Here is a 144179-nt window from a genome sequence, read left to right as displayed (position 1 = left end):
TGAGGCCCATCCTCCCTAATTGGTGTAACATTGGTCAGGACAGCTACATACGGTGAGCAGTCCGGTGGGAGGTTTGGTTGAGGTAGGCCACGATTATTAGATATCCCCCTATTTGAGATCTTCAGCTGGTTCCCCGGGGCCCGGGTGGTTGGCGGGTTCAGAGGGTCCTCATTAGTGCAAGCAAGTAATGCTGTAGTAACTGTTATAGAACCCCCTGAGGAGTGTGAGTTTAAATAACTCTGCTGCTCAGTAGCTATCATAGGAATACTATTTATCTGAGCAGGGTTACTAGAACCTATATACGTCGTTCCAACAATGGAGGTTCCTTTGTTAGGTTGCACATGCCTGCTGGTCCGACCCTCGACCATAGGGATCGCAGCGACAGCTGAGGCTGGTTGCTGGCTATTGGTAGGTTTCAGGCCAGATTGTACAAGCTCACTTAATCTAACAACCTCCCTAGAAACAACCTCGAGTTTGTCGAGGAGTGGAAGGACTATTTTATCCAGTTTAGCATCAATCATCCCTATAAGAAGCTCAAGCTGGTCTGGATGTGGTAAATAATTTAATTACCGGTACTTAATTTGATGCAGAAAATCTATAATAATAGCTCAGTAAAATAAGAGGCAGAATCCGTGGAATTAGAGGTTCGGAACGGGCTTTATTCCAAAATCAATTCGAATTGATGGACTCCATATTCCATCACCACGAAGGTTCAGGAAGTGAAGGACATACTTTATTGACAAGTAATCATTTTTATACAGAGGCATTGTAGTGGAAACAGATGCAAGAGGCGTAACAGTTGATAACAAAGATAACAACATACATGCGTAACTAAAATGGGTGTAACGAGGCATAACTAAAGAACGTCATCAGGTATGATGTCATAAATGGGTGGTTCCATGAAAGAATTTCGCAATGTCAGCAGAAATACTTGGCAGAGATGCGCGCGCAGCAGCATGACGTGTGATTGACGTGCAACTAGGGGGTGAAGGGGACTTGACATTTAGCTCCACATGTAGAGACAGAAGTCTGGGGGTCAAATCAACCTAATCCCAAATCATATCTAACATCCTATGTTTAAAGAACTACGTTATCCAAAAGGAGAGGTCTCTCGAATAAAATCTATTCTATACTGACTGTGAGTGCGTGTACAAGCGTCTAAGTGTCTACACTAGATGCAAGGGCAGAAATCTTCCATAGTAACAGGGCTATGAATTACTTGCATAAAGACAGAGAAGCCGGGCCTTTTGCTCGGTAGCTGGAAGAATGTTTATTTAAACTACTAGACAGGAATGCATTGGATGGGGAGCGGAGCAGATAATCTCGAAGGTGAAATACAGTTTTTGGCAAGCAGACAGGCCGAGTCAGGCACCGTTAGCCGCGCAGGGAGTAGGACAAAGTTCATGGATACAGATGCGAGCTCAGACTGGAGCTTTCAGAGGCAGAACGCAGGAAAAGGCTTAATGGCAGAATCAGGGCCTACTCGCCTGGACTGTAAAATGGGATAAATGAACCATATAAAGCCGGTGGCCTTTCATACTTAGGAATAGAATATCCGGCCCATTCATGGTGGATCTGAAAGAGGACATGTTGACGGTGGACGCACATGTGTTTGCGTCTTCATAACTGGAACTGGAGGGAACATACATGTACTTGTGATTTATACATGAAACCGTTGGGGTCCAAGATAGGGGACATAACTGATCATAAAAATCCATATTTCCACATTCCCTCCTTGTCCCCTACTTGCCCTTAGGAGATATCAATCTTCATCAATCCGTCGATCTGTTCATATAGCATCATTTGTTCTTCTTTCTTCTTCCGGGATGAATGAAATCTTGGTGGTGGAATACACGATGTGGCACACAGACCACAAATCGCTGGTCCACATTGTAGGCATAAGCAGCAACTGAATAGTATGAGAAAGCCAATACCTAGGAAGGATAGGACCCTCCATCCCCAGGCTGACAATACACCCCAAAACCAACCGGACCAAGTCCAGGTGCCTGGATTCTGGTGTATCTGGCTTACAATCTTATGAAGGCGAGTTATGGCTTTATATACAGATGGCGAATTTTCTGGTATGAAAATGCAACAACTTGATCCGATGACCCTACAAGCTCCGCCCCTATCAGCCAGGATGACGTCAAGGACAAGACGATTTTGAAGCACAACAATCCGCATAGCAGACTGCTCTTCTGTTAAATTGCCTAAGGCGGAAATAGTTTCGTTCACTACTGCTTCAAGGGTTCTGGTTAATCTACGTATCAGCTTACTATTGGTAACTGTACCTATATAGGGAAAGAGACCTTTATTGAAATCTGTGTATTTTTCCCATGCTGTTTCAGTGTAATCGACTATTGGGAGATCTCTCCGTTCTCTATTGTGTACTAAATGAGTATTTCTGTGATAATCAGGAGGAGCTAGGAAAACGGATGGCAAAAGGAATCCGATGTAGCAGGTACCATCCCAATCTAGAGGCAAACGTATATAGGCAGTCTGACCACATACGAAGTAGGAATGGCGAGAAGCTCTAAATGTAGATTTGCCTTGATCACTGAATTCTATTACAGTGGTGCATCTACTATGGCCCATATGTATGGAACCATTCTTTCTTACACATAATTCACCTTTAACTGGAAATACTGACATAGCGGGCAAAATTGGTGCAGCTTCGGATTCAACATTCAGGATCATGAGATTAAGCGTGAAATTCCCTAATCCATATACTTCATTTTCTAGATCAGTTCCTGTTCTTTTGGGAAGTCCCTCCTTATTAGGGTAGCAGGCTTTGAGTAAAACTAGGTTCAGGTTTCCCCATACCCAATTGTCTTGATAAGTTACTGAGTTTGAATCGAAGGAATTAATTAAACTAAACCATGCTCCACAGGAGCCATTGTGTGTGAACGGATATGGGAAGAGAGGCAGAATTCCCTTATAGTTCTGATAGGGAGGGAGTCGGCCACATATCCAACAATTTGTAGCATTGCTAGCCTGATGGGAATGATGTAACATACTAATAAAAGTGTTATTGCGCAGCGCAAATCTATAGGGCAACTCATGCGGGGGTAATTCACTAAAAGAATGTTCAGCAGTAACATTGTAAACATGTTTAGAAATAGGATAATATATATGCAACAATATACTTGCAGTGATTATTAAAAGATTTAAGAAAAACAAAATTATTAACGTCACTGTGCAATGACTACGCAGTGATTTACAGTACGCATGTTGTTTCAACTGCATCTTTCGGTTTCTTTCTCTGTTCAGGTCTAGGGCGTACATGTCAGAGACAAATTCGACCGATTCACCTTGGAGAGGACTTAAACAATCAAATTGTCTGACTTGTTAGACCGTAGTTTTAGTTTATATAGTTCCTTATTAGTCTGTTCAACCAAAGGAAGCTTTGAGTCAATCGGTGAAGACACGCGAGGTGTATCGTTTACATCGAACGGTAGTCCATAAAATTTCTTGATATGACTTGAATGTATCCAGCCTTTGCGACCTTTGATCTTCACGGCTGTCCTCGTGGTTAACAGTACAAGTTGAGGCGATTTCCACCTAGGATCCAGCTGAGTTTTCCGGTCAAAATTTCTCACTAACACCAGGTCCCCGGGAACTACGTCATGGGGTTTCACCTCGGTGTTGTCGGGAAAGGCTGCAGCTACCTGTGAACGACAAGATTGTAGTGCAGACATCAAGGAAGCCAAGTAATCTGTCAGCATATTACAGTCTACATCAGTTATTTTGCGTGGTATAGGCGTCCCCCACATATTTGGTGGTCTGCCAAAGATCACCTCATAAGGGGATAGCCCTGTTCGAGAGTGCGCTACCATTCTCATGTAAAAGAGTGCAACGGGTAAGGCTACTACCCCGTCGACACCTTTCTCTCTACATATCTTGGACAATCTAATTTTCAGAGTTTGATTATGTCGTTCCACGAGACCTGCTGCCTCGGGGTGTCGGACACAGTGAAATTTCCACTGATAGCCTAACAAGAGTGAAACGTGTTTCATTAGTTCGGATGAGAACGGCTGGCCGTTATCTGAGTAGACAACACGTGGTAAACCGTGCCGTGGGAAAAATTCTCGAACCAACTGTTTGGCAGTAGTCGGGGCAGTGTAATCTGAAACCGGGTATGCCTCTGTCCAACGGGAAAGAGCACAGACAACTACAAGAACATATTTGAATCCTCGACATCGTTCCATCTGGATATAATCCATCTGGAGGACTTCAAAAGGGTGATCAGGAGGCTGAAATCCACCCTGTTCTACGGAAATGCTTTTACCTGGGTTAAACTGACAACAGATCATACAGGTACAAACTTTTTGTTTAGCTGCTGCTCGTAAATGTTTGTTGAACCAAATGTGTTGAATGCTGTCTAGCATAGCTTTTTATCCTAGGTGCGCTGGACTATGTATTGTATTAATGATAACTTGGACCATCGAATCAGGAAGGAACCATACAGATTTTTCCTTCGTCATCCATCCTTGATCCGTTTGGATCCCTCCTAATTCAGTCCACTTCTTTATTTCATCTGGTGTAGCATGTGTCTGTATGTCAATTACATCAAGGGCGGGATCCTTAACTGTCATGCAATGTGTTGGTGTCGGGACTATTGTCTTTGTCATGTCAGATGTGTGAGTTTGAGCAGTCCGTTTAGCTGTTCTGTCAGCTAGATCATTGCCTTGGGAAATGATATCAGTAACTTTCGTATGAGCTTTACATTTCATAATTGATATTGCAGTGGGTAGATGTATGGCATCTAATAAGGCATGAATGAGGGGTCCGTGCTGAATGTGGGCACCGTGAGAAGTTAAATAACCTCTCTCTCGCCACAGCACGCCGAAGTCATGTACAACTCCGAATGCATAACGTGAATCAGTGTATATGTTGATTTTTTTATTTGTGGCTTGAATACAGGCTTGTGTCAGATCGATGAGCTCTGCTGCTTGAGCTGACAAGGTATTTATGCAATTTGTTTCAATGACTTCAGTGTCTGTTGTGACTGCATACGCGGCCACTAACTCTCCTGTACTTGTTCTCATACATGAACCATCTACATACAACGTCAGGTCTGGATCTGACAATGGGACGTCTGTCAAGTCTTGTCTGGGTTTCGTCGTGATAGTGATAACTTCAATACAATCATGTGCTAGTGGGTCTGTTCCGTTTACTGGTAACAGTGTGGCGGGATTCAATGTACTACAACGTCTGATTTCTATGTGTGGCTGGAACAATGTTAATTCGTAACCGGTGAGTCTTGCTATAGTCAAGTGTTGTGTTTGTGTGCGGTTCAAGAGAACCTCTACTGCATGTGGTACTTGTACTGTCAATTGGTGTCCTAACACTATGGCATCGCTTTGTCGGATTGCCAAAGCTGTTGCTGCCACTGATTTCAGGCACGCAGGCAGAGCCTGAGCTACGGGATCTAATGTACTAGAAAAATAAGCACATGGTTTATGTGATCCTGCTTGTTCCTGTGTGAGTACTGACAAGGCAGTACCTTCGCGTTCTGTAACAAAGAGTGTAAACTGTTTATTGTAACATGGTATTGCTAAAACAGGTGCTTGACATAAAGCTTTCTTTAGGCTTTCAAAAGCTTGTGCATGTTCCTGAGTCCAAGGGAGAACAGTCGATGTGGCTGCCTCCTGCGTTGTCAACTGAATGAGTGGTTTTGCTAGAAATGCATACTGAGGGATCCACTGCCTACAGTATGAAGTGAGGCCTATGAAAGCCCGTACCTCCTTTTGTGTCTTGGGTATTGGCATGTTAGCAATTAACTGGATGCGATCTGGTGTAAGCTGCCTTCCCTCCTTGGACAGCGAGTGCCCAAGGTAAACAACTCGCTGGAAACAGAATTGCAGCTTAGAAGGGGACACCTTGTGCCCCTTTTCGGCCAAAAATTGTAAAACCGTCAGTGAGGCTTTTTCACATTCAAGTTCGCTTCTAGCGGTGATCAGCAGATCATCGACATATTGAAGCAGGGCAGTGTTGACTGGCATGTGTATACTGTCAAGTTCTCGTTTCAGTGCTTGGCTATAGATGCTGGGGCTTTCTGTGAATCCTTGAGGTGCGCGTGTGAATTTAAAGCTTCGTCCATTTAAACTAAATCCGAACAAGTATTGGCTTTCCGGATCTATTGGAACGCTGAAAAAGGCATTCTTGAGATCAATTACAGTAAAGAATGTTGCTTCGGAATCAATGGCTGTCAGTAATGAAGAAATGTCTGGGACTACGGGGTATTGTGGTACAATGCATTTATTTAATTCGCGCAGATCAATAACCAATCGATATACTGGCGGGGCTTTTGGATCAGTTCGTTTAAGAATCGGAATTATCGGGGAATTACATACATTGGAGTCGGTTTCCACAACCACTCCTTGGGTAATAAGCTCGTCAATGATTTGCAGTAAAGCCACTACAGCATCTGGGGGTAACTTGTATTGTCGCATTCGTGGTAATACCACTCCTGTCTTTAGTGTGACTCGATATGGTGTAATGTTCATGCAACCAACATCTGTAGGGCCTTGTGCCCATAAATGTGTGGGTAAAGTCTGCAGTCGGTGATCCATGTCTCGAGACACATAGTGCCCTTTGAAATCACGTAAAAACAATCTTATTCCTTCCGGAGAACAACATATTATAGCTCCTAGAGCTTTCAATGTTTTTATACCTAACAGGTTTTCTGGACATGATTTAGTAAGCAATAAATCTGTAGTTCGTGTCAAGGGACCAATCGTAAGTGGAAGAGGCTGTGATACTTCGTTAATGATAGGTTTTCCTGAAAAGCCAAGGGAAATATTCTGTGAGCCTGAGAGGGGTGCCCCTGGAACTTCACTACGTTTTATGGTTGTTCGGCTTGCCCCTGTATCAAGTAAAAACTTTCTATCTTGGCCTAATAGTTCACTGTGTACATAAGGTCCTTCTTGATCCACAGGGACCTCGATAAGGGGTAAGCCAACTTCCCTCTCTAGGCTGTTTCATGAGTATCGTTGATAATCAGGATAGTCATATTGTGCGGTCTGGTACATCTGTTGTGTCGTTGTTTGTGTGGCAGCAATAGGCTGCGGTGGGGGAGCTGGCATAGACTGTTGCGGAGCTGGCATGGACTGTGCATGCTGCGGGGCTCCTTGTTGGTTCTGATCCTGTCTAAGTGGCTGTGGTCTTTCTTTTGTATTACCTATGGCGATATTATGTTTTAAAACTGGACAATCGTGTACATAATGACCTGGCTGTTTACAATAGTTGCATGTCCCTTTTACAGGACCTGCTGAAACACTGGACTGTGTCATACCCTTTTTATGACCGTCAGCTGGAACTGTCTGGGAAACTAGCATTTTTATTTTCGTGTCTTTCATGCGTCTGTGTTCATGTTCTTGTTCCTCTCTAATTCTATTGTGATGGTACTGTAGCATTTGTAACATTTGGGACGGAGTGTTACCTTGCCAGGTACTCTCGAATTTCAATACTCTATTCTTAACTTGGGGCAAGGAATTTTCAACTAATTTTGTCACAAACAGATGTGGATACGATTCGCTACTTGCTTTTATTCCACTATTTATACCAAAACATTTTTCGAATCGGGCATAGAAATCACTAGTGTCTTCATCTTGCTTTTGTTTACAGGCTGAGATTGCACCCCAGTCTTCCTTTTTCGTAGTTAATAAACGTGGCAGTACCTGTACTAGTAAACCTGGTAGTGTTTTGGTCTTGTCCCCAAGCCCTGAACCTGGACCTCGAGCTTTTTCTTCGTTTTCTAATGCTGTCCAATCTATCTTTTGGTCTCCCACCTCCCAATCCTTTTCCTTGAGTTTTTCGTAAATGCCCGTAGGCATTAATACCTTCAATATTTTCATAATGTCGGGATAGGTATATTCTCCCATGAGCAACATGTCTTTAATTTCTCGGTGGAAACCCGCTGGGTCTTTATCATGACTGGGTACCACTTTCTTCATTTCTAATAGTTCTATTTTAGATATGGGTGTGTATACAAACACACGTTTAAACTGATTGTCATCACCTTTTATCGGGTGCACTTCGCGTAAGGGATTCTGTCTATCCATGTAATACGTCATTCTTTCCTTGATGGGCAGTGAGACATGTTCGGGGCATACAAAAAGAATGTACTGCTTTCTGGATTCTAGTATTTCTCTAATTAACTCAGTACCTGAACCTCTCCATTTATTCGTGAGTAATTCAGTCAATATATCAGGTAAGGGACCAGGATCGGAGTGTTGGCTTTTATATAATATAAGGAGTTGTTGAATCATATAGATACCAGCTAAACGCTGTTCATCTGGGGTGAGGTTCAAAAACGTGTGCGCTAGTGTATCATCACTATATTTTCCGGGACTATCAACCCAGTGAACGGCTGACCTGGCTAATTCTTGTTCGTCCATAGAATCGAGTATATGATAACCCCTTCGTTCTCGGAGTAATTTGTCAGCGGCTTGGAACGAATGCTCGGGGGACCTTATATTTATTATAGGGATTTGGAAATTTCTGCTATTATCTGGACGTATCGGACGTATCGGATCAGTAAAGCATCTAGTATTATTGCAAGATCTTCCTCTACCTACATAGGCCATGGTTTCTAACTGTCCTGTGGGCAGTTCTAATTCTTCCTCCTCCTCGGTTTGTTCAGGCTGGTCTACTGCTAATCTTTCTTCGTGTATTCGTTCTACTTCTTTGCGGATCTTTCGGCACATAGCTACTATACTTAATAGTCTATCATGTCTCCCCTCTGATATATTCCGACTCCATGTGGTAAGAATTCGCATTTCTTCCGGATTTACCCCTGGTCGGTCTTGATTTCTGATCACACAATTTATGAGGAATCGTAACAGTTCCCCCTGTATCTCCACTTTCTGGTATTCCATTGCTCGATTAATACTTTCAGAATCTCGCCCTGACTGGACAAAATGATATATATTTTCTAAATGTGTAGTCATTCCTAGTAGCCTCCCTAAATATATTGCAGCTCGTCGGATACGTAATGATGCCAGCAGCATTTCGTCCTCTTTGCCGGGCACAGGGTCATATCTACAATCTACTAGAAGTTCCTTAAGCATGTCGGGAGTTACTAGTTTGGGCGTACGTTGGTGGGCTAATTCTTGAAACGAAAGTTTATTTACTCTGGGTGGCGTGGAAAAAATGTTTGATGTACCTCCTGTAGCACCACCTGGGGTGCTAGATGTGAAAGGATTCGTTGAACGTGATATAGCAACCATAGGTGTGGATACAGCTGTAGAAACAGATGTGCTTGCCGGAACTTGTGTCGGAGTTTGTTGTTGCGGAGGTACAGACGGAGGAGGGTCTTGGCGTTGAACCCCCTCGGCAGGCGGTCTATGAGGTGCAGTATTAGCATACTCGGGAGCTGCGTCGTCTAAATAAGAGGAAAGGAAAACATCTTCTGCGGTTCTGGGATGCCCTTTGGGATGTGCTTTTATCGGAAACAATGGGGGTGGCAAGTCTTTTGGTATCTCCGGAGTAGCCTTAGGTAACCCTTCGGCCAGAAGAGGATACATACTATTCATAAGGGCATTTCTTTGTCTGTCTACTTGTTCTGATTTTACTCGAGTACCTTCTTCAATTAATACATTTTCTCGGACTTTATTTGAATTCTCCTTACTTTTCTCTTCCTGTCTGAGCGCTTTTTCTGTACGTCTATATGATTCTTTACGCCATAATTCAATGGCATCTTTCTGTGACTGTCTAGCTTTCTTTTTCCATAATTCTTCCTCTACTTTCATGATGCAATCTGCATCCCAGGTCCCAGCTGCGGGCCACCTCTGACTTTCGGGTAATTCCTTGGTGTAGTCTACCCATAAATCAAGAAATAATATGGCGTCTAGGCCATGTTTATGATACATGAAGTACCCTGGAGTGTCCCTAGGAGGAATGGAACAGCTTCTTCGAGTACCCCTTTTCTAGTTTTGATTTGTCTTAATTTCGAAAAGAGCGGCATATTGAGAACTGATCTGATACCTAATTTTGAACACGTTTTAATACAACAAAACACAATAATGAACAGTCATTCACACCACAATATGTAGAACGTATTTAAAACATTTAACATTTAACATTTAATGAACAACAATGATGGCCATTTAGGGAACTAGTCACTAAGCATAATACTCGGCACTAACTAGGTAATTCTGAATTATATACTAGACATACTAGATATACTGCTGAACAGTACAGATACACTGCTGAAACAGTGCAGACCGGATTTGTGTACCCAAACCCGTCTTGACCGGCACAACCTATGTGCACGTCAGAACGCCTCCCCGACAATGGTACTCACCGGGTAGCTCGGAACGGAAGGCCTCGGAACTGAACTGAACTGGACTTGAACCGGACTGGACTCGACTCGAAACTTCGGAACTTCGGAAACTGGTGGGCCTCTGTATAGGTGGACATGGCTTCTCTGTATACCTCGGATCTTGCTCTCTCAGCTAGGCTCTGGTCGGGATACTTCGCACTTCTCACCGCCTCGTCTGGGTGTTGATCGCAGCCTCAGTTACCCCCGCTCGGCAGGAGGGAGATACAGGAAATCCTGTGGGTACGCGTTGTTGTCCGTCCAGCTGTGGCAGGAGACCGGGCCTGCAACGCACCTCCGGCGCGTGAGATGAGAAAGTGTCCCTATTCGGGCGCCATATATGTGGTAAATAATTTAATTACCGGTACTTAATTTGATGCAGAAAATCTATAATAATAGCTCAGTAAAATAAGAGGCAGAATCCGTGGTATTAGAGGTTCGGAACGGGCTTTATTCCAAAATCAATTCGAATTGATGGACTCCATATTCCATCACCACGAAGGTTCAGGAAGTGAAGGACATACTTTATTGACAAGTAATCATTTTTATACAGAGGCATTGTAGTGGAAACAGATGCAAGAGGCGTAACAGTTGATAACAAAGATAACAACATACATGCGTAACTAAAATGGGTGTAACGAGGCGTAACTAAAGAACGTCATCAGGTATGATGTCATAAATGGGTGGTTCCATGAAAGAATTTCGCAATGTCAGCAGAAATACTTGGCAGAGATGCGCGCGCAGCAGCATGACGTGTGATTGACGTGCAACTAGGGGGTGAAGGGGACTTGACATTTAGCTCCACATGTAGAGACAGAAGTCTGGGGGTCAAATCAACCTAATCCCAAATCATATCTAACATCCTATGTTTAAAGAACTACGTTATCCAAAAGGAGAGGTCTCTCGAATGAAATCTATTCTATACTGACTGTGAGTGCGTGTACAAGCGTCTAAGTGTCTACACTAGATGCAAGGGCAGAAATCTTCCATAGTAACAGGGCTATGAATTACTTGCATAAAGACAGAGAAGCCGGGCCTTTTGCTCGGTAGCTGGAAGAATGTTTATTTAAACTACTAGACAGGAATGCATTGGATGGGGAGCGGAGCAGATAATCTCGAAGGTGAAATACAGTTTTTGGCAAGCAGACAGGCCGAGTCAGGCACCGTTAGCCGCGCAGGGAGTAGGACAAAGTTCATGGATACAGATGCGAGCTCAGACTGGAGCTTTCAGAGGCAGAACGCAGGAAAAGGCTTAATGGCAGAATCAGGGCCTACTCGCCTGGACTGTAAAATGGGATAAATGAACCATATAAAGCCGGTGGCCTTTCATACTTAGGAATAGAATATCCGGCCCATTCATGGCGGATCTGAAAGAGGACATGTTGACGGTGGACGCACATGTGTTTGCGTCTTCATAACTGGAACTGGAGGGAACATACATGTACTTGTGATTTATACATGAAACCGTTGGGGTCCAAGATAGGGGACATAACTGATCATAAAAATCCATATTTCCACATTCCCTCCTTGTCCCCTACTTGCCCTTAGGAGATATCAATCTTCATCAATCCGTCGATCTGTTCATATAGCATCATTTGTTCTTCTTTCTTCTTCCGGGATGAATGAAATCTTGGTGGTGGAATACACGATGTGGCACACAGACCACAAATCGCTGGTCCACATTGTAGGCATAAGCAGCAACTGAATAGTATGAGAAAGCCAATACCTAGGAAGGATAGGACCCTCCATCCCCAGGCTGACAATACACCCCAAAACCAACCGGACCAAGTCCAGGTGCCTGGATTCTGGTGTATCTGGCTTACAATCTTATGAAGGCGAGTTATGGCTTTATATACAGATGGCGAATTTTCTGGTATGAAAATGCAACAACTTGATCCGATGACCCTACAAGCTCCGCCCCTATCAGCCAGGATGACGTCAAGGACAAGACGATTTTGAAGCACAACAATCCGCATAGCAGACTGCTCTTCTGTTAAATTGCCTAAGGCGGAAATAGTTTCGTTCACTACTGCTTCAAGGGTTCTGGTTAATCTACGTATCAGCTTACTATTGGTAACTGTACCTATATAGGGAAAGAGACCTTTATTGAAATCTGTGTATTTTTCCCATGCTGTTTCAGTGTAATCGACTATTGGGAGATCTCTCCGTTCTCTATTGTGTACTAAATGAGTATTTCTGTGATAATCAGGAGGAGCTAGGAAAACGGATGGCAAAAGGAATCCGATGTAGCAGGTACCATCCCAATCTAGAGGCAAACGTATATAGGCAGTCTGACCACATACGAAGTAGGAATGGCGAGAAGCTCTAAATGTAGATTTGCCTTGATCACTGAATTCTATTACAGTGGTGCATCTACTATGGCCCATATGTATGGAACCATTCTTTCTTACACATAATTCACCTTTAACTGGAAATACTGACATAGCGGGCAAAATTGGTGCAGCTTCGGATTCAACATTCAGGATCATGAGATTAAGCGTGAAATTCCCTAATCCATATACTTCATTTTCTAGATCAGTTCCTGTTCTTTTGGGAAGTCCCTCCTTATTAGGGTAGCAGGCTTTGAGTAAAACTAGGTTCAGGTTTCCCCATACCCAATTGTCTTGATAAGTTACTGAGTTTGAATCGAAGGAATTAATTAAACTAAACCATGCTCCACAGGAGCCATTGTGTGTGAACGGATATGGGAAGAGAGGCAGAATTCCCTTATAGTTCTGATAGGGAGGGAGTCGGCCACATATCCAACAATTTGTAGCATTGCTAGCCTGATGGGAATGATGTAACATACTAATAAAAGTGTTATTGCGCAGCGCAAATCTATAGGGCAACTCATGCGGGGGTAATTCACTAAAAGAATGTTCAGCAGTAACATTGTAAACATGTTTAGAAATAGGATAATATATATGCAACAATATACTTGCAGTGATTATTAAAAGATTTAAGAAAAACAAAATTATTAACGTCACTGTGCAATGACTACGCAGTGATTTACAGTACGCATGTTGTTTCAACTGCATCTTTCGGTTTCTTTCTCTGTTCAGGTCTAGGGCGTACATGTCAGAGACAAATTCGACCGATTCACCTTGGAGAGGACTTAAACAATCAAATTGTCTGACTTGTTAGACCGTAGTTTTAGTTTATATAGTTCCTTATTAGTCTGTTCAACCAAAGGAAGCTTTGAGTCAATCGGTGAAGACACGCGAGGTGTATCGTTTACATCGAACGGTAGTCCATAAAATTTCTTGATATGACTTGAATGTATCCAGCCTTTGCGACCTTCGATCTTCACGGCTGTCCTCGTGGTTAACAGTACAAGTTGAGGCGATTTCCACCTAGGATCCAGCTGAGTTTTCCGGTCAAAATTTCTCACTAACACCAGGTCCCCGGGAACTACGTCATGGGGTTTCACCTCGGTGTTGTCGGGAAAGGCTGCAGCTACCTGTGAACGACAAGATTGTAGTGCAGACATCAAGGAAGCCAAGTAATCTGTCAGCATATTACAGTCTACATCAGTTATTTTGCGTGGTATAGGCGTCCCCCACATATTTGGTGGTCTGCCAAAGATCACCTCATAAGGGGATAGCCCTGTTCGAGAGTGCGCTACCATTCTCATGTAAAAGAGTGCAACGGGTAAGGCTACTACCCCGTCGACACCTTTCTCTCTACATATCTTGGACAATCTAATTTTCAGAGTTTGATTATGTCGTTCCACGAGACCTGCTGCCTCGGGGTGTCGGACACAGTGAAATTTCCACTGATAGCCTAACAAGAGTGAAACGTGTTTTATTAGTTCGGATGAGAACGGCTGGCCGTTATCTGAGTAGACAACACGTGGTAAACCGTGCCGTGGGAAAAATTCTCGAACCAACTGTTTGGCAGTAGTCGGGGCAGTGTAATCTGAAACCGGGTATGCCTCTGTCCAACGGGAAAGAGCACAGACAACTACAAGAACATATTTGAATCCTCGACATCGTTCCATCTGGATATAATCCATCTGGAGGACTTCAAAAGGGTGATCAGGAGGCTGAAATCCACCCTGTTCTACGGAAATGCTTTTACCTGGGTTAAACTGACAACAGATCATACAGGTACGAACTTTTTGTTTAGCTGCTGCTCGTAAATGTTTGTTGAACCAAATTTTGATCTAGCCCGCTAAGGCACTCAAAACGATCAGCAGTATTCGCATGAAAACTATTTACAGACCTGTCCACAACTTCTCCCCTCGTACTCACCCCCCCATTGTTGCAAAAATGATGACTAATGCGTTGTCTATAAAAAAAGCCCAATGGACGGAGTGAGATGCCCTGCTCATTGCAAGGACGAGAGGTGGCTCGGATCAGAGCTGTTGTGGCAAGGTGTGGATTACTGAAGTTAACAATAATACAATCCCCAGAGATGTGCTTTGGGGATGTGCCAATCCAGTTGACCCTGGTGGTAGCCAAGATTTGGTCCGCCAGAGCCACTGGAAAGCCACACTCCCGATTTAGCCATGCCACAGTCTTATTTTTTAGGACTCATGTGATTCAGTATAAAGATGAGGCCCATCCTCCCTAATTGGTGTAACATTGGTCAGGACAGCTACATACGGTGAGCAGTCCGGTGGGAGGTTTGGTTGAGGTAGGCCACGATTATTAGATATCCCCCTATTTGAGATCTTCAGCTGGTTCCCCGGGGCCCGGGTGGTTGGCGGGTTCAGAGGGTCCTCATTAGTGCAAGCAAGTAATGCTGTAGTAACTGTTATAGAACCCCCTGAGGAGTGTGAGTTTAAATAACTCTGCTGCTCAGTAGCTATCATAGGAATACTATTTATCTGAGCAGGGTTACTAGAACCTATATACGTCGTTCCAACAATGGAGGTTCCTTTGTTAGGTTGCACATGCCTGCTGGTCCGACCCTCGACCATAGGGATCGCAGCGACAGCTGTGGCTGGTTGCTGGCTATTGGTAGGTTTCAGGCCAGATTGTACAAGCTCACTTAATCTAACAACCTCCCTAGAAACAACCTCGAGTTTGTCGAGGAGTGGAAGGACTATTTTATCCAGTTTAGCATCAATCATCCCTATAAGAAGCTCAAGCTGGTCTGGAGCTAATGTCGAATGGGTGGGATTATCATCATTTAGTAAGATGTTAGACTCGATGGGACCCCCGCTTGGTAAGGGGGCACTATTCTTTTTCTTGTTATGGCCCCCCTTCTTGGGGTGTATTGGTCTGCTTAAGTGTCTCCCCGACCTCAGCACTCTATGAGGTTTAGGGGCTGCTATACCCGGGGCGACGGAGTCAAGATCAGGATGAAACTTATTTACAGCAGGTTTCTTATGGTAATCCTCAGCATCAGAAATAACCCGTGATTGTACTTTTTCATTGTTGCCCTCCCTGATTAAACTGTCTGGAGAGACCACTGAACAACTATCATCAATAGTGGGAAACAACGAATCAATGGGCAGAGGGGCAGAAATCTCCACAGTGGTAGGTTGTATCGTAGGGTCAGGTATACTTCCTAAACCCAAAGATAGTCTACGTTCCTTATTAATTTTGTCTACTACTTTAACTAAATAGTTATCAAGTGTAGAAAGACCAGGGCGGGGATTCCCGACTGATTTAAGCATAGCGCGTTAAGAACAAAATACAAAGGCACAAAGAAATAGAATAACCAACACAAAATTACCGAACGCAGGAATTACTAGATTAAAAAGAAAGCACTTAATATGAAATGACATTAAAAAAATAACAGAATTTTAAAATTTATGATCGGAGGCCACCACTCAGCAGCCCCGGGCCGCCCACAATTACTAAGATGCAAAGCCTACAAAGGTGGCCGATCTTGATTAGTCACGTAGGTTGGGGCGGCGTTAATCCGGGGAAGGTTACTAAATGGTGCCTAGAAAGTTAGGGGTAGTGCTTCAGTATCACTCAACAGTCAGGGGTAACCAACAGCACAGCCAAAAGTTCGTTCGCGACACTTACAGTTCTGGTGTCCAGTGACAAATATTAGAGGGTGAGCCCGGCCCGGTCTTGAACGGTCCTTGACGGGCAAGGACGGGCCCGCCCTTGGCCCGGGCTTCGCCCGGGCGCTGCCCGCGCGCGTCCGGCGCTGCGGAGGCACCCAGCTGCTTTTGTAAGGCTCCGGGGCGCCCAGATGACGTCAGGCGCTTCACGGGAGCCAGGGGATGCTGGGCACTGGAGTTCGGTACAGCCGTTCCCCTCACGGCGATGGAAATGAGTGCAGGAAGCAAGATTCCCCCAGTTGGAGAGCCGTTCCCCTCACGGCGATGGAAATAAGTGCAGGAAGCAAGATTCCTCCAGTTAGAGAGACGTTCACCTCACGGCAGGTAGGTTTGCACTCTGAAATAATTCTCGGGTCTTTAAGCGCGTCTACACACTCACTTACCCAGCATTTCACCTCACTCACTCACTCAATCACAGGCGTCCTAACCAACAAAGCACATTCACTCACTCACTGGCATGCAGATTTGCTCCCTCACCCACTCATGATTCACCTACCAAACTCATTTAATCACTCACTCATTCATTAACTCACTGGTCTATATCAGTGGATGAGACAGAACAAAATAATGTTCAATTTCACTATAAGGGAATGAAATAACACCTATATTGAGTACTAGACTTACTCAGAGCCCACTGCAGAAAATAGCAGCAAGAGACCGCTCTACCTAGATGTCTTTGGTAACTGAGGTTCAGGTACTCTCCTTTTGTTCATATTTTAGGAATGCTTCTACCTTCCATGGAACTCGGAGTTCTGGTAACTGTCCCCCTCTTGAAGGAAAAGAAGTGCTAATGCAAAGAAATAGGTGACATTTAATTTAATGGGTCACGTCAAATGATTGTAAATAGCTAGCTGTGCAGTATTAGTCTTAACACACGAATCATTTTCAATATCACTGATTGTCTTTCCTCAGCCTGCTCACAAAGCACAAGCTGTTGCTGATTAGTGTATTTTTGTGACAGCCCTAAATATACAAGTGTTAACATCGGCTGCATGCCAACACATTCGCATGATTTTAATGGCTGACTGACTAGAGATTAAAGACAGAAATATGCCATTTTATTAAAGCAAACCGATCAGTATGCCTACCATGATAAAATGATCTCGTTTTCTTCAGACACAAAAGTTTCTGTTGAGTGATACCTTTGAAATTCCTCCAGGGCACCCTATTATTCACTCTCCTCTGCGGAGAGCAGCGGCAAATAGTCTCCAATTTTCAGAGAGTATTGCTTGGTCATTCTTTACTGTCAAAATGAAGAAGAGCATAAAACTCGAGTCAATAAAGTAATATAAAATGCTTAATATAAAAATTCAGGAAGAATGATTAACCCATTTTAGACTTACAGCAGCTATCCCAGCCACAGGAAAAAAATATTTTCTCAAAGCCTATTAGCAATTTTTTTGAAAACACTGTTCTAATAAAAAGAAACATGACTTTTAGTGACTTTCATCAGCTATTTTATTAAGACGTGTAATGGTAAATTGACTCTATAGCCTACACAGAAAATGAGTAGTTGGCCATAACGTGTGTAGGGCTGAACTACCAGGTTTTGCGACAGTCAGCAAGGGATCACCTTCCCCCCAAATAGGTAAGTGTTTGTCTCATTCCAAAAGGAATGTCGCCCTGTCCAAGGGTCAGAGTTCACCAACTTCTGACTCAGCATAATATAATAGGGACTGTGGGTCTGACCCTCAAAGATTTTTCTGATTTAGTCGTGTAGTACACCTGACTGCCTCTGGAATTCCAGGAGTAAAGTAAGCAAGGACTGAGTCCGAAGAATTCCTGGATTACTCCTGAAATCCCATATTTAGCCACGCGTACTAGAGCAATAAGTCACAACTACCCATAGCAGTTTTATTGTGAATGAGCCCTCAAGTATTAGCTGTTTGGGACAGGTTTTGCTAAACACGAGATGACGTATCGCTTAATTTTCATGACGCAGCATTCTATCCATTTCAATTTCTTATGCGTTGTTTGCCTACTCATGTGAATAAATTAGCTCTTTCTGCTCTCCCACAAACATTTCCATTTCACATACTTTAAGTATGTAATGCTTATGTATTGCATACATTTCCACAGGGACTATTTGATATTCACACAAGTAATTGACATCTACCTAGATATACATCACTGCCCATGTGACACTTACTCATGCATAAGGTATTCTTGTGGGAGGGAGGTTTAGGACAAATGCAAAAATATATCTTGGCTCCTGCTTAACTATTCTTTCCTTCATTAAAACATGTTTGCATAGGTGACACTTCTTCTTGTCAACAGCTTCAGAATTTTTAATTGATTTGTGCACTTCCCTTCACCTTCTACATTTACTCCTAGTCGGTTTAGGCTTAGATTATGTATTTTCTTCTGTGAAAGCCCTTAAACGCTATAATACTTGGCGGGCATTTGCAAAATGTACATTGTGTGTCCTTCACCACCATCTGACACTTCTATTTGTTCATGTTCACTTCTTGGAACTCCCTCCTTCACATGTACTCACACCCCACCTACTCAGCTTCCTGATAACTAATTTAAATATTACTGGCTTTGTGAGAGTTCTAAATCGTGCATACATAAGTTCCACCCTTGTCCAGGAGCTAGTACTGTTTGCTTCATTAAAAAAGTGGTGAATTTACCCAGTTAACACAGATTAATAACTGCAAAATTGAATATTTGAAAAATGTGTAATTTAATATTGAAGGCCCTACAGACTGTGTTATCTCTATACTGTTTTTCTAGACCTAAATTTGGTGTGGTGTGAGATGCACTCTAATTGAGAGGGTGGGGCTCACTACTCGTAATCACAAAATGCTAAAGAGTACACAATGCTGATCATTTAGTATATACACTGTTGCCCTAGGATGTGCTTAATCAAGGGTTTAAGTGCTAGAGGTTTCTCATTAATTACACTTTCTCAAAATAACGTTGCTGCACATTGTTATAGGCGATGAATAATAAAGATGCAAGTTCCTACATTGGAAAGATTGTTTCTGTTCCTTTTACTTCTTTTCCATGATTGTTGTCTTATCAAGCAAGCAACAAAACATCCAACACGTGTTTCGCCCCCTCGCCTTGCAGACCTGGGGATTTTTGAAGACTCTAATCCATGAGGGAAATCATCACCTCGTGTGATCAGTGTTCCTAACCCCAATCCATAGTCGCTGGCGAAGACTACGGTGACCTTTTGACAGAGACCACAGAGACTGGAATGGAGCCTGACCACAAACTTGACAATCCCCTCACGGATTACTTCTGAAGAAATTTAGGGCCATATTAATGACCCGGTTTGTTTCGCTCTTGCACATATTGTTGAAGCCACGCAGAGCCACTGTGTGTGTGTTTTGAGTGGATCCAAAATATGGAGTAATGCAGCGCAAATCGCTGCGTTGGATTACTCTGCCCTGGGTAGGCATTCAGTGGGCATTGCGTGGGAGTTCCCATGCCACCCCCATGGATATGGAACATTCCCAGATTTACAAGACCATGTAAACCTAAGACTTCACCAAAAGGATATGTCTCCCCAGCAGAGGCGTAATGAGAAAAAATATGCTTATTTCTCCTCGTTGTTTACTCTTTCTGTGTGCACTGCATTTTGCAGCACACATAGAAAGAAGAAAAAGCCTCTCAGGATTGTTTTTATGTAGGAAGAATTGGGCTGGGAAAGGAGTTCCTACACATATTATATTATTTTCCAAGAGTAATAGACAAGTAAAAAAAAATTCCATTTCACAAAGGCATATTCCCCAGCGTAATTCTACAACATGTGCACTTACGCTGGTGGAACAACCTTTACATTGTTGAAATAGGTAATAACGCAATTTCCAGTATCTAATATCAGACACTATGCCTCAGTACTCTTCATGGAAATGCCTAGTCAATCTACTACCTACTCAACCCGATGATATGTCAAGTGAAAAAAAAAATGAACAGTTGTAAAAACATATACTGCAAAGAACACTAGATGAAAAAAAGGCAGTGTCACTTAGAAGGGGATACTGCGAGACAACAAAGGTTATCTCTCAATGATGATGATCGATCACAGGCATGGATGATAACTGATTCCACCTCGGTCTGTTTATCCTAAGCCAAACAAGGCTCTCATGATCATTTTGGTTTTCTGTCATCTATATATTGTTTGGCACGCAGTAAACCAGCTCGATGGTACTCTGTGGATCTGTTCATTCATTCATTCACCTGTTCTCAGGCCAGGACGCTCCCCCCACCGCTCCAGCGTTCCCTGCTGGTGCTGTGTCCTCTGTCTGCTGCCCCTCGCTGCTGCTGGGAGTTCGAGGCCCTCCTCCACCCGCAGGCTCCCGCCTGCGCCTCATCCCTGGTGGCCCAGTGGTGGGCGGTAAGTATTCGGTCTAATCTGCTGCCTGTTTCCTGTATTTGTATTGTCTTTGTTGCCTGTTTTCTCTGTGCACTGCTTTAGTCACTGTTGCCTGTATTTGTTGCCTGTTTTTCTGTGCGCTGCTTAAATAACTGTTGCCTGTGTTTTTGTTGCCTGTTTCCTTTCTGCTGTGCTTTAAGTTCTTCGCTGCCCCGCTCCCCGCACTCCCCGCATTCCTTTCCCGCCGCTGCTTCCCCTGCGGCCCCGCTCCCCTCCTCTCCCATTTGTTTCCCGCCACCCGCCTCCCAGCTGCTCCTCCCTCCCTCCACCCCTTCTTAATGCAGGACGCTGTGCGGCGAGGGTGCGAACCTTGACCTGTTCTCAGGCCACGACGCTCCCCCCACCGCTCCAGCGTTCCCTGCTGGTGCTGTGTCCTCTGTCTGCTGCCCCTCGCTGCTGCTGGGAGTTCGAGGCCCTCCTCCACCCGCAGGCTCCCGCCTGCGCCTCATCCCTGGTGGCCCAGTGGTGGGCGGTAAGTATTCGGTCTGATCTGCTGCCTGTTTCCCGTATTTGTATTGTATTTGTTGCCTGTTTTCTCTGTGCGCTGCTTTAGTCACTGTTGCATGTATTTGTTGCCTGTTTTTCTGCACGCTACTTAAATAACTGTTACCTGTGTTTTTGTTGCCTGTTTCCTTTCTGCTGTGCCTTAAGTTCTTCGCCGCCCCGCTCCCCGCACTCCACGCATTCCTTTCCCGCCGCTGTGTCCCCTGCGGCCCTGCCCCCCTCCTCTCCCATTCGCTTCCTGCCACCTGCCTCCCAGCTGCTCCTCCCTCCCTCCACTCCTTCTTAATGCAGGACGCTGCGCAGGCGTGCCGCTGGCGTGCCGGAGGCGTGCCAGAGGCAAGCCCGTCTGCGCCCGTCTGCGCTTGTCTGCGCCCGTCTGCACCTGGACCGCACCCCGTGCCAGAACCCCTGGACCCCGTGCACCCCACCGCACCATACCCAGCCTCAGCTACGATGCCTACTCCCTCCACGCTCTCAACACCGGCCGAGACCAACGCTGCAACCAGGCCACCCCAAAACGCACCCACGGGCCCTTTTCCTGATGCAGCTGCAGCTTCACCTGCGACAGTACCACCAAACCATCAAGGACCAGACCCAACCACCTCCGCTGCATACTCCTCAACTCTCGCTCCGCACCCAGACACGCCATCGAGGTCTGGGACCTGCTCGACGCCACTACCCCGGACGTAGCCTTCCTGACCGAGACATGGTGGAACGACTCCTCTGCACCAGACATCGCCATTGCCATCCCAGACGGCTACAAGATCACCCGCAGGGACCGCGCCAATGGCATCAGAGGAGGAATTGCCATCGTCCACAAGTCCACCCTCAAGGTCACCACCCATGCAGACGACACCCTCAACACCGCCGAACACCTGCACTTCCGGATCCACACCGACCCCAGCACCACCCTCAGAGGAACGCTCGTCTACAGACCCTCCGGACCCCGGGCCCAGTTCAGCGACTCCATCGCCGACCTCGCCAGCACCCACGCACTCGCCTCCACAGACTACATCCTCCTCGGGGAACTGAACTTCCACCTCGAGAACAACAACAACGTCAACTCCACCACGCTGATCGGCAACCTCGCGAACCTCGGCCTCAGACAACTCGGTACTGCACCCACCCACGCCGCCGGCCACACGCTGGACGCCGTCTTCTCCACAAGCACCCACGTCGCCTTCGACCACACCACCGAACCCCACTGGACCGACCATCGCTGCATTCACTTCACCTTCAAAAAACCAACCACGCACCACCGCACCCAACAGCTGCCTCGCCGCGGCTGGAGCAAAGTCACCAAAGACCAGCTGCTCACCACCCTCTCCCAGAACCCTCCCACCGATCCCACCAACCCAGATGCCGCAGCCCACAACCTCAGACAGTGGATCGACGACTGTGCCAACACCCTCGCCCCACTGAAGAAACCCTCCAACAGCCACGCCATCAAGAGAGCCACCTGGTTCACCGACGAGCTCCTGGCCTCCAAGCGCGCATGCCGGAAACTGGAGAAGAAATGGCTCCATGGACGTACACCGGACATCCACGCAGCCCACAAGGAGGCCACCTGCAGACACCACCCCCTCATCAGATCAGCCAAGAGGTCCTCCTTCAAAGACCGCCTGGATAACAACGCACACGACAGCAAAAAGCTCTTCCGCATCGTTAAAGAACTCTCCAACCCAAGCGCCAGCACCAACGACATCCCGCCCTCACAGGAACTGTGCGACTCACTTGCCATCTTCTTCCACCGCAAGATCACTGACATCCATGACAGTTTCAACACCACGACTGACCCGACCACGCCAGACTCCACCCCTCCTCCGAACACCAACAACGCCAACCGCCTTACCTCCTGTTCCAACATCAGCGACGACGAGACACGCAACGTCATGAACTCCGTCCACTCAGGATCTCCGACAGACCCATGCCCACACCACATATTCAACAAGGCAAACGCAGCCATTGCCCCCCAACTACGAAAGGTCATCAACATCTCCTTCGAAACAGCGACATTCCTGGAAAGCTGGAAGCACGCCGAAATCAACGCCCTCCTCAAGAAGCCCAAGGCGGACCCCAAGGACCTCAAGAACTTCCGGCCCATCTCCCTGCTCCCGTTCCCGGCGAAGGTCATCGAAAAAATCATCAACATGCAACTGACCCACCACCTCGAAGGCAACAACATTCTGGACCCGTCCCAATCCGGATTCAGATGAAACCACAGCACCGAGACTGCCCTCATCGCAGCCACAGACGACATCAGGCGCCAATTAGACAACGGCAAAACATCAGCCCTCATCCTCCTGGACCTCTCGGCCGCCTTCGACACGGTCTGCCATCGCACTCTAAAAACACGCCTCCAAGAAGCCGGTATCCAAGAGAAGGCCCTCGACTGGACCACATCCTTCCTCTCCGGCAGATTCCAGAGCGTCCGCCTCCCACCCTTCCGATCCGAAGCCCCCAACATCATCTGCGATGTCCCCCAGGGCTCCTCCCTCAGCCCAACGCTGTTCAACATCTTCATGGCCCCACTCGCACAAGTGGCCGGCCACCACAACCTCAACATCATCTCCTACGCTGACGACACTCAACTCATCCTCTCTCTCACCAAGGACCCACGTACCGCCAAAACCAACATCCACGACGGAAAGAAGGCCATCGCCGACTGGATGAGGAGCAGCCGGCTGAAACTGAACTCGGACAAGGCAGAGGTCCTCCTCCTCGGACCCAACCCCTCGGCCTGGGACGACTCCTGGTGGCTGACCACTCTGGGGACAGCACCGACACCTACTGACCACACACGCAATCTAGGATTCATCCTCGACTCCTCCCTCTCCATGTCCAAACAGGTCAACGCCGTCTCCTCCTCCTGCTACAACACCCTCCGCACGCTTCGCAGGAACTACAAGTGGACAGAGGCCCTCTTCAGCAGCAGGCTGGACTACGGCAATGCACTCTACGCCGGAATCCCAGCCAAACACCTACGATGACTACAGCGCATCCAAAATGCCTCCGCCCGACTGATCGTCAATGTCCCCCGCCGCAGCCACATCACCCCCCACCTGACAAACCTACACTGGCTCCCCGTCGACAAGAGGATCACCTTCAAACTCCTCACCCACGCACACAAAGCACTCCACGACACCGGACCAGCCTACCTGAACAGCAGACTCAGCTTCCACACCCCCACCAGCCAGCTCCGCTCCGCAAGCTTCGCCCTCGCCGCCGTCCCCCGCATCCAACGAACAACCTCTGGCAGCATATCCTTCTCCTACCTCACCGCCAAGACCTGGAACACCCTACCTACCCACCTACGGCAGACCGAAGACCTACTTGCCATCAGAAGACTCCTCAAGACCTGGCTCTTCGAGCAGTGCCGAAACTCCCCCCCCCTCTCAGAGCCTTGAGACCCTCACTGGTGAGTAGCGTGCTTTACAAATACTATGATTGATTGATTGATATAGGTTGCACACAATATCGGTACGTTTCCATTTATCACGTGTTCAGGGGCGTACCTTCCATTGGAGAAGCAGGTGCAGTGGTGCCGGGCACAAATGCCTGAGGGGCCTACTGAACTCTGATTACTGCTGTATTTCACAGACCAAAGAGCCCACCATGCGGTCCATTTACATACTTGCACTGGGGCCATAACATATTTGCTAGCCACTGGACTGCTTTCCTTTCAGATTATGCAATAAAGATCTTATCTAATTAGGCGGTGCCCTTTCACTTTATAGTGATGCAAAAAGTAGTTGAAGAAAAAACAAGCATTTGCAATGCAAATAGGTCTCGCATTTGTGAGTTAGAGCTATTGACGTTGTAAATGGCAATTTCTTTTTCACCTACACGTTTTATTTTTGGAGTGAACGTATGTAGTGTGCAAAGTCCCTTGGAAAGGTCCTGCACTTCGTAATAAATATATTGAAAAAGACGCAGTGTGGAATGTGTCAACAATTGTTTGGTACGTACCTCATGGGTGAAGTGTCGCCACACATGCACACCGTGGTGCTTTAATAATGCGAAACTCGTTAATAAAAGTAGTGCTTACAGACTAAACAACGCGATCGGTATCGGAGCATGTGAATCTGAATCCCGGCTTCTCTTTCATTTTCTGGACTATTTGACTCACTAGCCTACGTCTTGGTTATTGCCAAAACAGTGGGAGGCAATGAAGTTTGCCAACAGGGTGGGGGCAGGTGGGCTTTGGGGGTACATGAAAATGTCTTCATTGCCTAGTTGTCAAAGGTCGCCTGGTGCTATTAGTTAAAAGAGTGCAGATTTCATTAAGATATTAAGAGTACTTTACTCGCATCTATGAGGAAATTGACATTAACTAAACAAAATGCCAGAATGCATGTCAGTTTTCATAGTGTTTTAGACAGTACTGGTTGCTTAGTTTCATTGCATTAATTTTTGTATTTACTCTTTTACACAGCATCCAAAGTAGGTTACCTAACCCCAAAGCCCCGAGTTGTTAAATGACCCATAGAAGGGAGTCTTTTACAGTTGAGCAAATGTGTCCAAATGTAGTTTTGGTAGTGCCATGAAATGATCAGCCAATGAGGTACTCGATGAGCAGTTATTTAACTACATGTTCAAAATGTACGGTATTGTGGCTGTTGTTTGTTTGTACCCAACCCCCTCTTTGAATGTGTTTATTAACACAGAGGTTCATCTACCAGACAGTGCTCACAGAGGGGTGACTAAAGCACAGAACAAAATGTATTCATTTATTCTGAGTGTGAAGGCACTCGGAAGGCTTAGGTGCCCACCCGGAGAGGCTAGGGATCCTAGCACTTCTACAGACTCTGCCGTGCTCCTCTGCACCAGCAGGGCACAGCTCAGAATCTGCCGCATCTGCTAAGAATAGGTGAGGGGGATGAGGTTGGGGCATGCGGGAGTTGCTAGCAGATTTCCAGGTTATTGAAAGTGATGATTCTGACGTGAGACAATGGAGACTGACTTTGTCTGTTTGTCTGCACCAGTCTATTTTTCTACCATCTACCAGGCTCACTGTCATGTAGCCATTCATCTCTCTTTGTTAGAGGTGCACAAGCCAATATATTAATTAGCAGGTAGAGCCAGCCGGAGAAGAGCCAAATGTATACGAGCCAGTGGGCGAGACGTGAAAATGATCGAGATGTTAATCATACAGTAAACATGATGTAAATGTGTGATAATGTCTCTTTAGAATTCAAAAAAGTGCATTTCTTTAGCGCATCACCTCAGTACACAAGATTATAGCACAGAAATGTTAGGAAGTTATTAAAAGTGCTTGTTTTAAGCATGATTTAAAACACTGCCGCTCCTCCTGCCCGACAACAATGCCTTTTGTGAACTAAGAGGCGTCAGTTGCCATGCATACCCCGAATGTTGCCTAGAGTCTTATTATATTTAGAGTAACATTAAAATCAAGTTCATTAAACAAGAGAATTTTTTGTACAGAACGCATCTTGAACGCGCATATTTCAAGGCGGCAATAATAAAGATGAAAACGGAAGTGCCGGCAGGCAAGAAAACACGAATGAGAGTGGGGGGGAGGGGCAGGGGACGTTGAAAAGTCACAGACTGTGGAAGGGGGTGATGGGGTGGGGAGACAGGGAAGAAAATAGTGTTAGGAGTAAAGGGGCCAATAGCCATGGAAGGATACAAATGAAGAATGAGGTGGGACTAACAAGCCTCAAACCAATCGGAAGGCAGCATTTAAGACAAAAGCCAATGGACAGAGAGTGGGAGGAGCTTCCACGAAGCTTCCACACCACAGTATATACTGCATGCTTTGCAAAGCGATGGCAGCGCATGCTTGCTGCAGTGCTAGACGAGGCCTAAAAGAAAATAGTGCTAGGAGTAAAGGGGCCAATAGCCGTGGAAGGATACAAATGATTAATGAGGAGGGACTAACAAGCCTCAAACAAATCAGAAGGCAGCATTTAAGACAAAAGCCAATGGGCAGAGAGTTGGTGGAGCTTCCACGAAGCTTACAGACAACAGTATATACTGCATGCCTCGCAAAGCGATGGCAGCGCATTCGCGCTGCAACGCTAGGCGAGACCTAAAAACAAAAGAGGAAGGATGTGATTGAAAAAAAGAAATCCACAGAAATCTATTAACAGTCTCCCCTCCGGGGTATGAAACATTAACATAGAAGTTGGTATTTTTTAAGATAGTATAAAACATTGATAAAAATTACTCTTTGTATATGAAAGCTTTATACTGTCTCTAAAATATCCCAAACAATCCTTCAGAGAGAGCTATGTAGGCATCCTAAATCCCTTGCTAGAAGATAACTCTATATATAGCATTCACAATCAAAATAAATAAAATATTTTGAGGAGTCTATTATTAATACTGACCACAAGTTCGCTTGCAGACCTGCTACTATTCAGGTTCATTTCCAGCAGCAGTGATGTCTAGGAGGTGGGCCAAAATTAAAAGTTTCACAGCAGGACAGAAATCTATGTCAGCGTCTATTACTTTTTCCAACGTTTTTACTTGAGATACACCAAAAAGTGCCATGTTTGTATTTGTGTAGCATTCTGCATTCCATAGAAATGTTTCCTGTGGAATGCTGAATGCTCTTCAGTTTGTTCTGTAGTAACCTCTTAGTGAGTGCGCTTGCTGTGTCACTGCAATAAATCTAAATTCTATTACAGGACCGGAGGCATCGGATTATGTTTCTCTTTCTTTACTGTCAAATACAGCAGCCAATGAAAAAGAGTTTTCATAACACAAATAAACTACATTTCCCATGGTGCTCTTCCACCAATCATGTCCTATCAGACCCTATAAGAGTCACCATCACAGTCCCATGAGCCTCATTCTTTGCTGCTCATGGCAGAGATAAGCGCTATTTGTTTTTTACTATTCAAATTAATGATTGTATGTTTAATCAGCTGTTCCTTAAGCGCGCGCTTGTCGGAACGAGCTTGAATTATTTGCATATTTGTATCATTGCATGGTTACATGCTGCGGCTTGATATTGGTTGTTTATACCTTTGGGGATTGTTTACGCCCGCTGTGTGATTGTTTTTTGGCCCGAGCAGGCGGTTTGCCTTAATAATTATAGTTCCCACCCTGAGTGCTTTATTTGACGACACGCGTGCTAGCACGAGTGTGTTTGACCCGCGAACGGTATTCATTGAATGAAAATAGAATGTAACACCAAGGTAGGTGGTGTAGTTCTGTCATATTTCTGCATCTGAATGCAAGTGCGATCCTAGCGCTCACTGTCGGAGGCCCCCCATTGTCAGGCCCGACATCACAGCTGAGCCAAGACTCGTCCGACATGCATAGCCCAATTGGGCTACTTTTGGGCTATATTTGGGCTACCCATGTCGTACGTTTCCCCTTGATCGTTATGAGGCTAAAAAAAGCCGGGATCTTACACCAGCAGCACAGAGAGTGTATGCCTGACTGGCTGCAACAGTAGTCAGCCCAGGGAGTGAGCACACGCTCCATAAAACACTGAAAGCTGGCTCATTACGCCCTGAAGACTGGGCTGAAATAATAAAGACCACAGCTTTGCTGAGGAGCTAAGTAGATCTGTAATTCCACCTACTCTGTGTGCAAGTGGGTTGGCTCCCCCCTGACTCCTCCTATATCTACTCTGCCTTTAATCTTTAATCCTTGGGCAAGAGTGGGACTAGTGATCCATAATAGAAGAATGGGTGAGATTTGAGGAGGATGAACCCTACTATAATGAAAAGAAGGATAGTGTACTTGAAGATAATATTGTTGACGCCCTGGACGCATCGGTCCAGCAGTCTGTAAACAGGTCAATTGAAAGTACAGTCCCTAAAATGGTGCAACAAGCCTTAGCAGCGGCACTAAAGCCTATTACCAAACAGCTGGAAAGCTTTGCGAAATGGCACGAGTTCCAAAACCCTCTTGAAACACCCAAAGTTACACCTGTAGATGATAGTATGACGGGGTCATGGACCCATGCTGGTGCATTGGCTAACCTGCCACAGGCGAAAGCAGTGGATCACGGCTATTCCACACCATCAACCACTGAATGTGGTAAAGCCAAACGCAAACCAAAAGTTTACATAGACACCGACGCGACCGACATTGACACTAAGGACGAAGAGGCACCCAACAAAAAGAAATCTAGAAAGGCAGTTATTTTCAGTACCCAATATGATGTCTAAAATCCCCAATACACCTTTTACCTTTGACCCGACAAGCATAATTCATCCCAGGTCATCCTATTGGGTCTCAGCCCCTGAAGTGGTGGACTATTTACATTACAACCTTAAGAAAGGTTTTGATAAGGAGGTACGCAACAGATTATGCTTGGAGTGCCCTCGCCCGGATATCCCAAACAGGGTTGCAAAAACTCCCAATATCGATGCTAGCCTCTAGACTTTTCTTATAAAGTTCGCAAAAGAGCCTAAAAAGGGCATTGATCGAGCCTGGCGGGGCTGCCAGGACAAGCTCCTCGACGCAGCAGGACCCCTGGCCAAGACACTAGACATGGGAAAGGAGTCAGCCAATCCCATAGATCCAGATATTCTGGCAGGTTGGACACAAAGGGCAGTTTGTCACCTGGGAAACGCAAACTGCGCCATCACCACGGAAAGGCGCAAATCACTACTAATGAGAATGGACTCCAGTTTGACAGAACTGGCCTCAGCTGAACCAGGTCCACTGGCAGAGGGTAACCTCTTTGGTGAAAGATTTGTCAAAGATGTGTCAAAGTACGTAGGTACTTTTACTTGACTAGACGAAGCCCAGTCAGGCATTAAACGTGTGTTTCATGCTGGCCTTTTTAACAGAGCCGGGCGAGGCAGAGGACGCTCGCCAGGCCGCCAATACTACCAAGGTCCTCCCAGAGGAGACTATGGGTGAGGTAGAGGTGACTTGGACTCTACCAGAGGTGGTACCTTCTACCAGACCAGACAAAGGTTCAACAAACGCCGGTTCAACAGAGGTGGCCACAGAGCAAGATTTCAAGCTCAAAACTCTTCAGGTAAGTGTAACAGGATTGTCTCACCTGCCATTGGGGGTCGTACACAGTTCTTCATACACAATTGGAGAGTGTTGTTACAAGATGCTTGGATCTTACAGACTATTCAAGGTTTCTACCTAGAGTTTTATCAGATTCCCTTTCAGGACAAACATCCGACTCAATTTTTCCCAACAAGAATGTGTTTTTCAAGACGCAGAAATAGAAGAATTGCTGCAGAAGCACGTGATTGCTTTTTGCGACATCGAGGTTCACGGCTTCTTTAGCAACGTCTTCCTGGTGCAGAAGAAGGGTGGTGGCCACAGTTTGGTGGCAAACCTGAGAGATTTCAATCATTTTATGGTTTACAAACACTTCAAAATGGAAGTGATCGCTCTGTTGACAGATCTATTAAAAAAGGGGGACTGGATGGTCCGCCTTGACCTAAAGGATGCCTATTTGACGATTCCTCTTTATCCTCCTCATCGACGATTCCTACAGTTTCAATGTAGGAACCGATGATTGGAATATTTGGCCCTTCCTTTCGGGCTTTCCTCTGCACCATGGTGTTTCACCAAGGTAATGAAGTCGGTGATAGCCCATTTCAGAGCACAGGGAGTTTGCATGATAGTGTACTTAGACGATATACTTATCATGATTCAGAATCAATCATTGGCCAATCTTCATTTGCAGATGACGATGTCCCTTCTACAGAACCAGGGTTTTGTGATCAACAAACCCAAATCAACCTTATGTCTCTCCCAGACGATAGACTTCCTGGGATTTGTCATGGACTCACAGACAGCTCATTTGAGACTTTCCAAGTCAAAGCCATGGGATCTCAAGAAGGAGATCACATCAGCATTATCCAAACAGGTGGTATCTCTCCGGACAATTGCCAGGATAGTGGGGTTTTTAGCGTCCTCAATACAGGTGATTTTTCCGGGGCGTTACATTATCGGGCCCTTCAGAAATTAAAGATCTAACATCTACGCAAAGGGCTGTCATATACAAATCTGGTTTCCCGAACGCAAGAAGTGAGGGAAGAGATGCAATGGTGGTTAGGTCACGTAGAGGCCTGGAATGTCAGAGCCATCTTCAGTTCTCAACCAGAATTGGTTATAGAGTCAGACGCCAGCCGTTGGGGCTGAGGGGGCGCACAGGAGGTCGATGGTCCCTTCAAGAACTATCACTCCACATCAACTCCCTGGAGCTGTTAACAGGGTCGTTCGCGATACAAACTCTGTCCCCAACAAATGTCTTGTTGCATCCTTCTCAGGATGGACAATATCTCGGCAGAGATATATCAAAAAGCTGGGAGGTACGAGGTTGTTCCTGCTTGTGGAAATTGCAAAGGATTTTTGGCACTATTGCCTGAATCAGCAGATATCAGTAATTGCGGAATACATTCTAGGGCAGTCGAACACTGTTGCGGTTTGGAATTTCAGATATCTGAAGAATTACAACGACTGGCAACTCCAGCTGCAACTGTTCCAATGGTTGCAGACTGTGTGAGGTCTTTGCGAGATAGACCTCTTTGCATCCAGACTGAATCGACAACTGCAGACGTTCTTCAGCTGAAGACCAGTTGGTGAGAGCGATGGACTCCTTCTCCCCGAACTGGGCAAGGAATCTGAATTATGCCTTTCCCCCGTTCATCCTAATCCTCAGAGATAAGACTCAGATAGCCCGTCAACAGGCAGAGGTGATTTTGGTGACGCTGCTGTGGGGGTTGCAACCCTGGTTCCCGATATTGTTGGAGATGAGTTGCGCCCTCCCCAGGATGCTTCCTTTGTCTCAGACGCTACTGCAAGGCCCTCACAGAGAACTGCATCTGATGATAATGTCGGGGCAGTTGTCCCTGATGGCATGGAGGCTTTCCGGCAACAGTGGGAAATGCCAGGAATTTCGAACGAGGCTTCCGAATTTATTAGACAAGCCTTGGCCCCTTCCACATGAAAGAGATATTCCTCATCTTGGAAATGTTGGGTTTCTTGGAGTGTGGAACGGCACGTAGATCCCGTGGAGGCAGAGTTATCCCATATAGTAAACTTCATGTCCAACAAAGCCTCAGAAGGCTTAGCATATCGTTCAGTCAACAATTTCAGATCAGCTATATCCACAGGACATACACAGGTAGACGGAAAACCGGTAAGCATGCACCCAGTGGTGTGTAAGTTGCTTAAAGGCATTAGAGTGGCTAATCCCCCAAGACCAAAATATTCATGTTTATGGGATGTATCACTGGTTATAAACCTTTTGGACAAATATCCGGGTAACGATCGGTTATCCAGAAAGCAGCTATCAGCTAAATTAGCTATGCTTTCATGTCTATCTGCCTGCAGACGTTCTTCTGATGTGAAAGCTCTCGACATTACAGGTAAAGTATTTACTCTGGAGGGAGTTTCCTTTACCATTACTGGAAGGACAAAAACGATGTCAAGTAGCATTGAGTATAATGCTTTTCCTAACAAAGATACATTTTATGTTGTACAGTGCCTTAAAGCATATGAAGAGAGTACACGGTCCTTGAGACCAGAAGGTTCAAACAGTTATTGATCGTCTTGCATGAACCATTTAAGCCTGTGTCTGCGGCGACAATAGCTAGATGGTTGAGGTCACTTATGAAAAAAGCTGGTGTTGATACCCAGGTGTTTGGAGCACATACTGTACGAGACGCTATGGCGTCCAAAACATTTATTTTTGGTTCAACTATTCAGGACATTATGAAATCTGCAGATTGGTCATCAGAGTCTATGTTTAAGCAATTTTATTATAAACCGGTGGGTGATATAAATACTGTGGTGTTTGATAAGTGTTAAACAAACATAATCCAAAGCCTCCGGTCCTGTAATAGAATAAAAAAATTGCTAGCATTCGCGCCAAGAATTTTCAATTCTATTAAGGACATGGAGGCCAGATTTATCCTATCCAGTTGTACTCAATGTTTGCGTACAATAAGTGCCCACCCGTATGTAATTGTATTCTATTCAACAGAGATTACGTGTTATATATTTTATTTATTCCAGGTTCAGACAAGAAAGCAGAACAAGCATTGGCATAGCCAATAGGTCTCGCCTTTGGGACCTTATAAGTGTTTAGCCATGCAACACTTGATGTTGTTGCACCAAGGATATTGTGCTGGATAACTAAACACTTATAAGGTCCCAAAGGCGAGACCTATTGGCTATGCCAATGTTTGTTTATATACACCATATGTAATGAAGCATATATGTGCATATGAAATGACCCAGCTGCATCATTACTCCTTTTATTGCTTTCTTTGCCGGTGTTGCACAGCATCAGCAAAAAGCAGAAGCAAATAAAATGTGTCAAAAAAGCAAAACTTTGCCAATGCTTGTTCACATAGGGACGTCCTAATGATTTTTTCTTAATCTGCTTTATCTTTCACTTTCTTTAACCCCTTCAGTGCCACGCCCTTTCCCCCTCCTGTGCCGGGCATTGCACTAGTGGGTGGGGTTCATGGGCAACCGTGCTCCATGACGAGACTATCTCGTCATGGGCACTGAAGAGGTTAAGAAATCGTGAGTGATTTTGTGTAAGACTACTGTAGTGCAAGAACCTGCAATCACTTGCTCGTGTTAGGTCTGCCCCTAGACAAGAACTTTTGCTTTAAATAAAAATATCTAAACTATACCCAATGTGCACGTCCGCACAATAGGTAGTTCCTTCAGTGAGAACATAGTTCATCTTCTCAATGTGCACGTCCGCACAATAAGTAGTTCCTTCAGTGAGAACATAGTTCCTCTTCTCAATGTGCACGTCCACACAATAAGTAGTTCCTTCAGCGCCAGGGATTTCTAGCGCAATGTGTGATTTCGCATATAAATATACATATGTTTGTTCCTGGGAAATGCCTGTTTTTTCATACGATGGGTCTTCATGCAAAACCATTCACAAACATAATAAGCATTGGCAAAACCAAGAGGGTAGCAGTTAACTCCAGCCCTACTATCTGTGCCAATTTTTGGTTTAAGTAGATGTGCTGCAAAAAAACAAGCTGGAACACTATTGTCTGTTCTTGATATTTGACTGTGCAGATGACATGCTTTGGCCACGTCATTCGAATGTTAAACGTCAAATTTGTCTGCAGTTATCTAGTTATTGTTCAGCAGAATCTGTTAGAAAAAAACACCATCTAAAAACGTGGGAACGGTAACCTCTCACTTCAGCTTTGTAGACGTCTACGCAAGCTTTGTAAAAATTATTATTATTTTTTTTAAATACAAAACAGCGAGAGAAGACTGCCGCAGGCTGCACCTGAGTGAGCGTTCTGCAAAACAAACCCACTTTTCACATCTGGGGAGGGAGAAAATTACCAACTGAGGCTAAGCAATCTCATTATATATTCTGCAGAAATATATTAAATATTTACGCGGTCTCTGCGTCGCTCGCTCGCTCGATGTCTCGTTAAACAACACAGTAAGGAAGGAGAAAAAAAACGTGGCGTAACCTGTGATATCTTCCCAGATGTGCACCGAGGTCGGGACACGTAATTGGAATCATGTGCTCTCCCCACGCGGTGACCTCTGTGCTGAAAGCGGAGATTGTGCTGAATTAAGCACAAGGATCGGCACGCTGGAGATCTCTGGTAACGCGGCCGGTGCCTGCTGCATGGAATCAACTGAGGCCTGGGCTTCGAGGGCAGGGAAAGGCCTGCTACAGAAGGTTGGGCATTAATGGAAATAAGGGCCAGTTTTAAAACAATTAGAGTCCAAATACTGCTGACGCGCACATAGACAGGCATGGGAGGATGGCAGGGACAACAGCGTGTGCAGGGACGGGGTGGCAAAGCAATTTTAATACAAACATCCAAAGGTGAGTGACGCCGGAGTCAGCATAGGTCCTGCTCTAGCGCAGTGACATTTTTCGGAGAAGGGAGGGGGTAGGGAGAGGGAGGGAGGGGGAAAAGGGAGGGGGGTAGTGAGAGCAGAGAGCAAGTGGGTGGAGGAGCATTAAAATAAAAGTGATTCGCGCGCTGTAAGGCTTAATGAGCCATGACAAAAAGCTAGTTGCTGGCTGCGCGCGTGCACGCGCATGTAACCGCAAGCGTGAGGCCACCAAGAGCAAGTGGTAGAACTTTTAAAAGCCCACTTACTAAATGTCTCGCCAGTGTAGCGCATGTGCTGGCTCAGGCGATACCTAAAAATGTCTCTTTTGGTTGAAGAAGTTGGACGAGTCCCAGTTAATGGTTTATTCTTCCACGTTGGAGGATTCTTGGTGGATTCAAATTAATGTTCGCACTTGGACTATGGACTCGAGCAAACAAAGAGGCTCATGCGACTGTGATGGTGACTCTTATAGGGTCTGATGGGACATGATTGGTGGAAGAGCACCATGGGAAATGCAGTTTATTTGTGATATGAAAACGTTTTTTCATTGGCTGCTGTGTTTGACAGTAAAGAAAGAGAAGCATGATCCTCGCCTCCGTGTCCTTAATAGAATTGAAAATTTTTGGCGCGAATGCTAGTACATTTTTTATTCTCCTTTTATTTGGACCTGGATTTTTTTACAATGGTGACAAGTTGAAGAAGAAATCATCCAGTCAATTTCGCAATACAGGAACGGATTGTTTCCTGGACCCATGCACATAGCATAGCACATTTGGATTTATTGGATCTCTTCGACTATTGGTATCATGTTTATCTGCTCTTCATTTGGAAATAAAGTATTAGATGAGAACTTTCTGCATCACATGAGGAAGGATTTCTTTTTATCATAGTTGTTTTATGGAAACTGGCTTTGAAAAATTTGGGCTACCTTGGGGAATCCGTTTGAGTTCAAAAGTAACCTCTCAGACTGTCCGGGACTCTATGCCACCCTCAGAACTCCCCGCCATCAAGCGTGGAACCGTGAATTGGATTCGTGGGTAACCTGCAATCCATGGTTGTGTCAGACTCTCCTCTTTCCGCCGACTGCAGCTCCCGCACGACGTCACATGCACAACGCTTTACGCGACATGGTCACGTTGCGTGATTACGTCACAGCAGCCATTTTGGATCAGTTATTTATGCAGTGTTGTGCACATAGAAGAGAAAACACTGAAGGTGCAGCATTATCCCATATTTCTAGTGGCAAGGAAAATTGTAAGAGGGGATCTACCAAAGTTACTCTATGCAGCAGAACACAATACATGTTGTGAGAAAATATAATTTTTTTGGGTTGTATCGCAACGAAATGAGAAGCATTTACTGGATTTCATAAACTCTTTTGACGTGTGGTAAAATTTAATTATAGTACTTTCTTCATTATTCCTTTTGGAAAATTGAATTCCACATCTTTCATTCCTATTTCGTTCCTCCCAGGAGTAATTCTGCTTGTTGTTGTACAGTTACCATACAGTTTGATCCTCTCGCTTAATTCCTGCAAAAAAAGGGAGATCCTCCTATTCCACGGACAAGATAGAAGGATAAGGTTATGACATACATGAAGGGTATAGATGGAGAACGGATGGGAGGGGAGGGCAAATAAAGTATATTTTAACATTGTATTGGATCGGAAGGGCAAATAGTTTTTAGGACATTACCTCAAACTATGGGATACGTATGCATATAAAGAAGCAATATTGAGAATGGAACTAAGATTTAAACCTACTACAAGTGTCGCACTCAACAGATTTCAATTTTATAGTAGGGCTCAGAAAGAAGGTGAATCATTTGATGATTTCCTAACAGCACTTAGAGGGTTGTCTATGCATTGTAATATTGGCCCTATGTCTGATAAAATGATCAGCGACCAAATAATTGTACATGTGAAAAACAAAAAAACTCAAGAGCAGTTTTGGGTCATGGGGGATCCTAAATTAAAAGACGCGATTTCTACTGCAAAAGCATTGGAACAATCTGAAAAATGGATGTCCATTGTGAAAAATGCAAGTTTACGTGGGAATGTGAAAGGGGAAAAAGTGTAAAGCACCGGTTCAGGAAAGTGTTTACTGACAGTTTGGGAAAATTATGTGATTTTGTCATAAGATCAAACTTAAAGACAATGCTATACCAGTAAAGCAAAAATCACGAGGTGTTCCCATATATGTGAGGGGGGAATTTAGATATATTCTAAAGGACTTAGTTAGTGATGTCATTATTGAAGAAATTGAGTCTGCAGAATGGGTTTCTCCCATCGTTTTGTTGCACAAGGCTGACCAAAAATTGAGACTATGTGTTGATTTTAGAGCGTTGAATGCAAATCTCATAATTGACTGTCATCCTTCGACCTTAGGTCTGCTTATCATAAGATCGAATTATCTAGGGAATGTAGACAATTTACAGCATTCATTACTTTTTTCAAGGTTTATATCAGTTTATCAGGATGCCATTTGGTTTGGCTGCAGCCGCTTCTGTGTTTTGACATTGACCAGTATGTCAAATGTTTTCAAGATGACATCTTAATAGCTTCTAGAAATGAAGAAGAAGAACATATGTGTCATCTTTTGAAATTTGCAACAGGTTGGAATATCATTGTTTTACACTCAAGGGACACAAGTGCAAATTATTTTAAAATTCTGTAGAGTATTTGGGTCACACTCTATCTGGTGATGGTGTGGTGCAAATGAAAAATCCTATGTTGAGGCTATTACAAATGCTCCTGCTGCCAACAACAAGAAGCAGTTGATATCATTTGCTGGCATGTGTGAGTACAATAGCAAATGTATTGCTCATTTTACTACAAAGATGGAGCCCTTAAGTGTGCTGTTGAGACGCAATGTAGCTTTTGAATGGTCTGATATCCAACAGATCGCTTTTAATAACATAAAAAAGAACATTGTGAGGTCGCCCATTTTGAAAATATTTTGCATGAAAAAAAATGTGTGATTACAATAGATACAAGCTTGTTTGGCATTGAGGGGCACTATCTCAAAAGTCTGGTAAGGATGATTGGAATGTTTCATTTGCCTCGCGTAGCATGAATGTAATGGAGCGCAGGTATGGTTTCATTGAGAGAGAGTTACTTGCATGTGTGTGGGCAGTTGAAACTTTAGTAACTATGTTTTGTGCAGTAGGTTTGTGCTGAGAACCGACCACAAGCAGTTGGTGAATATTTTGGCTCCTGTAGGTTGCTGGAATTCCACTGCACGTATTTTAAACCCGTTTCATTATCGTTTTATTTGAATCGCCTGGACCCGCCCCCTGGACTTTGGCGAGTCTTGGAGGTGGGTCCAGGGTAGACAGTGCTGGTGGGGGAGCGGTGGCATGAGGTGTTTTGCCGGCCAAACCCCTCATGCACATTAAAGCTCTCTCCAGCCTCCGCTGCGTTGCTGGGGCAAGAGAGAACAGGCTCCCAGTCTGCCTGGGAGAACAAGTTGCCAAAGCTCAGGCCCATACTGAAGCTGCTCTAATGTGAGAGCAGCTTCAGGATTGACTGCAGGGCAGGCTGGGAGCCTGTGCCCAATCCCAGAGCCAGAAGCAGGAAGATCAGATGTGCGGGAGACGGCAGCAGTGTTATGGTAAATTTATTTGATATATATATATATTTTTTCCTGTACCTAAACCGTTCCCACCTCTCTCCTAGAGGCCGTCCGTCCCTACCGCCCCACTTTGGCTGGGGATGCGCAGGTACTGAGTATGTCATGGCTGACTTTCCACAGAGAATCCAATTCTGCTGCTTGTACTAGGTATTGTGGTAATTCATCAACAGAGCAGTACGTTATGCTATGCTAAGTTATGTCACGTTAAGTCACGTCATATGTTATGTTAATTGATTTTTTCTAGTGCTCATCTACATAAGCTCATAGGAGCTGTTTGAATAACACAACCCAGACTCACTTAGACCCAACTGGAGACTAATGGATGAAAAGAATGTAGATTAAGAAGCCATGTTTTCAACATTTTTTTTTTTTTAAAACGTTAGAAACATTTTAGCTCATAAATGAAGAGGCATAGTGTTTCGAAACCTAGGCACTGTGACAGAGAAAATTCAGTCAACATGTGTGACTAATCTTCTCTTACCGATTGATAGTAAGAAAAGGTTGACTGAACAGATTGATATGGTAGGGATGTGCCAGGTGAATTTGGAAGTAAGAAAAGAGGGATTTTTCAGTGGAAAGCCTTGTATATTATTGTCATGGCATTGAAAATGATTCAATGATTCGGTTTTGTATGGGTAACCAATGGAGTGACCTCAAAACTGGAGTAACATGTTCATGCCTATGATGCGTCAATGTCAAGGATCTTGTCGATGGAGCTTGCGATGTGGTCTTCTGTTGGGGATGCGGAGCACAGTCAGTGCGATACTTCAGTTCTTAAGAGCTGTGAGGCTTTGATGCGGAGTACAACGTCACTGTCAAGACTGCCATCGATGAGAGATGTGAGGGCCTACACCTAGGATGCATCACGCAGTAGCGTTTCTGAAGACGATGCAAGTGCACCCACAAACTGAGTCTTTGCAACGGGTCCAATCCACATAGCAGCAATGCATTGGTTCTGCTGGGGATGTGCTGCTCAGCATAGAAGATGTGTTGGTTCTGCTGGATCCATAGGAGATGGCAAGCATGTTCAGCCCACTTCCAAGTGTCCAGGATTGGGGGGGCACCACTTGGCAGGGCAGACCCACAGATGGCAGAGTCCAGGTGCAGGTGTGAAGTTGTTGGAAGCCTGTTATGTCCCTGAGGCTTCAGATCAGGAGGCCAGCCAACTAGCCCTTGGAGTCACTCTGGGTTCTGGGTTCAAGAGATGCAGGTCCAGTCCTCTCATCCAGGCAAGAGGGCAGCAGGCAGCAGGTTAGCACAGGGGTGGACTGTGCAGGTAAGAGTGGTGGGGCAGGGTGAGGAGGAAGTCGACAGATGACGATGAGTTAAAATTAAAATACCCACTTACCTTGCACATGCTGCATCGCTGACTCGGCGATACGACGAGTACAAGGTAAGCGTTTAAAACATTTTTTTTATTTAACTTTAAGTCTTCATCATCTGTCGACTCCCTCCCCACCCAGACCTACCGCCACAACACTCTTACCTGTACGGGCCACTCCTGGGTCAACACAGCAGGGCAGAAGTATCTTCAAAGTAGGCCTGGGTGTAAAATTTCACACGCGGAGTTGTTTGGGAACTCCACGCTACACGGAAAATGTGTAGTTCCTGATAAATTCTGCTTTCCGCCCCTTGGTGGAATTTTTTTCGGTTGATGCACTCGAGCCAGGATTTTGCGCATGCCAGCAAGCGCAACCAGTCTTGCCAAGGAACTCGGGAGCACTGCCGAGATTTGCCTGTGAGATTTCATGGCCGCTAGTGTGGCTTTAGGCCACGTCGGCAACATCCGGTGTAGTTTTTCTGACGACAATGACTGGGAGAGAGCACCAGCGAGCGCACATGCATCCTCAAGCAGATTTTCTCCTCAAAAAGCTGTGAGGAGCCTTTTTTTTAATTTTACTTTCTTTTTTCAACAAGAGGATGTGCCCCAAAGACTCAAACTTCCTGTTGCTGTCCAGCAGTCTCCTCCCAGTGCTTTGTCCATCTCCGGGTCACTTTTCCTTTGAATTTGGAGCTGGAAGGATCACTCACTTCGCCTGCTGCATATAAACCATTGGATTTAAGTACTTTCTTTTTGTGAAATCACAAATAAGTTCTAACACTGTTGTCTAAGTGTATTGTTTGTTTGATTGAGGGCATGCACCAAGATTTATTTTTACTTTTACTTGATTGTTTAAATTTATTCTGGTGGGTGACCTGCAATTTCTGTAGGTGCCTCGTTATTTTTTTGCATTTTATTTTTCTTCTTTTGTCAAGGAAAAATGTTGCACAGTTCAGTACATGTTCTCAATGTTAAAAAAAAAAAAATTGCAATATTAATTTATTTTACTATTTATCCTAGTCTGCCAATGGGCCACCCAGCTAGCAGGCCAGAATTGAAGAGATTAGGATTAAATAAAAAAATGTGGATTGTTTGGGGGTATTTCACGTTTTTTCTGCAAAATATGTATAGGTGGGGTAATGTATATTTGATGGTTTTGGAGGGTGTGTTGGGCTACTAGGAGCCCAATGCACTTGTTGCAAAGTTGCCAAAGAAGGCTTTGCACTTGCAAAAGAAAACAGTGCACAGGGGTTTGATTAATGCTGCCCCCACAAGGAATACTGGCCTCAAAACTTGGTGAGAGGACAGCTCAGGCCTCAAGGGACATAGGAAACCACCACCTATGTTGTTCAACCCTTCAGAGTCCACAGGAGCTTCGTATCAGCTGCGTATCAGCAGACCGGTCAGCAGTGTTGAGGTGCCTGTGTATGCAGGGAAGTGACTCCTTCACTTCAAGGAAGATTCCTTCAAGTGTCTTAGATGCTCTACTGGGCCTGCACGGATCCTGTATGGTGCACAGGCACAGACAATACAGCAGACTGGAAGGGAGAGGAAGTCAGGCCTATGAGAACTCCAGAGTGCCCAGACAGTAGAATTGCAGTGGAGTCAGTTCTGAATCTTGTCCAACAACGAATCTAGGGACCTACACCCAGGTAAGCCCTTAAGTACTCTAGGGAATGGGTCGGGAAGATTCAGGGAACCTCCCAGGGAGGGTCTGGACAGGAGGGAGGTTACTCCCATGTCCTTTGTCCAGTTTCATGCCAGAGCAGAAGCCAACGGCTCTCAGAACTGGTTTGAGCTGGACTGTGCACAGGGATACCAATTGAGCCCCTCATGCAGACTTTCTGGTGCTGGAAAGTGCACCCACCCGGTCCCAATAAACTAAATCGTGTCTGGGAGTTGGTCTATTTTTCCGCCTTCCTCTGCTCGAGTAGGAGGGCAGAAATGTGTCTCTGGTGGGCAGCAACGATTTTGTGCAGCCCGGGGCCAGAAGGTTGGCACCGGGAACACTGAGAGGCTAACGGAGGGCTCTTCCAGTGTTGGAATAATACCTCCCACACCATATATGGTGTGGGAGGTATGATTCCAACATGTTTGATACCAAACATGATGGAATTTGTTGCAGCCGTTTTCAAGATGGTCATCGCGATGTCCCTTTATATAGTATATGGCTGCTTCACTGACAACCCAGTAAAATGTACCCCGTAGGCTGCAGGTGTGTTCTGCTCATGCAGGGGCACCCTCTCACTTAGTACCAAGCACCCTGCCTTCAGGATTGCAAAGGCCTACTTTAGGGGTGACTTATAGGTTTTAAGTTCAGTGACCCAAGATATAGTAAGCCTATATCTTTAGTAAGTGGTGCAAGCACCAACTTACACAGACTGCAATGGCAGGCCTGTAGTTCCATTTTGAATGGTCTCTCATGTGTGGCACAATACATGCTGCAGCCCGTGGGAGAAGTCTTGGGTACCTATGCTCTGGGTACATGGGTACCATATACAAGGGACTGACAAGGGTACCCCAGTGTCCAATCTTGGATGTACCTATGTACTGAACACAACAATTTAGGGAGAAAGCAGATAGACTGGGGTCCTGATTAGCAGGATCCCAGTCAGACTAGTCAAAAATAGCATCAGATCAAGCAAAAAGTGGGACCATAAGAAGCAAATCCTACTATCCTACACACCAGCATTCATTTTTTATGGATTTTTCCATGTTCCCATGGACCCCTTGCCTGCCATAGAATAGACGCACACCAGCATTCATTTTTAAAGCATTATACAATTTTCCCCTACACCGCTATGACTGCCACATGTTTCTCTCTTAGATGCTCACAAAGCAAACAGTTCATTTTTATATTGTTATCAGCCCTGGGCGTAGTGGGCATAGTGAGGCTACATAAAGCATTACGGAGTGGGGGCAAATCTATGCCCACCCGCACACTTCGCGTAGCCCCACTACGTGCAACCCGCCTCCCTCCTGCCCTCATTTTACAATTTCTTAGAAACATTACATAAAGAAAATTACTTACCTGAGCTGCCACGTCCCGGAGCTCCATCTTGCTGCTTCCTGGATAGCTTCTTCCTCGCGAATGTGCATGCGCGGACGCCCGCACATGCGCATTTCTCAGGAGAAATGCGCATGTGTGAGCCCCGGGACGCAGCAGCTCAGGTAAGTAATTTTCTTTATGTAATGTTTCTAAGTAATTTTAAAATGAGGGCAGGAGGGAGGCGGGCGGCGGGCAACTCTGCTCCGCCGCGGGATGTGTGTAGTCTGCCCCTGCTACGCCTACTTTGCAAAGCGCGAAGTGGGCAGTACTACGCACACTCCGCGGACGGAGCGGAGCACTGTGCCCACCCTTAGTTGTTATCCTGATTTTGAATTAAATAGTCTGAGCTGGTGGTGTGGCTTGGGTTTGAAAAGCACTGTTGTTTTTTCATTATTTAGTATAATAATGATAACTTAAGTAATCACATTAAATTATATTGTCTGTACTTATTCAACCTGCAACAATCCCACATTTCACTAAATGTTTTTCTTGCTTGTTTGCTTTAGATACACAGAGACATCGCCCACAATACTACCAGACAGTCCTGTGAGTCCTCCAATCTCTTCCGCTTGTGTTGCTAAGTGCCACTGCCAACTGACAGCTTCAAGATGGCCCCAAAGAAAGGTGCTGCCAAGATAGTGGCCAGTGGGGAGGAGAAGAAGCTGATTCCTGCCACTGCCGTGCCACCCAGAACCTTTTCTGGAAAACTTGTGCCTGCCGCACCGGCCTCCAAGAGCAAGCTGGAAGTAGCACTCCCGCATAAACTGCACCCCCCAACCTAAACCTAAGCCCATGTCTTTCAATGAGAGAGCCACTGCAATCATGTGTATACTGACGAGCAGTGACATTGAATTGGATTTGTCTTTTTCACAAAGTAGTACCAATCGTTGCAGGAAAGTGGACAACAGCCACAGCCAGCAATGGATCTTACTGAAGTAGGAGCAGAACAGGAGGTGGAGCTTCCTGCTGAGCAATAACATCCTCTTTTATAACCATTGGCGTCCAGAAATTTATGGAAAGCGGTGAGGATGACGATGCGTCAGTCATTGTGGAAACTGGCATTGAGGAGACCCACATTACCTCTCCTATTCAACTTGCTCCAAGGGATGTAGCACCACCACCATCACTGCCTGAGCCAGCTACCAGATTTGCCGGGCCCTTCCTGAGACCTGTATCCACCACCAGTTCTGTACAAGTATGTACTGCAGAGAGCCAATCATTGACACATCCGTCAACCTCCAGTTCTTCGGGCATTGGCAGTGGCACCAGTGGCCAAATGAAAATGTACACCTCCCCAGTTTGGGACTTCTTCACAGTTAGCAAGCAGGAGGACAACATTGCAATATGCTCCATTTGCGATTCTAGTGTTCGTCAAGGTAAGCTTGCACTGGAGGCCAAGCAACCAATTTGAAAAAACATTATACACTCTGCTGGGAGGTGCACATCAAGCAACTTTCTTATCAGAGTGGGAGGTGTAGGTGGTGATGAGAAGGAACAAGGTGACATCTTTATGCAAAGCAGCCCTGTCCCCATAAGTCCCGCAGTATCACCCAACTCAGCAACCTTGCAAAGGCACAAGAGTCAGATGGAGACAACATAGCAACAGTATACAGTGACTGACATAAGGTGCGCATTGAGTCTACCACCTCCTTGTCCTCTCCAGAAGTCACATGCAGCAGTGGCACCACCAACAAAAGAACCTTGTCTACTAAGAGGAGCATCTTTAGGCAGAAGGGGCCCTAAGAACGCAACCACCCAATGGTACGTTTTAGAGTTTATGCCGGCCAACTGCCTGAAATCGAAGGTTCCCAGCAGGACCTACTTTGCTTGAGTGACTGTTCCAGTGCTCCATCCATATGTGCTAGAATTGGTTGGAAAAGCTTTGCAGCAGAGTGCTGTGCAGTCTCTCCACCTGACGAAAGACACATGGGCCAGTTGTCAATCCACTGATTACATGTGTATCACTGCACACTGGATCTGTTTTGTGGGGGTTAGGCAACAGCTATTTACAGATCTCAGTGCTGAAGAAACTTTTAAGGGCGTTTGGCCGCATGCAACAGTGGCCATGTTTGTCTTGGAGAAATCAATCAATCAATCAATCAAACATTTGTAGAGCGCACTACATATCTGTGAGGGTCTCAAGGCGCAGGGGGGGGGGGGCGCTACTGATCGAACAGCCAGGTCCCATACAGCTACAAACATCTTGAAAGACTTTAAGAGCAAGGTCTTTGAATGGCTGCGACCCAGATGGTGGCTATTTCAGGGTCATATGTTTGACACAATGCATCAAAATCATTGTGCAGACTTTCTCAAAAAAGAAGACCTAGTCAGCAACTCAGTGACCATCTGCAGAAGAATCTGCACTCATTTCAGTCATTTTTTAAAAGCAGTGAAGCAATTGAGGATCATACAGTGTACTAATAAAATACCAGTTAAAGCTTAAAAAAAAAAAAAGACAGGCGGTGCCAACACGCTGGAACTCAACTACAATATCTGTTTCAGCAGTAAAAAATGATTAATGAGTATGTCATGCAAAGAGGAGGGGATGAAACTAAAAACATGACCATTGGAATAGGCAAATGGAAAGTCAATTGCCTGACAGAGATGCTACCTCCTTTTGAGGTTTTCACACGGGAAGTCAGGAATGAGTGCAGCCAAGCAATCCCATTGTTGTATCTGCTAAAGAAGCAGTCAAAAAACATGTCTGATGGGTTCACATCTGTAGGTGATGAATACGAAGATGCACATACCTTGGTTCAGAGCTTAAGCCTTTTGCTTGACTGAGAATACAAGGCTGTAGAGTGACATCATGTCATCCAAAGAGTACATCTGTGTCATAATACTGGATTCACGTTACAAAAAAATACTGGACACTTTCATTCCTTTTTCAGTAGGGGATGTTTAAGAATACAAGAAGTGGATTGTTGAGCGAGTCAGAGTCCTGACAACATCATGAACAAGAACAACAATTGGAACATAGAGTCTCACTCACAGGAAAAAGTTCTGGGGTGCCGCCTTCAACTTCCAGACAGGGCAGTCCTGTTGTCTCAAAGCAGCCAAACCAGCAACAAGAACACTGGTGGCAACAACAGCAGGAACAAAAAAATCATCCACAACCTCTGCATTGACTTGGTACCAAAAGGCAGGGCTTAAGTCCAGTGCAGAGGTGAAGGCAAAACAGGTTGAGCAAATAGCAGCACCGATTACCATTGAAAGGATCTTCAATGAATATCTGGATGACTCAAGAGAGGTCTATGTGGATCAAAACCCATTTGTATTTTGTTATGCAATGATGAACCAATGGCCACAGCTCAGCAGACTGGTAATAAAGTATCTCGGCTGCTCGGTATCCAAAGTGTCTGCTGAGCGTGTGTTCGGTGCAGCTGGAGCAGTCATCAGAGTGATAAGGACCAGTCTCGTGCCTCAAAATGTGGAGAGGTTGACCATGATCAAAATGAACCAACATTATAAATCATCAAATTACACTATTCCTGAAACACCACAGGAGGATGAGGGTGATGGTCAGACTCAGTTCGGATTGTATTAGCTGACTAACTTCTAGGCAAACCACCTGAATTTCAGGACAAATTCTACTTCTCTGACTGAGTAGGCCACCATAGAACTTTTATCACCGAATTACTTTTCCCAAAGAAAAAAATATGGTTATAGCCAGGGGAAGATTATATTATTTGTTTTGTTTTGTTTTGTTAGTTTGTGTCTGACTGACTCATACTGCCCATCATTTTTACATCTAGTATAACGGGGTGACCCAGTGCCCCTCAGAACCTGGGTGTACAAGAATGTGGAGAATGTGGTTCTGTCGGGTACAGAGTTGAATCCTGGTATACTGAATAATAACCAATAAAACAACAATGCTCAAAACTTTTCAGCAATACTCAATAAAACGGAAAGACGAAATGAGTCATAAAACGAAAAACACACCAAAATAAATCAAACAAAGTTTGCATTTAAGTATAAATCCATATATTTTTAACATTTTATGGTGTCAAGCTGACATTAGAAGGCTGTCAAAGCTTATGAACATACAATTTGTTCCAACGGCGCAAGTGATATGGTGCAAAAAGTGCAAAGAAAGTGCTAAATGCGAACAAGATATATACAGTGCTGCAAGAATTGTTGAAATTAGTCATTCAAAGTACATCCATCCCTAGGTACATGAAGCTCTACACCGCTTGGGATTTTAAATTTCCATTTCGCGTGGGGTGGAGATAGTAGGGTCAAGATTATCACAAGTACGTCGGCTTTTCAACGCAGAAACGTGCATGATTGACTAGTAGGCACAGTGGGTCTTCCTCAGGACTAGACGAACCAAGGGAGAGCCCGAAACAAAGGGAGATTTGCAGGGTATGGTCCACTGTTTGGTTGGATTCAAAGCAATGACTGAAGTGAGGTCCTGAAGTGAGGTCCTTGATGGTTGTGAATCACATCATTGCGGAGTAAGCCATGCCATTGATGTGATTCCCAACCATCAAGGACCAAACACAAATCTAAAATTATGCAGTGTTTCTCTTCTTGTTCATCAACAGCAGTGCACTACAGGTCGAGCTCTTTCATTTGGGTCAGGAGTCGAAACAGAGTTAGACAGATGTGTTACTTGGATTGAGGAGGATGATAGAAGAACTCAGGGCAGGACTATCTCAACAATCAATCAATCAATCAATCATGGTATTTGTAAAGCACGCTACTCACCCGTGAGGGTCTCAAGGCGCTGAGGGGGGGGGGGAGTTTCGCTACTGCTCGAAGAGCCAGGTCTTGAGGAGTCTTCTGAAGGTGAGTAGGTCTTCGGTCTGCCGCAGGTGGGTAGGTAGGGTGTTCCAGGACTTGGCGGCGAGGTAGGAGAAGGATCTGCCGCCGGAGGTTGTCCGTTGGATGCGGGGGACGGCGGCGAGTGCGAGGCTGGCGGAGCTGAGCTGGCGGGTGGGGGTGTGGAAGCTGAGTCTGCTGTTCAGGTAGGCTGGTCCGGTGTTGTGGAGTGCTTTGTGTGCGTGGGTGAGGAGTTTGAAGGTGATCCTCTTGTCGACGGGGAGCCAGTGTAGGTTTGTCAGGTGGGGGGTGATGTGGCTGCAGCGAGGGACGTTGACGATCAGTCGGGTGGAGGCATTTTGGATGCGCTGTAGTCGTCGTAGGTGTTTGGCTGGGATTCCGGCGTAGAGTGCGTTGCCGTAGTCCAGCCTGCTGCTGACGAGGGACTGTGTCACCGTTCTTCTTGTTTTGGTCGGGATCCACTTGTAGTTCCTGCGGATCGTGCGGAGGGTGTTGTAGCAGGAGGAGGAGGAGACAGCGTTGACCTGTTTGGACATGGAGAGGGAGGAGTCGAGGATGAATCCTAGATCCTAGGTCGGGTGGTTTCGGCGCTATCCCGAGAGTGGTCGGCCACCAGGAGTCGTCCCAGTCCGAGGGGTTGGGTCCGAGGATGAGGACATCCGTCTTGTCCGAGTTCAGTTTCAGCCAGCTGCTCCTCATCAAGTTGGCGATGGCCTTCATTCCGTCGTGGATGTTGGTTTTGGCGGTGCGTGGGTCCTTGGTGAGGGAGAGGATGAGCTGAGTGTCGTCGGCGTAGGAGATGATGTTGAGGTTGTGGTGGCGGGCCACTTGTGCGAGGGGGGCCATGTAGATGCTGAACAGCGTTGGGCTGAGGGAGGAGCCCTGGGGGACGCCGCAGATGATGTCGGAAGGGTGGGGGGCGGACGCTCTGGGATCTGCCGGCGAGGAAGGATGTGGTCCATTGGAGGGCCTTCTCTTGGATACCGGCTTCTTGGAGGCGTGTTTTTAGAGTGCGATGGCAGACCATGTCGAAGGCGGCCGAGAGGTCCAGGAGGATGAGGGCTGATGTTTCGCCGTTGTCTAATTGGCGCCTGATGTCGTCTGTGGCGGCGATGAGGGCAGTAGAGCCAGAAGAAGGTAGTTACCAACTTCAGGGAAACCAACATGAAGAGGACTCTAAGAGGCCTGCCCAGCTCTGTGGACTGGTGAGAGGTGTGCGTTCCAGCTCAAATTCAGAACTTATCTATTATGTGGTCATTTCGGGGGGCCTGTTGTTGTGAGTAACAGAAGACAGTTATGTGATGTCACATCATCATAATATGCATGTGCTTGGTTAAATGTTATGATGATAGGTGTAAGATTGACCAGCCCAGTACATGCAGCCACTTGTCTGTAATTGGCTATAATTTGCTCTCACTTCACAGTTAATCGATCACATATGAGTCATAAAATTATTGTTTGCAGCAGACTATGCTCTTGATCTGCCTCTCTGAGTCTTCTTGGTAAACTCCTCACGAAGCTTACCTCCTGTTCGGTCCTTCTCCTTGATTCTACAATATAGTTTCTGTTTTACAATTCACAGGCTTTATCTTCTCCTGTACAAAAGGTGAAAGCTCTAAAACACTACTGCTTACCTTACGCTTCAGTCAAGAAACTTAGATTGATGGACAATCCTAGAAGAACGCAGATGCACCACCCAATTTGGCAATACAGTATCATTTTTCTTTTTGGAATCATTTTTTAGAACTGTGTGGGTTCACTTCACTCATCCATAATTTGTATACTATTTTTGAATCCTACATGGCAGAACATTTAGATCTATAATAATAACTTGGTTCTCTAGGTTTGAAGGACTGTTTCTTCTTGCAATGCATTTAACTGAACAGTGCCATATTTATTCATTCATTTCTTTCCACAACAGATTGATGATGATGTGTTGCTCATCACCCCGATTAATATTGTGCCATTCTGTTAGTGTTTGTCTTTGTCACACCTTTCCTCAGAGACCTTTCCCATCCATTCATCAAACCCCTTACCTAACCCTCTTCCTCTGGGCTGTGTAATTTATTGAGATGTGACTAAATTTATACAGCACACTTGGTGAGGCGAACGTGGTGAAAGTGATCCCAGCTTATTGCGGGATCTTTTATTTCCGGAGCAATAGCCCACGCTGGCCCCATTTTATCCACCCAATCATAAATTAGGTTCATATTTTAGATATAGAAGAACATAATTCGTCAACATCATCATTCAGGCCTTGTATTGTGCTGCGTAAATGCTTAACCTTCTCCACTTCTGACTCTGACACAACTCCTCCTGACTTGAAGATTTCATATATTTAGTTTTAAATACTAGCTCCCCATTGCTCAGAAGAAGCTTCTATTGCTGATTGTTGCTATCATAACAGGTCTGCTTTGTTGTGTGATGGTGGTAGTCTGGTCTCAGTCTTTCTAAAGTTAAGATATAATAATATAACCCATTAACTCTGTGTTTTCTTTCAGTCAAGTTGCATATGATGGATACTACTTTGATTAATAATACAGTAGGAGTTTACCTAGGTGAGAGTAGGACCTTGCTTGTGATTCCTTCCCTGTTAGTGCGCTAGCCTGCTACTACTACTACCACCACCATGGCACCTTGGGAAACCCTGCAGTAAGAACACTGAGATAGGTAGCAGCTCTTACTTCATCTATTCATGTAAGAGACCTGTGAAGTGTTGTTGTAGGCAATATAGGCAATGGCAAACCCTCCCTAGTGGTCAATATAGTTACAGAGGGTAGTAGGACAAGGGTACTATATAACTAACTGGTATACCCTTTTCTAAACAGATTTTAAAAAACAGGCTGCACTAAAAGGAAGCAGTGCAAAGTAAAACACCCCAAAAATGTATAAGGCAGAAATAAAGTAAAATAAATATTTATTAGCCTTTTTGAACACTAAAACCCACCCCTTCCACCCATAACAGGCCCACTCCTCTCCCAAACAAATCTCCCCATCCCCTATCAATGTCCAATGAAAAACTTCAAGAAACATTCCTGGTCCCAACTCCCATCATTACCAACCTCTCCTCCCACAACACGTCCCTCCGACCAAAACAAATATTAAAAAAGGGGCTAATGAAGAGGGCACTACACGCGGGTCAAAAGACTTTTGAGGTGTACTTTCATGCATGCCGTCCTTCTCTCAAGACGCAGCAGCCTCAGCAGGTCGCGATGCTGGAAAATGCAGTCTGAGGGTGAGGGGGACAGCAATGGCTGGTGTTGTTCTTGGTGGGAGGTTGGAGGCAGCTGACAGCTGGCTGGGGCCCTGAGCAGCAGCAGCTGCTTCATCTCCTCCTCCTCATGGGCCACCAGCTGCTGAAATATGCCAGTATGGCCTCCAGCCTCTGCTGCCGCAGCAAGGTTGCTGTATCCTGCCTCGTAGGTGGTCAACCAGCATAAGTAGCTATATCAACAAAGAATAAAGGCAAATTGGAAACAATTCTCTGTGCAACGCACTTGTTTAAAATTATATAATAGCACAGTAGCAGCACATTGCTCATCCCCTAGGGCCATTCAAATTTGATGTGATTAGAGTCACAACTATTTTTTACCCACACATGCCTGACATAAAAGGCTGAAACTGACTAAAAGGAATTAAGGCAGAAGAATAACATCACATCTGTTAAAAAAAAAAACACTTATTTTTTTCTTCTTTTAAAGGATTTCCTAGTAAACAAACAAACAGACACTTTGTGTGAGAAAATAAAAATGTATTACCTCTTAATAATGAGTAAGGCATTATGCATAATGGAGTACCAGTATTCTTGTTTTTCTAAATTAATGGTGGAATGCTGGCTAGTGCGTCGATAGCCGGTACCTTGCTACTCTACAGTCAGCAGCTGGGGCAGTTGTTATGGACAATTATCTTATTACAATGGCCCTGCTCTTCTCCAGAATGCCTTTCAATTTTACCATGTCTCCAAGGCAGATGAATAATAATGATAAAACCCCACACACATCATACATAAAATGCAGATATCCTGTCTGCCGTAAGTAGACAGTGGGAAAAATGATGCACTGCAGTACTGGGAAAGGATAAAGAAATGGGATCTATAGATTGTATTTGGAACGTTCCTCATAGGCTATCCAATCCCCAAAACTCAAGGCACTTACTCCCACTTTACTACCTGGCCTCGCTCTTCACCACAATTTATAATTATTTTCAACAAATACATTCGCCTCGCGATAAGGAAAGGAAACTTAACCTACTCTATTGCAGAGTAAATTGGAGGGATTAGGTCGGGTAAGTAGGCATTTTACTACAGAATAGTCAGGTGTCACTGATCATGATCATGTGCCTAAGCTTTGGCTTAATCAGACACTGTAGTTGACAAATGTAAAAGTGAAAAAAATTGAACAGGCGTATATCTGTTATGGAAGCCATGAAATATATAAATCACTTGGAAAGGAGAATGTGGCACATGCCAAGAATGGATTTTTCAATTTTTTTGGCAGGCTGGAACAGAGTTTAGGAAAGAATACAGGAGTAAAGTATTAGGAAGTGGCAGACTGGGTACTGGCTGGGAGGGAAGGGAAACACACTTTGTTTTCGCAATGCCATGCATTGAAAACTTTGTAAATGTCACATTAACTGAAGCAGTCGCACATTGCACAGCCAATGCTGCAGTGCCAAATTGAACCATGCAGCAGTTAGGTCATGGGCGGCACTGCCGAAATTCCATGGGAAGGTAGGTGATGGGTGGGATACATATCAATCTTGCTTAAAAAATACATTGAGTCCAGAGAATAGACAGAAATAACCCCCACACTTTGAACCAAAGCTTTGATAAAATCATTCCAAACAAGCTAAGTAGGTGTGCACTCCCCACTCCAGAAGAGCTCCCTTGTTTCATCCAAGAAATTTTCCATTCATCGTTTCTAGTATTATTTCCTCTTTGATACCCACCATTTTAGCTTTATATTCTCTCATCTAGTCTTTCACCTTGGAAACCATCCATCCATATATATCATCCAACCATTGATTCACCTATCTACGGCTCTAAATCATCCTTTAACCAATACATCCATTTACCCACCCACGCATCCTTTCACCCATTCACCCTTTCACCCATCCTACTTGAACGATAAACATCATTAACCACAAATACTTTTCCCCGCAGGGAATTACAATGCGGTCGTTACAACGACCGCATTGTAACAACGCATACCATTACTCTGCAAGTCGGAACAACGACTTGCGGAGGAGGCAGAAGGTGTTGGATTCATAATCCAACTATTCCAACTTCCAGCACCCCACCTCCGCAAGTTGTTGTTACGACTTGCAGGGTAATGGAATGCTTTATTACAACGCATTTTTTGTAACAACCGCGTTGTAATTCCCTGCGGGGAAAACAAAATGCTGAAAAAAGAGGTACATTCTATTTTAACCCACACTAGAAGAATTCCTTTCACCCATAAACCCATTCACCCAGCAAGGCATCCATTTACTCATAGACCCTTTCACCCATGCTTCTCCCATCCATGCATCCAATCACCCACCTATGCATCCTTTCACCTGCACTCACCCACACATCCTTTCACTCGTATTACATTTTACCCATCCTTTCTCCTTCCATCCTTTTTTCCCTTTTCATCAACCCATCCTTTTCAGCATTCATTATGAGCTTTTGTCTGCTGGGTTTCAGATAGAAGAGGATATTTACTCAACCCCCGCTGAAGCTGCTAAAGCGCGGGGAGATCACAACGCCCCTGCAGTAATTGTCAATAAGCAAGCAATGTTATTTTGAACCGCCCGTCCCTGCTGTCGCTGAGATTCCGCCTTTGACTACCACGTGTCTGCTCCGCTGGCACTGCTCCTGCCAGGCTGTGAGGCTAGAAAAAATCTTTACACATTTTTGATGCCAGAAATGCCTACCCTTATTTTTTTTTTAAACAAAATTCAACCAAAATGCATCACTACAGTCCGGTTACAGTGTCTTCTATCAAAAATATCATGTTGTGCATTTTGTTGGTTGACAATGTTTGTAAAGCCAGGTAGTCAAGCCAACCAAAAACGTATTGTTTTGGAGGGGCAGAGCTATGATGACTCTGTGTCATTGACAAGCAATGAAGTTGAGGAATAATTGGTCAATGAAGGACATGTGGTCTTGGTTGGCAAATGCAGTGGGACCATACCCATACTAGTTTCCAGCCATGCTGCACTGTCATAGCAATGCTGGGATACCACTATTGTATAAATGAATGATAATACATACACCATTTTGGGGAGGTCCACCCATGACCATGGCCACTCTCTTGTTTTACTGTTTGAGCATCAGTAAGCAAAAAAAGCCTTCTCAACAAACATGAGAAAAATAAGAATAGCTTACATGGGCACGCAATCTTCACAGAAGAGTACCTGCTATAAAATCGGTTCTCTTAGTTTTACAGTACCAGTCCATAATATATATATAAGGGGAGAGGGAAAGCTTACTCACAAAGCAGAAGAAAGGAAGCTACAGACAGACTAGTGCAGACAGTAGCAAGTCAACTACAGAAACTTAAAATAAAGAAAATAACTAGGAAAATGCAAGGAAAACAAGAATTTAACAAACATTAGATAGAATGAAGAGAGTTAGAAAAAAATCAAGAGACAGAAACAGTAACAAATAAAGGAAAACATATTTTAAATGTGGTGCGGTAAAAGTTAGAGAAATAATAATAATATTAACAGGAGGACTTACTGGGGCAGGCAGACCTGTCGGCATCTGCCACGGTGCTGGTGGTAGTGGTGGAACTTCTACCCACCGCAGCACTAGTGGTGGTACCCCTGGCTCCCAGACCCACCTCCGAGCTGCTAGGCCTCTTCTTGGCCTTGGATGCTGATGCAATAAATAAAGAAGATACAGATAAAAAAATAGTGGTACAGTTAATAATCTCCCCCAAAATATTTTACAGGCAAAGATAAACACAGTTAAATTGTACTTTTCTATATCAGATTGCCTAAATTACTATTAGTATTGAGTCGGCCTATTCCTTATTTCCTAAGCCCTTTCCTAAATCTAAGTCCAATTCCAAATTTAATAACCCTAAACTACTTTTCGGAACTACAAATGCATTGCAATGAATGATTTTTGCTTCTCATCTCAATCTCAATCTCAACCCTCTTTTATGGGCCAACTCAGACTCCCTTTTTTCAAAGCAGAGATGCATACTACACATGACTGGGAGATGGCTTTGGACTGTACGCGCTACATAAAGGTATATACAGAGAATTCTAACTCCCTGATATTACTACTACTACCACTATCCTAGTAACAAGACAGAGGAGTCTGCTGACTGGGTTCTTAAAGAATCACCCCAATCAAGCGTCAATAAGTACGATTAGGTTGCACCGAGCACCTGGCTGGATCACATAATATTTGTTAGATAAACTTAACTTACCTCTGTGTGTGAGCAGCATGCTATTTGGAAAACAATATAGCATAGAAAGAACACAACTAATATCTAATTACTCATCGAGCCCTGCAACCTCGACACCCAGCAGGTTGAGCAGGCCCTGCTCCCTGTCCAGAATATCGGCCCAGTGGTTCGTCAACTGCTGCTGGGTGCGCTGGAACCCAGAGCTTCAGCACACACACAGAAGCACCCTCCCCCACACCAGCCAACACTCCCACTGCCCATACCCGCTGCCAGGCCTGCCACCTGCTGCGAGCATGAAGTAGAGATGGCGATGCACATTAAAATGAGTGCAGTCACCTCCACCTCTGAAAAAATGTCTGACAGCCACACTGGTGCCCTGGTTGTGGAAGGTGGGGGAAGCTTCTAGACAGTGTCTTTGACGTCCATGGGATTCCCTACTCCCCCTGCCCTGGCTCCAAGATGGCTGAAGGTACAATGCAAGGTCATTAGGACCTTTGTAATGAGACAGTACACAGACTATTCAGGTGTAAGTGAGTCTGGGCCCAGCTTCCCCCTCCCATCTTGCCAGTGATGGCCCACCCAGTCACACCTAGGATCCTATGGTGTGGGGCTGTCTAGGAGGAATACACAAAGCACAGCTGCCAACTACACCCAGTCTTGAGACCAGAGATAGGCTCCAGTCACCAAATGGGTTAGGCAAAAAAATGCCAACTTTCTTAAAGTAAAAGTGAATGCAGAACAAATCAAAACATTCACCCCCAGTCAAGAGATCTGGGTTAAATCCATCATTCCTTTGCTCACCATGCCACCTCAGTTTAGACCTGGCCATATGCAAATCAGTCTTGACCCTGTGCCTCATGGGAACAGTCCAGCCCAAACTGCTAAGCCTGGTCCTCCCTGGACCGGAAACAAGCATCCTACGATTCATCACATCAGCAGCGCAACTCATTCTTGACGCTGGACTCCGCAACATTTTGTAACCAGGATGAAGGTACTCTATTCAGCGGGCCTAACTGGGTACCTGCAGCTAGCTTGCACTCCATCACGGTTGGCTGGAACTTTTGTCTCTGTCACGGTCTAACGTGACCCAATATTCACAGTTGGTGCTTTGTGCTATTTGGCGTGTTTTTGAGTGTTTTTGTAGTGCACTCGCAGGCCAGGATTTGGTCCTTGGCTTCTAGATGTTCTTTTGAATTAGGAGGTTTGGGCGGACCCTCCTCTGTTGGTGCACACATTACTAGTTTACAGTGGTTTAAAGAAATTAGTGAGTTTACTTTTTTACTTTTTAGAGTGCATTAGGCTGTCATTATCTACACGTTAAGAAAGTTGGCATTTTCTTGCCTTACCCATTATTGTCAAGGATCTCATTGCCAAGAAGCTTGTGATGCAAGGGCCCATATAGGAGATGCATAATGTACCTGCGGTTCCACTGGGGCTGAAGGATGAGATGCAAAATCCTTTTTTCAGAAAAATCCACACAGAAGAGGCGATGCATCTATTCTGCTCGGGGTTGCGTTGAACAATAGAGGAGATGCGTTGTTTCTGCTGGAACCACAGATAGGCTGGCAGAGCACCTTCAGGTCCACTTCCAAGGGTCCACGACTGGGGTGGCACCATTTGGCAGGATATGACTCATAGACTGCAAAGTCCAGGTGCTGTGTTCAAGGTTGTTGGAACCTTCTATCCCTGAGGCTGTAGTAAAGAGGCCAGCCAACTAGCCATTAGATTCACACTGTGGTCCTGGGTTCAACAGATGCAGTTCCAGTCTGTCTCACCCAGGAAAGAGGGCAGCAGGCAGCCGAGCAGCACAGCAGGTCAGAAGTCCTTCAGAGCAGCAGTACAGCAGCATGGCACTCATTCTTTCTGAAAGAAACCATAGGTCCAGAAGTCTAATGAAGAATTGGTGTCTGAGGTCAAATATTTATAACAAGTGCCTCCTTTGAAGTAGGAGAAGCTTCTAGAGCTTTCCATTTGAAGTGCACAAGTTTCCTGCCTTCCCTGTCATGGCTCCAGGCTAACTGCAGGGTGTATGCAGCCCTCTGTTGATGCAGGACACAGCCTATTCAAGTGTAAGTAGGGCTTTGTCCTCCCGTCCTGCCAGTCATAGCCCATGCAGGCACATCTAAGTTTTCTAATGTGTGTGACTGGATGGGAGGAATACCCAAAGCCCAACTGTCAGCTGCAGCCAGTCATGTGATCCCGAGGCAGGCTGCAGGTAATAAAGGGCTGAGGCAAGGAAATGCCATCTTTCTAAAAGTAATGTTTTCAAAACTGTAATTTAGAATTCAACTCTACCATAAGAGAGTAGTTTTCATTACAACTCCAAAAACACCAAACATGAGCTGGTTACCTATTCCCATTTGGAAGTTATAGCTTATTACATGACCTTACAATAGCGAAAAACTAATTTAAGTATTTTTCACTCTCAGGACATGTAAAACTAAAAAGGAAGGTTTGGGCCTGGCAAAAGGTTTATTTTCCCAGGTCGAATGGCAGCTCAAAACTACAAACACAGGCTGCAATGGCAGACCACAGACATTTTTGAAGGACAACTTAAGTGGGTGGTACAATCAGTGCTGCAGGCCCACTAGAAGCATTTAATTTGTAGCCCCAGGCACAGGTAGTGCCACTTTACTAGCGGCTTACAAGTAAATTAAACATGCCAATTGGGTGTGAGCCAATTCTTCCATATTTTAGGGAGAGAGTACATTAGTGCTGGTTAGCAGCAGTAAACTGCACAGAGTCCTAAGGATAGCAAAAATTAGATCGGCAAAAATAAGAGGGGTGAAGGCAAAACGTTTGTGGGAAGACCAACCTAAAGCTCACAAGTCTAACTGCATCTATCAGCAGTTAAAGTTCTGAAAAATGTTAAGATCATTTTGTTTATATTGAAGGAGTGAGTGTTCTTGATGACAGGGAATAGTAAAAATAAACTTAGTGTCACCTGTGTACAACTGAAAGCGTGCCCCATTCAGGTGGAGAAAGTTTGCCACGGGGTGCTTCTACAGGTTGAAAAGCTGAGATGAGCTTATCTGCAGTTGTGGGACACCACGGGTTAAGGATTTTGTGTTAGAAGAAGGATGAATTGACACAAATTGGGTTCCGGTTGTCAAAGGATTGATTGGATCCATTTGAAGGCCTGCCCAGTAAGCCTATAGTAATTAAGAGTCTTTATGAATATGTTATGATTATTAAGGTTGAACACGTAGATAGATCTAAAACTATGACTCACATACCACTGTTATCCACCAATCTGCGGTAATCATCTAAAACAGAAAACTCAACCTCGTTGTCCCGACCCACTCTGAAATCAGTTTGTGTTCTTCTGCAAATTTCTACAATAGAATGAATACTAGTCTTTTGAGTTATTTGCCAAAGAAACAGAGCAGACATTTCTAAGGTTGTCTGTACTGAGAAGTTTCTTAAGCAATTTTTTAATTAATGCTCACTTACAAACTAAACATCAGAAACTACTCCTGAGGTTGATGAGTAACAGGCGGTCATTCTTAAGGTACCCACAAAGATTTTCCATAGAACGTCTGGGACAAATGTGGTTAGGTGATACAGATGGACGAATCCGATTTATGGTATTTAGCAGGAGCACTTCCTTAATAGGCTCAACGTGGGATAGGTACGTTTGAGAGGACGATTATGTTACATTTCTCAAGGGAAGAGATTGAGTCTTCAGGAGTGTGGCCCGATATTAGTGATCTTGATATTTTAAAAAGTGGGCTAGTTATCATCACATTCTCTCCAGGGCGTTGAACTCCAGGTGACATGGAAGATGGGGATTGATGCTTGATTACAATGTGGAACCATTCTTAAGATAAGATGCAGAGGTAGTACATTGAAAAAAGTAGGATTTTTCCCTTCCGGAGAGTGATTGACCCCTCCATTTCTTCACTGTTTCTTGGACAATTAATTTCAACATCTAATCCTGAACAAAACCAACTGCTCTGGGCATGGTGTCAATGGAACTGTTATCGTTTGACTAAAGAATGTAGCAAGTTGTTTAGAACAGTGTACAAACAGTTATGTAAGCAATTGAGCAGGAGAGTCTGGTCCTTGACACAGGTGGAGTCAATGTCACTGGTTGCACTATTTTTTATGGCTGGACTAAACAGAGAGGGGTTAAAGTTTTCCCAATTCCTTCCAGGGCTCATTTAGTTTGAACTCAATACATTTGAGTGTCAGATACTGTAATGGAATGTGGGATACCGTAGTGGTCAGCTCACACAAATTGGATAGGTTCATTAAGTACAATAAGGTCTCAAGGTAACCAAATATGATCCAAAAAATGTCCTAACTGATGATTATACTTTGTACTAAGTAGGGTGTGAGAAATTCGTGACATTTCCTTTTGCTTTATAACCTGAAATGTTGGCAAAATTATGCGAATTTATGCAAAATTCTTTAAACAAAAATATGTCAATTTATGCTATATTTTAAAATGAAATGCATCCTCAAGTCAATTTATGAATCTGGGACTTATTATGCACTAAAATGCAAAAAACCAAAGCACCGCAAACAACATCTAGTTCCTGAGCATTTTTGGTAAATTTTTACTGCAAATGGTTCATTCCGCATGAATTCTTACAGTAAATGGTGCTAATTGTGCAAACTGACATTATTTCAGGAATTTCAATGTACATGTGTAACGTAAAGTTCCCAAAATTACAAAAATGATGCCAGTGTAATTAAAATCTCACCCAAGCCTATTACTAAAAAGACAACTTATAGACTTGTAGTTGATTTAAAAAAAGTAAGATCTGTTGAAGGCAAGGCTTCTAACTAAAGGTTGAGCTCCGCAAGAAAAGTAAGGCAAAGATTATCTACAGAGAGAAGGCTGATTTCATCTACTAATGAAGATAAATTGGAAATGGCTGCTTATAAAGGTCGATAAAATATCATTAAGTGGAGTTTAGTCTTGTTCACTTTACAAGAGTGCACTAAGGTCTTAAGGTCTGGGATGAGCTGAGTATCCTTCAAATAAATCTCAGAGGAGCAATGGGCTATAACTGCTACATCTTTTGTGCTCCTATCTCTCTGTGTGGAGGGTCCTGTAGTTGGGTGGGGACCAGTTCATCTAATATGTCAAATGTGTTTTTATTGCATAGTTAGTTAAAACCTTTGCAAAAACTTGAAGCACAGTAACTTCAAAAACAAGATATGATACAGAGATAAAAATCTGCTACCAGTGCGAAATTTAGGATGACCAGATTCTCTTAAAAGACAAGAATATTTTAAGACATTGAGCCTGATTAGGATCTTGGCGGATGGGATACTCCATCACAAATGTGACAGCTATCCCATCTGCCGTATTACAATGCTGTTATATTCTAGGGAACTTGTAATATGGCGGCCGGGATATCCGTCACGTTTGTGATGCAGAATCCCATCCGCCAAGATCGTAATCAGGCCCATTGTGTTAAATTGTAATCCGTGCCAAGTGTAGACACTATATAGATCATGGGCAAAAACTGTTAAGGTGTCAAAGTATTGTGGTGTAATAGCACTGGAATATGCACCACTGAGTGTAGACCTCCCCACGGACCAGCTAGCTGGCAAATACTCGAAATTGCACAGAGGTTTAAGTTGTAGATTTATGCTCAAAGTGCCAAAATGCTGATGCTGTTCAAGCCATGTGCAAGTCTGTTTGAGGTATCAAGTGTCATAGTGCTGTAGCACTAAGCAATAAATCAGCTGGTATGTCTCATCATTCAGCTGACAGGCCAGTTTTTAGAAACTACTCAGGTTAAGCCCGAAATCTTTTTACTGCCAGGTCTAAAAATGTAATCACCTGGGTACTAGGCCTAATAGTGGCCCTATTATAGCACTATATTATGGCTTGTCTACATCCATGCACAGGGAATTAAAATGAGGATTCAACAAGGATTTGCACTCAGAGCAGAGTGCTGGGCAAATAAAAATAACATGCGGTATTTATTCTTGAACTTCATGGCACCATCTGCATGTAAAGCCAGTGATGGCAGCCAACCACCTGGGCCAATATCTTATGTAGGCTGAGCCCCCAGACGCTAGGACATGAACTGAATCGTAATTAATTTAGAGTAGCAACTGTCCAGATAGGGATTGGCTGCTGAACTTTCTGTAAGTCTTTATCATAATCCAAGCATGACACCTCTTGACAAATGTTTTCTTGTCTTCCACGAAAGATAACTAGTGTAAGCAGTTGTTGTTTGTTTTTTGAACACTGCGAAAGAGAGGGGCAGGTCCCATGGCTGTTGTGCTCGGAGAGATTTCAGGCTGCTGGTGAAATAGTCCCTAAAAATCAATTTTTGGCCTTTAATCATTATTTATTGCCAGAGTAGGTAATCTACTGAGGTGGGTGGGGATGGTGTTTTTTAATTTGGAGTGGAGTTTTACGAATAGACCTTGCCTCACATACCATTGGCTTACAAGGCCAAAGTTGAGTCAGTTCATCTAATATAGACGCTGAATCTGTGAAGAACAAGGGGGCATATTATCAAGAATCGCCTCTTTAGCGGCAGAAAACTGCCTCTAAAGCTGCGATAATGGGCTTGATAATATGCTGCAGAGAATTCCCATAGAACCCCATGTTCTGGTGTCAACATGGGCTTCTATTGGAATTCTCTGCGGCATATTATCAAGCCCATTATCGCTGCTTTAGCGGCAGTTTTCTGCCGCTAAAGTGGCGATAATTTTAACGCCGTGCTTGATAATATGCCCCCTAGTCTCTAGGTAACAAAGGAAACTGAGTATTTAGTTAGAAAACAGATCAGAAAATTTGCAGCTATAATTTAGCCTTTACAATAATATTATGATCAGAATGTTTTGAAAAAATGGAACAAATACTATGCCACGGAATGGCAACGGAAGTACAATTACAGTGGCAAAGCAAGACAGAAAGAAATCAGGAGAGTAGACTAAATATTTATTGTTGCTTGAAGCAGTGATACCTAACACCTCTCAGGTTACTCAGACAGTGAGTCTGACCATTGTTTTCATCAAGACACTATCAGGTGTAAATGCGTTCTTCTTAGGCATACCTCTGGTGCCCCAGAGGGACACCAGCCCCATGTGTCCATCGTAAGCATCTTCTGTTGATCCTAAGTACCTGATGAAGTCTATGGAGTGTTAGACCACTGATAGCATGGATTGAGGCCAAAATTGAAATATATTGTTCAACCTTTCAATTACCATCATATACAAGGTCAAGGCCTGTTCTCTCACTGGTATTTTCTTGCCTCAGGTGGTGGATCTTTGCCACTGTATTTTTATTCAAAGAGCTATTTCAGCATCACACCTAATTTACAGTACAATTCCAAGTTCAGTCAATGATGAGAGTTTGAATACGTTTTAAAAGCTTTATTCTCATTTAGAGATTAGTAAGAGTCTTTGTATTCAAATTTGTCAAAACCTCTTTAGTAAGTTTACAGAAATCACATACAATGGTTTGGTTTGAACAAATATTCAAATAATGCATTAAGTAAGTTCCATAAAGAAATAGAACCTCTATTCTGGAGAACAATTCCATAATTTCAAAGTTAGTAGAACCCATAAAGAGTTCAAGTTCAAAGGGAAAGAGTGAGATCAAAGGTGCATAAAGCTGAAAGCCAAACTAAAGCAGCAGAACTTCCCATAAAGAGTAGTTCATGAAACTAAGCCAAGTCTCAGTAATACGAGCAAATTGCTATACGGTTGCAATAGCAATCTGTGAAAATAAAGCACCAAAATCACATAAGGATGAACAGAAGCAGCAGTAGCCACAACCGTCAGTCTAGGACAAGGAAAAAAATGGATAAGAAGGTGGGTAAGGAGTGAAGGAAAGATATGCATTGAAAGTAACTAGGAACACACACTAATATAAAAGACATGAATACATGGTGCAGACATTGTAGCAGGCTTCTTCCTCTCCGGACCAATCGGATGGCAGCACTCATCTTTGAGCAGGTTCAGCTCTTCCTATCCCATGAAAATGCATGCAGCTTGCAAAGCTTTATCGCAAAGTTAGCTACAGACTTTCTTGCGTAGTTAAGTTCTGGAAACATAAGCCTCAGATCCCATAGGCATCTAAAGCAGGTTGGCCTTCTAAATATTAAATGTTTCACTGCGTACACAATGTGCTATGTTAAAGAAGAGAAACACTAACTTTCAAAGTGACTGTTAGGTGATGCTTTTCACTGAACCCAAAGAAGAATTATTGTTTCAAATGTACAACTATACTATTCAAGTATTTTGTGAAATATGGTGAGAAATGAAAGTTAATCATTACACATAATATGTTGCTTAGTAAAATAATACATTTATTAAAATGGGACATTCTGCTGTTATGATGAACATTTCTTAGCATGTCATAATCATAATCGCTTTATTCGGTCAATTGACCATTAAAGTACACAATAATAAATACATTAAAACATACATATGAATAACTCTTACAAATCACATAAAAACAGCTTTGATATGTACAGTAATAGAATATTCTCGTTTAGCTGGAACGGTACCCACTTGTCAACAGATAGGCGCATAATAGATCTCCTTTTCCCTGTTTTCATGTTGATGGTACATCTGTACATAATTCCAGCTGTATTATACATTCAATAAAATCAATATGTGACATATATGTCTACCATAAAATAGTATTATAATCCTTCATAAAAACAGTGAAAAGGGTACCAATTTTGCATCATCAAACTTACAAAGTATCAGATAAAAATAATAATCATTAAAACCTCATACATTCTGGCTAAGAACCATAAAGTGCTATGTGTATCAGTACAGTCATATTCCTTTACAAGATTTCATAAAGTAGTGGTCGTTTTCACTGTGGCTGCACTTGCACATCATTTAGTACGGGCACCTCACATAGAGCCTGGGACATGAACTGCTGATGCCTAAACCAAAAGCTCAGCAAAAATCTACTCACAGCAAATACAAGAGGTGTAGTATCAGATCTTGGTATTCTCTGGGCCATCCTGTATTTCCTAATTCCCAGTCTGCAGCAAATAGGGCAAATCCATTTCTTGCGATAAAGAGAATATTCAGTGTAAAAAAAAAGAATGTGTTCCACTGTCTCCTGAATGTGATCACAAGCTGGGGTTGTCTTCCAAAAAGTAAAATACCTTAAAGGCAAAAAGCCAAATCTAAATCTCACATAGAGATTTTTCGCCATTGGTGGTTCTGATTATAGAAAGGCTCAAACCCTGTGAAGGGTTTAAAGCTCAGGAGCTCAATGGTCAAGTGCCCCGCTGAACTATTGGTCACATACTGTTCTTGTACATATGCCCAGTATTTAGCTTTCAATACAGGAATATTGTTCTTGCTAATAGTTTCTAGACTTTCCCACAAATGAGCCGTCCCCAACAACCTGCACCAGGATTTTATATGTCTGAACCAAGGAATCCGTTTAGCACCACTTGGATTCAAGACGTCTTTCAGGGATTCACAGTATTGGGCTATTTCTGGGGTGGACCAAATACGTAGCCAGTAGGTAAGTAGCTTAATTGCTGACACGTCATTAATTCTCCTCAAACCTAGATCAAAAAATAGAGGAGTCGATGGGGTACTATTTGGAATTGGGGTCAGAGCCTGGCAAATATATTTTCACTCACCACTAGCTTATGCGAGTCGTTATGCTCCCAAAGCTCACCACCATAAAGTGCAGCATTTTGCGCTTTCATTTTATAAATCTCTAAGGCAGGGGTAATAGACCGAGATCAAGACTGCTTAAAGAAGCGCAGTATGGATTTGGACTTGTAGCATTGGGTTAATTGGCTTTAATCTATTTGGGATACCAACTCAGGGTTTCTGCTAGTCTTACACTCAAGTATTCAAATTTGGACACCCTCTCAAGTTGTTTCCCCAATACCTTTACTGGTCTGCATTTCCCCTTAGACTTTCCAAAAACCAAATGTTTTGTTTTATCAGTGTTCAGTTCCAGACCCCTGGCCTCACAGAAACCCAGGAATTTGCTATTCAGCCTCTGGAGTCTCATTTGGGCCCTGGATAGAAGTAACGAGCCATCAGCGAACAGCAGGATCGGTACTTTCCCACCATTCAGAATTGGTGAATCGTCTTCACAATACTGCAGTTCGTTGCCCAGTCCAATTACACAGAGGGAAAACAATGTGGGCGCAAGGACGCAGCCTTGACATACCCCTCTCTGACTAGGGATTTTATTAGTTAATTCTCCACCTTTCCCCCAGCGGACCTGTGCATCATTATGCTCATGCAACCTTACCAGCAGCTTAACCAATTGGTCTGGGGCTACCATTTCTTTTAACACAGACCAAAGCATTTTTCGACGTACCAAATTAAAGGCGGCACGAAGGTCAACAAAGGCTACGTACAATTTTTGCTTTTTGAGTTGCATGCATTTCCAAATAAGTAGGGTGAGCCTAAACACCCAATCACAGGTACTAGTTTTGGAGCGGAAACCTGCTTGGTAGGGCGCCAGAATCTCATTCTTATCCATCCAAGTTAATAATTTATCCAGAGCCTGTCTGGAGAAGATTTTTTGTATGTTGTCTAACAGGCTAATCGGCCTGTAATTAGATGGGGTGCATGCATTACCTTTTTTGTATATAGTTATTATTTCCGCCCCTCTCCAGGTTTCTGATAGTTTCCCCCCATTGGCAACTGCACTGTACACAGGATTTAGGTAAGGGGCCCAGACCAATGGTTCAGACTTATACAAGTAACCCGGTATCCTATTGGGCCCCGGAACTTTTGCTGATTTCATCTTCTCTATCGCTCTAGGAGTGTCGTCCAAGCTAAAGAGGGGTCCCTCGCTACCGGCGGCCCTCCTTATTCCAATAGATGTGCAAACAGGCAAGCTTTCACTCTCATCCAAACAAGAGATTGCTTCACTCTTTTTATATAATGAAGAAAAGTGACCAACCCACTTCTCAGGCTGAATAAAGTAATTTGGTGTTGTTACCCCCTCTAGAATCCCAGGAGATATAATATGCCAGAATGTTTGGTTATCTTTGCACCGTGCAGCATTCAGCAAAGCCTGCCAGTTCTTGTCAGCCCAGTCACATTTGGCTTTTCCTCAGACTATTTTATTCTTACTGCGTGATTGGGAGATAACTAGTCCTCCCCCCCTGATTTGCTATTTTTAAGTTCAGTTTCGCCTGCTTGCAATCACAGTTATAGCATACACTATTCTTCCCCTCCCTCTCTTTCTTCGCAGCGGGTTGTATTACAAAACATTCCTTTCAACTCATTAAAAAATCCTAAATAAGCAGTTACTGCTTTGTCAGGATATAGTGTGGCTGTATCAAGACTGAAAAAATGTGGCACAAACAACTCAAATATTTTTGCTTGGCATCTATTATCGTTTTGGATTCTGGGCCACTGAATACTTCTAGAATTATTAAAAATTTGGGGTTCTTGCTGTATTGTACTGCTACAATGTGCACCCTTGGAAAGGGGAATACCATCCAGGGGAAGAAGAAGGGAATTATGGTCTCTGTCAGTCCTAGTTGTAATCGCCATATCACTCACCAAGAGCCACAATCTAACGTCCACTAAAATATAATCAATGACAATTGAGCGACAACCTCTTTTGAATGTACTCTGCATATTCAAATCTGAGCGAATCCTGCCATTGCACGCCCTGAAGCCCCTCCCTGCTACTCGAGAGATGAGCTGGAAAGCAACATTAGTGTTATGTGAACCACCTGTTTTAGTTGCAAAGCTTGGGATTCCCCACATTGTGTCCTCTTCCTCAGTTGGTGATTCAAGTAACGCTGAGGGTTCGAACGTAGTGTTAAAATCCCCAGCTTCTAATATCTTGGTCTGTGGTTGGTAGTTGCCTACCAACTCGTCTAGCATATGTAGAGTATGTGAATCATTTCCTAAAGGGACAGATCGTATATAGGCATTGAAAATAGTTACTAGTAGCCCTGACAGAAAGGCAAATTGTATCCCCATTAAGTCCGGTGAGTTGATTTCTATACATTTGTGAGTGCCAGCAATAGAATATTTTACAAACGTCGCCAAGCCACCACTTGCTCTCCCCTTATTTCTCGATGCTAACACCTCAGTACTATATGTGGTGAATCCACTGATAAAGACCATCTCAGTAGTCCAGGTCTGCTGAAAAATATAAATATCATTATCATTTATCAATGTGAGCCAACCGGATCACAGAGTTTCGAGTAAATCCCAGTGATGTTCCATGAAATAACTGACATGCTGGAATTTGAAGTACAATCCCCCTTGTTACTGTTGCTATGAGCCACTTTATCAGGATCGATTAGGGGAACACAGTTATAAGTAGATTTATACAAATTATAATTGCTGCCAGATTGTGATCCCCCAAAGTGCATATGCACATTGTTAATATCAGTGTCTTGAACATTTCTATTTCTATTCGCCATAGATGAGGGAACAGCAACAGCCTCACACTTGTTACCATAGCACTGCTGCCAGGTCCGAGCACAGCAACCTTATCTATTGTCATATTCTATGCTGGCAAGGTATACGTGGACCCCGTCCTAGGCTGAATACACTCTGTTTTACCCTCCAAAATCTCATAAGTCTTAGGCAAGATGGTTCTAGTGCATGCCTTACATCAATCCACATCATCAGACGAGATTTTGGGCTACCAGCCCAGAAACGCCTGGTAGCCTGGTCAGACCCTTCACTTCCATACTTGAAATGTTTATTTGAGTTATTTGGCAGGCAGCTTCTAGCATCTAGTGCGACCAAGTTATCTCCAATCATCCTTTTCCTCAGGGTCACATCAATGGCATCATAGGATGAGCTTCCTGCGGTGCATCTCTGTGCACCAAGAATATCGTCTCAGATCACAGAACGGCAACCTCTAACATGCCTGATCCAGTGCGTTACCTTATTAATGAGAGAATCTTCTGACTCATACTTCCCACAGAAGGGTTGGGGTGTTGGGACATTTACCATATAGATTCTGCTTGCAGCAGGATCACGTAATTGTAGAATCTTCCAGTTGTAAATTGAACTAGACCTGTTATTCAATGGGTCTACAGCCCCAGCAGATCCCGTTAGCCCTCTGTCACGTGAAGAGTAAGCTACTTGTCCTTCCCCGCTCTGAGAAACAGAATTATGCCAGGACAAGCACCCAGTAATTATCAGGTTACTAGGACTACTCTCACATGGTTCTCGACCACAAACCCTAGTATTAAGAATGAGTTTTGGTTAGTGATCACAGGTACGCAGTGTCAGCAAAAGAAAGGTGATGGTGGTGGTAATGGCATGCACAAAAGTTGGCCCTAAATGAGCATTTTGGAATGACTAAAGTTCCTTAACTGTTATTATCAACTGACTTATAATAGCCTTTAGCACCCTCACCTCAGCCTTCAGTTCCTTAACCAGTGGAGCACAATTGATAACAGGAGCAACAGCAGGAACAGCAACAGCAGAAGGCATTGAATCAGGTATTGGACTTGTAACGGGAGGAGTAAGAACAGCTATGGAGTTGCTAGGCAAGCAACCAACACTAGAGTTCTGCAGTAAAGCACTATCATTTTCTTGGGAAAATCAACATCATCAACATCAACAACATCAGGTGATACATTTGTCAAAGAGTTAGATGGATTAGAGCCTGAATCACGAGTTCTACATCCAATCACATTCGATTGTGAGATCCCAGAGCAGCTTTTGTTTCTCATGAACATTGTTGGGATACAAAGATGGCAAGTGTCTGTACCCGCCAATGTGGTAATTTCCCTCATAGGTTCTACTTCAGGGGGGACAATAGGAGCGGGAGTCAATAGCTGTTCATATTATCCCAAAAGGTCATCAATTTGGTCTATTACACCTTTGGCCTCCACTTCTTTCACCGCATTCCTTTTTGCCTTCTTCACTTTCCCCAGATTATTAGTGCCCTTCCCAGACTTTCTTTTACCCATGGCCCTTGAGTTGAAATGTCAACCTAAATAGGGTGGCCTATAGGGACACAAAGTAGCCACTATCTAAAAATAAGCAATGTAAGTCAAAGCTGCACTGATATGCGCAGTTTTAGGATTAACAGAACCGCAATCAATACATATCAACGTGAAGGTCGCAGTCACAGTCCAAGTCCCTACTAGACACCGTTAGTCACGCTGCCAGGGCTGCAAATAAGCAACAAAAGAAACACAGAAATGCACACAATACCTTGTGTATGAGATGTTAGGGGGGCCATGCCCTGCCTCTTCCTGGCGCGTATGGGCACAGGCAGGCCCGCCCTTGGCCTGACGTTCGCATGGGCAAGACTCCCACCCGACCAGCGCAGCGGGGCCTCTCATCCCCCTAAATGGGCCTTCTGGCACGAAGAATACTGGCGGTGAAGTGTTGGAGCCTTGGGGCTGTAATCTTCTTCCATGGCTCTAAAAGGCAAGTGCCCGGTGTCAGGTCCCACGCAGCGGGGCCTCTCTTCTGCTTAAATGCGCCGCCTGGCGCGAAGAATACTGGCGGTGAAGCATTGAGCCTGTAGTCTCCTGCACTGGCTCTGAAAGGCAAGTGTCAGGTGTCGGGTCACTTTAGGGTCAAACTAATTTCAGCAATATTTGGTTTACTTCTAGTTAAAAGAAACTTGCTTTTTGCATTTCTATGGCTTATACAAATAGCTATGCCTACCTATTGCAGTTTGTATATTTTAAATGCGTGTCATTTCAGCTTTACATTAATCACTACATGTTTTGCTGCTAATCTAAATAATTTGCATTTTAATTAGTGGATTTTATCAATCTCCCATTTGATGGTTATCTTAACCATCACACTATCTTGATTTCACATGTGAGTTCTGCTCAAAGAGACTTTCATCATCCGTTGAATCCAATTATTTCCATTTGAAACTGTGGAGTTTTAATGCATTACGGTAGTCATCATGCATTAAGTTACTTAAATCAAATTCTTTTTCAAATATCAAATTTCTTTCTCTGCTCTTTCTCCTGTGTAAGTAAAGTCTACAGCTTTTGAATAAAGCAAATTGGCGTAAAAAAACATAGCCCTATTATTAGTATTGGCATGAATATAGCTTTGATAATACCTCCTCCTGCTGTTCTAATCCAATTCCCAATTGAACGAATTCCTTTCCCCAAATTTTCAAATACACTTTGTGTTTCCATATCTTCTAATTCAGGTTTTAATTCTGAAATGTTCATTCAAATTAAACTATTTTCTTACTCTATATATGAGCAACTATTGGTTAATTTAACTATTTTACAGACTCTGCCTTTTTCTGCAAGTAAAATGTCTAGCGCCAGACGATCTTGTAAAATCATTGATCCTACTGCTACAAGCTCAGTGTTACAGGTAATGGAGCTCTAGAAGTACTTATTGGCAGCTTGTCGACAACAGTATATTGTTTTATAATCTTTATCTATCTATCTATAATCTTTTCATCATTTAATATGACTCCTACAGGTGAAATGATTGCACCAAATATGTATCCCACTAATTCACCTCCACTTTCTGTACTACAAGTGTGTATGTGTGCTGGTGGCCTTGTTAATGCATCTATACTATTCACATGGTACATCTTATGAAATAGCACGCACGCATTTTCAGTCAGCAGAAAATAAGCATTCTGTCCATAAACAAAACAAACTCCTGGAATTGCAGATTCTTCTCCCTGTAAAATTTGTAATGTTCCTCCAAATAATTTTCATGTATTTTCACAACTACTGATCCCTACATGTCTGGTTCATTTGGGTGTTCTTCTTCCGTAAGCGCAAATGTTCCCTTTAAGTTGGCTGTCTAATCTCAATCTTGGGTAAACCTTTTTATTTTTAAATTCATCTTCTTCTTTCTTTCAAGCATTTTTCAAAACATCCTGTATTTATCTTTACTACATGCCAGGTTAGTATTTCTTTCCTCCATAGTCATAATGAAAACTTTCTCTAGGGGTTGCATTCAGCAAGTTAAGATGTTTTGATAAGCCTTAACGCTATCTATAGATCTGTGTGGCATAAAATAGTATCAAGGAATGTCCATTTCTTTTGCTTGCGGGTGTAAATTTGTGTTTTCTACTGAAGGCCCTCTAGAAAGTATTAAGTCATAGTTAGAATTGAAATGTACAAAATGTTCACGTCTATAAACAAGTGAATGCAGCATACTACATATAATTCCATAGAAGAATGGCATATGAAAATATGTGGCTTCTTCTGATGCTGATGATGCTAAATGAGCACAGACATAACAGTCTTTTTCTCCCATGACATGCATGTGTTCCTTTACTAATCTAGAATACATGGTAGTTGAGTAATCCTCTAAATTGTATGTGACAAATGAAGCTTTCAATTGTTGTTTATCATTCAGGCGTGTATGTGTTTTTGTTGTTTTGCATTTTCAAAGCCTTTCTCAAGCGTTAAATTAAATCCTAATCCTACTATTGTAATTATTATTAATGTTATTACAAAAACTGAACATATAATATATTTACACTTATTTTTAAAGAAACACATATTTCTCCAAAAGCATATTAGAGACAGCCAAGTTTAATGCAGAAAGTAGTTTTGTAAGATGGGTAACATTCAGCAAAGCAATCTTCCTATAAACAATGCTTAACCTTAATCTAAATTCTCCTAAATTATTATCCCTACTCTGTTCCTCACAGACTCGGGCCTAGGTAAACTTCTTTCATATAAAAAATTAGTAAGTTAGTATCAGTTTCTTTATCTCTTTCAAACAAACTTTTTGATTTGTTTTTTTCAATGACTCTTTATGATTGAACAGTTCGTTTTTGTCAAGAATCTTTATCCCAACAATGCTTACTGTAGTGAAGTAATGGAGACTCAAACAGGTCAGATTTTACATCACACAACTCATCTATTGTGACGTTCTTTTTGATATTCTCAGTTTTTGATGATCTACCTCTGTATCACTTTCATCACTTGACTTTGTCGCCTCAAGAATAGTTTTTTTTTAGCTTTTCAACATGTCTGGCAGAAAAACGTATATGAAAAATCATAACATAGAACATTAGACGCAGATGTACATTCTCTGTCATCTATGTTCAACACATTAAAGAAGCTGTCGAAATATCAGGCTGTGGTGGAGAGAAAAAGGGCCCAATGGGCTTGTGTAATAATTAGAAGCTTCTATTTGGTTGATTCGTTTTCAGAGCCAAGGTTGGTGAGTAACCATAGTCTAGGGGCTGCTCTTTCTGTAGCTCCTTGCTGACATTATTACAAGAGCACATTGGGCCCTTTTTCTCTCCACTACAGCCTGAAGTTTCTCGCTGCACCCCATTGGTGCAACCACTCCCCCTCCCTTTCTATCACGTTGGTCCTGATGAAGACCCCACGTTAAGGTGCAAGTTCCCTTGGTCTATGGGGGTCGAAACGTCGACAGCTTCTTTAATGTGTCAAACATAGATGACAGAGAATGTACATCTGCGTCTAATATTCTATGTTATGATTTTTCATATATGTTTTTCTGCCAGACATCTGGCCGGATAGGTTGACATCATTCTATGCTGATGTGTACAACTGACACTACCTTTCCCTCCCACATCACCTTCACAACCCTTCCCATGCACTTGTCACTTTATCTTTGTGCACCATTTTGATTTTTCAAATGTGACATGTACCTTGTCTCTTGACGTAATTCATTTATGTTTCTTGTTTTGACTAAACTTAAAAATATTTTCATTTTTTGGAAACTTATATGGTGATGCTTCATTTTTTTGACCTAAAAAGTAAAATTAAATCCAAAGTTCTCTGTTTATATTGTGCAATTGTTTGCCACTGGGACACATATTTTTTTGTACCAAATTGTACCCCGGTCCAGTGGCCTTTCGGGTTTATCCCATTGTCACATAACTCTAAGGGAATGGAAGGGGCAAACAAAATCTGGGCTCCTGCTTGCCTACGCAGTCCATCCCATGCCCATCGCAGAGTCTCCGAGGAGTCTATTCCCTCTGTGGGGCATCTAAAAGTCTGATACAATGCTACCCGGAGAGGAACCGGCATCACCGCGTCCGTCTCCACCGCCACATGTGGCTGAAACGGTGTGGGGTGAACCCAATAGTGTAGAAATTGTGCCTGTGCACAAAGTGCATATAGTTTCATATCTGGAGCGCCCAAACCTCCCTGTTTAAACAGAAGAGACAGGAGCTCCCACAATACTCTAGCTTGTCTGCCAAACCACACCAAAGATATCAGGAAAGAGCGTAATGTTTTAACAAACAATTGAGTAAGTATGATCGGCAGATTAACAAAAAGGTATAAAAATGTAGGCAATACCACCATTTTTGTGAGGGCGATCCTCCCTGCCAATGACATGGGAAGTCTTGTCCATATATTAACCTTGTCTTCCAGCCAAGTTATAGCTCGGCCATAATTCAAGTTCCATACCTCCTGCAAGTCACAACTTATCCAAATCCCCAGATATTTGACCTTCTCGGCTTCCCATTTCAGTGGGAACTCAGAGTTTACCTCCTAGTATTGTCTGCCAGGGGAAACATGACTGACTTAGCCCAATTAATTGATATGCCGGCTAACCCTCCAAATTGAACGAATTCCCTTAAAATACCATCCAAGTTCTCCGCGGGATTCCGAACATACAGAGTAACATCATCCGCGTAGAGTGATATCAGGAGGCTCCTAGCACTGAACCCTATCCCCCTAACCGTATGATGTTGTCTAATGCGTGCAGCTAACGGTTCCATCGGTACGGCAAAAAGCAAGGGGGGTAGTGGGCACCCCTGACGTGTGCTTTGTGAGATCGGGAACGGATCGGACAAGAGACCATTAGTTCGTATCCGAGCTGTAGGCTCTGTGTATAATAACCGGATCCACTTAATAAAAAGGGGGCTAAATCCCATCCGCTCTATTATCGCAAAAAGATAAGGCTATTCAAGCATGTCGAAGGCTTTGGTGGCGTCTAGGCATACTGCCGCAGCCAGCACATCTGGGTGTAAGTAATGCAGAACTGAAAAAACGGTCTGAAGGTTATTAGAAGTAGATCTCCCCGGTATAAATGCTGATTGGTCTGGACGAGCAATAATGTGGAGCATGGGTTGCAACCTGTTAGCTATGAGCTTCGCCAAAATCTTAACATCTACGTTAATAAGCGACAGAGGGTGGTATGAGTCGAATTCAGTGTCAGGCTTTTCTGGTTTTAGCAGAGTAATAATAATCGCCTCCCGCATCGTTTCGGGCAATACACCCGACGCCTGTGCTTCTTCATAGACCACCAACAGCCGGGGCGCTAGTTCCTCCACATATGTTTTATAAAAGGCGGTCGTCAACCCGTTTGATCCCGGGGCTTTGTCCAGGGGCAGACTTTTAATCACTTTAGCCACGTCCTCCACAGTAAACGGTAGGTCCATGTCTTCTTTGTGTCTGTTATTAAACCAAACAAGTTCTAAGGAGTCAAGAAAATCCTGCATGCCCTCCGGGCATCTGGATTGTGTAGCTGTATATAATTGAGAATATAACGAGGAGAACTCATTAAGGATAGCTGCTGGGGCTCTAATAGTACTACCCTCTTTGTTAACCAGCTCGGGAATATATGCAGTGGGCCGCGGGGCACACATCATGCTGGCAAGTGTCCGCCCTGGCCTGTCTCCCTCTCCATATCTACGCGCCTCTGCATGTTTCCCAAGAAACTTCACCTCCCTCTGTGCCTCCTCGACATAGTCTAATACTTTGGATTTTAAATGAGCTAAGGTAGCAGGTGTACCATCAGAATAAAATCGCGTTTCAAGATCTTTGATTTGAGCCTCTATTGTAGTCAGCGTGGTCCTAATGACTTTGAGTACCCCCGCCTGCAGAGCAATACATTGACCCTAATGACAACTTTAAAAGCTTCACACAAAGATGCTTCAGTGTTGACAGATCCCGTATTAATAGTAAAATAGTCAGTTATGTCATTCCGTATTTCTTCCTTAAAAGCCTCATCCAAAAAACGCTCTCCTAATGGAATCAGGGAGCAACAGGCACAGGAGGCATGGGGAGTGGTCTGACAGTGTTCGCGGTAAGTGTGATATCTCCACTACCCAGCTTGCCACATCTCGAGATGCCAGCCAATAGTCCAGTCGGGACCAGGCCTTGTTGTGTTCAGAGAAGCAGGTACCCTCTCTAGACAGGGTGTTTCTCAATCTCTAGACGTCAACAAGGTCCCCGTCGCCAAGTATAGCATTCAGGGCTTCACCAGCAGCAGGATGAAGATTCCTGGCAGCTCCCTGCCGGTCCATAACATCATTTAATATTGCATTAAAGACCCCTCCCCATAGAACTGTGGTACAACGTGTCGCTTTAATTTTGGCCCATAGATCTTGGAAGAAGCTTGGGGAATCAACGTTAGGTCCGTATATTGCTACTAAGGTTATAGGAGTCCCTTCCAGTGAGCCTAACAGAATGATGTACCTGCATTCAGGGACTGTTTGCACTTCCTTCTCCCTCCAGTCAATACCCCGTTTAACCAGCACCACCACGCAACGAGAATAGTTGAAATAGACCGAGGAGTAAGCGAATCCCCACCTTTTATGCTTGAGTTTAGGAGAGGGACCGGCACTAAGGTGAGTTTCCTGTAGTAGACACAAGTTTATATTATGTCTCATTAGGTAGGCATGTAAAGGTCTGGACTTTCTGCTATCATTTAAACCTCTTATGCTCCATGTCAAGAACTTCAGATCGTTAGCGAGGTGTAACATAAGGAAACATGCATGGGATCCCTGTGTCTAGGGAGCATATTCTGTTCACAAGTCTGGCTGTGTAGTCATTCCAATAGCATGTAAATTCACCGGCAAAACATTTAACAACATACCCAACCCTCCACCCCTCACCCACACCAACCCCCCAAATAGGTTGAAGATTACCCACCCAGCAACAAAAAGCAAAATAGCGTAAATCTGGGAAAATTCCCATGGGGATGTGTGAGCGCCGGCATACTCCCCTACCATGGCAGGGTGGTCAAGAAACTGCAGGGAGTCCGGTCTACAGCCCAACAGAAGGATAGTGGAGCGGGTACATGTTACAATTGACAGTGCAGCACCTCACCCCACCGTCTCCAGTATAATAAAACAGCGAGCAGGCATTAATAACAGATCTCATGGGACATGGAAGAAATCGGCATTTTCCCAAGGCAATCCAAGGCAGCTGCCCAACACATACAAGGACAACACAGCACATAGATATGAATTAACCGATGTACAGATATAGCCAGCAATACGTATCAACCAGACATTGCGCTGAGCTAACATTAAAATGAATATATTGTGCGCATCACTCCCAAGACAAAAGAGAAGAAGAAAAAAGGATACTACAAGTTCCAAATACTTTCAATCATTGTCACTTAGCTGATTTTCGGTGGAATCTTACAATCGAGGACTATTCCTTGCCTGTTTACCTCCCACATGTTTGGGAAATTTTAGTGCGGACTTGGCGTCAGTAAAAAAAATGGGAAGTACCATCATGGGACACCTTAAGTTTAGTAGTGTACAACAATGAATAGGGGATGTGTGCTTGCAACAGGATCCGCTTCGCCGGCATGAACTCACGTCTGGCTGCTTGAACCGCCGGTGTGAAGTCCGGATAGAAGGAGATGTGATTCCCTTTATGCGTGATTTTCCCCAGCTCATGCGCCTGCTGCAGTATTACATTGTGATCCTGATAATTGAGAAGCCTCGCCAGGATGGGTCGTGGGTGGCCCCAACTGGAGGTTTAAGACCCAATGCACGATGAGCTCTTTCCACCAAAAAGAGCAGGAGAGGTGGGCATCAAAGAGGTCCCATAACAGTTCCGACACAAACAATTCCATCTTGGTGATTGCTGTAGTTTCCGGAACGCCTATAATACGCAGATTGTTGCGGCGGGACCTCGCCTCCAAATCTTCATTTTTGGCACGAATGACACCCAATAGCTTGTCCATCTGCAGCAGTTTGTCTTTCGCTCCACCTGGGATTCGTGGAAATCTGATTTTTTGTTTTCGAGCACATCCAGACTGTGTTCGTGCACACCCACCTGGATCTTCACAGATTCCATTTGGGATGTTAGGTTATCCAGTTTAGCATCAATGGTGCAGAGGCTGGACCACATTTCGAGCATAAGTGTTTGCATGTCTTCTACCTGGTCTTCTGGCTGTCCCTCAGAAGACCCCCCGCACCTGTCTCAGGGTCCGATTCTGTAAGGCAGGTCGTTCTCCATTGGTCAAAGTTTATTTTGGGCTGCTTGGCAGCTTGTTTACCCATGGTTGGTATTTGGATGTTTTCCTCAGCAATAAATAGGGAGCATTACGACAGGTCAGACGCACGTGCGGTGCCACTATCGCCACGCGTCCTCCTGTAATTTACTGAGCTCCAGTAGCCTAGAGGTGTAATCCGGCCTTCAGCACATACGCTATTTTCTCCTCGCTTCCTCCCAGATAAGGGGCACACAACCGTCAGCGTGAGGGACCTGCAGTATCAGCAGCGCAAGACTGTCTGGAATCAGTCCTGAAAGTACCTGTTATCACCACGCAATAGCCTCTCACCCAAGGATGTAAGTCAGCATTCCGTCTCCTCACTCCCCTGCGTTAAAATGGCCTTAGCAGATCCTGTGTGCAGGCAATAGCATTTCCGCTTACGTTCGTGCCTTCTGGTGCCGCTATATAGTTCAAAGTGGTCACAGCGCTATCTGGCATGCACCATGCATCAAGGGGCAGGCCAGGGAACACTGCGCAGCCGTGTCGTGCGCCCTGGTCATAATGTATAACCCCAAAATGGCACCCTCATGATCCAGAGGGCCCCGCAAAATCTGTAGCGTCGCAACTTGCCTGTAGAGGAAAGAAGCTGCCCGTTCTACTCCACCACCTGGTTGTCTGGTTGCACAGGATTGTCTTGAGCTCCGGCTTCTATCAGACATGCACTGGATTCACCTCTAGGTCCCAAAATGGCATCCGCTCTGCCCAGATCACCCCGCAGTTTCTACGGCGTCTCGGCTCAACCTTATACCCAGGCCCACAGCCGCTACGTCTCACTGCTGGGCCGCCCAGGCTTCCAGGTAGATCCCACTCTGTGTGAGTGGGCGGTCAGATAGCGAGAGTGCTGCAAAACCGTTCCCCCTAGGCCCACGCCACCGAGGAAGCCTCGGTCTTGAGTAATTCCGGCTGCCCCTCGATCGGCATCCGGATTTGCCTCCTTCACCACACTCAGCACTCCGGGGCTCGCAGCGGGGCTACGGAGCAAGACAGCCAGCACAGGGTAACACCGTTCGGCGCCGAAGGTCTATTTCAATTAGGTGGGGATGGCACGACTCCAACTCCCTTTTAAGTATGGATTAATTCAGGATAATGTCTTGGCCGGCGGAGCTCGCTCACAGAGCGGCCATTCCACAGCACGGCAGACCACGCCCCCCCTCCTCAAGAATAGTTGATGGATCACCTGATATGCTCTTTCTCAGTCTTCCTTGATTATAGTTCTGTGTCCATTCAATTCTACAAGTCACTCTTCTTGTTTCAATGCTTGTTCCTTCACCCAGATCTTCCGACTGTACTGATGCTGCCTCGTTAAAGTCTCTGCTTCTACCTGGTTAGAGACTTCAATGCCACTCTTGTGAAACAACAGCTACTGTGATTTGTTTTGTCATTTGTCATCCCTTTCTTCTGCTTGATTTGATTTGATTGTTGCATTTATAGAGCACGGGCTGTCACTCCGAAAGGAGCATCCTAGCGCTAGTCGGAGGAAGGTTGAGATGGAGCCGCGGGGAACCTATATGAGGGATAGGCAGAATTCGTCTGAGGATCCGAAGATCACAGTTTTCAGTGCCTTCCTAAACTGTGTATCTGTTTTCAACAGCCTCAGCTGTGTTGGCAAGAGGTTCCAGGCTTTTGTTCCTATTGCGACAACTATTTTTCCTCCCTTGGTTTTGTACCTAAAGCAGGGGGGTTTGAGTAGGTTTGATGATGAGGATCTGAGAGTCCTGATCATGGTGTATGGGGTGAATCTGGCTGTGAGGTACATTGGGCCTAAGTTTAGTGATGCTCTGAAGGTGATTAAGAGTATCTTAGATTCTCTTATGCAGTTGAAGCCAATGGAGGGTTTTAATTGCTGCGGATGCGAAGGACCTACGTGGTAATTTCAGGACTAAAACGGACGGCAGCGTGTTGTACCACTTGTAGTCTTTTTAGTGTTTGTTTATTTGCTTCCGCCAGGAGGCTGCCAGAAGGCAACTGTCTTCCTTGCAGTAAGGGGGATGAAGTCAAAGAATTTTTTTAATGACTTGATAAGGTTAAAGTAGGTCCCTGCCACTGTCAATGCATGTGGTCGGAAGGAGAGGGAGGTGTCGAATTTCCCTCCTAGGTTTTTGGCTACCTTAACAGTAGTGAGAGGTGGTGTGGCACCTTCCAGCAACCAAGCACTTGGCTTGAAGGGATTGTCTTTTCCTATCGGTAGGATCTCGGTTTTGTCTGTATTACACCTGAGGTGGTTGTCCTTCATCCACTGGATGACGTCAGCTAGAAATAGTTTGAAATTGAGTTCCGCGTTGGTGGAGTCTTTGTCCAGGGATAGAATCAATTGTGTATCATCTGCGTAGGATGTTACTTCAATCTCAAAAGAAGATATCAGGGAGATGAGCGGGGTCATGTATATGTTGAACAACAGCGGGCTGAGGGATGAGCCGTGTGGTACTCGAGTTGCAATGGGGCATTCAGCAGAGAGGAATGTTCCGAGGGACACTGCTTGCCTGCGATTGGTGAGAAAGGACTCAATCCATGCGAGTACAGCATTAGAGATGCCACTGGATTTGAGCCTTGCAAGAAGAACACTGTGTGAGATGGTATCAAATGCGGCAGACAGGTCAAGCAGAATCAAACTGCCTTCCTGCCTTTGGCCGCTATAGTTTTTATAGTGCCCGATATTTCCAGGAGTGCAGATTCTGTGTAATGCTTGGGGCGGAAGCCTGATTGCCAAGGGTGGAGGATAATGGCGGTTTCAAGGAACTTAGTTAGTTCTTTGTGGACTAGTCTTTCCGTGATTTTGCCTAGTATCTGGAGGATCGATATAGGGCGGAGATTGGTGAGATTGGATGAGTCTGTTTTGCTTTTTTTCCTTGGTATTACTATGGCTAGCTTCCATTCGTCTGGAACTGTGCCTGAGAGTAGTGAGGAATTGACTATCTGGTTGATTACCGGGTTAACGATGTCTGTGATTTGGTGAAAAATCATTGGGGGCAGGCATCCAAGGGAGAGCCTGATTTACAGGCGGCAATTGCAGCCCGTGTCTGCTCAAGCAAGACTAGTTAGAAGGTTTGGAGTGAGTGACCAGTACTGGTTGGGTCAGGCTCCAAGTCCCAGTCATGGTTTTGTGAGGGGGACGTTACAAAATTCTTCTGTATATTCTGGATATTTTCCTCAAAGAAGATCGAGATCTGGTCACATAGGCTCAGAGAGGGAGGAATTTCTTGATGCAATGCTTTGGGGTCGGTGAAGGACTTTATAATTGAGAATATGTTTTTTTGGTCTTGTTTGGCCTCAAGTATTTTGTTGGAGAAATACTCTTTTTTCGCTAATTTGATATGAGAATGGTAGTGCATCCTACTTGTTTTGAATGCTTTTTGATCTGCTGCATTATAGACTCTTCTCCATTTGCGCTCCAATTGCTTACATAGTAGATGTAGTTGAGCTAAGGCAGGCGTAAACCAGGGGGCTTTATGAGTTTTGGTTTTCGCTTTCTTATTGGGTAGTTCTAGTGGGATTAGCTCATTGCTTGTTGCTGTCATCCAGGTGTGGAAGAGTCGTGAGTCTTCTGAGGTTTTACCAGTTGGGACAGGGACACAAGCCTGGGCAGTGGTGGCCAACTTTGAATTGATGGCTAGTTGCGCCAACTTGCGCCTTGATTGTAAGGGGGTGGTTTGCTTGGCAGGACAATTCATGACTGTCCTCTTACTAGCCAGGGAGATGAATTTGTGGTCTGACCATATCTGTGGGATAGGGGTATCTACTGATAACAAGGTGAAATTGAAGCAGACGCCATCCAAAGTATGGCCTGCCTGGTGCGTCGGGACAACCACCAATTGGTGCAGTCCAAGAGATTCTGTTATTTCAAGGAAGTTGTCCACTCCAGGCTCATTTCTGCATTCTAAGTGGAGATTAAAGTCTTCTAGGAGGGTGAAATTGGCATATGTAAGGAAAAAATGCCTTAGGGTTTCTCCTAATGAGTCGTGAAAGGTGACACTATGACAGGGTGGACGATACAGCAGGGCTCCTGTAAAGGCGAGGGAGGCGTTTATTGTGAAGCAGAAGCCAAGGCTTTCTGCTCCCTTAAGTGTGTCAAGTTTGAAACTAGTGCATTGTAGTGAGTCACTTAAGATAATGGCCAATCCCCCTCCTGCATATTAATCGAGCATTAATTAATCCCCCTTTTAATTGGGCACTGCTAGGTGTTGAGGCTTTCCTACTGTTAGACCTGGTGTCATTGGCGTGAGTCTCCCTTCCATTCTTTACTGATTGCCTCCTCTGTTTTTGATCTGTTTTGCTGGTTTAGATGCTTTGGGTACTGTGCCACTGCTATTCAGTGCCACAGTGCAAGAGCTCCCTATGGTAAATTGATGTATTGATTAGTGACTCCATGATTGGATTATTTGATTTACTTGTCAGGCCCTAGTACAGTGCACCATATGTGCCCAGGGCCTGTTAATCAAATGCTGCTGGTGGGCTTGCAGCACTGGTTGTGCCACCCACAGAAGCAGCTTGTAAAGTGTGTCTCAGGCCTGCCATTGCAGAGCCTGTGTGCAGTCCCTGACTGCCATGTTGACTGGCCTAGTGCACTCACTTGCCAGTCCCTAAACCTTCCCTTTTCTTCATATCAGACACCCCTATGGTAGGCCCAAGGGCAGGGTGCATTGTAAGTATAAGGTAGGACATGCCCTGGTGTGTGTGTGTGGCATGTCCTAATAGTGAATTACAGCCATTTTCATTTTTCACTATTGCAAGGCAACCTGTTCCCCATAGGCCAGAATGGGCAGTTTAATTTTTACATCTTATAATCCTAACTGACTCAGGGAACTGGGTAGAAATTTGAGTTTAGTATGCCTGAACTCAGAATGATAAAATACATCTTTTAGTTAAGTTGGTTTTAACATTCTGTGTTTGAAAATACCACTTTTAGAAAGTAGGTATTTTCTTGCTTAAATGTCCAAGCCGGCCTCTGCTAGGTTGTGTATTGTGTGTCTGGAGTTTGAGTGACAGGGGGTGGGGGATTCCAGGAGACAGGGTGAGTCAGCACAGGGCTGAATAGAGAGATCTGCATGTAGATGGGTGGGAGGAGTTGCACCTGGGACCTGAATAGGGCTGTGCCTTCCTCCAGAATGCTGGCTCCACCTCCTGTGGTGTGTCTGATGTCCCTGGCGTACAATGTGAAAGGAAAGAAGGAGTCTTGTCAACAAAGTGCTCCAGGACTGACCAGAACTAGTTTGGACTAGGCAAAGGCCTCTCTGCCTTCAGAGAACAAAGAGAATAGTAGTATAAATATGGGGACCCAGACCCCAAGACTTTAGATCACTTGTGGGAACAAGACAAACCTTTTGCCAAGGAGAAGAACCAAGGAAACTGCAGGAGTTTGGACTGTCCCACTGCCAGTGTGCTGTGTTGCTGGGTTGGCCTGCAGTGGTTTCTTCATTGCCAAGGAAAGGAGAAGGAACTTTTAAAGAACTTTCAGCTTCTTGCAGAATATTACTCCAAGGGCTTGAACTTATACTTGCCTGCTGCTGAAGTCTCAGGGCCAAAAGACTTCACCAACAGCTCCCCTCTGAATTTCCTTGCTGGGAATTCTATCTGCAGAAGCCTGCATGTCGCTGGGAGCTGGAAGCGCGTCGCATCTAGAAGAAGCATGTCGCAGTCCCAGCTGTTGCCGTCGCATCGCCGGAGAAGCGTGTTGCCACCGAGGTTGCTACTGCATCACCAGAGAAGCGTGCCTTCGCCAAAGCTGTTACCCGACGCATCACCGGAGAAGCGTGTCGCCGCTGCAAGGTCGCCGTCACCTCACTGGAGAAGCGTGTCGCAGGGCCTGTCGTGGCTCCAATGCCACAGAGTTTGCCGCACGGCCACCGGGCGTGCACGCATCGTCTACACGTCGTCGCATCAAGGGCGCCATCTTATCGCACCGGATTGTCGCATCTGGGCGCCATCTTGCCGCATCGCAACCGGGCCGCAGTACAAGAATCTACACATCACCTCCTCTCCGGTAAGGATCAAGACGCATCCCCTACTCTGCGCAAGCATTGAGGCGCCACGCATCCTCTCCCCTGAAGCAAGGAACCGACACATCTCCAGCGCTGCGAGCCTTTTGTTTATTTTTGCGTTACGCATCCAGGTACTTTTGTGAGAACTTTGTCGCATTTACCATCAACTTGAACTAAGTTACTTGTACCATCTTTAAGTCAATTTTGAGCACAGTATTGTGGATTTTTGTGGTTTGTGATATTGTGTTAAGTCTATATAAAGAATACTTATTTTTATAAAACCTGTGTGGTGTCTATCTGTAGTGTTTTCACTGTATTGCTGTATGTGTTCACAAATGCTTAACACACTGCCTCTGAAATAAGCCTGTCTGCTCGTGCCAAGCTACCAAGGGGGTGAGCAGGGGTTATCAAGTAGTGTAATCCCCTTTCCCTGACTTAGAAGCAAGGGTCCCTATTTGGGCAAAGGTACCTACCTCTGCCAACTAGGGACCCCAAGTTCTAACACCTACCCATGATGTTAGGGCTTATGACTGTAGTGGTGAGCTCTAATCTACACTTATGACATGTAAGAGGTCCCATTATTTTGTCAGGTGGTATTTGACATCCACAAATTCCCCTTGTGTTTAGGATTTTTAATAGTGTTGATGAAAAAACAATACCTGGGGGATTTTGGACAGCATTTGTGGTGCTTGGAGTGGCCTGGGCATGGACGGGCGCAGATGGGCTTGCCTTTGGCACCCCAGCAGTGAGCCAGCTGAGTGCGTCCGGCCCAGCATGTGTTTAAGAAGCTGGTCGGGTGCCAAATTGCCCCTGATCAGTGTTTCCCACCGGAAGTCAGGCAGGTCAGGCGAGGGGGTGTGTCCGCTTCCCTCCGCTCAATCGTCAAGCACCGTGGCAGACCAGGGAAGCGGAAATGGAGAGGCTGTCCTGCTTTGCAGGTTCAGGTGCTTGCTGCTGTTGTGTTCTTGGCACCACTGCTCTTTGTGGTCTACCAGCAGGTGGTGGTGCTATCAACAATGTACTTTGTTTAGAATAAAAGAGCACAACTTCTTCTTCTGGATTTCCCAATTTCTTGTTGTGCGATGCATGCACCCAATTTGGAACTCCAGCACACTTAACACCAGTGCTGGTTACTAAAATGACCTGGAAGTTGCCTTTCTATCACGGTTCCAGACAAGTGTTCCGAATGTGCTTCTTAATCACAACCCAATCAGCAAGATTGAGGGCGTAGCACTGTTATTGATGTGGATCTTTAGTGGCACTGTAACTTGGTAAGAAACATAATGGACCACATCAGACATAATTGAATATCGTATCATCTGTGACATTTAAGAGTGCATTTACAGGTATAGCAGGCACCCTCATTGCATGGCCCATCAGAATCTCATAGGGCAATAAACCAGTCTTCATATCAGGGTTACTTCAAATATTCAAGCATCTGACCATTTCAGTGATGTTGAAGCACAAACTTTTGCTAGTCGAGACTTGATAGTCCCAGTCATTTGTTCGACTATGCCTGAAGCCTCAGGTCATTAGCTGCAATGTAGTCTTTGCTCAATCTGTAATGCTGTGCAAATCATCTTCAGGACCTCATTGTTAAAGTGGGACCCGGTGAAAGGACCCCCACCTGTACCCTCTCCTTCCCTGGTAAACGCAAAGGCAGCTCCCACTTTCCATCCTCTTCATACCATGATAGAGAGCACCTGGAAGAAAAGACGGAAAACTATTAGAGGAAAAACGGCAGACAGGGACCGTCTCAAACACTGAGAATGGACATCTCTTTTCAGGAGAAGTGGGGCGGGCCACGCAACTCACAGAGGAGGCGGATTTGATGATCCAAGGTACCGTGGACTTCCGAGGCCCATTCTGGAATGCTTTATGCAGACAGAGGGCAGAGGAAACTGAATCGCTGGGAGCAAAGGAATGCCCTAGCCACCGAGAGGAAGAAGAGGCAGAGAGGACTGGTGACAACAGGGAGACAGAGGAGACCACAGAGACTTGGTCTGAGGAGTGGTGGTTGCCACCAGGTGGGCTGAAGCATCTTGCCACAAGCGTGGTGAGTGGGCTAAAACCTGCTTGCTAAGGAGGAGGAGGAGGAGAGAAGTCTGAGGGCTCATGAAAGAAGCCGTGTGTGTTTGTTTTTCCACTTCCTGACCTTATTCCTCACGGGCATTTTGTTTAGGGTTCTGCTTTATTTAGTTCTCTGCACTCTTTAGGATTATGAGAAATAAGCAAGGATGCTTCAATCCAAGGGGCCGAAGAGAAAAACATGCGATGAGACATGTGTCCATTGGTAACGTTAAAACAAAGAGAATAAGAGACAATAAATACCACATTCCTCGTACTCCTTTCTTTTGAGAGTGCTGGTGGCAGCAACCTTCCTAGGATCTCTCCTGCTGGCCTCCAGTGCTCTCATCACTGCAGCTGTCACTGCCACTTCTCTCCTCTCCAGAGCTGATCGTCCAGTTCTGTGGGGTAGGTCTGGACTGTTGTTGTCTTCTGCCTGGTCAAGTAATCTTTATATTGGGAAGGATAGTTGTTAATCTCCTCTAGTTTCTTCTTAAAAACAGAGATATGCACAGTTGTCTTTAGCCTGCTTTCGAATTGTTGTATCTCAACAAGTAATGCATCTGCTAGTTGTCTGGCCGTGTTGATAATTAGCACTAGTCAGTCTTTGGTGCACCTCCATGCAATGCATGACCAGTTTGTACGGACTTTTTTATTGTTGAGGAAGAGCCTTGGCTCATTAGTAACTATAAGGCATCTTGGTGCAGTGTTCTTCCGCAGGTATTCTGTCATGAATGCCCCATATAGGGCAGTGCGGATTTGTTCCGTCTTGCTGGCTGAGAGAGCCTCCATTCATCCAAATTTTGCAGTGTCTGAGCTACTACCGTTTCTGCTAATAGTGAGGGTGCTCTGAGAATTTCCGCAATTGTTGCTTCATTGAACATCAGTTCGGTCTCCATCTTTGACACAGGGTAAGGGTGAGGATAGCCACTACCAATTTGTGGTAGACTCCGAATTTACAACAAGGGTTTCCCTTATATATAAGGTCCCTTAATTTTCCGGCTCTAATTGCCAGATACTTTCGAAAACAGTAGAGACATGCAACACTAGCCAAGCGGCAACCTTACCCCACAAACCACATGGGCTCCGCTCAAACACTATTGGCTTATTAGCGGGCTGACACAGGAGTCAGGCATCTTGCCTGTCTTCCGTGCATCATAACAGTCCGTACACCGGATCCTGCCCTTTCGAGAGCCCTTTAGAGTACATGACCGTCATTGGCTCCCGGTCGGGAAAAGACTGGGGTCAGGCATTCTTCCTGTCCTTCTACAATGGTGGCAAAATGGACACCGGATCTTGCTTCACCCAGGTGTTCCAAATTTCTTGACTATGCGACAAAGTTCAAGCAAGTTACAGATGCTCAGCGAGGGCATGCTTGGGACACTGGAACCCCCTGGCTGATTAACACGTGTGTGCAATTCACCAATTTACCTATTTTTGCCCTATTAAGAGCACTATATAAACCATGACTCCCCCACACTTCATTTATCATCGGGGAGGACGAGCGAACACCACTAGGTGCACCCACGAGAGACACACCTTGATGTAGTAAGCGAATGCATGAGTGTGTGATTGTGTAATGATCTTACTTTTACTTTTTAGAACGGAGCACCGATATGCTCACTCCTCTCTTCATCTCCCTTCCAGAGTTTGACTACAGGGGTCTCTCCTCCACTCTCCTCCCATGGGACGTTGAGGATACTTCCCAAGGGTAAGAAATGTGAGAAATGTTCTCACAGGAGTTGTCTAGCCTTTTTTTAAGTGTATTCACAGTTGAGTGACACATGTTACACACATATAGCCACCCTTGTAATATACCTGTGCATGTGGTTACAAATTTATCCTCCATGACCGAACCTCTTGATGGTATTTCTGTGTCACTTTCCATTTTTGTTTTACCGGCTTGTTGAGAGTCCTTCCCAGGTGGAGTATGACAGAGGTCATCCCACCAAGTGGTAATTTCTAAACCATAATTTTGGTAAGAACTGAGCCCTTTCATTTTTTAGTGCTGATGAATGCCACAGACCCTTTGGGCCTAAGGTAAAAACATGTCAACTACAATAATCACCACGGTGAGGGGACAAGAATATCCCCATTCTCACTGTTCTCATTATTTTAGCACCATATAGCAACCACCCTTATTAAATGTAATTTGGTAACTGTACTGGTTTTTAACTTCACTCACTTTTCACGGGCCCCCACTTAGTTTTAGAAGTGCCTCCCTGTCCCCAGGTGAAGGCCTGCCTTTTACCAAACCAAATCTTTTATCATAACTATCTGCAATTGCTTCACTATTGTATTACAAGAAAGAAAGTAATTATAATTTAAAGCACAACAACACTTGAAAGCCGAAGTTTATTAAATACATCTTTAATCTATATATACTACCTTCATTAGACATCTATATAACTTCCATGTACTTATGTATCTATATATTTGTTACTTTTCTTCTAATTCAGCATATCCAATGCAGCTCCCTATTTCTCACCATATACCACTCTCAATATTTCCTCTACTTCATCTCTCTGACTCATCTCAAACCTCTTTCTGCTACTCTTTCCAATACCCGACCTTATTTCTCACCCTATACCTCTATCAATATATCCTCTACCTCCACTCTCATTCATCCCAAACCCCATATCACTATTAAGATCCCCAAAATAACTCTTTCTAGACTCTTCCCTACTCTACCCCTCCTTGCATCCTTTTACTATTCCTATCTCCCAAAACAAGCCTTTCTAAATCCTTCCCTCTGACTCTTCCCCCTCCTCCACCCTGTTACTCACCCCAAGCCTCTTCCTACTGTTATAAGCTCCCAAAAAGAAAAAGAAAGGATTTCTAAATCCTTCCCTATTCTGTCCCTCCACTATCCTTTTAAGTCAAAATAGCAGACTAACGTGTGCACCACTCAAATTAATGTTATCTTCCACTATACTAATCCACCACTAATCCTTTATGGGTTTCGAAGTAGCATGCGACTCACTGAAAAAGTGCTTCAACACCTCATCAGGGGTAGCAAGCGCTATATAAATGCAAACCTTTTTCCCTTTTCTATCCCTCCACTATCCTTCTCAATCCAAATAACTGACTAACATATCCACCACTCAAATTACTTTCATATTTTACTGTACTAATTCACCACTAATCCTTTATGGGTCCCGGAGAAGCGTGCTACTCGCCAAAAAATCGCTTCAACACCTCATCAGGGGTAGCAACCACTATATAAATGCAAACTTTTTACCCTCTTTTCCCTCCAAAATCCTTTTCAATCCAAATAACTGACTAACATATCCACCACCCAAATTACTTTCATATTTCACTATACTAATTCATCACTAATCCTTTATGGGTTCAGGAGTAGCATGCTACTTGCTGAAAAAGCGCTTCACCACCTCAGGGGTAGAAAGCGCTATATAAATGCAATTGCAATACAATACAATAAACAGTATTGCCACGTCCACAGAGAATGAGTAGAACGTGCAGGAGGAGGCAGATGAGGATAAGGAATTCTCCTCTTCTGCAATAGAGTCACTCCACCCGGAAGATTTATATAAGTGTCACCGAAAGGCCAAAGGTAGGTAGGCACCCAAGAAGGAGAAGTGGTGATTCTGGACCACAACAAATGAAAACTGTTATGTTATGGCAGTTTATAAAGTGCCATGGTTACTCCATACAGAGTGTCCTCGCGCTGAATTCCATTCAGAGGCTGAGATCATGAAGAGCATAAAGGATAGAGAGATACTAGGTAGCAAGAGTTTTCCTAAACAACCAAGTTTTGAGTTGTTTCCTAAAAGCTGCTTCTGATGGCTCCTGTCTGAGGTAGTAGAAACACAAGGGGACCAATTTGTGATCCCAATCAAGCTGCACAGCCAAATGCCAACGAATCCAATGAATTAAATTCATAATTATTAATCCTCAATTTTGTCCAAAATTATTCTGAATAATTTTGGACAAAATTGAGGATTAATAATTATGAATTTAATTCATTGGATTTTGTTGGCATTTGGCTGTGCAGCTTGATGGGGATCGCAAATTGGTCCCCTTGTGTTTCTACTATGTTGCAGCGCACGTGGACGGAGCGCAGAGCAAGCGAGCACGCCTACTAGTTTAAACTGGAGAGTACATGACAAGGAACATTAACTAAAATTTGAGTACAGAGGAGTGCATCTTACCTTCTATGTTTTTTCCTGTCTGAGGTAGCCGGGTAGAGAGTTCCACCTATTAGCTGCCACGTACCTAAAAGAGGTACCTCCGATATGTTTCCTAATTAAGAATTTAGGAATACAGGTCAATCCTGTGCCAGCTGATCTCTGGCTGCACGTGGGGTGGTAGGAGTGTATCATGGGATGAAGATATTTCGAGGCCTTGCCCTGTAGTATTCTGTGGACATAGCATAGGGCTTTAAAGGAAATCCTCTCCTCAACAGGGAGCCAATGGAGACTCTGCCAAGCGCTACCAGTTGGGGCGAGCCTGGGGATGTTTAGAAGCATCCGAGCAGCCGCTTTTTCCACCCTCGGGCATATATGTATGCTCCTCTTTGGTCCCTCCAGAAAAAGAACATTGCAATAGTCCAGCCTGGATGTTACAAGCGCCTGTACCACTGTCTTCCTAGCATCGTCTGGGACGAGTTCTAAGATTTTTTTCAACATTTTTAAAATCCCAAAACAGGTGCCTGTAAGAGCTGTAATCTGGTCTGAGAAGGATATGATTGATTCAAACCAGACTCCAAGATTTGTAACTTTCTGTCTCAGGGAGGGTGGAGATCTCGGCAGGCTGGGCCACCATCTCAATGACCAGATGGAGTGTTGTTTTCCTACCACTAGGATGTCTGTTTTGATGGCATTAAGCCTAAGGCAGCTGTGTTTTATCCAATTTTCCATGTCCTCCATACAGAATTTGAAATCCTCAGCCGCTTTGCCTTTGTCCTGGGCCAGGGTGAGGATCAGCTGTGTGTCATCTGCATATGACACCGCCTGCACCCCATTTTTGTGCAGTAGATCTGCCAGAGGACACATATATAGGTTGAAAAGGGTTGGGCTCAAGGCGGAACCTTAAGGCACCCACTGTTTCTGGTGTTGAATAGACGAGACATAGGGTTGAAGACAAGTTTGAAAGGTACGGTCTTCCAGAAAGTTTGCCAACCATTCCAGAGCCAAGCCACCTATGCCAGCACGGTGCAGTCTGTCAAATAGCAGACCATGCGAGACCGTATCAAAGGCTGCGCTTAGGTCAAGCAGGGTAAGGGCCGCCGTTTGACAATCATCAGCAATTTTGTGTAGTGAATCAGAAGCTAGAAGTAGTGCTGATTCTGTGCTGAAGGGGGGTCTGAAACCGGATTGTGTCTCATGGAGGAGGCTGTATTCCTCTACAAGCTGCATTATTTGTTGATTTTCAAACTTCTCGGCCACCTTCGCAAAGTAGGGAAGAAGTGAGATAGGTCCTAAATTCTCAGGCTTTAAAGTATCTAGGTTAGGCTTTTTGAGCAGGGGAATTACCATGGCGTGCTTCCAATCTTTCAGAACTATGCCAGAGCAAAATGACAGGTTGAGCAGCTCCGTTAGTACTGGGACAATGGCAGCATTGCCTCTATCTATGATGGCCGGTGATGCGGGGTCTAGCGGTGATCCCGATTTGATTCTCAGCATAAAAATGTGCGTATCAGCCTCAGCGATAGGTTGCAGACTGAGGAGCTCATCGATGATGTCTGGCAGGGTAATGGATAGATACAGCATCTTAAAAGTCCTAGCACTCTCCGGGAAAGAGGTGTAGATGCTATTAGCTTTATTATGAAAACATCCTGCATGTTGATCACAGTGCTCAGTAGAGGGAGGGATTATCACTGTGGTACATTCAAGGGAGGGCAGGGATTTTATTACCTGGAAGAGCTCTCTGGTGGGGTTTTTGGAAGGTTCAATTTGAAGGGCATAATACTTTGCGTGGGCCTGGCTAAGATCCTTGTGGTACTTCTTTTTGGCTGCCAGATAGGTGGATTTATGTTGTTCGTGGTACTCTTTGCACCATATTCGCTCTAAATTTTTTCATGACTTCTTAGTTTCCTGGAGTTCCTCTGAGAACCAGGGAGCATAGGGCTTAGATCGCCTGCTAGTGACTGGCTTAGATGGTGCTTGCGTATCCAAGGCTAGATTTGTACAGACGCTGCTGGATTCACTGCGAACATTGCTAAGTTAGCATAGGTTAGCACAAACGTGGCTGCTATTTTGCTGCTGTTGCACACGTTACCAAATGACTTTGTTTTTGCAAAACCTCTGCTTGTGCTTGTTCACATGAGAACTGTCTGCGTCTCACGTTCCTGGCTGTACTCTGTGGTTTTCATCTGCACATGAGGTTCAAGGTCGAAAAACAATGTCCCTTGTTACTCTGCTTTGGTTAGTCCTCCGCACTTAGACATAATACGATAACACAGTTGCACTGCTGAAATTCGAGTGCTTTTAATATCTGCATGCATGCATGTTAGATACACTCGGAGAAAACCTTTCCAGAGAGAAGAGCTGTGCTTGTCCAAAGATGTAAACCTTTACATCTAGACTTTGAGGTATGGGGTTCCCCCTGACAAAGCCCAGAGGTCTTCTTTTTTATAATAAACTAGTTTCTAGCACGGGGAGGGTGATAAGGTACAATAGGCCCTTTTCCACTGTCTTTATAAAATGATATCCCCGTTTATTTTCTATGGAATTGTAACAATGCTGACTATAATGTCTTTATGCATTATGCTGATAGTACTGGCACGTGTACTGCATTTTAGAGCACGTTAGTTAAAAATAAACATTTTAAACTATACCTTGTCTCTGATTACTCACGTTGTGGACAAGTACGAGTGAGTAAGCGAAAGAGTGTTCTTGATCCCGCGATTCCTGAAAGAGTCAGAGTGACATGTTCTAGGATGTCTAATCATTGGTAGCTTTGCTCTAGTACGGATAATGAATGAGACACTATAGCTAGTCAGATTTAGGTTCTGGGCAGTAAGGTGGGTAGTTGGTACACCACTATACACCGAGGTCCTGGTTTCCTTATTTCTGTATATGGGCCGAATCCCTACAACATGGCGCCACCAATGGTTTTTGGTCTGGTTCTTATCTGCGAGACGCTTGAGTAGTGCTTGTGCTTGTCCACAATACCATCACTTCTGTTTCCAGAAACAGTTGTGATGGTGTAACCTCCTATATTGATGTTTTTATAGGTTTTTTCAAGCTTGATAATATTAAAAGGTGTTTACTCTTAATCGTTAACCCTTTATTGCGCTGCCATGCATTTGGTTGTTATACGTCCTTTGTCTACATGGCTAATATAGATATTGCAGCACATGGCCGTGCAGCACACCGTCGACATTTGACAATGTATGGAGTGCCAGACGTGGGTGTAGAACTTATCTTTGTAGTGGAAGCTGGTTCAGCTCAACACTTTGAAGTATTTTAGTCTTGGGTCACTTTTTCAGCGGTGAATAGAGACGATGATTTGTTCCATACTTACACTGTCTCGGCCCTTCCTAATGTTTATCGACTTATAGAACTCTTAAAGGTCCGCTAACAGCATGGCAACACCTGATTTGGTTTAATGGCGTGCACCCCCACCCAGTGACTCTGATCCATTTAGGCCCTTTATCAATTGATAGGGCCACTTGGCCTGTTTTGGCTGGGTACACCCCACACCCACGTTATCTGGCAGTTCCAGAGCATAGAGCTGTTGTACGATACGTCCTGTGCAACGTTCAGGTGGGACCACCTGGGATTGCTGCGCAACCAGCTGGACCTGGCAGTGTGACTATCAGTCCCGTCATGGTTAATTTGGTAATGGGCAAGCGTCCTCAGAATAAGGATGATTTACCTTATCAGCTTGTTGAGAAATTTCACCAACTGGAGGTGGTAATTCCGAATACTTCTCCTTTGGAGAAACACAGGATTTTGACTATTAGCTTGCAGAAGGACTTAATCCCCGAGTTAACCAATTGTAACAATTGGAGTAAGGTGTTCATGGCAGTATATGCAAAGTGTTTCGGCACTCCCTCAGTGACCGTACTCTCCTCCGTGATTAAGTGTGTTTAAAGATGAGCACGCCCTGAAGCAGCAGTTGAATTGGGGATGAGGTTGGTGGGGGTGTTCAACGTATTTTCTGATCTCATCCTTGCAAACGTGAAGAGAGATGCAGTGAACTTTCAAGTAGCTAATGCTTTTGCTCTCGTCCCCGAGGGTGAGAAGCCACGCGAATTGTCAAAAATTATTGCACAGGCTTATAAAACCACTGGGCGCAATAGTTTGGGTGTTAAGCCTTTTGCTAAAATACCTCCTCAAACGCAAACACAACAGAAGTCTCAGTCTGATAAAGACGAGCGTCCAAACTTTTCTAAGAAAAATTGGAGAACTAAAAAACAGGGAAAGTAACAACAGAAACAGTGGTCGTGTGCTGCGTCACCGACACTCGTGTCTTCTGAGCGCGCTTATGATTTGCGCTACCGCGCGAGAATTGGTTCTCCTGATAGGTTTCAGGTTCCTCTTCAGCATTCTCCTCGTTCTTTGCAGGCTTCAGGCTCACTAGCCGGTGGAGGGGAACACCAGGATCGCGGCAGAGGTTGGGGTACACCACAAGGATGTGAGCAGCCTCGTCTGACTGACGGAAAGGGAAAACAATACGAATTTCCTCGTCAGCACCCTCAGTTTCAGGAAAAGAAAGTTGTGGCTTTAACAGCAAGATATGCCACAGACAGTGAGAACCCGCCTCCTGAATTTAACATGGGCATTGACTGCGCAACAGCGCAGCAGAACTTACCATAGTGCGGCAAGCACTACGTCCATTTGTGGAGGCGACAGCAACTGAAGCTTTCATTACAGTTGAAACAGCTGACACTCGAGTGGCTCCCCATGACAGACTATATGACATAGTTCTTTTAATTGAAGGTGACATACAGTGTGTGATTGAAGGGATTTTTGGGAGAATCTATCATCTTCTTACAACATTTTGTTGGCAGAGGCCGATTGGCCCCCACCTTTTAGTTTGAACGCTCCGAAAGGAGAGGAGGTAATACTTCTGAGTTTTTCACATAACGTCCTCAAGGAGCATGCTGAAGCTTTTGCAGAAGAATGGGCTTTGATGCTTGCACCGGCTCTGTACTGTACTCATGTGGGCTGGGATAAGGATTCTCAACCCCATGAGATACTATTGCGGTCTGTGACACAGGCTCAACCCCAATATAACCTCCGGCGGGAAGCGAAAGGGCCCGTTTCTGAGATTCTAACCCAGTTAGAGTATCAAGTAGTGATTGAAACGTGTGTCACCAATGAATAACCCTCTTTTTAACGTTACCAAACCCGATAGATCGTACCGCATAGTTTTGGATTACCGGCATTTGAACTCTCATTGTCGCACTTTTGCGGTACCGAATACCCAGAGTTCTGCTCTTGTAGACAGTCTTGTTCATAAAAAATACTAAACGACACTAGACATTTCCAATGGCTTCTTCAGTCACAATCTGCCCCTGCATACAGTCAATGGACTGCATTCCCTTCCGGTGGAAAACAAAAACAATTTAGGCGATTAGCTATGGGCTATAAACACAGCCCCAGAGTTTTTGCCGCCCATGTTGTCTCTTTGCTGGACAGCATAGACCCAGATGCGTACTCGTACGTTGATGACATTTATCTCACAGATGATGAATTATGGACTCATCTTTGCCGAGTCAACCGCATCATTATTTTGTTTGCGGACTACGGTTACAAATTTAACTTTGCTAAATCACACATTGTGGAGTACACAGTGTTGTTTTTGGGTTATGAGCTCAATAATGAAGGTCGAGGCTTGGCGCCTCACTTCCTGGAGAAATGCGCACGTTGGGGACCTCCAAAAACCCCAAACAAACTTCAATCATTGCTGGGATTTTTAAACTTCGGGCATTCTTACATTCTCGAATATGCCCAGCGTATAAAGCCTCTTTATGCTTTGATACAACCTACATTCTCAAAAGCCTGCTGGCTTCCGGAACATTCAGCTATCCTGCAATCTTTGCAGTCTCATCTTCTTGAATCAAAATAACAGTTAACCCGTAATACCCACACAAGCCTGGTGATATGAATTGTGCCAGGCACAGTGGGTTTCACCTACTTTATGTTTAATGAAGGTGACACAGTACCTATTGCTTACAAATCACATTTATACACTTCTGCCGAGTTGCGGTTTTCCACTGTTGAAAAGGTCTTAACTGCTGTACAGATGGTGACACTGAAGGAACGCACACTGGCACAGGTGAAACGCATTCTGGTGGTTACACCTTACCCTGCACTTGAGGCAGTGACAAAGGCAAGTGAACCAAACTCTAAGGCTTTGCATCCCCGTTGGAAACAATGGGCGACTGCTTTGATGTCCCCGGATGTCACGTTTATCTTTCACTCCTCTCTTCAGACTCAGGAGTTCTTGCAGTATGAGTTTGTTCATCCTCCTCCTCTGTCACTGCGCCCGCTTGAGGAGTACGATTATTTCATTTACACCGATGGTTCGGCGCAACCGGCCGCAGAGTCTAAGCATGCTTATTCGGCAGCTTGTGCTATTGTAGCAGGTACCATAGTGAATGGTGAGTTCAAGTCCAGTGTTGTTCATACGCAGGCGCTAGGTGACTGTACCAATCAATTGGCCAAGCTGCGCACTTTGGTGCTTGCTCTCTAGTTTGCGGATCCTAATGTGACTACTCTCATTGTAAGTGATTCTTATTACTGTATTCAGTCTTTCAATGACAACTTGTTCTTTTGGTCCCAGAATGACTATTGTGATTCCAAAGGCAGCGCAATTAAGCATAAAATGCTTTGATACAACCTACATTCTCAAAAGCCTGCTGGCTTCCGGAACATTCAGCTATCCTGCAATCTTTGCAGTCTGATCTTCTTGAATCAAAATAACTGTTAACCCGTAATAACCACACAAACCTGGTGATACGAATTGTGCCAGGCTCAGTGGGTTTCACTTACTTGACGTTTAATGAAGGTGACACAGTACCTTTTGTTTACAAATCACATTTATACACTTCTGCCGAGTTGCGGTTTTCCACTGTTGAAAAGGTCTTAACTGCTGTACCGATGGTGACCCTGAAGGAACACACACTGGCACAGGTGAAATGCATTCTGGTGGTTACACCTTACCCTGCACTTGAGGCAGTGACAAAGGCAAGTGTACCACTACCAAACTCTAAGGCTTTGCACCCCCATTGGATACAATGGGCGACTGCTTTGACGTACCCGGATGTGACGTTTATCTTTGACTCCTCTCTTCAGACTCAGGAGTTCTTGCAGTATGAGTTTGTTCATCCTCCTCCTCTGTCACTGCGCCCACTTGAGAAGTACGATTGTATCATTTACACCGATGGTTCGGCGCAACCGGCCGCAGAGTCTAAGCATGCTTATTCAGTGGCCTGTGCTATTGTAGCAGGTACCATAGTGAATGGTGAGTTCAAGCCCAGTGTTGTTCATACGCAGGCGCTAGGTGACTGTACCGCTCAATTGGCCAAGCTGCGCGCTTTGGTGCTTGCTCTCTAGTTTGCGGATCCTAATGTGACTACTCTTGTTGTAAGTGATTCTTATACTGTGTTCATTCTTTCGATGACAACTTGTTCTTTTGGTCTCAGAATGACTATTGTGATTCCAAAGGCAGCGCAATTAAGCATAAAATGCTTTGGGTTCGAGTGGCAGATCTTAAAGAACATCTGCCTCTCACACATTGGATTCACACTCTTGGCCACCAGCGTGTGGGGGCACACGCTGTCGATAACAGTTTGGCTGATGAAGCAGCCAAATCAGCAGTAGCCATGTGTTTAGTTGCAGCCGTTACAAGATCCATGACTCAGATTGATAATGACATTTTGGCAGCTGTTGCTGCTACAGACAAGGGTGGTAATTACCCTCAAGGGTTTCCTTCAAAGTACTCTTATCATTTAAGTCCCGACAAGGTCCCGTATGTAAGAATTAATGACATTGGTGACAGGTTGATTCCCAACGCGGACCGCAGACTTTCCTTGATAACAGCCACACACGAAGGCTTGGCTTCAGCCCATGCTGGAGTGTCTGCGACAGTTTCTATCTTGCAGCAACGTTACTGGTGGCGGGAATTATATAAACAGACTCGTAATTATGTACTATCTTGTGACATTTGTCAGCAGATTAAACCTTCTACAGTTACACGTCCACACAAATACAGCTATGCATTTTTAATAAGCCTTTGGCTGTGTATATCTTGATCACTGTGGTCCATTTTCTTCAGATACTGCTTATAAGTACATTTTAGTTGCAGTTGATTCATGCACACGTTTCATTTGGGTTTGGCCACAACGTAGTGCTGACGCTCGAAATGTCATCAGGGATTTGTGTGTCTTCGTAGGAATTTTGTCCTGTGGCACCTTCCATTCTGACCAATGTCCAGCATTCGCCTCTAAGGTGTACATGGATGCAATGAATTATTTCGGGGTGCTGGTGCAATTGCATCTCCATACAGGCCTGAGGGCAACTCAGTTGTGGAGCGAATGAACCGTGACTTAAAGCAATCCTTGTCCGCTAGAGTCTTAGGTACTGGCAGTAACTAGTTGGCCCACTTGTATGGCGTGCAACATGCACTTAGTAACTTCCCTAGAAGATTTGTGAGTGGGCGGACCCCATACGAAATGCTCTTTGGCATAAAAATGTTTGTGCCAGACCTTGATGGTCTAGACATGGCGGCGGAAGCCGCAAGTTTTGACGAAGATAATCATTCTACTATGCTACAAGACTTACAAGAGACCTGTGACAGTCTTGCAAAGGAACATTTACCCTCTGCCACTGACGCTGCACTGCAGATTCCAGTAGTTGGCTGGCTACCCAAAGTTGGAGATCTGGTCCGAGACAAGGTGGAGAACAGAAAGGATGTTTGGCCACTCTTATCCTGCACCGGTTCCAGTGCTTGGCATGAAGGGTACTCGTACAGTCATTTTACCACCACTTCCTGGTAGCAAAGACAACAGATACATCACAGTGGACAATGTCAAGCTACAACCTCTGGCCGGTTCTGAATAGTATAACACCGGCTGCATCATGTCCAGCAATTTCAAGGAACCCTGTGATTGGCGCATCTGACACTGAGCAAAACAACACTGCCATCGAGATGGACACCATTACCTGCATAAAGCTAATACATTTAGAAATGTTTTTAATTACACACAGTGAGAACATTGCCCAACTCCATTAGAAGGCAGCTCAAATAATCTGTTAAATAAATTTACATATTTTACAGATTTTGATATGTCCAACCCGGAGTCCTATTATTTTAAATTAAACATTTCATCTACTCCCAAGGTAATGTTAACCCACACAAAACTATTATATTCTAATTCGTTTATTCATAAATTGTCAGTTGGTGGCTATGAACATTGGAAGGCAATTGCTGATTTAAAATCTGTTTGGGGTTCTAGATCCAGGCAGGTTCGTGGCACTGAAGCTTTATATCGTGCGTTCCTCATCCCAACACAAATTCTATTTTTAAATGATTCGATTTATCAAACTATTTATTTTGGTTTGGCGACTGCCAAACAGATGAAGACCCCTACCATTCCTACTCTGACTACATATAACAATATACATCTGATATTCAGCGCCAAGATGCCCCATTGCTGGGGTGAACGTGCGCTTTACAAATATACATGTTATGGTATGTTATAACTGGAACTTGCATACCAATTATTCCATTGAGGAACTGCAAGCTTTATTTCAAAATATGACATTTAATGTCGCTAGTTTAGACCCACTTGGATGGTCAGTTTGGCAGATGACTTCTGATGCCTGCCGATTACGTTTCCATAACGCAGTCTCTGGTTACAAACAGGCTAGACCTGATCCATGTTTTGCAAATACACATTCGGTTACCACGTATTCTGTGGGTAAGTTATGTCAAAATTGGTTACAGCACTCATCCCTATCGTCCTTGAAACAACATTTATCATTGTTATCGAATAACATTGATTTAGCCGACTTTATCAAGGGACCTCCTGGTTCTAGAACAAAAAGATCTATTTACGCAGCTTACAATGAAATATGGAAGCTATCTCAAATTGAAGCTGCATCACGTTTAAGGGAAATAGATCAGGCAAATCTAGAAAAGGTACTTGCTGTTGTTGACAACAGTATTAACACACTGTCTTCCCGCATTTACACCTTAGATAATATTGTTTCATCAGTTGTTGATATTGTTCAAGATGATGTGTCTGTGTTATATCATGGTCAAAATCAATTGCGTTCAGTAATGCAGTTTGCGTGGACTTTGCATACTCTAAAAATGGGTAAAGTACCATGAGATTATTTAAACGCATCTGCTTTGTTTTTGCCTTTTAATTTGAAAGAGAAACAGCAGTTTATGTCCATGAAAGATGCGACATACACTCTTTTACATATTGAAAAGATAGACCCTTTACCCTTCTCCGTGGCTGAAACTGACTCTGCTGTCTGGCTCATCCACAGGGTTATCTCTTTACCATTCTCTTTGTTTAAATTTAGCTCCTGCATGAAGTATTACCCACTAGGTCGCTATGAACCCTTAGGTAGCACTTTCCTGCATGAAGTTTGGTCCTTGCCTTTCACTTACAGATGACTGCGAGATGACAAGGAGGTATACCTTACTGGGGAATCCTGTGATTCTACAATGGGTCGTTCCCTTGTTTGCAAAAAAAATACAGTTACACGGGGCCTGCAGTCTTACCGCCCCGAACCTCGCATGTATTTTAAAAGGTATTCCAGTCCCAGCTATAAAACCCACTTTCACCCTGCTTGCTAACGGTAGCTATCTTCTTTTAAATAACGAAGAATGTTGCGGTTTGCTGACTGGCATACGTACATTGTGACAGTTTCACAGCGTGTAGTTTGCTGTAAAAATGTGCTTTTTCCACCCCCGCATGGGAAGCTCGATAACTCGATTTGGCTTTCCATTCCAACATTGAAAGCAGAATAAGAGCGCTACTATTCCAACAAGAAGTCCCCCTTACTTCTGCGCACGAGACATTCGTGCTTCAGGTGGCGAGCACCAATTCTGAGATTCAAGACCTTCAAAATACTAACCTCCCATTACATTTCGGTGAATTGATTCATCATATTTTCAATGTGTCTGATACACACGGCTTGGCATATTTTTTTAAAGTTGTGGGCTCTGGCCTTGTGACCTCCTTTCAGACTATATTTGGTGTGGTACCAGCCTTTATTCACTCCATTTTTTCCAGCGTCTTTGGTGGCTTACCTCTGTTAATTGCCATAGCCTCTGGAATACTTCTATTGATTTGCCTGCTACGCAATGGCTGCACCTCTTGTGGTCCTACACAGCCCAGACCGGCTGCAAATGCTCCGTAACCGTGTGCTTGAATGCTTTGGCACACTGCCCCTGGCTACACTCAGCGTGGCTTATGGATTGTCTTTCCGCTTTGCGTACTACACTTGCGTGCAACTCATCTTCTCATGTTTATGATGCTCCTTCTCATGGGTGTTGGATGTCTGCCTCTCCAATACGTCATGTTCGGACCCGGATTATGACTTGTTAATGGGTCCCCTAATGGACCATGAGCAAGAATGTTCTGGAGTAGCCCAAATGGCGCGTGCGGCTGCACTTGGAGTGTTGGCACAATGGGATGTCTATGCCGCTGCGCAGAATCTCCTACAATACAACTTCATTGAATATCATGCAAGTTGTCCTATGATGGTCCTGGAAGCACCCTATTGTGAGGAATATACATCCTTTTGGAGGCTGTTGCGGTTTATTGAGCATACACTCTGCTGGATTAAGATGGCTGGCTCACTGTACACTACTGTGCTGGAATTTTTTTGGGGGGTATTTGTTAGCAAAATATACAATTTTTTTGCCTGGGTCCTACTTACAATTTTTTTCTTTTTCTCTCAAAAATTCAACAAATTCTAGACGCCCTTCAACTCTGCTATCACTTGTTGAACTCTGTTTTCGTTCTATGTCTACATCCATCGGACTTACCAGGGGAGGGTGTAGTGAGGCTGCTGGATTCACTGCGGACATTGCTAAGTTAGCATAGGTTAGCACAAACTTGGCTGCCATTTTGCTGCTGTTGCACACGTTACCAAATGACTTTGTTTTCGCAAAACCTCTGCTTGTGCTTGTTCACATAAGAACTGTCTGCATCTCACGTTCCTGGCTGTACTCTGTGGTTTTCGTCTGCACATGGTTTTCAAGGTCGAAAAACAATGTCTCTTGTTACTCTGCTTTGGTCAGTCCTCCTCACTTAGACATAATATGATAACACAGCTGCACTGCTGAAAATCGAGTGCTTTTAATATTTGCATGCATGCATGTTAGACACACTCGGAGAAAACCTTTCCAGAGAGAAGAGTTGTGCTTGTCCGGAGATGTAAACCTTTGCATCTAGACTTTGAGTTATGGGGTTCTACCTGACAAAGCCCAGAGGTCTTCTTTTTTTATAATAAACTAGTTCCTAGCATGGGGAGGGTGGTAAGGTACAATGGGCCTTTTTCCACTGTCTTTATAAAATGATAACCCTGTTTATTTTCTATGGAATTGCAACAATGCTGACTATATTGTGTTTATGCATTATACTGATAGTACTGGCACGTGTACTGCATTTTAGAGGACGTTAGTTAAAATAAACGTTTTAAACTATACCGTGTCTCTGATTACTCATGTTGTGGACAAGTTTGAGTGAGTGAGCAAAAGAGTGTTCTGGCTCCCGCGATCCTCAGAGAGTCGGAGTGACATGTTCTAGGATGTCTAATCATTGGTAGCTTCGCTGTAGTACAGAAAATGAATGAGACTCTGTAGCTAGTCGGATTGGGTATCTGGGCACTAAGGTGGGTAGTTGGTACACCACTATACACTGAGGTCCTGGTTTCCTGTGCATAGTTCTGTATATGGGCAGAATCCCTGCAACAGATTAATCCACCCCCTAACCTGAGTATTAGCTACTGATGGCATTCTACGAGAGTTGGTCTGTGGGAATTTAAAACCTCAGTAAATGCCGAGGGTGTAATCCGTGCCCATTTGCGCGAGGTAGGTTTAACGGGTGGTACAATTTCGAGTGAGGGTTCCTTAGTTCCGAAGGGAATCAAGTGGTGGACTGACCACACCAAGGGGATGGGTTTGGCTGCTGTTAGGGAAGGCGAGTTAGCGAAAATGGGGTCCAATAGATGGCCCAGCTCATGTGTAGGGACATTAACTAATTGAGTGAGTTGGAACACACTCAGATCACTCATTACGTTTTTCGTGATTAGGCACTCCTTTTTATCCATGTGAATGTTTAGGTCCCCTAAAACTGTGAAATAGGCATATCTGACTGCATATTCAGGAATCCTATCGTCTAAGCTTTCAACAAAGGTAGTCGCTGGACCCGATGGACGATAGATTAGAAACGCAGTCAGTGTGATCTTACTGTTTAACTTTAGGCTAAAAAAGCTGCCTCAGCATTTGCAATATTAATTGCTTGTAGTTGACAGCGCAAATTGCTTTTAACTCATCATCTTCCTGGAACCAGTCAAAGATGACAAGTAGTGTCTATGAAGAATGATATGAAACAGGCTCTGTAGAAAGGCTTAAATAAAATGGAGAAAGGTTTTGGGGCCAGCAGGAAGTGCAGGTTCCCATCAAAGGGAGATGACTTGCATTTTAATTTTTTTTAAATCTCTTTATTGGAGGCATACAGCATTGAGGTACAGTAAGCAGCCATTATGGTCAGACTCGTGCCCACACAATATCCACGATGTTTGAGTCGCTCCCGTTGGAGTGAAACATGACCCCAGGCATCAGACCTGCTTCCCCTCCCAGCACATAACGATAACCAAATCGCATAAACAAACAATGTGTTACGTGTACGGGAGAAGTCAAATGGGTGTACGCTCCATGAGCAGGAATGTGTCCCAGGTGTAATGGAGCTCCATAAGAATACAGCACAGTGTGCACAGCAGCGTGCTTCCAAGAAAATCATGTGAAATATTCACAACTAATGACAATTACCTTCTCAGCGTGGACTCTCATCATTCTTCACCTCTAACTTTAAAAGATATGTGTCCCACACATTGCAATTGTGTCCCCTGCCACCCTGACATCTGCCTCCACCTTAGCCCATTTCACAAGTCCATGAGGTCAGCATTTTAAGCCTGGTGCTGTGCTGGCCTTCCACAACATAGCTATTTGTTTCATAAAAAGCACCAAGGCCAGCACAATGAATCTGTGAACGTGCTTATTGCCCTTTAGTTCTGGGTCTTATTCCTAGAATGCAATATTCGCTGGTGTGGAGTATTACATGTTCCAACACGCCCAACAACATGTCCGTCACTTTTTCCCCTGCCCTGCGAAGTACAAGGCAGTCCCACACCATATGATAGAAATCAGTAATTTGGTGCTGACACCTCCGGCACTCCGATGGTTCCCCCAAGGAATATCTGGTGAATGCAATTCGGCATCAGGTATGTCTGATGTAAATAGTTGATTTACGTGTAACAGAATCGTGGATTCCTGGATATGTCCTTCATGTGTGTTTTAGCACTTGCCCATTGCTTATTGGACAGGGCAGTGCCCAAGACGGCCTCCCATTTGGCCCTAGCTGATAGTTCTGTCCAATAGTGTTGGATGGTAACGCAATGTAAATCACACTGACGGCCTTCCTGGCATCGCCATGTGTTAGCAAAACTTGCAATGGGATTGATGTCTGCGGTTTCATGAACCCCCACCCTAAAGAGTGGTGAGCACATGATGAATGACATTACATTCTAGAAAGTGACCCACCAGTACCCATGGTCTTCCCCCAAAGACTAAATGTCCTCAGCACTCCCTTCTGGTATGAGTCCTTGTTCAGCTGTACATCTGCATCCCTCTAGGAGTGCTTGGCGCTCCAGTAAATGAGGTATCCTATCATCATCAGCTGCAAGGTCAGCAACTGGGGGACTTTGGGTGGGTGCTTTAGCCTGTTCCGGACATACTTGTGCCAACACTTCCTGCCACCAACATGAGTCTGTTTCCTGTGTATACATCCGGGCACTGCGCCCCATCCATGTCAGAATGTGGGCACCCTGGAGGGCACGTTTTCACTCCTCTCTCTGGGTACTTGGGCCATCCCCTTGCAGTGCATTGGCCACTGCAATTGGGCTGCTGCATAATAGAGCTCATAGTAGGGGCCCACTAGGCCACCCTCCACCAAGGGGCGCAGTGTCATCTGCAGAGCGGCCCTTTGCTTGCCCATACCCCAGACAAGGTTCGACAACAGCCCATGAAGGCCCCTAAATAAATGCCCTGCTAGGAGCAGTAGCAGAGCCAAAAACAAATACGGTAGGCGGGGCAAGATCACAATTTTTGTGGTCGCCACACTACCCAACTGGGACAGGGGCAGTGAGAGCCAGAAGCTGAGGGAATGACGAGCCGAGGCCATTGCTCTATCCATTCAGGATGCTTTTGATCAGATCCATGTCTGAATGATAGGCATTTGCCCCAAGATATTTAAGAGTATCAAAGCGCCACTCAATCTGGTGGGCATCGCGGCTTCCCGCCTGTACTCTGCTATCCACTGGAGTGGCAACAAGCAGGATTTAGGCCACTTGATGCGAAGGCCGGACATATCCCCAAACCGATTCAGCATCATCATCAGTGGCAGTTAAGAAGTGCTAGCGTCCTGCAGATAGACCAGAGCATCGTCCACATACAATGACACTATATGCTACTCCTCAAATGCACACGCCCTCCATGTCCTGCCATGTAGCCAAGCTGCCAGAGGTTTCATTGCAAGCACAACGGTAAGTGGGGACAATGGCCAACCCTGACTAGTGCCTCTGTGTATTCTAATCATGTCGGGCTGCTGTATAGGGCCTTTTCCCACCACAGGAAGGTTTGGCCCACTCCCAGTTGTTCCTATAACGGAAAGAGATATGGCCAGTTTAGTGTATCAAACACTTTTTCTGTATTAAGCGACACCGCTAGACAGTTCTCAGGGTCACCAGTACATGTCCCCATTGCACTCAACAGGTGGCAGGTATTCAAGAATGAATTGCGTTCCGGTATAAAACCATTTTGATCTGTAAGGACCAGTTTGCCAATGAGTGGCAGCAGCCTGTTTGCCAGGAGTTTCCCAAGTATTTTATAGTCTAGGTTTAACAGCGAGAGTGGCTGGTATAAAGGAACATCCTGCAGGTCTCTCCCCAGTTTGGAAAAAACTGCAATCAATGCTCCTCTGAGGGCCCACTCCCATATCCGTCACCTCTTCATACAGTTTCAACAAGTGTGGGGTGAGGAGTGTGCTAAAAGTCATACAATATTCTATTGGAAAGCCATCCGCCCCAGATGTTTTATTGTGTGCCATCTGCAAGATGGCCTTGCGTATCTCATCTACCTGCACGGACTCCTCCAGTTCAGTTCAAATGTCGGTTGGGTTCTGTCTCGAGAAATCCTGTATTTGGTCTGTGATTGCATCGTCCTGTGCAGCATAGAGAGTGCTATAGTATTCCATAAAGGCAGTGTTTATGTTGGCCTGGGTGCAGCACAGTCCCCTACCCGCTGTGCAAATGGCCCCTATTGTGGAGCAGGGCACTTCCTACCTTGTAAATAAGGCAAAACCAATACCGCCTCAGGAACATCACTAAAAGTGACGTTCCTGTGGTGATAGGGGCTTGTAAATGCCCCTTTATATGATAGACTTGGTGCTCCAGGTTTAATACATCTGAGTTTGCAAATAAATTGTGGTTTTGGTTGAGTTTAAAGAATTTAATTTAGTCAATGAGGAACCTAAGGACAAATCAATTTCAATGAGCAGAAGGTCCTGACCAACTATATAATCTTTGTATAGGAAGACTTGAAAACAAATACATTATTACATATGATGAATCGATGAAAATTTAAGAATCACCATCTCCCAGAGTTCTAGCTATATCCTTTCTTTCAAGCAGCAATAACCCCACAAAGGCTCAGAGGAAGCAACAACTCCCAAAACATGTGTTGGGGCTGCGGGATGACATGGACTAAAGCTTGATAACTTCAGTATTATATCTATCAGAGTGGGATAAAATAAGTAAGGAAACATGTTAAATTGAAATATGCAGCATTAATGCATTATATATTGCACTGTGGTGCTAATAATAAAAGAAGTATCAAGAAATATTTCTTAATAACATACAAAATATTTAATGGTTTTGAAATGATGTAACTCCCTAGGATTCCTGTTAGTAATATAACATATAGATTGGCCAGATAACTGATGTTTTTAGGCTGAGGTGCATAGGGTAATTTAGATCTAAAAAAATCTATTCTCTGGTGTTTTTTAAGCTTGCAATATGTTTATTAATTTTTAATAAATGTATAAAAGAGGCATTCAATTTTAAAAGCAATAGAAAGTAAAAATATCATCATTCAAAGGTGTTGTGTGTAAGTTTGCAAAAAAAAAGAAAGTACAAAATTTCCAAAATAAACAATATATGGTACTGTGATGTGCAGAAGCAAAATGTAAAAGACTCTTGAAAAGACCAATGGCTGAAGAGGACAGATGGAAAACCCTACTATGTATACAGATATATAAGCTTTTTTATTATATATATCTTAAAAAATATGAGGCTTTCCGCGCAAGATATCTGTGGGCCAGACCTAAAAAAAAGCCAAAGATCCGCCTTGCATAATCTTTTTCACCTATCAAAGGGATTAACAAATACAGTTAAGTAAGATCTTGATAGTACAAGTGAAATACCAGCGTGAGCAGCTACTTTTTTGTTCCTGCCATATAAACAAAACGATTTCAATTGCAGTTGATGTTGTAATCTAACTTTTACAAAGTTTGAAAGAGAGTCTCTCTCCCCAAGGTTGTTCAAAATTTAACACGGCCTATTTCAAGTGACCTGCAGTGCCTGCACTTGAATGCTTTCAATAACTTTTAAGTTGAAATTCAGCTTCTAAAAATTAAAGGTACATTAGTTTTGAATCTTCCGCAGTTCCTTTCCAAACTCAAAGGACCACGTTTGAATGTTATTCCTGTGTCCCAGCTCTTCAAGTAATTTAAACGGGCAAAACTAGTAATAAATGGTGGCTTTTTATGTTACTTCATTTGTACTTTTTTACAAAACCATTCTTCAACCACAGGCATGCGTAGAGCAAAGTTCGCCTTAAATAAAGTTGATCAAACTAGATAATTTTAGTATCATTAAACTATCTCCAAAGAAACACGTAGAACAGCTTTGCTGGTTTGAAATCAATCCCATGATCTCCCTCTTTGCTTACAAGAAGCAGGTGCAATACACTTACTGGAAAAGGAACTATTGCTGAAGAAAGTGTGTTAGTGTGATAATCCTGTAACCACTGTTCTGAAGAAGTCATGGCCTTCATGTATTTAGAAATGGCGCATGCATGTCAAATCTGTTTGTTCCAGCGCCTAAAGGCTTTTCTCGGCTTTGAGTGCGTTCACTCAAAGGAGTAACCATAGCAAAACCGCTACAGTCAGAATTTTGTTCTGCTGTGATATTGTAATTTCAAAGTACATTAGACAGTACTTTGACAGCAGTCAGTGACGTTAGGTTGTGACTTCTCTGGTGATTGACGCTACTGCCCAGATTCACAAAGAAAGCCGTAAAACCCTTGATGCCACCTCAGAATTTCAGACTTGCTTCTTAATATTTAAAGTGTACGCAGGGAGAATTTCGCATACATTCCTGCAGTGAAGAATGTGTGATGTGTGCAGATTCTGCATGTCTAAATTAAGAAAGGTAGAAAAGAATATATATTTTAGGTCTTTTCACAAAAAATATTTGTAGTCTTTTTATGCATTAACCCTAATATTGGATAATGTTAGGATCATTTTTTTAAACTTTCTGCAATACTGACACCTGGGTTGTTTCAGGTGTAAGGATAGAGGTCAACATACCTGTGAGAAATTCATCAAACGTTTTGGGAAAACTCACAATGTTATGACTGTCTGGTTGTTCATCAAATTAGCATTGCATTTACCTAACTAATCTCTTACACTCCATTTGCAATACCAAACTTTACTCATCCATTCCATGGAGAACTCGAATTATGGAAGGTATGTAAACTCCCTAGATCTCAATCATAAATCTCTTTGCTTGTGCTAGACTGACAAATGTGCAGATATTGCCTCTTTAAGAGTACAAAACAATTTTCAATTTTCGAATTCACAGAAGTTCGTTTTGCACATGGCAAATAATTTATTCACAAAGAGGTTTTTCTATGAGTGAAGCTCCTACTGAATCTGAGGTGGTGGTCGCTCTGGGGATGGAATGCCCCGAAAATTGTGACCACCCACAAATGTACATCTGTGTAAGTGTCTATTCGCAAATACTTTTCCCAAGCTAGAGATGGGAACACCCAACTACCCCAACAACATTTGGAAAGGTTGTAAGGAAACGTGTTTCTCCACAGCGAAAAATATTTTCACTGTGTGGAAAAAAGTTAGTAAATAGTATGCACTTACTCAGTCTTTTTTTGCAAGTAAAAATATGTGTGTCTATTCACACACATGAACAAGCATTTGCAATGCAATAGGTCTCGCATTCTTAAAAGTTGGAGCTATTGGCGTTGTAAATGACACTTTTTAAAATTATATGTATTGTTTGCAGTGGAGTGATAATTTGACTTATATATGCAATTACACCACTGCAGATGACAATCGGAAGAGCTCATATGGGTGACTTACCTGAATATTTTATGCACGCTAAAATTGATAGTATTATGTTACAAGTAGCCAGCTAGACAGGGTGCTGCGAAAGAGGCTTGCCATTCGACAGTCAGTCAGCGGAAGCAGCCCTTCACCGATGTGAGCATCGGCACCCATAGACATGAGGCTTGTGTGACCCTTTAGAAGGAGGTTTGTCCTGACGAAGGTATGCTGTAGTTCAGCTTAACCGAGGCCAACACAGAAAAAACTTCCGCGCTTAACCCAAGGGGTTCTAAAAGTTAGTTACAATAAGGATTCTGCATTTAATGCGCACAAAAGGTTGACACACTTATGGCACCGAATGACATGCACATCACTTTGCTATTAACGGTAAGATGAGCTCGACAGCCACTAATTGCAGAACATGTCATAATTAGTGCATTATAGGGAAATCCAAATATACACTTATGCTGCATCTATAAAATAAACAAAGCATTAGCACAATAAAAACAGTAGGTGTGTTGCCTTAATGACTGTATAAAGAATAGGAAATATATAAGTAACAACACAAAATCAGGCTGCAGGCTAACTCCTAAAACCTGTAGCTGAAATAATAACGACAACGTTTTTGTTGTACAAACACACTTGATAAACAGTTAGCATTAGTATTAAAACAACTATGTTGCAGCTCCATTTAAGTCACAAACAATGTAAATAAACACCACGTCTGAACTTTATTACTTGCTGATTAAAGACAGCAGGAAAGTAACAAATATGCCACATGGTTTTAATAACTCACTGAGAAAGGCTGCTATGTTATGATTATAATATTGCAGTTAATGGATTTTACTATATATGAGATATTTATGAGGTGATAAACAAAGAAAACTGGCGTTTCATATTAAGACTGCACTTATGTGGCACAGAGACTCAGAAGAACTGTATCCTTTAAGGGATGATAGATATAATGTTTACGTTAAAAACTTTACATCACTTGTTAATTGAATATGTCCTTGAAAGCACTACACTAAAATTGACTTTAAGCAAATAATTGAGGACCTTTCGTGTGTGCAATTAAGCACGTATCAACAATTTTTATCTCCGAAGGAAAGAATGGAAAAGTGCCTTGTTAACACCTCATATTGGTGGATATGAACTACACCAGCCACAAAGTACACCCAGAATTGCAAGTCCTGTGGAGCAGCAGGTAGCTGATGGAATAAAACAGACCAGGAGAGCAGCCTCAGTAAAATACTTGGCTCTTCAGAAAATGGACTCAGCCTAATGTATTTGCAATGTAATTAGAAGTACATGTCGCTCTATCCAGAAAAGAAGAAAGTTGACCATAAATCTAACAATTAAGTGCCCACAATGCCCAAAATTCGTGCTGTTCAAAATGACATTTTTGATTGAAATGATTAACAAGCATGGAGGCATGGGAAAACAATGTGGCACAAATGAGCATCAAAGGGATTGTATTTAGGAGCACTAACCTACCAGGATGGGGCATAGGACTGAATACTGAGTGTGCCTGCACTTAAAAAGCAGCAGAGCACCACCGCTGCAGCAGCTGCGACCGGAGCACAACAGATGGTCATTTCTGACTACAGCAAAAGGAAATTAAAGGAATGTGCCTTAAAGGCACAAGGATTCTTAAAGGGGCAGTTACAAAAAAACAAGACTACACAGGTGGCACAGACGGCTTTTATGTCTGCTTTGCGAAATCAATTCAGATTCAGTTGATGCTGCTCACTAAGTTCTTCTACATGTTTACACTTAATGCATGATTTACTGGTGTCATGGGGGTATGTTTGCAAGATTGCAGATTTTCCTTCTATAAGCTAGCCATGGCGCTCTCTCTACTGCACCTTAAATTAAATCGTTAAACTGCCCTTTTACCTTGAATGTTTGGCTTCCGGAAAAATATGAAAGTGGCACGTTGTTGAAAGAAAGCACGACGCCCGTGCACATAAGTTAGATGCATGGTGGCCCGTGAAGCAGGCAATATGGTGATAAGAAAGTACTAATGAAAGCGGGCACCGTGCTGCAACATGAAGCGGGAGCCTGTGTATATTAAATGTAAGGGCCGCTAGAGAAGAGTGCACCACGGCAATTAGAAAAAAACCAATGTAGTCCCTATATGAAGCAGATACATACCTACATCGTAACTAAACTGTAGTTGGTCTGTGCTGCTTGCCTTACAACGGAAGTGACATATCGGAGAGCCACCCAATAATGAGCCAGGAAGGCAGAGCAACATCGGAGTGAACCAATGCAAAGCAGCAGGCGGGATTACAGTCCGTATACCGATTAGTACAGGTCTTGCAGACAGCGCATGCGCACTGCTAGGTTTGACATTAAATGAAGTTTTAAGGATTTTGTCTGGTAAAAGTTTCCAGGCATAGCGTTGAGAAGATATATGAATTACAGAATACCCATTATCTCCAGCCACACAAAGTTAGAAATGTCACAATGCATAATTTCCTACTATTTATTTAAGGATTGGACCCTTGTACTCTTCCCCCATGCAGCTGTACCATCTGTATTCATGTATATTTTTTTCTTTTGGAATCACATCTATGTTTTGCATGTGAAGGTTACACCTTTTTCCATGAGTGAAACATTTGTGAATTGTCCACTTTAGGTTTTGAGTCATGTGCATTGTAGTCTGACTCTACAAACCATTAGGAACATTTTAAGTTTTGGATTCAAGAATACACAAAAAATTCTGTGCCTAGCACACAGCTACAAAAATCTAGATTGTGTACCACCGTCCCTCCATTAGATTATTTTATACTAGCAAAAAATTATCTGAATAATTTTGGGCTCCGGTTAGAATGCAAACTCTAATAGAAGTTTTTTTGTTGAAATAGAAAAATATTTTTATGTGGAGAAAATGCTTCTCTCACGTTCCCTTTGGACTTATGCAAAGGTTTTGTAAGTGATGAAGCAGGGTGAAAAGGGCATTGCAATGTTTGTGAATAGCCAATAGGTTACAACTTTGTGTGTGTTCACCATGTTTAAAAAACACCCTTCTCCACCCCTTCTTTGAAACACCCATCACCCCAACTCTACCATTGTATTCAGCCACTGAGCTCATTTACCTGCTTAATTCTCACTCACGACATTGAATGAGTTAAAAGCTTCTAAGCAAACATACAAAAAGATGATGTAGGAGCATAATAGAGCACACCCGGAAGCCCAGTGGGTGCAGATACACATATAGAATGAAGGTGACCAACTGAAGTTCAGAGATGTTTGGTTAAATTGATCAATGAATATTGCACATTGGATGATTATAATGCAGCTTGCAAAACTGAATTGAGTACATCACTTTATACTTGTGATCTAAAGAGTCTGGGCCTGATTCATAAACTGCATTTTTTAGTATGTTTTGTAGTGCTACAGTAGTACTACAAAACATAATACTTTCACAAACTGCACTTTCTTTAAAAACGTACACTTTTGAGTAAATGTACTACTTTACAGTATTTACAAACTGCACTTTGTAGTAGCTTCCACTTTTGTAGTATCTCACACTTTTGTACATTCAGGGAAACAGTTAGTAATCCAAGCAAAGCAATTGCTAGGTGTTTGTGCATGGTGCGCAAACCTACAAAATAATGCGGCTTGCCACCTCAAAAGTTTTTTTTAGATATAATTCTTTAGCCATGCGGCACAGAATTATGGATGATGTGCTACATGGCCAAATCCTTTAGGAAATCCAATTGGTCTTGAAAGCACAACCTATTGACTTTACCAATGGTTGTTTAATCGGTTACTTTATGACAGGTCAATCTTTGTTTGGTCAATAGTTGTGTAAAGGAAAATGTGAATTTATTTTGGCATGCTTAATTTTGTGAACATTTTGAGTCATTACCTTGAGCCATTACATTGCTGGAGTACTAATCGCATTTTGAATCAGACATGGGGGATAGAATAAAAGAAATGGGGTATGCAGAGCTGGGAGATCATGCATGAACTAGAATCTGGCTGGTAAAACCTATTAGATTTTGAGGGGATCACACTCATCTAAAATGGTCATCACTGCATCAACATTGTAATGCAATGGCCATCATAAATGATGAGATACCCCAGACATTTCATTAGGGTTGAAACTTGTTGGGCCATTTACAATTTATCAGTTCCACTCGTGGGATTTAAATAGTCAGACTCTAACCTCCACCCTGGGCAGCATTCTATGCCCGAGTTTGTGATTAAAGGCTGTTTAGGTAGTTCCTGGCCATGCGGTGCATCAGTTTCCCTAAAGTGCCTGAAAAAGATATATCAGGGTGAAGTTATGGTGTCACCACACAGGAAAAATAATATCCTGTTGGTCTGGAAGATGCTCTTCCTTGTGCACATTAGCTGTTCTGCCTTTTTTTGTGTTGTGTTATATAGGCTGAACATCATACTTTTCGCTGTGTTTAATTCATGGGGCCTTGGGCGTGAGGCTAGCTGGAACATTTGCCATTTGTCATCCTCTCTATGGCTGCACTATTCGGCCCCTGTAAGACTGTGGTGGTGCAAGTTTTACTGTCCCCTGTCTGTCCCCTTTAACCTAGCGTGAGCTCTGCTGGGCCTGAGGTAGCTGACTCAGACTTATGAGTTGGGTGGAGGGGTGCTGGTTCAATGTGGTCAGGATGGGAGGTACTTGTGAGGTTGGGTCTGTGGCTGGGGTTGCCATTGGAAAAGTGCTGTTCATTCTCTGGACCATGCTGCAGCTTCTCCCTCTTACCATGTGAGAGCTCATCCAGTGCCTCAGTTCCAATAGCTCTCTCTGGTGCTGTTTGACAAGATGTTAACTGGTGCAGGGCCTAGAGTTTGTCAAGCATTGGGAGCCCAGAGAGCACTGCAGGAGCTACTTAGGCTAATTATCTGCCAGGCGCTAATTGACTCTGGTAGAGGAACACACGCAGGGTTTCGCATACAGTTGTCCTGATTGCCAGGGACACAGGGACACTGCTGAATGCTGGAAAGTTGAGGACGGGATGTTGGAAGCAGTGGCCATCCCAAAGCGGGTGGTTGTGAGCAGGCACAATTTATAGGGTCTTGTTCCACATAGGCATGAGTAAAGCATTTCCCAATGCACCAATATTCAATGTATCAACCTCTGAAAGATTAAATGCGGAGGTGACATCAGCATCATTTGAAATAAAGGCCCACAGGCTTAACTCATTCAGGACTAGTAACACTTTTGCAGTTTGCATCTCTACTATCATTCATTGCACCTGTACTAATCAGATAGTACTTACACAAAGGTGATAGTTCCAACCCCATTCCACTATCTTTATGACCCTCACTCCCGCCCTGCTTGCTTCCCAAATCACGTGTTCTGGTCCCTCTTCACCCCTATGGCTGTTTGACTCTCTCAGACTTTGTATAAACCCTGCTCGTCACATTGTTCCACCTGCCCTCCATATTATTATCTGCTACTCCACCTAAAGGGTGCTACGTATAGAAAGGTAATAGGAAATAATGACATTACTTTTTGCACATCGCTGTGAGTGTCAGCATTCAGGCACTGCTTCCCAGTGCCATGTGCCTGTTTGCCTCTAGTGGTCCAGTATTTTTCCACATCTCCTGCATACCTGTTCAAAGAACATTACATCACAATGTATTAACAGTGTTGCACTGTGGTGTCTTGGCCGGACAGGCATCTGAGAACCTTGGTGTCTTGCAGGGTCCTGAAGTTCCTGGGTCTCTGAAAATGCCGCATGATGGCCACAGCTGTGAGTTCACTCACCTGAGACTGCCTTCTATTGTGCCTCTGGGCTTGTAGCTGCTGCTTCTTGCTTCTTCAGCTCCAAAATTACAATCATCTGCCCCAGGGTTTGCTACTACCTTTTAAAGCTGCTCTGTGCGTTCAGGTTTTTGTTCCTGTTTCTATTTCTATTCCATCAGGGCTGTTTCTTTCTTGATTCCTTTCTATTTATCACATTTTTTGTATTTCCTGTAGTGTGGTGTACAAGGTCAATTCCTTATCATTTCTTTTACTATATGAAGACTTCAATCTGGTTGGAGGGTGCTTCATAACAAGATTGTGTGCCTTCACTTTTTCCTCACTCACTCCCTGATCCTGACTACTCACTCGCCTTTTGGCTTGGTTTGTGTTATAGAAATACCACACCTATACAGACATACATACATTCAACTAATAAAGAATCACTTTCACTTCCAAGCCACGTTCATTAGTTTTGTCGATCCTTACTGAAATAGGGCCTGATTCACACAGGCAAACTTACATTTTTCTGTAAATTTACAATCTTTTGCAATGCACAAAGCAATTCTCAGAGTAGGATCTTTATGACTGGCTTATTTTTTATGAGCGGAGTCTCAGCCACGAGTGTGGAGACTCCTCAGTCATAAAGATACTATTCGTAAAATTACTTTCTGAATTGAGAAAAATAGTTATCATAAACAAAAGTGTGAGTTTACGTTTGTGAATCCGGCCCATAGCATTTGGTACCAAGTTCTTGCTGTTTCTAAGCTCTCTAAATAACATGTGTTATTATTACCGACTATAGTGATACTCAACCTAATGACCTTGGAATCATGAAAGGCTAACTTGGTGACTGATTCACCTTGTCTTTCTTTTCTACCCAAAAACGTTGCTTACAAAACCTACCGCACCATCCATCACTTCCACAATTGCTTCTTTTACCAGCAATTTCTTTTATCTCCTTGTTCTTCCAAGATTTTTTCCTTTTGAAAGTAAACAGTCTCTCTTGGGAAACTTACTTGAACTGGATGAACTACAAAATCTGTTCTGTAAAAAATGACTGTTTTTAAAAACCAAGGGCCGTCTGTTATTTCTGGACCGTTTCCATAAAATTGGGGTAGTCTGTTACCCAACCTTGTAGGGGTTTATATGAGGACTAGTTTGACAGTCATCTGATGTTCCCTGCTGACTTCTTTCACACCTGGATCCTCTTTCCTAAGTTCTTTGCTTTGTTGGACGAACCTTTGGAAAGATCTGAATCCAAAATGGTTGATTCCAAAGGAGGGCCTTGATGCACAGAGCATTAACACCCAAGAGACGCCTTGATTTCAGACAGGAAACTGACCCCTTGGTCTTGCAGCCCTTGCAAGAACTCTATGACTAAAAACATGTTTAATGTCCTTTTTGGATTTCCAACTTGAACTAAAAACTCAAAATGTTGCCATTTCTTCACCAATAAGACAACACCTAGAAGAGGGACCTCCTTCTTTATTCACCAGGTCAACTAACTGTTTCTCTATTTTAAGGAGTATATTCCGAACAGCATTAACATTGCACAACAAACATAGTGACCGTTGAGCCAACTGGTGTAACTCCTTTGATTCTAGAGGCTTATCATTACCATAGGCATCCTCTGCTAAACAAATCTATATTAATGGCCCAATTACATCCAACAGTTGATCCTGGCAAATCCTCAAACCTCTTTTGAGACACTCATGTGGTTCCTTCCTCCTTAACTTATAAATGACAAAACCTTAGCAGCTAAATCTGGGGTCAAAGCAACTTTATCTAGTATCTCAAAGCAATTTTATCTAGTATAGTCAGTCTTAGTCATTCAGATCGCAAATGTGATCTCACTTCCTTACGGATGTGCTTTATTGACCAGTAACACATAATAGTATGTTAATCGTTTTCTCGATGAACTTCGCCGGGAACGGGAGTAGGGAGATGGGCCGGAAGTTCTTGAGGTCCTTGGGGTCCGCCTTGGGCTTCTTGAGGAGGGCATTGATTTCAGCGTGCTTCCAGCTGTCTGGGAATGTTGCTGTTTCGAAGGAGATGTTGATGACCTTTCGTAGTTGGGGTGCGATGGCTGCGTTTGCTTTGTTGAATACGTGGTGTGGGCACGGGTCTGACAGAGATCCTGAGTGGATGGAGTTCATGACCTTGCGTGTCTCGTCGTCGTTGGCGTTGGCCCAGGACGTTAGGCTTATGGTGTTCGCAGGGTGGGTGGAGTCCGGCGTAGTTGTGGCGGTCGTGGTGTAGAAGCTGTCGTGGATGTCAGCGATCTTGCGGTGGAAGAAGGTGGGCAGTGACTCGCACAGTTCTTGTGAGGGCAGGACGTCATTGGTGTTGGGGCTGGGGTTGGATAGTTCCTTCACGATGCTGAAGAGCTCTTTGCTGTCGTGTGCGTTGTTATCCAGGCGGTCTTTGAAGGAGGATCTCTTGGCTACTCTGATGAGGTGGTGATGTCTGCGGGTGGCGTTCTTGTGGGTTGAGTGGCTGTCCGGTGTGCGTTCGTGGAGCCATTTCTTCTCCAGTTTCCGGCATGCGTGTTTGGAGTTCTGGAGCTCGGTGGTGAACCAGGTGGCTTTCTTGCTGGTGTGACTGTTGGAGGGTTTCTTGAGCGGTGCGAGGGTGTTGGCGCAGTCGTTGATCCACTGTCTGAGGTTGCGTGCGGCGGCGTCTGGGTCAGTGGGGTCGGTGGGTGGGTTCTGGGCGAGGGTGGTGGTCAGCTGATCTTGGGTTACTTTGCTCCAGCAGTGGCGGGGCATCAGTTGGGTGCGGAGGTGCGTGGTTGGTTTCTGGAAGGTGAAATGGATGCAGCGGTGGTCGGTCCAGTGGAGCTCGGTGGTGTGGTGGTAGGTGACATGGGTGCTGGTGGAGAAGATGGGGTCCAGTGTGTGTCTGGCAGCGTGGGTGGGTGCAGTGTCGAGTTGTCTGAGGCCGAGGTTGGCAAGGTTGTCGATCAGGGTGGCGGAGTTGGCGTCATTGTTGTTCTCGAGGTGGAAGTTCAGGTCCTCAAGGAGGATGTAATCCATGGAGGCGATTGCGGGGGTGCTGGCGAGGTCGGCGATGGAGTCGCTGAACTGTGCCCGGGGTCCGGGGGGTCTGTAGATGAGTGTTCCTCTGAGCGTGGTGTTGGGGTCGGTGTGGATCCGGAAGTGCAGGTGTTCGGCGGTGTTGAGGGTTTCGTCCGCATGGGTGGAGACCTTGAGGGTGGACTTGTGGGCGATGACTATTCCTCCTCCGATTCCGTTGGCGCGATCCCTGCGGGTGATCTTGTAGCCGTCCGGGAATGGCTATGGTGATGTCGGGCGCCGAGGAGTCGTTCCACCAGGTCTTAGACAGGAAGGCAACATCTGGGGCGGATGTGTCGAGCAGGTCCCAGAGCTCGACGGCGTGTTTGCGTGCGGAGCAGGTGTTGAGGAGTATGCAGCGAAGGTGGTTGGGTACGGTCCTAGGAGGTTTGGTGGCTCTGTCACAGGTGAAGCTGAAGGTGTGGCAGGAGAAAGGTCTGTGGGTGCGTTTCGGGGCAGCCTGGAAGCAGCGGTGGTCTCGGCTGGCGTTGATAGCGTGGAGAGTGCTGGCGTCGTAGCGGAGTCTGGTGGCATGGCGGTTGCGGGGTCCAGGGGTTTGGTGCTGGGCGCGGTCCAGTTACGGACGGGCACAGACGGGCTTGCCTCTGGCGCTTCAGCGGCGCATCCACTGCGCGCAGCCGCACAGCGGCCGCCATTTAAGGCGAGATGGGAGGGAGAAGCAGCTGGGAGGCAGGAGCGGGGTGGTGAATAGCATGGGAGCGGGACACAGAAGGCGAAAGGGGGCGGGCGGCAGGGGAGCAGCAGCGGGAGCGCGGACAGCGCGAGGGGTACAGAAGTCAAGAAGGGGGGAAGACTGGAAGCAGGGGCACAAGAGGCACAAAACAAATAAGGAAATAATACAGTTACAGTACAGTACAATTACTAAACACAACAATTGCGGCAGAAGACACGAACCAGCAGAGCTACAGCAGCGGCGAACTTTCAAGGCAGGAGGCAGCAGGGGGGAAGGCACGGGCACAACTGGTGGAGCTGTGCGTCGTGGGGAGCGACCTGGCCTGCAAGCAGGGTCAGGGGTCGTTCTCACCGCCGTGCAGCAGCCGCCATTTAAGGCGAGGTGGGAGGGAGGAGCAGCTAGGAGGCGGGAGCGGGGCGGCGAATAGCGTGGGAGCGGGACACAGAAGGCAAAAGGGGGCGTGGCCGCAGGGGAGCAGCGGCGGGGGGGGCACAGCGGCGAGGGGTAAAGAAGTCAAGAAGGGGGAAGACTGGAAACAGGGGCACAAGAGGCACAAAAGAAATAAGGAAATAATACAGTTACAGTACAGTACAATTACTAAACACAACAATTGCGGCAGAAGACATGAACCAGCAGAGCTACAGCAGCGGCGAACTTACGAGGCAGGAGGCAGCAGGGGGGAAGGCACGTGCACAACTGGTGGAGCTGTGCGGCATGGGGAGCGACCTGGCCTGCGAGCAGGGTCAGGGGTCGTTCTCACAGCCGCACAGCGGCCGCCATTTAAGGCGAGGTGGGAGGGAGGAGCAGCTGGGAGGTGGGAGCAGGGCGGCGAATAGCGTGGGAGCGGGGACACAGAAGGCAAAAGGGGGCGGGCCGCAGGGGAGCAGCGGGGGGAGCTGGGACAGCGGCGAGGGGTACAGAAGTCAAGAAGGCGGAAGACTGGAAACAGGGGCACAAGAGGCACAAAAGAAATAAGGAAATAATACAGTTACAGTACAGTACAATTACTAAACACAACAATTGCGGCAGAAGACACGAACCAGCAGAGCTACAGCAGCGGCGAACTTACAAGGCAGGAGGCAGCAGGGGGGAAGGCACGGGCACAACTGGTGGGGTGGGGCATTGGCGTGCCTATTTCGGGTAGCCCTCACCCTAAAGAAATTGCGCAAAAAAAATCCCTGGCGTTTAGTGGGCTATCTGCCCCCCAGGTTGGGCAGAAAGGCTGTAATGGGGGCGGGGGTGGGGACATTGGCATGCCCATTTCGGGCAGCCCCCACCCTAAAAACAAATGCGCAAAAAATAATCTGTGGCATCAAGTGGGCTTTCTGCCCCTTGGGGGGCCAGATTGGGGGCTACAGCTCCCATCTGCCTTCTGGGGGGGCAGAAAGACTGTCATTTTTGTGGGGGGGTGGGGGCATTGGCATGCCCGTTTCGGGCAGCCCCCACCCTAAAAAAATTGTTAAAAAAAAATCCTTGGCGTTTAGAGTGCGTTCTGCCCCCCCGGGGGGGGCAGAAAGGCTGTAATGTTTATGAGGGGTGGGGGCATTGGCATGCCCAATTTGGGCAGCCCCCACCCTAATTTGTATATGCCCAAAAAAATCCCTGAGGTCTAGTGGACTTTTTGCACCTCCCGGGGGGGCAGATTGGGGGCTACTGCCCCATCTGCCACCCAGGAGGGCAGAAAGATTGTCATTTTTGCAGCGGGTGTGGGGGCATAGGCTTGCCCATTTTGGGCAGCCCCTACCCTAATTTAAATATGCCAAAAGAAAGTCCCTGGTGTGTAGCGGGCTTTTTGCCCCCCCCAGGGGCAGATTGGGGGTTACTGCCCCAGGGCAGAAATGCTGTAATGATTGCAGGGGGGTGGGGGCTTGGGCATTCTCGTTTTGGGCAGCCCCCACCCTTATTTTTATATGCAAAAAAAAAAATCCCTGGTGTCTAGTGGGCTTTTTGCCGACCCCGAGTGGGGCAAAACGACTAAATTGTACCAAATTTATTTGGGGGGAGCAAAGGCCCTTGCCCAAGGCCGCTCCCCCCTCCTTGGTGTCTAGTGGGTGGATCCCTGCTTTGGGATCGCCCTCTCCCCTTTCCAACGATACCTCTCCCATATAGCCCCCTTGAGCACGTAGAAAGGGAAACTGAAATGAGCCTCTTGGCTCATTTCAGTTTCGATTTCACTGAAATGACGTCAGCGCTATGTGCGTGCCGATCGCCATATCAGGGAAACCAGGGGGGGCCTCGGGAGCTGGGGAAGCTCTTCCCCAGCTCCCAAGGCTCTTAGGGTGTAAAGGGAATCCCTCTGGTGCCCGCACCAGAGGGATTTCATGGCCATGTGTCATGACGGCCGGGAGCCATCATGAGCACACGCCCACCATGTCTCATTACGGCTCCCGGCCGTCATGAGCACCGAAGGGGTTAATCAATAAACTTTTGCCTAAAAAAATCTCAATTTATTTTATCTCTGAAATCTGTGATTGATCCACTCAGCTTTCCAATGGTTCTATTACATAATGCCAAATTCTGTTCTCCAAGAGCAAACTAACATTAGCTTCTTTCACCTTGCCTACAGAGACTACAAGCTCTCCACAAACTGCCACTGTGCCGATCGTCACCAAAACATGTTTTAGCTCAATCTCCTAAAATGGTTCCTTTCATATATATCCTCATAGCATCTTAATCTTCAAAGATGGTGTCATAAGTGTCTGACATCATGCGTGAGACAGCTTTGAGCCTCCTAACGTACTTTTCTTAGAAGCACAGTTCATTGAGGATAATGCTCCTTCACCCGATGGAGTTCACTGATCCATGTGTCACATTTCCATGATCATCTACCTTATACTTGTGCAACTCCAAGTCGCAGGCAACTCACATCTAAATCGTGCCTTCCGCCAATAAACTTCTTGAGATTAATTCAAATTATGGTCAAATAAATACCCAATACATTTTTTTTTTTTTTTTTTTTTTTTTTTTTTTTTTTGAAACCGTTTATTACAATTTCAAATATATACAGGTATGGGCCTACAACCTTCCGGCCGGCCGCTAAAGTGACAGAAATAAATGACATATATACAATAAGGCACTTGGCGTTACAGAGACGCTAAAGCAGGAGGTATCAACAACGTGGGCCACATGACTCTGAGCCCACAATACGGTTTCGTTTTATACAACACAACAACAGAAAACCACACCCGCAAGGCAACCCGAGAGCGAAAGTGACAACATATGCTCCTCAAATGGGGGGACCCCAACCATACACTAAAATCGAAGGAGGGGAAGGGGAATAGGTCCGGGACTGGGAAAACACTGTGCCCGGGATTGAGGGAGGGGGTCATCTAGGGGGACGGAGCTGGTGAAGCGGGAGGCAACAATGGCGGCTCGCAAATACCCCCGCGGTAGGCGTTCCAGGGGCCCCACACCTTCAGCCACGCCCCAGGCTTACCCCGCGCCACATACACCACCTTCTCTCGGAACATGCACCAATCCATGTGTTCTTTCCAGGCCGACACTGCCGGGGGCCTCTGGGATCCCCACAGTTGAGCGATGTCACGTTTAGCAATCATATAACCCAGCGTCACCCATCGCGTCTGCGGAACCGAGTAGTCGGTCGGTTCCCACACATTCAGCAGGCATCTCCTCGCTTCAGGCACCAGCACGACATGCGGAACCGCTCGCAGGACCTCATGCACACCACGCCAGAATCGCTCCACCCTCGGACATTCCCACAGAATATGTAAAAAATTCGCCAATGCACCGCACCCACGCTTACACAGTCCATCCTCGGCATAGCCCATACGCAGAAGCCCTGGCCCCGTCATGTACACCCGGTGAAGTATCTTAAGCTGGACGAAGCGAAGGCGAGCCGGGATGGCCACCTCCTTCGGGGAGGCCACCGCGGAAATCCAGTCCTCGTCGTCCAGCTCCAACCCATCGGCAACCCAAGCCTCGCGGAGCCCAGTCAGTAAGCCCGAGCGGTCATTAATCAACTTCTTGTAGATGAGGGAGATCGTGCTGTCCGGAACGTGGCCATCTAGCACTCTATCCTCCAGTGGGGAGGACTCCGGGATGGCGGCCACGTCTGGGAAGACAGAACCCAGTGCGTGACGGACCTGCAGGTATCGAAAGTATTCACTGCCCTGCAGCTGAAACTCCGCCTGCAGTGTCTCGAATGTTTTGAATCCTCCCCTCGTCCAGAGATCCCCCACTGTACTAATGCCTATCGTGTCCCACCTATCGAAGCCCTTCGAGGTCCATAGGGAGCCCAACCTCTCAGACGCATACAACGGTGACGCCCGGGTCAAACGGTCCTTCCATCCCATAGCTGCATTGGCCGCGTGCCATACTCGCACCATGACACGCGTGGGTCCCGTCAGGCGGGAATCGGGCACGCTAGTGTAGAGCGCTCGATTGTAATCGCCACCGGGCAGGAGCGTCTTGTCCATTTCAAATGCCGGGTTTAAGGCGGGCCCGTAAAGGCCGTGATTAATTGCAGCTAATTGGGAGGCCCAGTAATACCGCTTAATATCCGGGAGGGCAATCCCTCCGTCATACCACGGGAGCGTCAACTTTGCCAGGGCTATACGCGGCCTCCCGTCCCAGAACAGGCGGCGCTGCAAACTCTCCACCTCACGGAAGTAGCGCGCCGGGACCAGGTCCATCGAGTTCTGGAGAGCGTACAGAAAGCGCGGTAATGACATCATCTTGAACAATGCCGCCCGGCCGAGCGGCGAAAGCGGCAAGCGCCGCCAGCGCGCGACGTCCTCCTTCAAGCGCTGGAGGGGGGGAAGCAAATTCCGCTCGTAGCGGGCCACCGGGTCCAGCGTAATATAGACGCCCAGGTAACGAAACCCCTGCGAGGCAATCTGGATCGAGCAGCCCCGCGGGAGAACAGGAGCCTCCCCGGAAAGCACATAGACACAGGATTTAGCCCAGTTGATGACAAGACCTGAGTTACGGCCGAAGGAGCGCAGAACATCGATTTATGCGGGGAGGCTAAGTACAACAGGATGTCGTCGGCGTAGAGGGACACGCGGTCCTCATACTCAGGGGTCCAACGGAGACCACGGATAGAAGGGTGCCACCGCAGCCACTCCGCCAGGGGTTCCAAGGCCAGTGCAAACAGGAGCGGCGACAGGGGGCAACCCTGTCGCGTGCCCCGTCCCAGCACGAATGGGGCCGAGACTCGACCATTCACCACCACCTGCGCCAATGGGTCAGAGTACAACAATTTGACCCAGCTGATGAATCCCGGGCCAAATCCAAATTTCGCCAACATCGCCCAGATGTACGGCCACTCGAGCGTGTCAAACGCCATGGTGGCGTCCAAGGACGCCAAGATGGCCGGCTCCCGCACGAATGGAACACGCGCGAGCACCCCGTGCAAGCGCCGCAGGTTAAGGGCCGTGTTGCGATGGGGAATAAAGCCGGACTGGTCTTGGTGGACCAGATCGCCCACCACGCCGACCAGCCGGTTGGCAAGCACCTTGGCGAGGATTTTAGGCTCCGCATTTAAGAGCGAGATCGGCCGATAGGATGTAACCCGGTCTCGCGGTCTCCCCTCCTTGTGGATAACCACGATGGTAGCTAGACGCTGGTCCGGCGGGAGGGAGCCCCGCGAGTGGGCCGCAAGGAACATCGCGCGGAGGTGAGGCGCCAGTACATCCGGTCGCAGCTTATACAATTCAATAGGAAGGCCATTCGGGCCCATGGCCTTGCCCGAGGCGAAGAGCGTATGGCGAGGGCGATTTCATCCGAGGTGGGAGCGGCATCCAACGAATCCCTGTCCTCCACTGAAAGCGAAGGCAGCGCGATGTCCCGCAGCAGGGCATGGGAATCCTCCTCCGAGCAGGGAGAGACCGGAGAATATACCTCGCGGAAATAATCCGCGAAGCAAGAAACAATGCCTTCCGGCTCAGTAATTCGTACACCATCCATCCTCTCAATCAGCGGGACCACACGACTAGCTCTCTCCTTCTTATCCAACCACGCAATCAGTTTGCCAGCCTTATCACCCACATCGTACAGTCGCCCCTGTTGCTCTCTGCTAAGGCCCCTGGCCGCCTCCGTGACGAGGGCCCTATAGGCCGCCTGCTTAAGGTGTAGGACATGCAGCGCCGCGTCAGTCACCCCACTCCCCAGACCACCCTCCAATTCAGTAATTTCGGCCTCCACCCGGGTCACCTCCTCCTGTGCGCGTCTGCGGGCATGGGAGATAAAGGCGAGGGCCTCCCCTCTGAGAACTGTTTTGAAGGCTTCCCACAGGGAGATAGCCGACGGGACGGACCCCACATTCTCCTCAAAATACCGTTGCAATGATTTAATCAGGTCAGCACGAATAGTGGGGTCACGCAGGTACCAAGCATTGATTGGGGCTACCCTGCCCTCTCCCCTCGGGAAGACACCCAAGTGCAACAGGAGCGGGGAATGATCTGAAATACCCCGCGCCAGATGGCGCACCTCTCCCACCCTCCCAGCATAGGCCGCAGGGACAAGGACATAATCAAGCCGCGAGAGGCTACCATGGGCACCCGAATGGAAGGTGTACTGCAGCTGGGTGGGATGCTTTAAACGCCAGCAGTCCACCAATCCCAGTGTGTCCAAAAGGCCCGCTAACCATGCCTGTGCCCGGGGGAGGTCCCTAGGGGGATGACGATCCATAGTCCCAGAAGCCACCGCATTGAAATCCCCCCCAACCACCAGAAGCCCCCCCGGGAGGTCAAGGAGGAGGCGTCCCAGATCTGCAAAGGTGGTGGACTGTAGCCCCGGTGGGACGTACACAGAGACAAAGACAACTACCTTGCCCTCCATCCTCCCCACCAAGACAGTGTAGCGTCCCCTCTCATCATGGCGCACCTCGTCTATTTCTAGCGGGAGCGAGGTCTTGACCATGATGCCCACCCCCCGCGAGCCTGATGTGAAGCCCGAGTGGGCCACCAAGCGAAAGCCACGGCGATTCATGGCACAAAAGGAGTTACCAATAAGGTGTGTCTCCTGCAGAAAGACCACATCAGGCGAAATCCGTTTCAGATACTGCAGGACCACACCCCGCTTGATCCTATCACCCAGTCCGTTAACGTTCCAGGACAACAAAGTCAAATCCCTACCCCCCATCACATAACGAAGCCATCATTTGTCCCCCCCAGAGCATCTCAAAAACAACAATACAATAATGGGTTTGCCTTGCGGTAGAAACGAACCACACCCCACCCCAACCCACCCAACCCAACAGAACTCCCCCCACCCTGCACCCCTGCATGAGCCCAAACAGCCCCCCCAAAGTGCAGTGTGCCTGTCGCCCCATAGATAAGAAAACTAACTAGTCCCCCAGAGGAGGAGGGAGATCCCCCAAGAGACCCCACACGACCTCCACAGGAGGGGAACTTACCCTAACAGTCAATAGTGACAACAACGCAGTCCAGAGCAAGGCCTACCATTAGTCCCTCAGTCCTGGTCCGGCGGGCCCTCCCCACCAACCGCACCCCCCCCACCCCCCCGGCCCCGATCTCCGGGCAAAGTGTCTAGCCAGTCCCCGGCCACCTCGGGTCGATCAAAAAAGTGCGTGTGGCCATCCACCTCCACTCTCAGCTTAGCTGGAAAAAGCATCGCATATTTGAGATTCAGGTCCCTTAGGCGACGTTTAACTCCAAGAAAGCTCAGTCTCTGCTTTTGGACTGCCGGAGTGAAGTCAGGATAGAAATTGATGTCCATATTATCAAGTTTGACCGGCCCTTGTAGCCTGGAAGTCTGTAGGATAGCGTCTCTGTCCCGAAAATTGAAGATCCGGGCGATGAGAGGCCTCGGAGGGGCTCCAACCTTAGGCCTACCCCCGGGGACCCTGTGGGCACGCTCCACCGCAAAGAATTTACTCAGCCCCCGAGGCTGGAGATGGGTGAGAACCAGGTCCTCAACAAATAGATCCGCCGCCTCCGCCTCGCGTCCCTCCGGCACCCCGATAATGCGGACGTTGTTCCTCCGGGCCCGACCCTCGGAATCCTCCAGCCGACGATTCATCAGGGCGCTCGCCTGGCCAAGCCTGCGCACCTCCTGTTGGAGGGCCGCCACGTCCGTTGTGAGGCCCGTGGTAGAGTGGGCCAAAGAGTCGACCCGGTCGTTGGTTTTAGACAAATCAGCCCTCACGAGGCCCACGTCCACGAGGACCGAGTCAATCTTCTGCGCCAGAGTGTCGAAGCGCTGGTCCACCGAGGCCTTCATCTCGGCGATGGCGCCCATGACGTCTCGGAGGGTCAGGTCCGTGGGCAGAGCGGAAGCATCAGTCGGGCCCGTAGGGGACCTACGCGGCGCCTCTGGGGATCCCTTCTGGAGGGTGTAGCGGTCCATACTGTTGGATTGCTGGGCCGCGCCACGGCGGGTCGATTTTATCTTAGCCCGATCGCCATCTTGTTTTGTGGACATGGTTTCAATCCCCAAGACGAGTCAGTCTCCTCAAGAAAGGGGGGGGGCCGACAATCCAGTTCAAGGGGTCCAGGGGGGAGCGACCACCGCTCCGCAGGACGGACCGCAGCTGGCGGACCGGCAGGGCACCCCAGCGAGACCACACCACCGCACACCGCCCCGCAACCCAACCTCGCCTGGCAGCAAGGAGGGCGCAAAAGCGAAAGTGAAAGTGCGGGGTACGCGAGTCACCCAGCCTTGCCCGCCGCTGTTGTTCACTTTGTGTCCGGATCGCCCCACAACTCCAGTACGGGGGGCCGGTGTGGAGAAGGCCGCAAACCTCAATCGATGCTCCTGCCGGTGTCCGAGGTCCGATTTAAAAACGGAAAACGGGCGTCACCTCTGCTCGGGCTCACAAATACAGTCCCCTCATCTGGGACAGGATTCTGTCAGGATTTAAGCAGGAGGTCGCGGAGGTCCTCGGGAGCCTCGCACCTACGCGGCCATCTTGGTTGCGCGCTAGGCTCCTCCCCCAATACATTTCTAAATCAATTCAATTTATCACTAAAAATCATAAGTAAGAAGTAACAGCACAAAAGTTATCTTGATGCCCAGAAAATACTGAGTCAGTATCACAATAGAATATCAAAATTCAATCAACATATAGAAATATGAATATACCTTCATAAAAGAAATTAATTTTCTGTAAAACAATAGCTGTAATACAAGTTCAATTACATTCTACAACTGGAAACCCCCCAAAATAAATATCATTCACTTCACTAGCAACCCAATGTTTTTTTTTTTTACTTTAAGAGTTAATTATCTTGTAAGCAACAAAAGAAGAAAGGGAGCTATATGTTCTGGTGTTTCATTAATTATTATAATTGTATTAAGGTTCCAAATGATTTATTTTGTTACTGCTGGGAGTAGGAGCAATAAGACTGTTGCAAAGTGCTAACCTCTGTGCCTTGCCATAAAATTATATTACATTGAACAGGGATGTTGATTCAGAGGTCAGCACTAAATGAAAATCCCACTCATGACATGGTGCCAATTCACAGCATTGTGTGGAAGTTTGACTTCTGAAAAAGGTCACATCGGACTTACTCATGCACTCAGAAAGCTCTTTTGTCTGGCACTGTGTTCATTCATTTTGAGGCAGGAACATGATTGAGTAACAGTTTGGCCTTATCAGGGAGGACAGGCAATTTGCAAACATGTGGCCATTTTTCGTGACCTCTGCACAGCCTCAGTGATGTCCCAGGATTAAAAATGGATGGGATTTTACAGAACAATTAATAAAAAACAGTATATGGTTGCATTGCAATTTTAGTGACATCTAAAGACACATTGCCCCCACCACATAGCAGCAGTTATACATTAACTGGTTTCTAAAAAATAGTAGGGTTAATTTATACATCCGGCAATATTGCAAAAGACCACCATTATTTCATGATATTTTGCACACCCTTGGTCCCTCGAACTTTGTTGTAGGTAGATGCTGAACTTCTCTTAATTAGTTCAAGATTCAAGTTCCTATACATTTCCTATGAATATTTGAGTTCTATTTTAATGACACCATTGAAGTTGACAGTCTTTGTTCACTAAAGTTTCTTAAAACTCACAACCATCATTTTCACTAAATTGTCAGATATTATGAAGCTGTTGAACTAAACTTCTCTTTTTGTGAATTTGTCCCCAAATCCTTGATTTTCTGTAACTCCTCAAATGTTAGTAAAAATTCAATAACATGTTCCATTGTTTTTTATTTACCTTAGGTATTAAATACATGTGAAGGGAGTATGATTTACAGTCCATCAAGCTGCCTTACAATTGGAAGCTGAAAATATTGTGAAAGTTCAAGCACCCCATCTAAAGTTGTACGTTACTCTCTATTTGCTATCGTATTGTATAGATACGTATATTCATGTAATAAATGTTATACTTTAGCAGTGATTTTATAATTCCAGAGTTTAAATTATCCTGGTGATGATCCAGTGCATCTTTTAAACTGGACAACATTGTTTCTATTGGTTTGTTTAATATTGATTATATGTGATCCATTAATGGTTGAGTATATCACATTAATATGTGCACCTATATTGAAAAATAAATAAGAAATAATAAAAGACTACCTTTCTGAAAAAATATCATTCTTTGAGGCCTGTAGTTGAAGTTCACATGCAGCCCTTTACTTGAGGAAGACAATAGATGACTTCACCCTCCAAAGTTGCTAAAGCAAAATATAAATAATTCATCAAAATGGATCATTCTTTGTGTTTTTATGGATGTGTTTTATGGATGTGTACCACACTCTTCTTGAGATATTGGGCTGCCCTTTTTGTATATTAGTGCCTCTTCACCAATGCGCATCTCAGTATGTTAAGAATACACCTGTAGCACTTCTTCATGTACTCACAAATGCCATTGTGATAGCTACAGGCCTAGAACTACACCTAAATTCAAAGATAAATTCTCACCTAAAGAATTTGTTTTAGGACTTAATAGCCTTTAAAAGTGTTTATAGAATGAATTAAAATTAATTTAGTAGTTATATTTAAGGAAAAATATTGTTACATTAATTGTGAAATTCAACATAGGATATTCAAATATTTTATGATTAAAAAATAAATATGTACTATTTTTATAGGTGTTGACACAAATTAGATTTATTTATACTTTCAACTATTCTGAATGATATAATTCAATTTCAAAAATGTTTCTATGGGATTTTACTTTAACTCCCTCATGTGTGGTTCTGGACTAACTACTGCTTTTTAGTAGTAATTCACACTTTGATTTTTATTGTAAATAGAAAAAAGTTGTAAACTTACTCAAAAGTGTAGCTACCTTTGTTAATCAGGCCTATAAATTGAAGAATATGTACAGGTTAAAACGTAAAATAAATAATTCTATAAAATACTCCGTGAATTTCATAAACCAAATTGCCTACAAGGAACTCATCCCGTTATCAAGTTTCAATGACAAACTGGCAAATCGTTACACGGACAAAGCAGACACATTAGACTCGTACTTAAGACAAGGCACAAGCACTAACCCTTTTACAAAACAACAATCCAAAAATACTCTAACTCAGCCTCTCTGTTCCTTCCAAAACATTTCACACGATGAATTTATGGACCTCGTCAAAGCAAGCAGGCCTGCCGGCAGCCCTTCTGACCCATGTCCACCACAAACCTTCAAGAGTATTCTTCTAACAACCTCTGCTGCCACTCCCGTAAGAAGAATCATCAACAATTCCCTAACTACCCGAATATTTCAAGAAGAACTTGAAAAGTCATACATATGCCCTTTACTGAAGAAAACAAACTTGGACCCGCTGAACCCTGACAACTACAGACCCATTACTAATGGACCTTTCCTGGGCAAACTGATAGAAAGAGCAGCATTCGCCTGGATATCACAATTCATTGAAGAGAATGCCATACTATCAGACTTCCAACAGGATTTTGCCCTCATTGCCATGCCATGCTTGAATGACCTGAAGAACAAAGTTGACTGCAACCGGGTTTCTGCGCTACTCCTCTTGTACCTCTCGGCTGCCTTTGATACGGTTGACCATGACACTCTGATACAAAGACTCTACGAAGCTGACATAGAGGGGACTGCTTAAGACTGGATCACGTCCTGCCTACAAAACAGAACTAATGTCATCCATACCCCACCTTTCTTGTCTAAACCGTGCTCCTCAAAAGCTGGGGTCCCTCAAGGCTCTATCATCTTGCCCATGCTTTTCAACATCTACATGAAGTCATTACCAGTACTGAGCAATCAATTTCAACACATTTGCTATAACTATGTAGATGACATGCAAATACTCCTTCAACTGGAATTCCTCAAAGACATTGGAATATGGCTAATTTTCAGTTGTCTCAGAGCCGTGGATCAATGGTTGACTTGCAGCCATCTCAAATTGAATGCTTCCAAAACGAAAATACTCATGTGTGGCGATTGGAAACATTATGGCTCACTTGCCACCTGGGCTGATGAACTGGGATCACCGCCTAAACTATCGAAGGAAGTAAGAAACCTTGGAATGACCATGGACTCCAAGCTATCAATGAATGCCCAAGTGGACAAACTAGCAAGACCAAGCTTTGTTACTACATAAAACTCACCGACGAATCTTTCCCCATTTGGGATTTCCACACAAGGTCCAAGCTACCATCTCCCTTGTTCTTTACGTTAATGGTTGCTAGAAGATCCACGTTCAAGCTGCTTTGTATCACCCACAAAGCCATACATGGAATGGGACCTCTCTTCATCAGGAATAAAATCACCAAACACATTCATCATAGGAACCTCCACTCTAGAGTGGCACCTTGCCTCAAATCCAAAGATACAAGAAAAAAAACATGGGTGGCACATCCTTCTCTGAACAAGGAACTCTTTACCCCCCCCCAACCTAAGATCCACCGACAACCACCTTATCTTCAGAACACTACTCTAGAATTGGCTCTTCCCCACATATGCACCATACGCAAACAGAAATATACATCATATCCATCTGTATATAAGCATTTATTTGTACTATAGATATGTACCTTTATATGTGTATTGCTCTGTATAAACATGTAGAATAATTATGTTTAAAAAAATAAATCAAAACATTTTTAGGAACAACACTTGAAAACCAGAGTTTATCAAATGCTTCTTTAATCTACTTCTACTTACTTCCTTTATGCATCCATATACCTTCCATGTACTTGGATCTATCTATTTATTACTTTCCTCCCCCAAAAATATAATAATAATAAAAAACACATTATATGCACTACCCTTTTTCTCACCCTATAGCTCTATCAATATCTTTAATCTACATATACTTACTTCCATTATGCATCTATTATCTTTGCATGTACTTATGGATCTCTCTATTTATTACTTTCTGTTAATTCAACATATCCAATGCACTACCCTATAACTCACCCTATACCTCTCTCAATATATCTTCTACCTCAACTCTCTGACTTATCTCAGACCTCTTTCTACTACTCTTTCCACTGCACTAGCCAATTTCTCACCCTATACCTTTATCAATGATCCATTACCTCCACTCTCTCATTCATCCCAAACTCCATACAACTACTATGATTCCCAAAATTGCCCTTTCTATACTCTCCCCTACCCTACCCCTCCTTGCACCACCTGACACCTCTTTTAGTATACTGATCGACCAAAACAAGTCTTTCTAAACTCTTCCCTGTGATTTTTCTCCTCCACAGCCCTTTTTACTCATCCCAAGCCTCCCACTACAGCTATGACCTCCAACAAGATAAAAAATAATTGTCTAAATCCTTCACTCTTCAATCCCTCCACTACCCTTCTCAATCCAAATAACTGATTAATATCCACCACTCAAATTACTTTCATATTTCACTATACAAATTCACCAGTAATCCGGATGTTGGACGATTCAAATGAGTTCTTTAGTCAAACTATAGCATCTGAATCATAGTATTTAACAGCTATCATGTTACAGTTCTCCGGGCTACAAAAGCCCATAGCTTTTTGTGGCAAGAATTATGGGGATTTGACGTGCTATGTTACATTAATGACATCTGGATCACAGAACAAAAATTAACAAAGCACTTACATAGGGTGGGCAGAATGCTTACTTCTTTGGCCTGACGCACAGATAGAATAAATTAATAAAAATCTAAGCCTGCACATCAATGCGTAAGCTTATTTGGATATGAAACAACCAGTGAATGTAAAGGACTGACACTAGACTTCTTGGAGAAGTGTTCCACTTTACATTCTTTAAATACATCAAAAACATTGTCTTCCTTGATGGAGATTTTGCTCTTTGGAAGCTGATACTTACCACATGATGCTCAGTGAGTAAAGCCTTCATATAAATTACTTAAGCCAGCCAGCTGTTCTGTCAGATAGGCTTAATTTGGTCCATGTACAACACAGCATAGTCCATAAAAAGTGAAGGAATTCATGCTAAAGGAAACTGTGCTGCTGATTTAGCTCCCAAAAACAGTGGTGCAAAGGTAGCTGCCGTGACTTGATCTCAGACAAAATCGATGCAGGTATGATGATGACAATGCAAGCACCATTGACATGAGAAAAACCTCCTGAGGGTTGCTCTTCGAAAAACGCTTACAGATTCACCAGAAATAATTTCCTATGGTCTATATACCTAGGTTTGGGGAAAAGCATATACCTGATGAATGAGCTAAATTCTGAGTAGGGTTAGCATTAGCCCAGACTGTCATCAGTGCTAATGTGTAAGTGATACAGCAGTTATACTGGAGGTCTTATTTACAGTAGAATGCAAAAATGTTTACAATGAAGGAATGTTTGTTAAGAACTATAGCTTACTGCTGCAATATGACCACCTACTCTCCTCACAATACCTGGTAAACCCTTCAGTATGATTTTCCTTAGTCATGTTGACCTCTTGCTAGTAGTCAGTCATTATAAGTAACTATTGGTTGTGTTTGGGGCAATGGAAGCAGGTTGTACCTTTAATTCAGATGATGGTGCTGTACTCACCAGTAAGGTGATTATGTATGCATGTCTGCTCTGGGAACACAACTACTATAGTCGCACCCGTTCCATCTGGAATTGAACTGTGTGGTTGAGTAAGCCAACAGTATGCTCAAGGAAGCCTTGACATCTAAAATATTGAACTCTGGATTGTAGTGAAATCACATTCACAACAGTGCTCAGCGGGTGTTAAATAACTTGCCTGGAGGAGTATTTGTTTTCTGAACCCCCTATAATAAGCTCTTTCTTATTCCAATCAATCTGAATGGCAAAGAAAAACATTGATTCACCTGCCCTGGTTCATGATTGGAGTTATTGCAGAACGTTCAAAAAGTTAGGGAGACCCTCTCCAGTAAAAAAGACTCCACAACTGAAGATAAAGATACCGATGGGTGGCTGCCCAAGGTGGTAGAGCTAATTAGGAATGTATCCCTGACGAGCATGTCTTCAGACGATCTTACAGACCACCTCTTCTAGTTCTGAGAAGCACATTCACTATAATTCTGCCATTGCTTCATGGTGAGAAGGAAAACAGGAAGGTATTGATTAATCACATCACAAAGTAATATGCGGTCGATTATGTTCAATGGGCCATCGCTGACACCAAAGTGCCTCTGGATTAGTCCAATGCTTTGACGTTACCTCAAAAAGAGTACAGTGATGTTGAAATCATGAGCCCCATTCCAGGGACCAATGAGTCTGCTGTGCCTCCAGCCTCACTTCCATCATCAAGTCCTGATCCAGACGTGGTGCAAGATTTAGCTTCAACAAGTGAACCTGCTGTGATTTCAGCAACAATTGCTATAACTACAACTACAATCTTATGTGCACCTTTTTTTGAAATAATGCAGATGCAAGAATTTGTGCAGTCTGGGAAAGAACCTAATCTATACCCTGAAACACTACCTGTTTTCCTTATTTTTTCCAAGAAACCTGAGAAATGTCCACTTCTGCTATTAGCCAACACTAAAGATGGATTCGTATCTGTTGTTGTAGCCATAACAGGTTGAATCCCCCAACATGGTTCTACATTTGAACATTTACTGCAATATCATAAACTATTTTGTGTATCACAATGTCAATTATTATTTCGTTCCGGAATTGCAGCTGTATTATTCTTCTAATAGAGCCAAAATGGATCACCTCCCTGTCAACTATAGAGTGTACTATTTGCTTGATGGTATTCTGTGGGGAAAGGTGCCTTATCAAATCTTGACCCTAAAGAAATGATTCGAATTCCTTAGGTTTTAAGCATCTCATGGGACGACATGGTATCATTATTATTATTATTATTATTATTGTTGATGTTGTTTTTGTTGTTGTCCTGTTGATATTATTATTATTATTATTATTATCCTCCTGTCACTCACTATGAATGTTGAGGTAATTGACAGGGCTTTGCCTATATGTTATGTAGGCTAGGTCGTACAGGCTTGGTTACTGCAATGACCTGTTGCCAATAGCCAATAAAACATCCAGACCTTCCTAGTCACACAACCAACCAAAGGTAAATTTCATATCCTTATCCTTAACTGGTGAAGTGAGAGTGGCAAGAGCCTCAGCACTTTATACTCCTGGCTACTGTTGTCCTATGCTCCACAGCAATTCAATAGTGTTGACTTTTTGGAAGCTAAATTGCCTGTTCATTGACTGAGTTTTTGCAATAGAAGTTCTGGCTAAGTTTATTAGTGATCAACAAGTATTAGCAGTTGAATCTCGGCTTCCCTTTACTGTACCATACTGCATATTTGTGAAAGGTCATCCTTTTTTAAAAGATGCACATTAATTGAAAAGATTGGTGTAGATAACTGAAGTTTGAATTTGGCACTACTACTCTTAAAGATTAATTTAGTGCAGCTGGTGATTATGGAATACCTCCTACCGTGCTTAGTTGAAGAATTATGAAACGGCAACATGTTTAAAAAATATATATATATTCTTTATTTATTTTTCAGCAAGTTATTTAAGCGTTATTTGCCAATGATAGTATGCATAGTATTTCAATACTGATTACGAGAGCAGCTTTGGTGGGACGCCTAGTTGTGGCGTGTACAATAATCTTAAAGTAGCATTAACATTTTATACTTAAGTCTCTAAAAAATTACAATACACAACAAACAAACCGTTAGCTGTTCTGAATTATTCATCTTGTCTTTCTTAAGTTTATGTTTTGGAACTGGCCATTTGTGATCAGGGGTGAGTAACTGTATGTGGTCGCAGGTGATACTGGGGTGGGGGAGGACCCAGTGAATCGCATAATCATATGTATAATTTAGTCCAGTTCATTACAGGACATAGATATACAGTCTATGCGGGCACGCTGTATATGCAGCCATATGGCAACATGGTGTGATGGGGTGCAATGCGAGGACTTGCTTTACGATGTGGTTGAGTTTTTTTTGTTAAGTTTAGTTTCTATGCGTGGTGCACAAACTACTTGAGTTGCATGCTCTACAACAAGTGCTCTGCGAAGGTCTAGGAGGGATGATTGTGTGCTGGGCCTGTTAGCGATTTCCATGACACAGCTATTTTGTGTTTTGCCAATCCCAGTGCCAAGTCTAAGAATTTATTGAGGTTCTTACGTGAGGCATTAAGCTTTGTGATTCCAAGCGGGAAATGTGAACCCTGAGCTATTATTAGGGTGCCCGCTGCGTCAGTTAATGTCTCTGCCACCTCGTCCCAATATGCCGAAGGTTAGGGCATGTCCAGACCAGATGAGAAAATGTTGCTTTTGAGGCTAGGCATTTAGGGCAGACATTAGCGGAGGTAGGGTACATGAGTGCCTGCCTGTGTGGTGTTAAATATGTATGGTGTAGATAATTAAATTGCATGTACTTCAGCCTGGCGTTCGTGGAAATTATTTTAGGGTAATTTATGCATTGTGTCCATTGTTTATCAGTAATATTTATTGTCTAAGCGGTATCCCAGTATGCACACAGTGGTGCTAACAGGGGTGTAGAGTCAGGTCAAAGAGAGTTATAAATTGCTGTTATCGCATGTTTGCCGCATCCGTGTGTTAATAGAGTTTGTAGTGGCTGAGATGTGGTGGGTTCAGCGCGGGTATTACCCCATGTCTGGAGAAATTGCTGGACTAGCAATGTATAGAGCAAGAACATACCTTGTCGTATCCCAAACTTAACCATTAAGCTCTCAAAACCTAGTAGTTGCAAATCTACAAATCAGTTTCCAGTACTCAAGTTCCGGGCGTTTGTGGCAGGCATATGACCCTGGAAGAACTTTGAGTGGTAGATTGGTGGGCGTCTGGTACAGATTGGCCTCTAGGTAGCACATATTTTAACCAGCTGCATCTTGCTGCCAACATTAGCATATAGCCCTGCTTTTTCTGCAGTGTGGCAGTAGACCCTGAAAGCCATTCTATCATAGTTGCTGTCGCAATGTTAGAGCCCAAGTGGCCAGCTCAGTAAGGTTTCTGTACGTGAGCCACCTCACTGGCCACTGCAGTTGTGCTGCAGTGTAGTAATGTTCATAATTTGGCACCCCCAGGCCTCCGTCAGATAGCGGTAGACAAAATTTACGAAGTGCTACCCTAGATCTAGAACCCCCCCCCCCATTATCAAGGAAACAAGGAGTGATTCCAAGTCTTTGAAAACCCTGAGTGGCATTCTATAAGGGAGTGTAGAGAAGAAGTACAAGAGCAAAGGGAGCAGAAGCATTATAAAAATGGCAACCCTTCCCATAGCGGACAGAGGTAAACGTAGCCAGAATGGAAGGGCTGCACGAGCCCTAGTGATTGCTTTGCCTTGGTTACCATCTATTATATCTACCCAAGAATGGTAGATTTGAACTCCCAGGTATCTGAAGGTATCAAACACCCATTCCAATGGAGTACGAGGCATAGTATGCCTCTGAGCCATTGAAAGCGGTTTCATTGGGAACACTGCTGACTTGGGCCAATTGACCTGTAGGCCCGAGACCTGGGCATATTCGTCTAGAAGCTCCATGAATTCTTGCAGGAGGGTGATCTGGCCACGTAAATAAATTAATGCATCATCTACATAAAGAGAAACTATGTGCCATTGCTTGTCCGCCCATATGCCCCAATCAAGTACGCGTTGGTGCAACTTGCATGCCAAAGGTTCCATGGCCAATGCAATTAAAATGGGCGAGAGAGGGCAGCCCTGCCTTGTGCCTCGCTCTATTACAAGTGATAGTGAGATAGTGCGACCAGTTTTAACTCTAGCCTGCGGCTTTGTATATAGTATTTGAACCCAACTCAAAAAGTTAGGGCCCCTGCCGAATCCCAACAGCCCAGGTAGTAAGTATTGCCAGCCTAAGGTTTCAAAAAATATTTCAATGTCTAGGGCTGCTATCCAAGGCATATCAATTTCTGTATGGGTCCAATATAGCAGTTTAAAAAGATGACGCAAGTTAAGGCCGGTGGTTTTTTTCTAGGATAAAGCCGTTCTGGTCCTCATGTATCAGTATGGGTATTGCTTCCATTAGTCGATTAGCCAATATTTTACCTAAGATTATATAACAAAGGGTGATACAAGGCTATTTGGAGCGGGTCCCTGCCAGGTTTGGGTAGTACAACCAGTGGCACCTCTCGCAGTGAGGGTGGGATTTGCACCCTTTCAAATGCCTCTTCAGACATATTGGAGAGCCGAGGAATAACCTGCTCGGAATAAGCTGAATAAAACTCTGATTGCCAACCGTCTGCCCCCGGGGTTTTACCTGTTGCTAATTGTTTGATTTGGAAATTTCATCTGCAGTGATAGGATCCTCAAGTAGAATGTATTTAGGTTGCGTTACTCGCTAGAGCTGAATGTGTGATAGCAACTGCTGATTAAGAGGGGGATCGCCATTGTCTGGAGCTTTGTATAAGGAGGTATAATAATTTTGAAAGGAGTCATTAATCACTTCCTGGGTGTTCACTAAGCGGCCCTCAGTAGTATATATCGCCTTAATGGGGTGTTGTGAGGTGTCAGTTTTCAATAACCATGCTAACATTTTGCCAGCCTTCTCCGCTTCAGTGTGTCATTGGGCTAGGTATTGTTTATAGTCCAATGCACAAAGACTGTCCAGTGTCTCTCTGTATGCCAGACAAGCCTCGGCTAGCGAGAAGATAATAAGGGGATCTGTGGGGAGAGCTGCTGGCATCGTTGCACTTCCAACTCATGTTTCTGGAGTTCCTTCAGGAGTATGAACATGCATCATCAACCATAACATCTGGAAATATGTACTGTTAACTAGTATGCATCCTTGGTAACAATGTTCTAGGTGATGTCTCACTTCTCTGTGTGAGTGTGTGCACATGTGCACTTCAACTTAAACTAGTTGGAAAGATTCTCTATATCTGAATAGTCTCGCAAGTCTGGGCACCCAATAGCTTCCAGGGAAAATATGACGTCATATCAATTGCACAAGTATCTTTAAAAAAGCTTTATGGGGTCAGATGTTGGTTATCTTTCCATTGTTTCAGTCTTAAATAATTGGGAAAAAAACCTTTATGATGTGTTTATTTCAGCAGAAAATCTGCTTTTGCAGTTGGGTAACTAACCTTATGGGCACCCCTGCAAGATACATCAAGGGTGCCATCTCACATCTTAATGTCATTCCTATGCCCACCTTCTCCAATCAGAAGGTCTCAGAGAGTCGAGTTACCCTGCAGATTACACAGGTCCACATAATTTGGATTCAGACTACTTAGCTATTTGTCAGGTAACATTGGAGGTATGGACTTGGACTTTACACAGCCGGCCTATATCTCCGGTTACAACAAAGTGAATATCTGAGCACTCTGGCAGCAGAGATACATCTGAGGTACACCCCTTCTTTTGCATGACTGCTTAAATATCACTTAAATCAGCGAGATACTTGTGCAGAACTTCAAAAATGAGCGAGTTGCAGGGAACAACACATTTGAAGCTCAGCCTGTATGGGATTTTTCTGCACCCTAAGCCACCCCTACCCAATTCTCAGATTCTCAGACGGATACTGAATCATAGATTTTGGGTTGCTTTGATTACTGTTAAGTGTGGAAAGTTTGGTTTATGCACAGTGCATTTACACTTAAAAGCTATGCAGAGCCTAGGGAGCATATTTATGAGAGCTTAGCATCATGCGTGCACCAAACAATGTGGTACATGCACAATGCAAAGCTTTAAGTCATATTTATGAAGCCATCAAAGCCACTTTGCTTGGCTTTTAAACGCTTAAAAAATAGGGAGTAATGAAACGCAGTGCAAATCACTGTGTTGCATTACTCTGTGAAAGATGGTATTCCATGGGCATTGCTGTAGGGGTTGCCGTGCATATCCCATGGTTTTTGATGCACTGACAGATTTACCAAACCTGGTAAACCTGGTAATGCGCCAAAAAGATTTGCCTCCACAGGTGAGGCGTAACGAGGAGAAATATTTTTATTTCTCATTGTTTTGTTTCTCTTTCTATGTGTGCTGCATTCCGCTGCACACCCAGAAAGAGGAAAAGCCTCTATGGATTGTTTTTGTGCAGGAAAGTGCCCCTTCCAGCACAAAAGCAATCCTGTCTACAACACAGGCACCTTTACCCCAGATGCAAGGGTGTCCACGTTGGCGCTAGGCTGCCACAGCAGCACTAGTGCAGAGGGAAAGGGCAGGAGTGTGCCGTACTGGACATTCCTATCCTTCCCTGTGACACAGGGTAGTGCAGCATGGTAATTTACTGTGCTGTCCTGCTCAACAATTCTGATAAATATGCTCCTTGGTACATATTGATAATCAACTGTCTGCATTCATAATTTTCTGCAGTTTTGCAAAGCTGTAGGCTTCAGTTGTGACTGGTCAGAAATGTCCGTCCGTTCATGGACTTGGCAAAAAGGATCACACCAATCAGGGTTATTATTTTGTCTAGAATGTGTCAGTGCCCTTTTTATGGACACACCAGCAGTTCTGATTTACGGACTCTCAATGGCTGTTTGGCAGATATCCATTTTAAACAAATTGATCATGTAAAGCCCCTTGGATAAACTTTACATAGGAACCTGGGGCCAATATTAAATAGAATTTAAGAAACTATGCTTGGCCCATTGAGCTGTTTGGAAAAAGGCCCTTGTATATGTAAAGAGTGTTTATACGATTGTGCCCTAGAAAACAACAGAGCACGGGTGGATTCTCCATTAGGGCTCAGGGGATGTGCCCCCTGATATTCCTTCACATTCCTGTACAAATAATAAATAGATTGATTTATTTAGAGACATGATTGTATATAAACAAACCAATGTATTTAAGTCGGGCTGTCTATCCCAGGCTGCCTGCGCAGTCACGCTCTGAAGCAGGAGGCGGAACTTTCTGCACGATGACGCATGACGCAGGGATTACTAAAGCCCTTCATAATGAATCATTGCCATTGTAGTCTATGGCAGTATCCACTATTGGCCAGTGATGCTTTCAGCGTTATGGTTTTGGGTGCTGGAGGCGTGAGAGCAGCTGTCCGTCATTTACAGGCATAGATCGCACCCTTTTCCATTCGTCATACGTAGGAGTGGATTCAAGCACATTTTGGTGCCTTATCCTCGGTAATGGGAAGTGTTAGAAAGCTAGTTTTCTGCTATGTATACTGTTCTGAGACCCCTCACCACGCTAACCTCCCCCACTGTTACCCCAGACCTTGACTGCACATCGCTGGCCCTGTTAGAATTGAAGCTGCTGCATTTGTTCCCCCTAAAAGTGGATCCAAATGTCAAGCAGGCCAGGGTTCTTGCTCCCTTGTGAAGTTGATCCAAATATCTTAGTCGAGAGCAAAGCAAGAGATATGTGCTTACAGTAGACAGTTATCTGCTGCATGACATTAAAACTGGCCCTATCTTCATTTCATGCCCTTAACAACATTAATGCCAAAAACATGGATTGATTTATGTACAATAAGTGTTAAAAATGTTAAGGCAATATATGCTAGTGATTTAACTCCTCTCTTATTTCAAGTTTTACTTAATCTTGCCTCCCTCAAGAGTTAACTATTTAATCATGTTGTGTTTCTTTCTGTATTTTTGTTTCTTTCATACTCTGAGCTGTGCAAGTATTTATGAGGGGCTTGAGCACTGACACTGAAGCCAAAACAAAGTGCCTGTCAGATGGTTGGCCTCTCTGCAGTGCACACGGACCAATAGTCATGTATTACATTTGTAATTGCAATTTTGTGAAAATGTGTACGAAGGGGCTGTACAGATGGCAAAATATTTACAGGGCAAAAGCAAAAGTTAATACATTGCTTAAATGTGAGTGAGTGCACTGTTTGTTTGGAAGCGGTGAAATGAGGGCGATGCAAGGAAGTGCATTCGGGGAAGAGTGAAAAGAGGGTGCTGAAGAGGAAAGAGAGGTGGTTGAAGATGTGCAGATGGACGAGATGTGCAGAGAAAAACGAAATATATATCTAACATAAAGCTCACATAACTGAAGGCCAAAACTCCTTCCACAGGCCTCAATATTGTTGAAATTTCAGAGTTAAAAATGTTGAAGGTTAATTATACATAACAAATCCTTGTTGTTACACATTAATGCTAAACAGCTTACACCATTGACAAAGCCAATCCTACTGACGGGCTTCAGGAGTAGAGCAGTTGTTGTGTTATATATCTAGATGCAATTACACTTCAGAGAGAAACTAAAATACTGGTTAGGTAGCACACTATGGGAATCACAGAAATGAATTTTACGTGTTACCACATTTCCCGTCCCACTTAAAGACCTGTCTTCACATATTTCTATATGACTGATTACAAGCAGCAGCTGTGGGTCCTTCCCGAAGCCTGTTTAGAGCATTTTCTTCCAAAGTTGATGCCGCATGCAGTGCAAGACACTGGGCAAGCACACACTTTAAAAGGTTGAAGTTGTTGCGTTGTACAATTTGCACATTACAGTAACTGTTGAACATATTGATGCAATAAGATATAGGGCAGTTTTTATGTGTTTAGTATTTCAAAACTATTCATTTCCACTGATTTATAAGCCTTGCTTTATCACTAAATTAATTTTCTTTAAAATGCACCATTTGCCAATCTTTTTTTCATTTTTTTTCTTTGGAGGAACATCTAGCCTGGACCCCACTTTTGTCCATTAAGCTTGCCCGCGTCGCTCACTACATAAAAGTCATAGCACAACTTTTATGCCAGACCACTTTCAAATGCCACCAGCCACCACTGGAACAGAGACCATGGACTCAAGGAGACTCATCTCTCCCAGATACTACAAATATAGTTCTCCTTGACCTCTTGTATGGCCCCTCTAAGGAACCTATTGCCTCTGTCCTTCTAGCAGTTTATAAATCATTACAAATGTACTCCTCACAGAAGGATTCACATTTCTGTTCCCCACATTTTAAATAGACTCTTATGCTGCATATGTATGTCCACAAATCGGCCATGACATAAATCCCTTTATGCTATTCCTAACTATGAATATATGTTGGGCAATGAGCATGCTTTTCTCTCGCTTGTCTCTCTCCTTTTCTTTTCTTCCCTCCATGTACCTCTGCTCTCCCATCTCTCTTTCATACTTTTTAAAATGTCAGTGCCATTTCTCACATATTCCAATTCTTGTACTCCTCTCTCAGCTCCCATACCTCTCACATGTCCCTATTCCTCCTGTCCTCTTTTTATCTTCTTTCTCATATGTCTCCTTGATATGGTCCTTTTTCTTCTCTCTCTTTTCTATATGATTTTATCTCTTTCACCTATTTCCTTGCCTCTGTTGTCTTTCACCTGTTTTCTGTATTTTTCTTAACTCTCATCACACCGGTCTCCTCCCTCTGACTTTCAACTGTCTCTTTCTCACCTATCTCTCTATCACCTCTGCACCTGCCTCCCCCTCTCTCAACTATATTTTTACCTGTCTCTTTATCCCCTTTTCCTCACCTATTCCTCATCTCAGTTGTCTCTTTCACACCTGCCTATATCTCTTCATTACTTTGCTAAATTTCGGCTGGCTTTAGCTCTCTTTCTAAGCTGTCTTTTAACTTTCCCTCCTCTGCCTCCCCAATACTAACTCTTTTCAGCTGTCTCTTTCTCCTACCTACCACTGTCTCTTTCTCAGCTGTCTTTTTCTTACTTCGTTGTCAACTGTTTCGCCTGTTCCCCCTCTCTCACATCTTTCTTATTTGCCCTTTTCTCCTTCAGCTGTACATTTTCAACTAACTGCACCACGTCACATCTCTCAGTTTGCCTCTCTCTCTCAGCTGTCTGTATCCCCTGGCTTTTTATCCATGTTCATCCGCCTCACATTTTTCACTCGGAGGTACTTATCACCTGCCGATTTGCTGATCTGTTTCGCACACACATCTACTTTGAGATCGCAGTATATTTATCATATATCGTTTATCTCTCTGGCCTCCTCTCTCCCGCAGATGTCCCTTTCCAACACCTGTATTTATCACTCCTCTCTATCTATATCACTTTTTTTGCCTCTGTCTCTCTCTCTCTACTTTGTTTCCCACTCACACGTCCCCTAGCTTTCTCTTTATCACCCTTCTCTATTTCTCGTACAAGTCTTTTTTATCACATGTTCCCAGCGCTTGAAATGGAAATATAGAAGTGCAGGAACTTTATACCAGATGACCTGCTTGTTTCTGAGAAGTGCTGGTACTCTCCAATTAAAAGTATTAGGTCACATTTGAGAGGTGCTGGTACTCTCCTTCTTAGAATGAAAAAGTGCCAGTACTCAGTACCGGACAGCACCGGCCCATTTAAAGCACTGCATGTCCCTTTATTAACTCTTCCGCACCGGACTGCCAATCTTTTCTCTCAGTT

Source organism: Triturus cristatus, chromosome 5_2, assembly GCF_964204655.1.
Source record: "Triturus cristatus chromosome 5_2, aTriCri1.1, whole genome shotgun sequence".
NCBI classification, from domain to species: Eukaryota; Metazoa; Chordata; class Amphibia; order Caudata; family Salamandridae; genus Triturus; species Triturus cristatus.
The sequence above is the reverse complement of the archived record's forward strand: the minus strand, read 5'-3'. Positions refer to the sequence as shown.